We start from the raw sequence: 141561 nt of genomic DNA, 5'->3' as shown, positions 1-141561 counted from the left end.
TTGTGTGGGGTGGTTGTGTGTGGGGTGGTTGTGTGTGGGGTGGTTGTGTGTGGGGTGGTTGTGTGTGTGGTGGTTGTGAGTGTGGTGGTTGAGCGTGTGGTGGTTGTGTGTGTGGTGGTTGTGTGTGTGGTGGTTGTGAGTGTGGTGGTTGTGAGTGTGGTGGTTGTGAGTGTGGTGGTTGTGAGTGTGGTGGTTGTGGGTGTGGTGGTTGTGGGTGTGGTGGTTGTGTGTGTGGTGGTTGTGTGTGTGGTGGTTGTGTGTGTGGTGGTTGTGTGTGTGGTGGTTGTGAGTGTGGTGGTTGTGTGTGTGTGGTGGTTGTGTGTGTGGTGGTTGTGTGTGTGGTGGTTGTGTGTGTGTGGTGGTTGTGTGTGTGGTGGTTGTGAGTGTGGTGGTTGTGAGTGTGGTGGTTGTGAGTGTGGTGGTTGTGTGTGTGTTGGTTGTGTGTGTGGTGGTTGTTGTGAGGGTGGTGGTTGTGTGTGTGTGGTGGTTGTGTGTGTGGTGGTTGTGTGTGTGTGTGTGGTGGTTGTGTGTGTGGTGGTTGTGTGTGTGTGTGTGGTGGTTGTGTGTGTGGTGGTTGTGTGTGTGGTGGTTGTGTGTGTGATGGTTGTGTGTGGTGGTTGTGTGTTTGGTGGTTGTGTGTGTGGTGGTTGTGTGTGTGATGGTTGTGTGTGTGGTGGTTGTGTGTGTGGTGGTTGTGTGTGTGGTGGTTGTGTGTGTGGTGGTTGTGAGTGTGGTGGTTGTGTGTGTGGTGGTTGTGTGTGTGGTGGTTGTGTGTGTGGTGGTTGTGTGTGTGGTGGTTGTGTGTGTGGTGGTTGTGAGTGTGGTGGTTGTGAGTGTGGTGGTTGTGGGTGTGATGGTTGTGTGTGTGGTGGTTGTGTGTATGGTGGTTGTGTGTGTGGTGGTTGTGTGTGTGGTGGTTGTGTGTGTGATGGTTGTGTGTGTGGTGGTTGTGAGTGTGGTGGTTGTGGGTGTGATGGTTGTGTGTGTGGTGGTTGTGAGTGTGGTGGTTGTGTGTGTGGTGGTTGTGAGTGTGGTGGTTGTGTGTGTGATGGTTGTGTGTGTGTGGTGGTTGTGTTTTTGGTAGTTGTGTGTGGTGGTTGTGAGTGTGGTGGTTGTGGGTGTGATGGTTGTGAGTGTGGTGGTTGTGGGTGTGATGGTTGTGTGTTTGGTGGTTGTGTGTGTGGTGGTTGTGTGTGTGGTGGTTGTGTGTGTGATGGTTGTGTGTGTGGTGGTTGTGAGTGTGGTGGTTGTGGGTGTGATGGTTGTGTGTGTGGTGGTTGTGTGTGAGGTGGTTGTGTGTGTGGTGGTTGTGAGTGTGGTGGTTGTGAGTGTGGTGGTTGTGTGTGTGGTGGTTGTGTGTGTGGTGGTTGTGAGTGTGGTGGTTGTGGGTGTGATGGTTGTGTTTTTGGTAGTTGTGTGTGGTGGTTGTGAGTGTGGTGGTTGTGGGTGTGATGGTTGTGTGTGTGGTGGTTGTGTGTGTGGTGGTTGTGTGTGTGGTGGTTGTGTGTGTGGTGGTTGTGTGTGTGGTGGTTGTGTGTGTGTGGTGGTTGTGTGTGTGTGGTGGTTGTGTGTGTGTGGTGGTTGTGTGTGTGTGGTGGTTGTGTGTGTGGTGGTTGTGTGTGTGGTGGTTGTGTGTGTGTGGTGGTTGTGTGTGTGGTGGTTGTGTGTGTGTTGGTTGTGTGTGTGGTGGTTGTTGTGAGGGTGGTGGTTGTTGTGAGGGTGGTGGTTGTGAGGGTGGTGGTTGTTGTGAGGGTGGTGGTTGTGTGTGTGTGGTGGTTGTGTGTGTGGTGGTTGTGTGTGTGGTGGTGGTTGTGTGTGTGGTGGTTGTGTGAGTGGTGGTTGTGTGGTGGTTGTGAGTGTGGTGGTTGTGTGTGTGGTGGTTGTGGGTGTGATGGTTGTGGGTGTGGTGGTTGTGTATGTGATGGTTGTGTGTGTGTGGTGGTTGTGAGTGGTGGTTGTGTGTGTGTGATGGTTGTGAGTGTGGTGGTTGTGAGTGTGGTGGTTGTGAGTGTGGTGGTTGTGTGTGTGGTGGTTGTGTGTGTGGTGGTTGTGAGTGTGGTGGTTGTGAGTGTGGTGGTTGTGAGTGTGGTGGTTGTGTGTGGTGGTTGTGTGTGTGATGGTTGTGTGTGTGGTGGTTGTGAGTGTGGTGGTTGTGAGTGTGGTGGTTGTGAGTGTGGTGGTTGTGAGTGTGGTGGTTGTGTGTGTGGTGGTTGTGTGTGGTGGTTGTGAGTGTGGTGGTTGTGAGTGTGGTGGTTGTGAGTGTGGTGGTTGTGAGTGTGGTGGTTGTGAGTGTGGTGGTTGTGTGTGTGGTGGTTGTGTGTGTGGTGGTTGTGAGTGTGGTGGTTGTGTGTGTGGTGGTTGTGTGTGTGGTGGTTGTGTGTGTGGTGGTTGTGAGTGTGGTGGTTGAGTGTGGTGGTTGTGAGTGTGGTGGTTGTGTGTGTGTGGTGGTTGTGAGTGTGGTGGTTGTGTGTGTGGTGGTTGTGAGTGTGGTGGTTGTGTGTGTGGTGGTTGTGTGTGTGGTGGTTGTGTGTGTGGTGGTTGTGTGTGTGTGGTGGTTGTGAGTGTGGTGGTTGTGTGTGTGTGATGGTTGTGAGTGTGGTGGTTGTGTGTAGTGGTTGTGAGTGTGGTGGTTGTGAGTGTGGTGGTTGTGTGTGGTGGTTGTGTGTGTGGTGGTTGTGTGTGTGGAAGTTGTGTGGTGGTTGTGTGTGGGGGTTGTGTGTGTGGTGGTTGTGTGTATGGAGGTTGTGTGTGGTGGTTGTGTGTGTGGTGGTTGTGAGTGTGGTGGTTGTGTGTGTGGAGGTTGTGTGGTGGTTGTGTGTGTGGTGGTTGTGTGTGTGGTGGTTGTGTGTGTGGTGGTTGTGTGTGTGATGGTTGTGTGTGTGTGTGTGGTGGTTGTGTGTGTGATGGTTGTGTGTGTGTGTGTGGTGGTTGTGTGTGTGATGGTTGTGTGTGTGTGTGTGTGGTGGTTGTGTGTGTGGTGGTTGTGTGTGTGGTGGTTGTGAGTGTGGTGGTTGTGTGTGTGGTGGTTGTGTGTGTGGTGGTTGTGTGTGTGGTGGTTGTGTGTGTGGTGGTTGTGTGTGTGGTGGTTGTGAGTGTGGTGGTTGTGAGTGTGGTGGTTGTGGGTGTGATGGTTGTGTGTGTGGTGGTTGTGTGTGTGGTGGTTGTGTGTGTGGTGGTTGTGTGTGTGGTGGTTGTGTGTGTGATGGTTGTGTGTGTGGTGGTTGTGAGTGTGGTGGTTGTGGGTGTGATGGTTGTGTGTGTGGTGGTTGTGAGTGTGGTGGTTGTGTGTGTGGTGGTTGTGAGTGTGGTGGTTGTGTGTGTGATGGTTGTGTGTGTGTGGTGGTTGTGTTTTTGGTAGTTGTGTGTGGTGGTTGTGAGTGTGGTGGTTGTGGGTGTGATGGTTGTGAGTGTGGTGGTTGTGGGTGTGATGGTTGTGTGTTTGGTGGTTGTGTGTGTGGTGGTTGTGTGTGTGGTGGTTGTGTGTGTGATGGTTGTGTGTGTGGTGGTTGTGAGTGTGGTGGTTGTGGGTGTGATGGTTGTGTGTGTGGTGGTTGTGTGTGTGGTGGTTGTGTGTGTGGTGGTTGTGAGTGTGGTGGTTGTGAGTGTGGTGGTTGTGTGTGTGGTGGTTGTGTGTGTGGTGGTTGTGAGTGTGGTGGTTGTGGGTGTGATGGTTGTGTTTTTGGTAGTTGTGTGTGGTGGTTGTGAGTGTGGTGGTTGTGGGTGTGATGGTTGTGTGTGTGGTGGTTGTGTGTGTGGTGGTTGTGTGTGTGGTGGTTGTGTGTGTGGTGGTTGTGTGTGTGGTGGTTGTGTGTGTGTGGTGGTTGTGTGTGTGTGGTGGTTGTGTGTGTGTGGTGGTTGTGTGTGTGTGGTGGTTGTGTGTGTGGTGGTTGTGTGTGTGGTGGTTGTGTGTGTGTGGTGGTTGTGTGTGTGGTGGTTGTGTGTGTGTTGGTTGTGTGTGTGGTGGTTGTTGTGAGGGTGGTGGTTGTTGTGAGGGTGGTGGTTGTGTGTGTGTGGTGGTTGTGTGTGTGGTGGTTGTGTGTGTGGTGGTGGTTGTGTGTGTGGTGGTTGTGTGAGTGGTGGTTGTGTGGTGGTTGTGAGTGGTGGTTGTGTGTGTGGTGGTTGTGGGTGTGATGGTTGTGGGTGTGGTGGTTGTGTACGTGATGGTTGTGTGTGTGTGGTGGTTGTGAGTGGTGGTTGTGTGTGTGTGATGGTTGTGAGTGTGGTGGTTGTGAGTGTGGTGGTTGTGAGTGTGGTGGTTGTGTGTGTGGTGGTTGTGTGTGTGGTGGTTGTGAGTGTGGTGGTTGTGAGTGTGGTATTTGTGAGTGTGGTGGTTGTGTGTGGTGGTTGTGTGTGTGATGGTTGTGTGTGTGGTGGTTGTGTGTGTGGTGGTTGTGTGTGTGGTGGTTGTGTGTGTGTGGTGGTTGTGTGTGTGTGGTGGTTGTGTGTGTGTGGTGGTTGTGTGTGTGTGGTGGTTGTGTGTGTGGTGGTTGTGTGTGTGGTGGTTGTGTGTGTGTGGTGGTTGTGTGTGTGGTGGTTGTGTGTGTGTTGGTTGTGTGTGTGGTGGTTGTTGTGAGGGTGGTGGTTGTTGTGAGGGTGGTGGTTGTGTGTGTGTGGTGGTTGTGTGTGTGGTGGTTGTGTGTGTGGTGGTGGTTGTGTGTGTGGTGGTTGTGTGAGTGGTGGTTGTGTGGTGGTTGTGAGTGGTGGTTGTGTGTGTGGTGGTTGTGGGTGTGATGGTTGTGGGTGTGGTGGTTGTGTACGTGATGGTTGTGTGTGTGTGGTGGTTGTGAGTGGTGGTTGTGTGTGTGTGATGGTTGTGAGTGTGGTGGTTGTGAGTGTGGTGGTTGTGAGTGTGGTGGTTGTGTGTGTGGTGGTTGTGTGTGTGGTGGTTGTGAGTGTGGTGGTTGTGAGTGTGGTGGTTGTGTGTGTGTGGTGGTTGTGTGTGTGGTGGTTGTGTGTGTGGTGGTGGTTGTGTGTGTGGTGGTTGTGTGAGTGGTGGTTGTGTGGTGGTTGTGAGTGTGGTGGTTGTGTGTGTGGTGGTTGTGGGTGTGATGGTTGTGGGTGTGGTGGTTGTGTATGTGATGGTTGTGTGTGTGTGGTGGTTGTGAGTGGTGGTTGTGTGTGTGTGATGGTTGTGAGTGTGGTGGTTGTGAGTGTGGTGGTTGTGAGTGTGGTGGTTGTGTGTGTGGTGGTTGTGTGTGTGGTGGTTGTGAGTGTGGTGGTTGTGAGTGTGGTGGTTGTGTGTGTGGTGGTTGTGAGTGTGGTGGTTGTGAGTGTGGTGGTTGTGTGTGTGGTGGTTGTGAGTGTGGTGGTTGTGTGTGTGGTGGTTGTGAGTGTGGTGGCTGTGTGTGTGGTGGTTGTGAGTGTGGTGGTTGTGAGTGTGGTGGTTGTGAGTGTGGTGGTTGTGTGTGTGGTGGTTGTGTGTGTGGTGGCTGTGAGTGTGGTGGTTGTGTGTGTGGTGGTTGTGTGTGTGGTGGTTGTGAGTGTGTGGTGGTTGTGAGTGTGTGGTGGTTGTGAGATGGTTGTGAGTGTGTGGTGGTTGTGTGAGTGTGGTGGCTGTGTGTGTGGTGGCTGTGTGTGTGGTGGTCGTGTGTGTGGTGGCTGTGTGTGTGGTGGTTGTGTGTGTGGTGGTTGTGTGTGTGTGGTGGTTGTGTGTGTGTGGTGGTTGTGTGTGTGATGGTTGTGGGTGTGGTGGTTGTGTGTGTGTGGTGGTTGTGAGTGTGGTGGTTGTGAGTGTGGTGGTTGTGAGTGTGGTGGTTGTGTGTGTGGTGGTTGTGTGTGTGGTGGTTGTGTGTGTGGTGGTTGTGTGTGTGTGGTGGTTGTGTGTGTGTGGTGGTTGTGTGTGTGATGGTTGTGGGTGTGGTGGTTGTGTGTGTGTGGTGGTTGTGAGTGTGGTGGTTGTGAGTGTGGTGGTTGTGAGTGTGGTGGTTGTGTGTGTGGTGGTTGTGTGAGTGTGGTGGTTGTGTGAGTGTGGTGGTTGTGTGAGTGTGGTGGTTGTGTGTGTGGTGGTTGTGAGTGTGGTGGTTGTGTGTGTGGTGGCTGTGAGTGTGGTGGTTGTGAGTGTGGTGGTTGTGTGTGTGGTGGTTGTGTGTGGTGGTTGTGAGTGTGATGGTTGTGTGTGTGATGGTTGTGAGTGTGGTGGTTGTGAGTGTGGTGGTTGTGTGTGTGGTGGTTGTGTGTGTGGTGGTTGTGTGTGTGTGGTGGTTGTGTGTGTGGTGGCTGTGTGTGTGGTGGTCGTGTGTGTGGTGGCTGTGTGTGTGGTGGTTGTGTGTGTGTGGTGGTTGTGTGTGTGTGGTGGTTGTGTGTGTGATGGTTGTGGGTGTGGTGGTTGTGTGTGTGTGGTGGTTGTGAGTGTGGTGGTTGTGAGTGTGGTGGTTGTGAGTGTGGTGGTTGTGTGTGTGGTGGTTGTGTGTGTGGTGGTTGTGTGTGTGGTGGTTGTGTGTGTGTGGTGGTTGTGTGTGTGTGGTGGTTGTGTGTGTGATGGTTGTGGGTGTGGTGGTTGTGTGTGTGTGGTGGTTGTGAGTGTGGTGGTTGTGAGTGTGGTGGTTGTGAGTGTGGTGGTTGTGTGTGTGGTGGTTGTGTGAGTGTGGTGGTTGTGTGAGTGTGGTGGTTGTGTGAGTGTGGTGGTTGTGTGTGTGGTGGTTGTGAGTGTGGTGGTTGTGTGTGTGGTGGCTGTGAGTGTGGTGGCTGTGAGTGTGGTGGTTGTGAGTGTGGTGGTTGTGTGTGTGGTGGTTGTGTGTGGTGGTTGTGAGTGTGATGGTTGTGTGTGTGATGGTTGTGAGTGTGGTGGTTGTGAGTGTGGTGGTTGTGTGTGTGGTGGTTGTGTGTGTGGTGGTTGTGTGTGTGCGGTGGTTGTGTGTGGTGGTTGTGAGTGTGGTGGTTGTGTGTGTGGTGGTTGTGTGTGGTGGTTGTGAGTGTGGTTGTGTGTGTGTGGTGGTTGTGACTGTGGTGGTTGTGTGTGTGGTGGTTGTGTGTGGGGTGGTTGTGTGTGTGGTTGTTGTGTGTGTGTGGTGGTTGTGTGTGTGTGGTGGTTGTGTGTGTGGTGGTTGTGTGTGTGGTGGTTGTGAGTTTGGTGGTTGTGTGTGTGGTGGTTGTGAGTGTGGTATTTGTGAGTGTGGTGGTTTTGAGTGTGGTGGTTGTGGGTGTGGTGGTTGTGTGTGTGGTGGTTGTGTGTGTGGTGGTTGTGTGTGTGTGGTGGTTGTGTGTGTGTGGTGGTTGTGTGTGTGATGGTTGTGGGTGTGGTGGTTGTGTGTGTGTGGTGGTTGTGAGTGTGGTGGTTGTGAGTGTGGTGGTTGTGAGTGTGGTGGTTGTGTGTGTGGTGGTTGTGTGAGTGTGGTGGTTGTGTGAGTGTGGTGGTTGTGTGAGTGTGGTGGTTGTGTGTGTGGTGGTTGTGAGTGTGGTGGTTGTGTGTGTGGTGGCTGTGAGTGTGGTGGTTGTGAGTGTGGTGGTTGTGTGTGTGGAGGTTGTGTGGTGGTTGTGTGTGTGGTGGTTGTGTGTGTGGTGGTTGTGTGTGTGGTGGTTGTGTGTGTGATGGTTGTGTGTGTGTGTGTGGTGGTTGTGTGTGTGATGGTTGTGTGTGAGTGTGTGGTGGTTGTGAGTGTGTGGTGGTTGTGAGATGGTTGTGAGTGTGTGGTGGTTGTGTGAGTGTGATGGCTGTGTGTGTGGTGGCTGTGTGTGTCGTGGTCGTGTGTGTGGTGGCTGTGAGTGTGGTGGTTGTGTGTGTGGTGGTTGTGTGTGTGTGGTGGTTGTGTGTGTGTGGTGGTTGTGTGTGTGATGGTTGTGGGTGTGGTGGTTGTGTGTGTGTGGTGGTTGTGAGTGTGGTGGTTGTGAGTGTGGTGGTTGTGAGTGTGGTGGTTGTGTGTGTGGTGGTTGTGTGTGTGGTGGTTGTGTGTGTGGTGGTTGTGTGTGTGTGGTGGTTGTGTGTGTGTGGTGGTTGTGTGTGTGATGGTTGTGGGTGTGGTGGTTGTGTGTGTGTGGTGGTTGTGAGTGTGGTGGTTGTGAGTGTGGTGGTTGTGAGTGTGGTGGTTGTGTGTGTGGTGGTTGTGTGAGTGTGGTGGTTGTGTGAGTGTGGTGGTTGTGTGAGTGTGGTGGTTGTGTGTGTGGTGGTTGTGAGTGTGGTGGTTGTGTGTGTGGTGGCTGTGAGTGTGGTGGTTGTGAGTGTGGTGGTTGTGTGTGTGGTGGTTGTGTGTGGTGGTTGTGAGTGTGATGGTTGTGTGTGTGATGGTTGTGAGTGTGGTGGTTGTGAGTGTGGTGGTTGTGTGTGTGGTGGTTGTGTGTGTGGTGGTTGTGTGTGTGTGGTGGTTGTGTGTGGTGGTTGTGAGTGTGGTGGTTGTGTGTGTGGTGGTTGTGTGTGGTGGTTGTGAGTGTGGTTGTGTGTGTGTGGTGGTTGTGACTGTGGTGGTTGTGTGTGTGGTGGTTGTGTGTGGGGTGGTTGTGTGTGTGGTTGTTGTGTGTGTGTGGTGGTTGTGTGTGTGTGGTGGTTGTGTGTGTGGTGGTTGTGTGTGTGGTGGTTGTGAGTTTGGTGGTTGTGTGTGTGGTGGTTGTGAGTGTGGTATTTGTGAGTGTGGTGGTTTTGAGTGTGGTGGTTGTGGGTGTGGTGGTTGTGTGTGTGGTGGTTGTGAGTGTGGTGGTTGTGTGTGTGGTGGTTGTGAGTGTGGTGGTTGTTAGTGTGGTGGTTGTGAGTGTGGTATTTGTGAGTGTGGTGGTTGTGGGTGTGGTGGTTGTGTGTGTGTGGTGGTTGTGAGTGTGGTGGTTGTGTGTGGTGGTTGTGTGTGGTGGTTGTGTGTGGTGGTTGTGACTGTGGTGGTTGTGTGTGTGGTGGTTGTGTGTGTGGTGGTTGTGTGTGGGGTGGTTGTGTGTGGGGTGGTTGTGTGTGGGGTGGTTGTGTGTGGGGTGGTTGTGTGTGTGGTGGTTGTGAGTGTGGTGGTTGAGCGTGTGGTGGTTGTGTGTGGTGGTTGTGTGTGGTGGTTGTGTGTGGTGGTTGTGACTGTGGTGGTTGTGTGTGTGGTGGTTGTGTGTGTGGTGGTTGTGTGTGGGGTGGTTGTGTGTGGGGTGGTTGTGTGTGGGGTGGTTGTGTGTGGGGTGGTTGTGTGTGTGGTGGTTGTGAGTGTGGTGGTTGAGCGTGTGGTGGTTGTGTGTGTGGTGGTTGTGTGTGTGGTGGTTGTGAGTGTGGTGGTTGTGAGTGTGGTGGTTGTGAGTGTGGTGGTTGTGAGTGTGGTGGTTGTGGGTGTGGTGGTTGTGGGTGTGGTGGTTGTGTGTGTGGTGGTTGTGTGTGTGGTGGTTGTGTGTGTGGTGGTTGTGTGTGTGGTGGTTGTGAGTGTGGTGGTTGTGTGTGTGTGGTGGTTGTGTGTGTGGTGGTTGTGTGTGTGGTGGTTGTGTGTGTGTGGTGGTTGTGTGTGTGGTGGTTGTGAGTGTGGTGGTTGTGAGTGTGGTGGTTGTGAGTGTGGTGGTTGTGTGTGTGTTGGTTGTGTGTGTGGTGGTTGTTGTGAGGGTGGTGGTTGTGTGTGTGTGGTGGTTGTGTGTGTGGTGGTTGTGTGTGTGTGTGTGGTGGTTGTGTGTGTGGTGGTTGTGTGTGTGTGTGTGGTGGTTGTGTGTGTGGTGGTTGTGTGTGTGGTGGTTGTGTGTGTGATGGTTGTGTGTGGTGGTTGTGTGTTTGGTGGTTGTGTGTGTGGTGGTTGTGTGTGTGATGGTTGTGTGTGTGGTGGTTGTGTGTGTGGTGGTTGTGTGTGTGGTGGTTGTGTGTGTGGTGGTTGTGAGTGTGGTGGTTGTGTGTGTGGTGGTTGTGTGTGTGGTGGTTGTGTGTGTGGTGGTTGTGTGTGTGGTGGTTGTGTGTGTGGTGGTTGTGAGTGTGGTGGTTGTGAGTGTGGTGGTTGTGGGTGTGATGGTTGTGTGTGTGGTGGTTGTGTGTATGGTGGTTGTGTGTGTGGTGGTTGTGTGTGTGGTGGTTGTGTGTGTGATGGTTGTGTGTGTGGTGGTTGTGAGTGTGGTGGTTGTGGGTGTGATGGTTGTGTGTGTGGTGGTTGTGAGTGTGGTGGTTGTGTGTGTGGTGGTTGTGAGTGTGGTGGTTGTGTGTGTGATGGTTGTGTGTGTGTGGTGGTTGTGTTTTTGGTAGTTGTGTGTGGTGGTTGTGAGTGTGGTGGTTGTGGGTGTGATGGTTGTGAGTGTGGTGGTTGTGGGTGTGATGGTTGTGTGTTTGGTGGTTGTGTGTGTGGTGGTTGTGTGTGTGGTGGTTGTGTGTGTGATGGTTGTGTGTGTGGTGGTTGTGAGTGTGGTGGTTGTGGGTGTGATGGTTGTGTGTGTGGTGGTTGTGTGTGAGGTGGTTGTGTGTGTGGTGGTTGTGAGTGTGGTGGTTGTGAGTGTGGTGGTTGTGTGTGTGGTGGTTGTGTGTGTGGTGGTTGTGAGTGTGGTGGTTGTGGGTGTGATGGTTGTGTTTTTGGTAGTTGTGTGTGGTGGTTGTGAGTGTGGTGGTTGTGGGTGTGATGGTTGTGTGTGTGGTGGTTGTGTGTGTGGTGGTTGTGTGTGTGGTGGTTGTGTGTGTGGTGGTTGTGTGTGTGGTGGTTGTGTGTGTGTGGTGGTTGTGTGTGTGTGGTGGTTGTGTGTGTGTGGTGGTTGTGTGTGTGTGGTGGTTGTGTGTGTGGTGGTTGTGTGTGTGGTGGTTGTGTGTGTGTGGTGGTTGTGTGTGTGGTGGTTGTGTGTGTGTTGGTTGTGTGTGTGGTGGTTGTTGTGAGGGTGGTGGTTGTTGTGAGGGTGGTGGTTGTGAGGGTGGTGGTTGTTGTGAGGGTGGTGGTTGTGTGTGTGTGGTGGTTGTGTGTGTGGTGGTTGTGTGTGTGGTGGTGGTTGTGTGTGTGGTGGTTGTGTGAGTGGTGGTTGTGTGGTGGTTGTGAGTGTGGTGGTTGTGTGTGTGGTGGTTGTGGGTGTGATGGTTGTGGGTGTGGTGGTTGTGTATGTGATGGTTGTGTGTGTGTGGTGGTTGTGAGTGGTGGTTGTGTGTGTGTGATGGTTGTGAGTGTGGTGGTTGTGAGTGTGGTGGTTGTGAGTGTGGTGGTTGTGTGTGTGGTGGTTGTGTGTGTGGTGGTTGTGAGTGTGGTGGTTGTGAGTGTGGTGGTTGTGAGTGTGGTGGTTGTGTGTGGTGGTTGTGTGTGTGATGGTTGTGTGTGTGGTGGTTGTGAGTGTGGTGGTTGTGAGTGTGGTGGTTGTGAGTGTGGTGGTTGTGAGTGTGGTGGTTGTGTGTGTGGTGGTTGTGTGTGGTGGTTGTGAGTGTGGTGGTTGTGAGTGTGGTGGTTGTGAGTGTGGTGGTTGTGAGTGTGGTGGTTGTGAGTGTGGTGGTTGTGTGTGTGGTGGTTGTGTGTGTGGTGGTTGTGAGTGTGGTGGTTGTGTGTGTGGTGGTTGTGTGTGTGGTGGTTGTGTGTGTGGTGGTTGTGAGTGTGGTGGTTGAGTGTGGTGGTTGTGAGTGTGGTGGTTGTGTGTGTGTGGTGGTTGTGAGTGTGGTGGTTGTGTGTGTGGTGGTTGTGAGTGTGGTGGTTGTGTGTGTGGTGGTTGTGTGTGTGGTGGTTGTGTGTGTGGTGGTTGTGTGTGTGTGGTGGTTGTGAGTGTGGTGGTTGTGTGTGTGTGATGGTTGTGAGTGTGGTGGTTGTGTGTAGTGGTTGTGAGTGTGGTGGTTGTGAGTGTGGTGGTTGTGTGTGGTGGTTGTGTGTGTGGTGGTTGTGTGTGTGGAAGTTGTGTGGTGGTTGTTTGTGGGGGTTGTGTGTGTGGTGGTTGTGTGTATGGAGGTTGTGTGTGGTGGTTGTGTGTGTGGTGGTTGTGAGTGTGGTGGTTGTGTGTGTGGAGGTTGTGTGGTGGTTGTGTGTGTGGTGGTTGTGTGTGTGGTGGTTGTGTGTGTGGTGGTTGTGTGTGTGATGGTTGTGTGTGTGTGTGTGGTGGTTGTGTGTGTGATGGTTGTGTGTGTGTGTGTGGTGGTTGTGTGTGTGATGGTTGTGTGTGTGTGTGTGTGGTGGTTGTGTGTGTGGTGGTTGTGTGTGTGGTGGTTGTGAGTGTGGTGGTTGTGTGTGTGGTGGTTGTGTGTGTGGTGGTTGTGTGTGTGGTGGTTGTGTGTGTGGTGGTTGTGTGTGTGGTGGTTGTGAGTGTGGTGGTTGTGAGTGTGGTGGTTGTGGGTGTGATGGTTGTGTGTGTGGTGGTTGTGTGTGTGGTGGTTGTGTGTGTGGTGGTTGTGTGTGTGGTGGTTGTGTGTGTGATGGTTGTGTGTGTGGTGGTTGTGAGTGTGGTGGTTGTGGGTGTGATGGTTGTGTGTGTGGTGGTTGTGAGTGTGGTGGTTGTGTGTGTGGTGGTTGTGAGTGTGGTGGTTGTGTGTGTGATGGTTGTGTGTGTGTGGTGGTTGTGTTTTTGGTAGTTGTGTGTGGTGGTTGTGAGTGTGGTGGTTGTGGGTGTGATGGTTGTGAGTGTGGTGGTTGTGGGTGTGATGGTTGTGTGTTTGGTGGTTGTGTGTGTGGTGGTTGTGTGTGTGGTGGTTGTGTGTGTGATGGTTGTGTGTGTGGTGGTTGTGAGTGTGGTGGTTGTGGGTGTGATGGTTGTGTGTGTGGTGGTTGTGTGTGTGGTGGTTGTGTGTGTGGTGGTTGTGAGTGTGGTGGTTGTGAGTGTGGTGGTTGTGTGTGTGGTGGTTGTGTGTGTGGTGGTTGTGAGTGTGGTGGTTGTGGGTGTGATGGTTGTGTTTTTGGTAGTTGTGTGTGGTGGTTGTGAGTGTGGTGGTTGTGGGTGTGATGGTTGTGTGTGTGGTGGTTGTGTGTGTGGTGGTTGTGTGTGTGGTGGTTGTGTGTGTGGTGGTTGTGTGTGTGTGGTGGTTGTGTGTGTGTGGTGGTTGTGTGTGTGTGGTGGTTGTGTGTGTGTGGTGGTTGTGTGTGTGGTGGTTGTGTGTGTGGTGGTTGTGTGTGTGTGGTGGTTGTGTGTGTGGTGGTTGTGTGTGTGTTGGTTGTGTGTGTGGTGGTTGTTGTGAGGGTGGTGGTTGTTGTGAGGGTGGTGGTTGTGTGTGTGTGGTGGTTGTGTGTGTGGTGGTTGTGTGTGTGGTGGTGGTTGTGTGTGTGGTGGTTGTGTGAGTGGTGGTTGTGTGGTGGTTGTGAGTGGTGGTTGTGTGTGTGGTGGTTGTGGGTGTGATGGTTGTGGGTGTGGTGGTTGTGTACGTGATGGTTGTGTGTGTGTGGTGGTTGTGAGTGGTGGTTGTGTGTGTGTGATGGTTGTGAGTGTGGTGGTTGTGAGTGTGGTGGTTGTGAGTGTGGTGGTTGTGTGTGTGGTGGTTGTGTGTGTGGTGGTTGTGAGTGTGGTGGTTGTGAGTGTGGTGGTTGTGAGTGTGGTGGTTGTGTGTGGTGGTTGTGTGTGTGATGGTTGTGTGTGTGGTGGTTGTGAGTGTGGTGGTTGTGAGTGTGGTGGTTGTGAGTGTGGTGGTTGTGAGTGTGGTGGTTGTGTGTGTGGTGGTTGTGTGTGGTGGTTGTGAGTGTGGTGGTTGTGAGTGTGGTGGTTGTGAGTGTGGTGGTTGTGAGTGTGGTGGTTGTGAGTGTGGTGGTTGTGTGTGTGGTGGTTGTGTGTGTGGTGGTTGTGAGTGTGGTGGTTGTGTGTGTGGTGGTTGTGTGTGTGGTGGTTGTGAGTGTGGTGGTTGTGAGTGTGGTGGTTGTGTGTGTGTGGTGGTTGTGAGTGTGGTGGTTGTGTGTGTGGTGGTTGTGAGTGTGGTGGTTGTGTGTGTGGTGGTTGTGTGTGTGGTGGTTGTGTGTGTGGTGGTTGTGTGTGTGTGGTGGTTGTGAGTGTGGTGGTTGTGTGTGTGTGATGGTTGTGAGTGTGGTGGTTGTGTGTAGTGGTTGTGAGTGTGGTGGTTGTGAGTGTGGTGGTTGTGTGTGGTGGTTGTGTGTGTGGTGGTTGTGTGTGTGGAAGTTGTGTGGTGGTTGTGTGTGGGGGTTGTGTGTGTGGTGGTTGTGTGTATGGAGGTTGTGTGTGGTGGTTGTGTGTGTGGTGGTTGTGAGTGTGGTGGTTGTGTGTGTGGAGGTTGTGTGGTGGTTGTGTGTGTGGTGGTTGTGTGTGTGGTGGTTGTGTGTGTGGTGGTTGTGTGTGTGATGGTTGTGTGTGTGTGTGTGTGGTGGTTGTGTGTGTGATGGTTGTGTGTGTGTGTGTGGTGGTTGTGTGTGTGATGGTTGTGTGTGTGTGTGTGTGGTGGTTGTGTGTGTGGTGGTTCAAATTATCACTAATAGAGTAACCTCATTCATCTTTGCCAACATACAAGGACTGAAAACAAGAACAAACAACAAAGTACAGTTCATAAATGGCCTCCTCACAGAGTCAAATGCAGTACATGGAGCTTTCACAGAAACCCATGCAGGGGAATTGTTGGACAGTGAGATCTGGATTCCAGGATATAACCTATACAGGTGTGATAGGAAAATTAGGTCACATGGAGGAGTGGGTCTGTATATTAGGGAAGACCTTGTATGCTCGGAGCTCCTAAACGTCACAAATGAGGTGGTAGAGGTACTGGGATTAAAAATAGAGAAAATAAATTTAGTGATTATTCTAATATACAAACCGCCAGGTGCAACGGCTGAGGAATTCACAGAACAGATAAACAAAATAGAGAATAGCCTTGATAATTTGGAGAACCCGCCCCTCCCCGCTCAGCTCATTGTTGCCGTGTGGGGGCTTAGTGGGCGGCTGCCGCAGTGTGATGCTCCTTAGGACAGTCCTCTGCCCTTCTCTTGCCTTGTGCTCCTGCTGCCAGCCTCTCCAATTCTGCTGGGCACCTTTTCCTTCTGTTTCGTTTTTCTCCCCCCTCTTCTCCTATCTGCTTGCCGTTTCCTGCCGACCTTTTGCTTGTTCTGGTTCTTCCCTTGGACTTCTTCTATTTTGACGCCCGGGTGCTTGAGGAGGCATACTCTTGCACCCGTAGAACTGTAATACCCGGCGTCGAGAGCGAGGGGAACCTTTTATTGTCAATCCCCCTTTCGTTACTGAACCCGATCTCGACGGACTGTCGGTTTCTTAAGGTGGCGTTTGTGGGGCGTATACTCACAACGCACCCCTAGGAGGCCCCGGCAAGATTGGCGATAGCTTCTTGTTGGGTGTCCTGCCTCTAATTGTGGCTCCATGGTGGGTGTGGGGGCACATTCGTAAATGAATTTTCTTTTTCGTAATGATGATGACCCCTGTTTCGGCTGTTTCTGCTTTACCTTCTCAGGCTCGTGGGGTGGGCGACCAAGCCCCCGACTCAGTCCGTGTTGTAAGACCGGGCTCTGTAGCCTCCGCTGCATTGGGCCCCGACCTTGCTCCTCCTTTGGCCTCTCTGACTCCTTCCCCTGGCTCCCCTCCCTCCTCTGTGGTTGGGTCGAGCCCCAAGCCCCCAGTGGTGACTACCTCGTCCCCTGGCGCGGCTCCTTCTCTAGTTGTAACTACTACGCCTTTTAACCCCTCTCTCTCTGTGGGTTCTCACCGCCGTCCTCGTCACGGCCGCCCTCGCTCGATTCCTTCCAGTTCTGCTACCTATCAAGCCTTGTTTGGTCCCGCTTCGTGGGCCAAATATTTTGATCTCCCTCTTGATTCTGCGCCTCCTGACGATTTCTCCCTCCATCGACATCTCGTTGATTCCGTGGATGCCTCCATTACTTTCAACCTCACTCGTCTCGGTACATGTGTCGTTGCTGCTCCTTCTCAGGATGCTGCTTCCCGCTTGGCTGCCTTATCCTGCCTTGGTGAGACCCCTGTTCGGGTCTCGAAGAACGCTCAGTTGAATGCCAGTGTTGGCACTATTCTGCTCCCGCCCCATGTTGCGACCAGTGTTCGGGACCTGCGCGACTGCCACGACGATATTCGACATATCCTTGCTGCCCAGGGCCATTCTATTCTCCAGGTGGACACGTTTACTCGTCCCCCTCGTGGTAGTCGCCGTCAACCCCTCCGGGTTGTGAAGATTACCTTTGATGGTAGGACCCTTCGACCCTCTGTCATTCTTGCTGGTGCCAGGTGCTCTGTCCAGGAGTACATTCCTTCTCCTAGGCTTTGTAACAAGTGCTGGAGGTTTGGGCATGGTGCCCTCCGCTGCTCTGGGACTTTCTCTCTCTGTCCTTTGTGTGGAGGCGAAGGTCACTCTAAGTCGGAGTGCACTTCTCCCCAGGCTCGCTGCCTCAACTGCCGTGAGGCCCATCCTACCTTCTCCCGTGCGTGTGTCCATTACAAGCTTGAGGCAGCCGTCCTCAACTTGAAGCACCGGGAGCGTTTATCTTTTCCTGAGGCGAGACGCCAGGTTTGCCGGCTCCCGCCTTATGCTAATATCTCTTATGCTCGCGTATTACGCTCTTCCTCTCCTCGTCCTTCCCGCCATCCTCAGACTCGCAACCGTTTCCGGGCCTTGGACCCTGATACGCCCACTGCCCCCTCCTCTGTTCCTTTGGGTTCTCTCCCAAAGGATCCACCTCCTGGTCCTCTGTCTGGGGTTCCCCTTCTTTCTACCCGGTCTGTCGTGTCTCCTTCCTCGTTTCCCTCCGTTCCTCCTTCCCATCCTTCCCATTCGTCTCTTGACTCTCCCTGCCGCCTGTCGGTGCGGGCTGATGTCCATCGCTCTCCAAACGGCCGTCATGTGTGCTCTCGTTCGGCTTCTCCTGCTGAGACGCTAGAATCCGTTGCCCAGTACGTGGTTGCTGGGACACCTGTCTCTTTAAGTCAGAAGCGTAAGCCTGGCTCCTCTCCTTCCTCCTCCCCGGCGGGTAAGAAGGTTTTGCTTTCTTCCTCGGCCCCTACTTCTGCCTATCTCGCTCCTTCTCCTCCCATTTCGGTGGTTGCGCCCCCTGTTCCTGCTATGGAGGTTTCTTTAGCCCCCGCTTCCCTCTTGGTTGCTGCCCTTGCTGAGGTTCGCTCCCCTCTTTCTACCCCCCCTCTTCCTGCTGCTGTCCTTGACTGCTCCTCTCCGTTGTCTCCTCCTCTTCCTCCTCCTCCTCCTCCTCCTCCTCCTCCGGACCCCGCCCGCCTACCTCTGATCTGTTCTCCCATTTCCTTCCCTCCGTCTTTGCTCAGTTTACCCATGCCCCCTAACCCTGACTTTGCTGACCCTGATCCCGATCCTGATATTCTTTAACGTGCTCTGTTGCTCTTTCGCCTTTGTTTCTTCCTTGTTCTCTGTTTTTGTCCTTTATCTTCTCGTCGTTGTCCATTCTTCAATGGAACGTTCGAGGTTATTACGCCAATTTCCTCGAACTCCAACTTCTGATTTCGCGGTTTTCGCCCCTTTGTGTCTGTCTCCAGGAGCCGATGCTTGGTGCTCGTCCTGGTCGTTTTCGTGGCTATTCCTTTCTCTCTCCCTCTCCCCCCCCCCCCAGCCGTTGCTGGGGCTTCTAATTCTTCTGCTCTCTTGATTCGTGCTGATGTTCCCTTTGTTCCTTTACTTTTTCCTTTGCCTCTCCATTGTTCTGCTGCTCGTATCTTTGTGGGGAAATGGTACACAGTTTGTTCCATTTATCTCCCCCCGAGTGTCCCGCTTTCTCTTCCTGATTTGAAACACCTCATTGACTCCTTGCCGGAGCCTGTGCTCCTGCTGGGTGACTTCAATTGTCGTCATTCTCTTTGGGGTGACGTTCTGATGAATACCCGGGGTCGCCTTCTTGAGCCGTTTTTCCTCTCTTCTTCCCTGTCTCTTCTGAATTCTGGTGAGCCCACTCATTTGGACTCTCGGACTCGCACCCTTTCTTGTCTTGATCTTTCTCTCTGCTCTTCTTCTCTTTACTTAGATTTCACGTGGCAGGTTCTTGATGACCTCCATGGAAGTGATCATTACCCCGTCCTTGTTTCCTTTTTCTCTTTTCGCCCTTCCCTCTCGTTCCCTAGGTGGCAGTTTGCTAAGGCGGACTGGACCCTATTTATCCTCAGTGCTACTCTCTCTGACCTCTCCCTTCTGCCTCTCTCGCACTTTCCTCCTTTTTCATGACATTGTCTTCAACGCTGCCCTCCGCTCTATCCCTCGGTCTTCCTCTCGGGGTCCACGGAAGTGCGTTCCCTGGTGGAATGCGGACTGTGCTCGGGCTGTCCGCTGTAATCGTGCAGCCTGGAAGAGGCACCGCCGTAGGCAGACGACCGATTCTTTTCTTTTCTTTCGGAAAGCGAGTGCGGTGGCTCATAGGGCCACCCGTATGGCTAAACGTGAATGTTGGGCATCTTATGTCTCGACAATTACGTCCGAAACTCCTCTGGCCCAGATCTGGAAGCATATCCGCAAGATAGCGGGTAAGTTCGTTCCCGATGTTTCACCGGTCCTTCACCTCCATGATACTCTTGTGGCGGACCCGTTGCAGGTCGCTTCCGAACTGGGTTCCCACTTTTCTTCTGTTTGCTCTGGTCTTCATCTTCCCCAATCTTTTCTTCTTCGTAAACCTGTCCTTGAGTCTCGTCCTTTAGATTTCTGCACTCATCTTCAGCTTCCCTATAATGATCCCTTCTCTCTCTCTGAACTTCGTTCTGCCCTGGCCCTCTGCGGTTCTACGGCGGCGGGCTCCGATGGTATTCATTATGAGATGCTTCGCCATCTCCCTCCGTGCACGTCTCAGTATTTACTGAGTCTGTATAATCGGATCTGGGAGTCGTCGTCAGTCCCTGAGGACTGGCTCGATGCTGTTGTCCTCCCTGTTCGCAAACCGGGGTCTCTGGGTACTTCCCCTAAGGACTTTCGCCCTATTGCTCTCACAAGTTGTGTCTGCAAACTCTTTAAACGTATGGTTAACGTTCGTCTGATGTGGTTCCTGGAACACCATCACCTCCTCTCCCCTTCTCAATTTGGTTTCCGCAAGTGCCGCAGCACGACAGATGTCCTGGTGAACTTGGAGGTCTATATTCGTACTGCTTTTGCTGCGAAGACCTCAGTTGTTGCCGTCCTTTTTGAGCTGGAAAAGGCTTACGACACCACATGGCGGTATCATATTCTATCTCAACTTCATTCTTTTGGCCTTCGTGGTCGTCTCCCTCTCTTTCTCTGCAGCTTCCTCTCTCGTCGTTCCTTTCGGGTGCGCCTTGGTACCGCTCTCTCTGCCTCTTTTCAGCAATACGAAGGTGTGCCCCAGGGTAGTGTTCTGAGCACTACTCTCTTTCTGGTTGCCCTCAATGGTCTTCTTTCCTCTCTTCCTTCTGGTGTCTTCTCCGCTCTCTATGTCGATGATCTTACCCTTTGCTGTCAGGGTGATGATTGATTCGCCTCTCCTTCAGCGCCGGCTTCAACTTGCAATTGATGCCGTGTTGTCTTGGGCCACCGATCATGGCTTCAAGTTCTCTGCTTCTAAGACTTGTGCCATGACTTTTACGCGGAAACGGGTTGTTCTTCGTCCCTCTTTGTCACTTTATGGTCATCCCCTTGAGTACAAAGATTCCGCGAAGCTTTTGGGGTTATTCCTTGACGCTCGTTTGTCATGGTCTCCCCATATCTCTTACCTCCGTGTTGAGTGCTCTAAGGCCCTTACCCTCCTTCGGGTCTTGTCCCATACTTCTTGGGGGGCAGATAGGCGCACTCTCCTTGCTTTACATTCCTCTCTCGTCCTGTCTAACCTCGATTATGGTTGCCCTGCTTACTCGTCTGCTTCTTCTACTCTTCGCCGTCTTGATGCTTTGCACCATACTGGGTTGCGCCTCAGTTCTGGTGCCTTTCGTTCGACTCCCGTCCTTAGCTTGTATGTTGACACTGGCTTCCTGTCTCACCAGGACCGCCGTGATCGCTACTGTCTTCGCTATCTTGCGCGGTCCTTACAACATCCTTCCTCTCGCCTCTGTCGTGCTTTAACTTTTACCCCTCCTGCGGTTCCTGTTCCTCTTCACCACCTCCCTCTTTCTGTCGGGTTATCTCGCCTCCAGGATTCTCTTTCCGTTCGTATTTCTAATGTTTCTCCTCGTGTTGTTCCTTCTTTGCCCCCGTGGAGAGTCCCTCTTCCGCGGTTTTGTACATCCTTGACCCGTATCACTAAAGCTTTTACCCCTCCTACGGTTCTAAAACGCCTTTTCCTTGAGCACTTTTCTTCTCACTCCCACTCCGTTTCTGTCTTCACCGATGGGTCAAAGTCGGCGGACGGTGTTGGCTACTCTGTTGTTTTTCCTGATCGCACTTATATGTGTCGCTTACCTCCAGAGACTAGGATCTTTGCAGCGGAACTTTATGCTATTCTCTATGCTCTTCGTCTCCTGCTTTCTCGTTGTCAGTCTTCCTTTGTAGTTGTTGTTGACTCTCGTAGTGTCCTCATGGCTCTCGGATCCTTTAATCCGGTTCATCCAGTAGTTGTCGAGACCCAGCATTGGCTGTTTCTTGTTCACAGTAAATTTAAGTCGGTTGAGTTTTGTTGGGTTCCCAGCCATATTGGTGTGTCTTTAAATGAGCGTGCGGATGCTGCCGCCAAGGACGCTGTCCGCTCTTGTCCCATCTCTCGTAAAGGCATTCCGATTTTTACCCAGTTATCCATTCCTCCGTCCTTACCCGTTGGCAGGCTTCTTGGTTGTCTGTTACTGGTAACAAGCTCCGTACTCTTAAATGTCGTGTTTCCTCGTGGCCGTCCTCCTTCCACCATAACCGGCTTTGGGAAACAGCTCTGGCGAGGTTGCGTATTGGCCATACTCGCTTAACCCATGGTCACTTGATGGAGCGCCGCCCTGCTCCTTATTGTCCTAGTTGCATTGTCCCTCTTACGGTCGTGCATGTCCTTCTTGAATGTCCTGACTTCCAGGACGAGCGTGTGTCTTGCTTTCCGACGGCCCCTCGCGGTCACCTGTCCCTCAATAGAATTCTTGGTGACTCAGATACTTTTGATATCGTTCGCCTTATGCGTTTTTGTTCTCGTATTGGCATCCTTGGTGATATTTAGCGCCCTCCGATTATTTTGCGCATATGATGGTGCTACATAGCCTTCCCGGTTTGGTGCCTTCTTTTGATAATTACTTACTTGGAGAACCTGATACCTGATATTATCTTCCTAGGTGACTTCAACTTGCCTACTCTCAGGTGGAAAATAGCAAACAATAATATTATACCAGGAAATCTATTGGGAACCTAACCAACCGCAGATTAGAGAACTACTTAGATTCTGTGACAAATTTTCACTCAATCAGCAGATATCGGAGCCAACGAGAAATGAAAATGTTCTAGATCTGGTCTTTACGAACAATGAAGACATTATCAGAGACATTACGATATCAGATACCACATACTCAGATCACAAACTCATTGAAGTGCAAACGACCATCAATACTCAGAATAGACCTAAAACGTTGATAAAACGAGAGGGGCTATTCAGTAAATTCAATTTTAATAATAAAAGGATAGACTGGGAGATAATAAACAGGGAACTTACAAACATTCCATGGGAAACTGTTCTAAGCAATACAAGTCCTACAGAAGGAATAGAAAAACTGACTTCGGAAGCGTATCAAGTCTGTCTGAAACATGTTCCTTTGAGGAGAGCCAGAAAGAGATCTAACGTAGAAAGAGAACGCAGACGACACTATAAACGCAGGAAAAAAATAACGGAACTGCTTATGCAGACACGAATTTCTTGTCAAAGAAGGAATAATTTAAATAGGGAGATTGAAGAAATCGAGCGGAAATTGAAACACTCATATGAAACTGAAGAAAGGCAGTTAGAACAGAAAGCAATTCAGGAAATAAAGAAAAATCCAAAATATTTCTTCTCATATGCGAAATCAAAAGCAAAAACCACTGCCAGTATTGGACCTATTCGTACAAGTGAAGGTTCATACACGGAGGATGACAAAGAAATTAGTGAAATCCTAAAAAGCAGTATGAGGACATGTTTAGCACTCCAATAAACAACATGAAAGTGGAAGATCCAGACAATTTCTTCATGCGGGATATTCAAACCCCTGTAAATATAACTGATATCAACACGAGCGCACTAAATTTTGAAAGAGAAATTGAAAACATGCCCATGCACTCGGCCCCAGGTCCAGACTCATGGAATTCAATATTTATAAAGAAATGCAAAGTGCCGGTAGCACAGGCACTCAGTATAGTGTGGAGGAAGAGCTTAGACACGGGGGAGATACCAGATGCACTTAAAGTAGCAGACATAGCCCCTCTACACAAGGGAGGGAGCAAAGCATTGGCAAAGAATTATAGACCAGTTGCACTAACATTGCACATCATAAAAGTATTTGAGAGAGTGTTTAGGAGTCAGGTCACCAATTTCATGGAGACCAATGACCTTCAGAACCCAGGCCAACATGGATTTCGAGCAAGAAGATCGTGCCTCTCACAGCTACTTGAGCACTACGACAAAGTCACTGAGGCATTAGAAGAAAAACAGAATGCTGATGTGATATACACGGACTTCGCAAAGGCTTTCGATAAATGTGACCATGGCGTGATAGCACACAAAATAAAGTCAATGGGAATAACCGGTAAAGTAGGACGCTGGATACTCAGTTTTCTGTCAAACAGGACTCAGCGAGTAACGGTCAACCATATAAAATCTAGTCCAAGTGCAGTTAAAAGCTCTGTACCTCAGGGTACAGTCCTTGCAATGCTGCTTTTCCTTATTCTCATTTCAGATATAGACAAAAATACAAGTCACAGCTTCATAACATCCTTTGACACAAAAATCAGTATGAAAATTACCTCGGCTGAAGACATTGAAAAACTTCAAGCTGATATTAATAAAGTTTTCGACTGGGCATCAAAAAATAACATGATGTTTAACAGTGATAAATTCCTGGTACTCATGTACGGTAAAAATGAGGACCTTAAACATAATACAGAGTACAAAACACAATCAAATGTACCCATAGTAGGAAAACAGCATGTAAAGGATTTGGGAATAATAATGTCTGACGACCTAACGTTTAAGGATCATAACCAAGCAAATATTGCGACAACCAGAAAAATGATAGGATGGATTACGAGAACTTTCAAATCCAGGGATCCCATCACAATGGTTGTACTCTTCAAGTCACTTGTGTTGTCCCGTCTTGAGTACTGCTCAGTACTCACTTCCCCCTTCAGAGCAGGAGAGATTGCTGAAATAGAGGGAATACAGAGAACATATACGGCACGCATAGACGCAATAAAGCACCTAAATTATTGGGATCGTCTCAAAGCCCTCCAAATGTACTCACTAGAAAGAAGAAAGAAAAGAAGAAAGAGTACTCACTAGAAAGAAATTCTGCCCGAAACGCTGTGCGTACTAGTGGCTTTACAAGAATGTAAATACTGTACTATCCAATGTATTCTCACAAACCCAATGTACCTTCTTGTGTATATATAAATAAATAAATAAATAAATAAATAAGACGAGAGAGATATCAAATAATATACACCTGGAAGATACTGGAGGGCCAAATACCAAATCTACACAGTAAAATAACAACGTACTGGAGTGAACGATATTGAAGAAAATGCAGAAGAGAACCAGTGAAGAGCAGAGGTGCCACGGGTACAATCAGAGAACACTGTATAAACATCAGATGTCCGCGGTTGTTCAACGTCCTCCCAGCAAGCATAAGAAATATTGCCAGAACAACCGTGGACATCTTCAAGAGGAAACTAGATTTATTCCTCCAAGGAGTGCCGGACCAACCGGGCTGTGGTGGGTATGTGGGCCTGCGGGCCGCTCCAAGCAACAGCCTGGTAGACCAAACTCTCACAAGTCAAGCCTGGCCTCGGGCCGGGCTTGGGAAGTAAAACAACTCCCAGAACCCCATCAACTAGGTATCAACCAGGGTCTGACACTGACCACAGGTGATAATGGGGCTGACACTGACCACAGGTGATAATGGGGCTGACACTGACCACAGGTGATAATGGGGCTGACACTGACCACAGGTGATAATGGGGCTGACACTGTCCACAGGTAATAATGGGCCTGACACTGACCACAGGTGATAATGGGTCTGACACTGACCACAGGTGATAATGGGGCTGAAACTGTCCACAGGTGATAATGGGGCTGACACTGACCACAGGTGATAATGGGGCTGACACTGTCCACAGGTGATAATGGGGCTGACACTGACCACAGGTGATAATGGGCCTGACACTGACCACAGGTGATAAGGGGTCTGACACTGACCACAGGTGATAATGGGGCTGAAACTGTCCACAGGTGATAATGGGGCTGACACTGTCCACAGGTGATAATGGGCCTGACACTGACCACAGGTGATAATGGGGCTGACACTGTCCACAGGTGATTATGTGGCTGACACTGTCCACAGGTGATAATGGGGCTGACACTGACCACAGGTGATAATGGGCCTGACACTGACCACAGGTGATAAGGGGTCTGACACTGACGACAGGTGATAATGGGGCTGAAACTGTCCACAGGTGATTATGGGGCTGACACTGTCCACAGGTGATAATGGGCCTGACACTGACCACAGGTGATAATGGGCCTGACACTGACCACAGGTGATAAGGGGTCTGACACTGACCACAGGTGATAATGGGGCTGAAACTGTCCACAGGTGATAATGGGGCTGACACTGTCCACAGGTGATAATGGGCCTGACACTGACCACAGGTGATAATGGGGCTGACACTGACCACAGGTGATAATGGGTCTGACACTGACCACAGGTGATAATGGGTCTGACACTGACCACAGGTGATAATGGGTCTGACACTGACCACAGGTGATAATGGGGCTGACACTGACCACAGGTGATAATGCGTCTGACACAGACCACAAACGATAATGGGGCTGACACTGACCACAGGTGATAATGGGGCTGACACTGACCACAAATGATAATGGGGCTGACACTGACCACAGGTGATAATGGGGCTGACACTGACCACAGGTGATAATGGGTCTGACACTGACCACAGGTGATAATGGGCCTGACACTGACCACAGGTGATAATAGTGCTGACACTGTCCACAGGTGATAATGGGGCTGACACTGACCACAGGTGATAATGGGCCTGACACTGACCACAGGTGATAATAGTGCTGACACTGTCCACAGGTGATAATGGGGCTGACACTGTCCACAGGTGATAATGGGTCTGACACTGTCCACAGGTGATAATGGAGCTGACACTGTCCACAGGTGATAATGATGCTGACACTGTCCACAGGTGATAATGGGGCTGACACTGTCCACAGGTGATAATGGTGCTGACACTGTCCACAGGTGATAATGGGGCTGACACTTTCCACATGTGATAATGGGGCTGACACTTTCCACATGTGATAATGGGGCTGACACTTTCCACATGTGATAATGGGGCTGACACTGTCCACAGGTGATAATGGGGCTGACATTGACCACAGGTGATAATGGGGCTGACACTGTCCACAGGTGATAATGGCGCTGACACTGTCCACAGGTAATAATGGTGCTGACACTGTCTACAGGTGATAATGGGGCTGACACTGACCACAGGTGATAATGGGGCTGACACTGACCACAGGTGATAATGGGGCTGACACTGTCCACAGGTGATAATGGGGCTGACACTGTCCACAGGTGATAATGGTGCTGACACTGTCTACAGGTGATAATGGGGCTGACACTGACCACAGGTGATAACGTGGCTGACTCTGTCCACAGGTGATAATGGGCCTGACACTGACCGCAGGTGATAATGGGCCTGACACTGACCACAGGTGATTGTGGGACATTTGGGGCTTGAATCTAATTATTTAAATATTAATATAGTAAAATAAATTACGAAGGACCACCCGCTTTTATAGTAAAGAGGGAAACTGAGAATTTCTGATCATTAGATAATTCCTAGATGAACCAGTAACTATGGATAAAATACTAGAGAATATGATCATAGAAATAATTAATGGGCTGTATAATTAAATGAATCAAACCCTCAAACACCTACATTGGGGGGTTATTACTGGAACTCAGTACGTCCAGGAACTAGTGTGGTTCGTTCACTAATCCAAGATATAATAATCTAATCCTATGAATTATTGAGAAACCAATGTCATTACCATTAATGGGAACATAGATAATGAGTATAATAATGATAATCACAATAAACACATGTTAATCCAAAAGAGTTCTGCATGTAAATAATTCCAAATAATTAATAATGGAAAACAAAGGAATCTTAGCTTAATGACGATTCCCTTGTGTAAGTCACGACGCTTCCTCCGAATCTCCTGGGCTTGGCTAGATGACGAGTGGGATGGATTAACATGGGAGAAGGCAGCAGGGAGAATTCTTCTCACGTGCTGCAAAACAAATATTTACAGTAGCAACTAATTAAACTACTGAATCTCTATGTTCAAGAAATTAATATTAATAAAGGATAATGGGTAATAACCTGTGGTTTGGTGTTGGTATACGTCGTCACGACTAATCACCCAGCTACTATACTACACCTTACAAGATGCATCAAATAAGGATAAGATACTTAGCTAATATGGGCACTGTATAAGTTTTAAGATTGCCGAAATTCGCGCCCCAGGCTCTGGCTTCACCTATCCTGGATAATGGCGCGCTTCACTGGCCGGTCACATGTAGTCAAGAACCAGATTAAAAAGGTTCCCTATATTACGCTGACACCAGTTGAAGATATTGTCTGCAAGGTTGTTCACGCCTCACAGTGGCGACTTTCATCTGAGGATGGATAACGTTTACCCTGATGACTGGATAATGGCGTCTCCTCGTGAGCACGACGCGAACAGATCCGCCCGAGAGCTTATGCACACGTGTACTGGCGTGCTCTCCTCCCCCACGCCGCGTCTCGCGTTCATTAGACAAATTATTGTCATGAATATTAGTATTTCTCGCATTTGTGCTTGAAATGTTGGAGACAGGACGGGTTTATTATTTAGAAGAGGGAAATATTATTATTTGCCAGTTTCGTGGTAGTAAACATATATGGGAGAGGAATTAATGTCTCTCCAGGGCATTCACTTGTGACGTTAATTTTCATTACTAGATAACTGCTATGACTCTAACGCTCTATTTGGCTTTTAGTGGGAGGTCAATTTATCTGTAATTAATTATCACACAGAACACCTTGGTTATAGAGAATCGAATTCAATTCTCAGGTACATTGGATATAATGTGTTTATTGTAATGAAATCTGATGCAATACTGGCGTCGGGTGACGTGAGAATTCCAGCCTACAGCACAGATGAAATTATTAGTACATGAGAATTCTACGTGGTGTTAATTTTACTTACTACAATAATCAGTAGAGTTAGTAATAATTAATGAGAATACAACAGCGTTGTATTCGGTGTTGGAAATTTCCAACATAACTCCGGGGGGAGGATTCTAGGGTCGTAGTGTACTGTGGAGTACTGACCTATCCCGAAGTTGATATCAAGATTAGTACATTAGTATGTTAATATGTTAGTATGTTAGTACACACATAACGAACGTCCCGTATTTATCAAGGACTTACAAGAAAATTGAGTCTTGCTAATTACATGTCAAATGAAACATGTTACTTATAGCCTACACAATAATTAAAGAATTGCTCTTAGTTGAGAACTATAATAGGCTTGTAGTTTCCCCTAGTGGAAACATTTATTAAATATTGAAACATTAAATGATTAAGTTATCGGTAATCAGGAACTCTCTAAAGCTCACAATAAACTCAACAACTAGGGTCGCAGTGACATGTAATGGTGTATTACGTAGTGCTGAATCGTAGGCAAACTCAGAATAAGTTCCTAAGAACTGATAACACTATTGTATAATTATACAGTAAAGTATTATTAGTCATTTAATATCAAGGAGACTATGACACTACAGTAAGGTCACTGTCTAGGGTCGCTGTGACTTGTAACTATTGAGTTACTAGACAATAACATCACGCAGCATCACGATCACCCCAAATTCAAATGAGGAAATTGAATTTAATGTGCACTGCCGTGCAGTAGTCATTCTGACTGATGGTACAACTAATTTGCTAACTTGCTAAAATAATAGAAAAGTAGAGAACTGAAAAGTTTATTCATTAAAATCAAGGAAAATTCTGAGTCGACAGTGAGATTAGTAGCCTAGTCATTCTGACTTATGAGCTAATTAAATGGCAGCTCATAGGCTCGACACTGTAAACTTGTTAATACAAAATCACCTTTACAGGAAATGGAGTTTATTAAATCAGTCTCTATAAGTATAGTCAACTGTAATTAATGGTGAGTACAGATTAGGCTAGTACTCAGTTGACACTAACTAAAGTCCCTAAACCTACCTAAATAAATGGTTTGAATTTCTAACTTACCTAAGTAAGGGATTAAGCTAATTGTGAGCAAAATGTACTTGAATTAACATTGTGAGCAGTATTGAGCTCATTAACAAGTCTAGCTATATTGAACTCGTGAACATGGTGAGCTACAGTGAGCTCGTTAGCAGTGCTAACAGGGTGAGTTACAGTGAACTCGTCAACAGTGTTGACAGGGTGAGCTGCAGTGAGCTCGTTAACAGTTAACAGGGTGAGTTCAGTGAACTCGAATTAACGAGGTGGAGTTTTGCATCATTCAATTATCATGACGAGCAGTGCTCGTGGCATGGGGAACATTAAAGCGTTCGATTGTCATGGCGAGCAATATTAAGCTCGTACGCATGGGGAACAAGCACTCATATTATTACGTTAATTCTAAGGTGAGCTATATTAAGCTCATGAAGCATGTTAATTAACAATGATGATGTTTAACGATAATGCGTTAAACATATTAGTTCTCTGTAAATTCGCTTACTTATTAGTAAGTTTGCAAGTTTGTTCGTGCTGCGCTCCTACACTAAATAAGCAGAAACGAAAGAAAAACAACTCAAACAAATTAATGCAATTATTTATCACTAACTCTTAGTGCAGAAAACATGGTATTAAGAAGGTTTTCTTGGCAAACCTTTAAGCGCAAGTATAGTGGACCAGTGGTCCTAGTGAATTTGTAATTACTGAAGTTGCTTGATGACTTCATAGAATTACTAAATTCAGGAAATGCCAGTGGCATTGAGTGCTAGATTCTCTAGCCTAACATTATTAATTACCTAGGGAGTACTAGATTCTCTAGCCTAACATTATTAATTACCTAGGGAGTACTAGATTCTCTAGCCTAACATTATTAATTACCTAGGGAGTACTAGATTCTCTAGCCCAACATTACAATTTACCTAGGAAGACTGAGTGTGGTCAATTACTACTTGTCGAGAATAATTCTAGGTCTGCAGTGAATTCAATAGCTTGGTCGTTGTGACTTGTACTTGTTTGAGTACGGACCATTGGTTTTCACTGAGAGCTATGAAACATCTCGGCGAGTATCAATTGCACTACATACAATCTGAGTTTATTACTCAGCTGGGTTTCTCCTTTTAGCTTGCTGCTGGAGAATTGATTTACTGCTGACTAATTTATTATTATTGGCAGGTTTAGGCTTGTTCACATTCAGAACTTTACCAGTAGTAAGTAGCCACCTGCAGATTGGAGCATATTCATTCCCAATCGTTTAACATGTCCAGTTATGAACTGGTAATAGTAGTCGGCTCCTACTAGTACATCTACATGGTTAAGGCGGTCAGACGTTAACTTGTTGTCAGCCAAATTAATTTCACGTTCCTGCAGGAAGTGGGCTGTGTACCCCAGACCCTTAATATTTAAGTCTAAAGGTATTTGATCTACAACAATGGCTTGGACAGCCTTGGCATGACTACCTAGTCGTACAAGCGGTTGAACTACTGAGTATTCATGGGTTCCTCGATTTATCATGAACCCTGACAAGTTTAATTTTACCTGTCCTATTGGTTGTAAATTAAGTGCCTCTGCTGCTCTTTGAGTAATGAAAGTTCTCTGGGAACCTTGGTCAAATAGTCCACGTATGGTGATCTTGGTTCCTCTGTTCTTCACTTGAAGTTGGGCAGTAGGCAAAGCAGCATCCACTTGAGATGCTTGTGAAGTTACGCAGTACACATCTCGCACCTTGCAGCACTGTACTGGTGTAGATTCTCTACGTCCTATTCTAGGATTGACATAATTAGTCCTAACCAATTTGCACAGTGCAGCATGATGCTTGCCCCTTCTACACCTATTGCAGGTGTTCAGTGGGGTGTCACAGCTGTTAACATTATGTGGTTTGAGACACCTAGTACATTTGTGTAACTGTTTGAGTTGTCTGACTCTTGTGTCTCTATTAGGATAATTAGTACATTTGTACAGAGAATGTTTTTGATTGCAAAACAAGCACATTCCCCATCCTACAGATCGTTTAGGGGTTACCGGTTTAGGTAAAACAGTATTTGCAGGTTGTGATGGTTTTGCTGCTTGCATTTGCTTGTTATTTATTCTCTTGTGAGTACTTGGTGTACTCTGGGGAACCATTAACAGGCTCTTGGGAGTGCTCTTTGGACTATTAGGTCTCTTAGGAGCACCTGTGGAGCTCTTAGGCCTCGCTGATGAATCAGTATTTGACTGATTGCTGTTACATTGATTATTAGCACCTTTGTTACCTAGTGACAGTGTCACTTTAGGAGTTTCAGGTAAGGAAACTGAGGTAGGTACAGTTTTGGTTCATTCAGATTCAGCATTAATTGCTTGGTCTGCTGTATGATTGCTCATATTACGCAAACCTGTAAATATATCCTGCATTGACAGGGTATTACCATTCTGGCATACATATAATTTATTAAGTGTGTCACCAGACAATTTTCTCTGGATGATAAATTTAGTCATCCACTCAGTAGTTGGGTAATCCACCTCTTTACTGAAAGAATTTATCAGTGACTCAAGCTGAAAACTAAAGGCTTGTAAAGAGTCAACTGATTGCTCTGGTGAAGATAAATTTAATAATTGGTGCACAAGGTTTATAATAGTCTTCTCATTGTTAGCACTTACTTTAGAAGGCTGTTGTGAGCGATTGTGACCATTACTTGTGTTGCTTAAGGCTTCTTGCTTAGCCTCAGCTTTGATTACAGCTTCAGTTGCTGCTGCAGCATTAGCTTTATCATTTTCTGGTTCAGATTCACTGATTATTGCAGCTTCACTTGTTTCATCTGCAGCTTCACTTGTTTCTCTGGGTTCTGGTGATAAGCTAGTTAATTCAGTAGCTTTATGTATTGAACTTATAGAATCCAGGGAACATTGAGAAGAGTGGTCTGAAATTTGATCAGGCTCAGTAAACAAATCATCACATGAAGCTGTATTAGATGAGAGGTTAGAAAATGAAGGTTGAACTTCAGTTGTGGATCCTGTGTAGTGATCAGTATTGATTAGAGGATTCTCCTCGTCTTGAGGTAGCTCAAGTATTTCATCTGGACTGAGTGTTGACTCAGGTGTAGGTTTATTAATGATTTGATCTACCCACTCGGGAATATCTTGTCTCGCAAGCCCCTCCTTATATCGGTCTAACCTGGTTTGAACGTAATGTTCATAGTTATCAAGATCAGATTCTGTTAGACGTAAGTGGTCTGATACAGTATGACCGACTTGGAGTAAATTCCTGTGGGACTCGATTACAGTCTTTACATGATCATATTTTTGAATGGCGTTCCTTATGGAACTTGCTAGTCTGTAGACGTCACCTGGGTCAGTTTCTACACAGAGATGACATTTCATAAGCAGTTCTCCTAGGCGAATTTGAAGAGCTTTCAAGAATCTTGCATTCCTTTCTAGAGGATTCATTCTTGCGGTAAATTGAGCCTGATAGGGCTTATGTAGCTAGTGGTATAGCTATGGTGTCTGCTCCTTGATGTAGAGCAGGTATAAGTATTTACAGCCTGGTATTTCTTGAGGCTGGTCGTAATTTACCTCATTTAGAGGTTAGCTACCTACCTAATAATAAGCAACTAAGATTTGAGTGGTACCTTGGTCTCACTACAGGTGTTCCTCAGCTTAGCTCTTCTAAATCAGCCTCGGATGGGTAGCAGACTTACAGTAACACTCAAAGACATACATAGAAATATGCAATAAAATAATTACACAATAAATGGTTAATCCCACCCTTGATAGGGTCAGCACAAAAGAATAATATATATCACTAACTAGCTCAAGCCTAGTCGTGAGAATTTCTACTTAAGAAACTACAACTATATTTAGTCTGTGCTTGTGCCAAATTCAACACAATCACGGCCTAAATTGCTACCTAATAAAGGTTGGCAAAGATTATATTATGGTGCAGTAATGTGCAAATAATTGTGCTGTGTTTTTGGGTTTTTTGTATTTTATATAATATACACTTGTATAATTATGTGTATAAGAAATTAAATGAACACAAAGGAATTAATTGTGTTTGGCAAGTATTCTACTGCCGTAAATATTATCTAACTCCTGAATGTACTCCTAATTGTGGAATAAAATGTTATCAGGGTTAGTAATGATTAACTAGTATGAGATCAGTAATTTATATTAGTATATTGGATCCCTAAATGTTAATGATCCACTGTCTTGAATGAAGCAGTAACTTTAACATGGATTCAGGCTATAATGGACAGTCTGCTGACAGCCATATATTGAAACATTGGTATAGCCTAAATGGTTAACACTTAATTGGTGTTAGTGATTAATTTAAGGTTATGAGCTGTTGCTCTTGGTGACCTAAAGATTCTACTTCAGTATGAAGTGTAGGTCTAAGTGTTGTGGGTAATTGGCTATGACCCACTAACGCTACCTTATACATGAGGTGAAAGTAGCAATAGGTTAGTGTGATCTAGGCTAACTGATGTGTTACACTGTTAGTTGACACAATTAATTAAATAGTTAGTCTAGCTTCTATCACACAAGGAGTAGTTATTAATGATTAATATTTTAATTATATATTTAATGCCTATCCGGTTCGATAAGGACCATAATGTGGGACATTTGGGGCTTGAATCTGATTATTTAAATATTAATGTAGTAAATTAAATTACGAAGGACCACCCGCTTTTAAAGTAAAGGGGGGAAACTGAGAATTTCTGATCATTAGATAATTCCTAGATGAACCAGTAACTATGGATAAAATACTAGAGAATATGATCATAGAAATAATTAATGGGCTGTATAATTAAATGAATCAAACCCTCAAACACCTACATTGGGGGGTTATTACTGGAGGTAAGTACGTCCAGGAACTAGTGTGGTTCGTTCACTAATCCAAATAATAATAATCTAATCCTATGAATTATGGTGAAATGATGTCATTACTATGAATGGGAACATAGATTATAAGTATAGTAATGAGAGTCACAATAAACACATGTTAATCCTGAGGAATTCTGCATATATATAATTGCAATAAATTCATGAATAAATATAAAGAATCTTAGCTTAAAGACGATTCCTTTAGGCAAGCCACGGCGTTTCCTCTGATTCTCTGGACTCGGTTGGCTGACGAATGGGACGGATTAACATGGGAGAAGGCGGCAGGGAGAATTCTTCTCACGTGCTGCAAGACAAATATTTACAGTAGCAACTAATTTAACTACTGAATATCTATATTCAAGAAATTGAGAGTTACAGGTGACAAAATTAATAACCTGTTAATAGATGTTATCGTGCGTCGTAACGGTCAATCACCCAGCTACTACAAAACTCTTTACAAGATGCATCACATAAAGGGAATATACTTAGCTGAAAGGGCACTGTATAAGTTTTAAGATTGCCGTAATTCGCGTCCCCAGGCTCTGGCTAGGCCTATCCTGGATCGTGGCGCGCTTCACTGGCTGGTCACGTGTCGTCAAAAACCAGATTAGAAGGTCCTTTATATGACACCAGCACCAGTTGAAGATATTATCTGCAAGGTTATTCACGCCTCACAGTGGCGACTTTCATCTGAGGATGGATAACGTCTACCCTAATGGCTGGGTAATGGCGTCACCTCGTGAGTACGGTATGAGCAGGTCTACCTCAGAGCGGCTCTCCACGTGTACTGGCAAGCTTCCTCAACCCACGCCGCGTCCCGCGTTCATTAAACAAATTATTGTCACGAACATTAATATTTCTCGCATTTACGCTTGAAACGTTGAAGACTGGACGGGTTTATTATTTAGAAGAGGGAAATATTATTATTTGCTAATTTAGAGATAGTAAATATATAAGGGAGAGGAATTAATGTCTCCCCATGGCATTCACTCTTGACGTTAACTTTTATTACTAGATAATCGCTATGACTCCAACGCTCTATTTGGCTTTTAGTTGGAGGTCAATTCATCTGTAATTAATTATCATACAGAATGCCTTAGTTATAGAGAATCGAATTTAATTCTCAGATACATTGGATATAATGTGTTTATTGTAATGAAATCTGACGCAATACTGGCGTCGGGTGACGTGAGAATTCTAGCCTACTGCACAGATGAAATTATTAGTACATGAGAATTCTACGTGTTGTTAATTTTACTTACTACAATAATTAGTAGTGTTAGTAATAAGTAATGAGAATACAACAGTGTTGTATTCGGTGTTGGAAATATCCAACCAACACCACCAGGGGACTCGAACACTGGCCAACAAGGTGGCAGTTGCATGCTATATCCACTACACCATACTTCAAAGCCATAAGAGAGGTAGGAATTCTGGGGTATTTAACCATATATATATATATATATATATATATATATATATATATATATATATATATATATATATATATATATATATATATATATATATATATATACATATATATATATATATATATATATATATATATATATATATATATATATATATATATATATATATATATATATATATATATATATATATACATATTATCAAGAAGTAGACAGACATTTAGAATTAAGGATATGTAGGGGTAACAGAAGCTTGTGGAGTTGCAAAGTAATGACCTAGGTACCTTATATAAAATATTTTTTTCCATATACTAATTCAATCTTAGTGTTAGGGAAATTTAAGGTTGGCAGAGATTAGACATCATTCGCGGCGTATCTCGTAAGTTGGCGCAATTATCAGCGTTCCACAGGGATTGGTGGCTGATAATTCCTGATGTGGGACTGAATGTGTGCTTTGCCAATGTGTTAATCTTTAATTAACATTTTTTTCAAAATAGATTTTTTTCGGGAATAATACATATTGTTCTTGGTGGGGGGGGGGGTGATTTTTTTTTGTGCGTTAACAGTAATAAAAGGGTGAAATTTTGAGTGCAGAGTAAGGACAAAACACCCATACAGATACGGAATATCACCTCCACCCCAGCTCTGCCTGACGATCAAGGCCACTATACACTGCCATACTCTCAACCTCCCCAGCTGAGAAGAATCCTGGACTGACATAAATATTATCAAATTCACAAATGTCATGCTAATGTCAGTCAGATGTCACTGGTCAGAAGCAAGAAATTAGATGTAAAAGATATTGTGAGACTTAGTAGCACAAGGCAAGATACTACAGAGATGAAATTAGATATTTCAATTTTCTACTTTTTATTAAAGTATAGGTTACATTTTAATTGTATTCATTTGGATGCGAGTTGCAGATGTTGGGTCCTTTTATATGAATGGAGTGTTTAAACAAATTTAGTCTGACTCTGGTAATATCACATATATTTATCTCTCACATCATTTATTTAATATATATGTGCATGTTTTCAGAAACATGGTAATGATCCCAATGCGTTTTAGTTTACCAATTAAACCTGGTCAAGCTTTCGATTTTTCAGGGGAGGAAGCTGATGGGACCTTGGGAACTGTAAAGCATGTACTTTCAGAGAGCATGCTATATGATGCAGTTGCTAGGGTTTATAGAGAAGGTACTGCACACTGTACTGTAACTGTGGTTACAAAAAGGCAGCAACAATTTTGAAAAGGGAATTTTATGGTATTCCTAGGCAATTTGTGCAAGAAATTTGCAAATCTTGCCCAACTTGTGAAAAGACACAGCCCCAGACATGCTGCCCCCCCCCTTTCTGAAACCGATCGTCGAAACGGAGTTTATGCATCGCATACAAGTAGACCTGGCTGATAGACATGAGAAATTCTCCAGACGGAGTCTATAACTATATTTGCCATGTGGTAGATCATTTCAGCAAATATCATATTATGTTTCATTTAAAATCTAAAACTGCCAAGGAAGTTGCTTTAATGCTGGAGGAGCGCGTTTTAGCATATTTAGGACTCTCGAGAATTTTCCATTCAGACAATGGCAAAGAGTTTGTAAACCTAATGCTGAAATGTCTTTTTGATCAGTGGGAGGGGGGGGGGATACATTTTTATTTGACTGGAAGACGCTGTCACTTCCAGTCCAGCTGGTGATGATGTGCTAGAGGTCGCTAGTGATGATGTGCTAGAGGTCGCTGGTGATGATGTGCTAGAGGTCGCTAGTGATGATGTGCTAGAGGTCGCTAGTGATGATGTGCTAGAGGTCGCTGGTGATGATGTGCTAGAGGTCGCTAGTGATGATGTGCTAGAGGTCGCTGGTGATGATGTGCTAGAGGTCGCTAGTGATGATGTGCTAGAGGTCGCTGGTGATGATGTGCTAGAGGTCGCTAGTGATGATGTGCTAGAGGTCGCTGGTGATGATGTGCTAGAGGTCGCTAGTGATGATGTGCTAGAGGTCGCTGGTGATGATGTGCTAGAGGTCGCTGGTGATGATGTACTAGAGGTCGCTAGTGATGATGTGCTAGAGGTCGCTAGTGATGATGTGCTAGAGGTCGCTGGTGATGATGTGCTAGAGGTCGCTAGTGATGATGTGCTAGAGGTCGCTAGTGATGATGTGCTAGAGGTCGCTGGTGATGATGTGCTAGAGGTCGCTAGTGATGATGTGCTAGAGGTCGCTAGTGATGATGTGCTAGAGGTCGCTAGTGATGATGTGCTAGAGGTCGCTAGTGATGATGTGCTAGAGGTCGCTAGTGATGATGTGCTAGAGGTCGCTAGTGATGATGTGCTAGAGGTCGCTGGTGATGATGTGCTAGAGGTCGCTGGTGATGATGTACTAGAGGTCGCTAGTGATGATGTGCTAGAGGTCGCTAGTGATGATGTGCTAGAGGTCGCTGGTGATGATGTGCTAGAGGTCGCTAGTGATGATGTGCTAGAGGTCGCTAGTGATGATGTACTAGAGGTCGCTAGTGATGATGTGCTAGAGGTCACTGGTGAAGATGTGCTAGAGGTCGCTAGTGATGATGTACTAGAGGTCGCTAGTGATGATGTACTAGAGGTCGCTGGTGATGATGTGCTAGAGGTCACTGGTGAAGATGTGGTAGAGGTCGCTAGTGATGATGTACTAGAGGTCGCTGGTGATGATGTACTAGAGGTCGCTAGTGATGATGTGCTAGAGGTCACTGGTGAAGATGTGGTAGAGGTCGCTAGTGATGATGTGCTAGAGGTCGCTAGTGATGATGTACTAGAGGTCGCTGGTGATGATGTGCTAGAGGTCACTGGTGAAGATGTGGTAGAGGTCGCTAGTGATGATGTGCTAGAGGTCGCTAGTGATGATGTACTAGAGGTCGCTGGTGATGATGTGCTAGAGGTCACTGGTGAAGATGTGGTAGAGGTCGCTAGTGATGATGTACTAGAGGTCGCTAGTGATGATGTGCTAGAGGTCGCTAGTGATGATGTGCTAGAGGTCACTGGTGAAGATGTGCTGGAGGCAGGTGGTGATGAATAAACTGCACCAATCACTGCCACTCCTCACACCAGTGCAATAATACGGAGATTGATAGCAGTGCTTCACATTCGACAATGTTAAATTATTTAACAGATGACGAGATCATAAACATTGGAATAAATGAACAGCTCTCTGACCTTCATATAAAGGCTGCATATGACCTCATCAAACAAAATATGCCAAGCGTAGAAGGCGTTCATGACCCAGTGTTGCAGCGGGACCTCTCCTGGCCAGCTGTATTAGGTGAATTTATTCAAATAATTCAAGTTGATGGTTGTCACTGGGTCACCGTTTCCAACACTGGAGAAACTGGACAAATTAACATATACGACACCAGGCATAAATTACCATCCAAATCTACTGATGTTTTCTTGTGTGCTCTTGCTAATTGCCAGGATGGGACTCAAGTATGAGTGGGGTGTATGCTGTGGCGTTTGCTGCATCACTTGCAAGTGGTGAAGATCCGGTGAACTTTGTATATGATGTGCAGAATATGAGACAACATCTTCAAGAGAACTTCAAAGGAAAGTATCTCACCTCATTCCCTGCAGCTCAGACACTGAGAAGAAAACGAATCATCCGGTCATGCTCGATGGAAGTGTACTGCATTTGCAGAAAGCTAAATGATTTGAAGCTGATGGTATGCTGTGACCGTTGCAATATTTGGCACCATGGATCATGTGTAGGTGTTACAGAATGTAATGATGATTCGGGGATTTGTTTCTTGTGCGCTAGCAAGTTGTGAATTATAATTTAAAATATTTATTTAATACATTATTATTATTATTATTATTATTATTATTATTATAACCTTACCAAATGCTTTGCTGAATCAAATAATGTTATTACTTTCAATGTTACAATAGCATAATTAAGTGCTGCAAGTGTCAGGTCTTTTATATAGTCGGTATTTGTTATATTCTGTACTCGTTTTATGTTATTTAAATTTCAAATAGAAATAGTTTTTAAAGTAACTATCTTAATAAATTTGAACCTTATATTATTTAACATCAACAAATTATATTTCGAATGTTAAAACAAATTTCAATCAATTAAAGGATGTATCCTTCAATGTTAAAAAGTGTTCAAACTGAAATAAATATATAACACTGTACGGTACAGTTGTGTTTAATTATGTTTTGTGATTCCTTTGGAAAAGGTATTTGTGCACCAAGTACTACTAGGTCATTATGAGATATGCTGAATGTTGTCAATATACCATCTGAATACGCCTCACTTTGCGTTAATCATTGGACGTCCTAATGATTAAGGTCCCCTAAAGGACTTAATCAGACATCAGTGGATATTTTTTTTTCTCTCTCTCTCTCTCTCTCTCTCTCTCTCTCTCTCTCTCTCTCTCTCTCTCTCTCTCTCTCTCTCTCTCTCTCTCTCTCTCTCTCTCTCTCTCTCTCTCTCTCTCTCTCTCTCTCTCTCTCTCTCTCTCTCTCTCTCTCTCTCCCTCCCTCTCTCTCTCTCTCTCTCTCTCTCTCTCTCTCTCTCTCTCTCTCTCTCTCTCTCTCTCTCTCTCTCTCTCTCTCTCTCTCTCTCTCTCTCTCTCTCCCTCTCCCTCCCTCTCTCTCTCTCTCTCTCTCTCTCTCTCTCTCTCTCTCTCTCTCTCTCTCTCTCTCTCTCTCTCTCTCTCTCTCTCTCTCTCTCTCTCTCTCTCTCTCTCTCTCTCCCTCTCTCTCTCTCTCTCTCTCTCTCTCTCTCTCTCTCTCTCTCTCTCTCTCTCTCTCTCTCTCTCTCTCTCTCTCTCTCTCTCTCTCTCTCTCTCTCTCTCTCTCTCTCTCTCTCTCTCTCTCTCTCTCTCTCTCTCTCTCTCTCTCTCAGCATCCCCTTATGTGTTGTATGTGGGGGGTGAAGCTCAGTCTCTTGTCTATGTTTGGTTGAAGGAACTTTCGATAAATGTTATTGCTAATGTTTACTTGTAATACTGCGTATACATCCGGTGTTCTTACCCTCGACCGCGGCGAGGATAAGCCGCTGTCGTATGGTCTGAAAGCCACAAATATTTACAATGGGGGGAGGGGGGGGAGGGGTGGATAACATTTCCTCTTCAAGCACGCACACACAAATGAACTATGTTATTTAACTGGAAGCACTCGTACAACATAATTTACACGATTTCTCAGGATTATTATACTTCTTACAAGCATATATACAGTATAGTACCTAGGAAGTTCTCTTCAATGATATCTAAAATAATTAGAAGAACCCAAGTAAACCACTGTGGAAATGTGCAGGACAAACATATCAATTGTGACACTAGCTCTCCACATATGGCATTTGCTTAATTTAGAAACTGTACTTGTGGTCGATCTCGAACTCATGTTGTTGATGTGACGATGTGTTATGAATTTTGTGGCTAGCTCCTCAAGATTGTAACTTGCTTAGATAAATAAATTGTGTGTTCAGTCCCTGAACCCATTATGTGATAAATTAACTAAACTAAAAATATAGTATGGCGACGAAACCTGAACTGCATAATGTAAATAGGGGACTAACCAGAAAAAGATATTGGTGAAGAATAACACCAGGTGTTATATTACTAACATTCTTAAGCACAACTGGCAAATACTTCGTCCGGTGATTTGTTTGGCTTGAGTTTAATATATGTTTAATAACAATAAAACAGAGAATGAGACAATTCTTAGGTTCAAACGCTTTACCACCAAGAGCTTAATAAAAAAAATTCAAGTTGTTGAACGATTTTTATTTGAATTGTTCTACCGGAAAGATATTTAGAGAAGTTTTTTAGTGATTATGTATGTGCTGTTTAGAAGCAGCACATCTGGATGGTCTCTCTCTCTCGAGTCCTGCTGCCAGATTGGGTTAAAAAAGCAGTCCCCGTGGCATAGTGGTAAAGCACTCGTTTGTATCTACCGGGGAGAATTGACCAGGTGCCAATCCTTAACAGTAGCCTAGCTCTGTTCACCCAGCAGTGAATGGGTACACGGTTTGGAGGGTCGTATTCCAGGGTCAAAATTAGGATTAGGTCCGAAACGCTATGCGTGGTAGTGACTTTACAAGAATGTAAGAACTCTTGTATATGTAAATAGAATAAATAAATAAAAAAGTAGCAAATTAGGCTAGTTAGTTTTGACTGCTCTCATAAATCAACTCATCATCCTTATAGACGTTGGGCTACTAATGTTAAAGTCAATGATTGATTAGTTATCCACATATAAATGTAATATGTGTAAATGACAGCTGCGTCAAACAGCCTGGTGGACCAAACTACAAACCGGAGGAGGCCTGGTTCTCGGGGGTAATTAGCTTTGGGTAATTACACGGACCCCTCGAGTGACGTGATGAATATGGGGGGCACAGTAAACTATAAGACTCACAGGATGAGTATGTGGTTCAAAATATATACAATATATATATATATACAGTATATGACAAAAATTTTAAAGTATATTTTATGTTTCTGAATTTCTCATGATATATAATATATAAGACTTATACTTAAGTTGAGAGCTGTACTTGTAGATGACATTCCCCGGTTTGGCACCTTCTTTTGAAAATTACTTGCTTGTGGCTGAAATATATAATCTGACTGTGTCAGCCATAATTCACCTAGACATCGATCCTGCGTTATATGATGATAGAGTGCAATTACGGTAATATTGCAACTTTATAGAAAATCGTTAAATCATAAATATATCTTGGTTCTTATATTTGAAATATTGTTACATTCAACGTTTGAAAACAAAGTTTATATCTGTATTTTTAATAAAATATAAAACATTAATGTTTATCAACTCATCTCTGTTAGTTTAACTCATTTATTATGCACCCCATACCCATCTTGTGGGCGGTAGTGGAAAGGGTTACAGAGACACATAATGGGCTGAGGGATTGACGTGCTTATCTCTGAAGCTAGACACAGATATAATGAAATAATCAATGATGGAGTCAGAGTTTGTCTCCTGTGGATTCCTTCCCATATTGGTTTCCGAATGCATGATAGAACTGATGAGTTGGCCAAGACTTTTGCTCGTAAAGAGGGAATTGATTACCAACTTGGACTGCCTTTGAGCAGCCTGAGGGCAGCAATATCCCAGGAACATCAACTAAATTTCGGAGACTTGAGACAAAGTAAAATTCACACCAGTTACTCCCTCTATCATCATTCTATTATGCAGGAAGAACCGCACGTCTATGGGTCATCCAATAAGGTTAGCAGACTTCTAGATGTTACCACTGCTAGGCTTAGGCTCGGCTACAAGTACCTCTGGCAGTTTGTAACATCTGCTGATGTAAATTTGACTAAATGTAAACTCTGTCAGCAGAACTATTCGCATACTTTGCGTCATTATATAATGGAATGTGAAAAAAATAGCGGAATTTAGAGATAACACTATCAATAGTGTCCCAGAAATATGTAAGTACTTCATTCATAATGATGTGCTGCCCGAAATCTTAGCGAAGTATCCAAAATTTGCTTACTGTAGGTAATGCATGCACATGACTGTAAAGCTACCTCCCTGTTGGGTGGGTGTGCAGCACATGACTGTAAAGCTGCCGCCCAGTTGGGTGGGTGTGCAGCACATGACTGTAAAGCTGCCGCCCAGTTGGGTGGGTGTGGAGCACATGACTGTAAAACTGACGCCCAGTTGGGTGGGTGTGGAGCACATAACTGTAAAGCTGCCGCCCAGTTGGGTGGGTGTGCAGCAAGACTAGTAATTGTGCGACTCCTCATAGATGTAAAGTGCCTTGTATAGTGACTGTTGCGAGCCTCTTGTTGAATCACTTGTGACAAAAGATTACTGATGTGTGTATTTGTGTGGGTGATTAAATATGTATGTGTATGTATATATGTATACGTATGTATATGTACATGTATGCATATGTATGTGTACATGTATATATAGCATTAATAATTTTGTAACTAGCGTCAAAAAATTGTTATTTGCTTAGCTAAACGAACTAGAGGGTTCAGTTCCTGAACCGATTATGTGCCTCTGTAATCGATTACACCACCGCCCACGGGATGGGTATGGGGTGTATAATAAAGAAAGAAAATGAATGGACCGAACCCCACAATTCATTTAGCTAAGCAAGTTACAATCTTGATGAGCTAGTTACAAAATTCACTATAAGTCGTCACATCATAAATAGGTTCGAGATCGACCTCAAGTACAGGTTCTAAATTAAGCAACTGACATATGTGGAGAGCTAGTCTCAAAATTTATATGTTGTCCTGCACACCGCCCCCCATCCAGTGGGCAGCGGTGGATAGGTTACAATCACTCAGTTACTACCTACAGTTAGCAAACTGGGGATATTTGGCTAAAATTTCTGGTAGCAGATCATTTTGAATGAAATATTTACACATCGCTGGAACATTGGTTATAGAATTGTCTCTAAATTCACGTATCTTTTCGCACTCCATCACATAGTGACGGAGGGTGTGAGAATAATTTTTTTGACAGTTTACATTTGGTCAGGTCTACATCAGCAGATAATGAGAATTCCCAGAGATAATGGTAAGCGAGTCTCAGCCGAGCGAAGAGACATGGGAGATTTTACATAAGTACAGTACATGGTAGTTTAAGTAGCGAACGCATGTCAACGAATAACAAGTATATATAACAAAACTATTGTCCTATGAAGTCGATTTAACTTCCAAACATATTTTTTAATAAATGTTAAATGTTTTCTGGCTAGTTATGTTAGATTTTATTAAAAATACGTATTCTACTTGTTAACATTATTATTTAAATTTGTGATAATTTGTGCAGAGAAGTGCGACAACTGGATATGCCAACAAACACTTTCCAAACAACGATATATCTTGGATAAGTCACTCCACAACATTGACGCTTGGACCGTCGACTTCCTTTGATGCCACTTATTTACTTATTTCATAATGAAATTATATTAGTTTGGAGTAAATATATGTTTTCTCATGTCCTGCATTCAGCACGCACATAATAGTGAGTAAATATACCATATTACTTCATTACTTAAGTAATGCTAGGAGGGTTTGAGTAGCTTTGGGCCTTTAGTGGACAGAATCTCCAATAGATGGGGCGAGAGTCGCCTCATCTCTCTCGCCCAGGCGGGAGACGAAACTTAATTTAAAATTGATATATCTTTGTCCTCCAACATGATATATTTCATTTGGTGCAATCATAATGATGTTCATATCTGGGTCTTTCTGGAGGCATATAAGATTAGGTTTTATTAGCGTATCTTTGTTAATTATACAATGTATCGGCAAGTGCGTAGGCGTCTGCACTCCATGACCGAAAAGCTAGTTACAAGACACTCCGTACATTGACAACATCGCACACTAATAAATAAATAATAAATAAATAAATGTTTATTTAGGTAAGGTACATACATACAAGAAATTTTTACAAAGATTGGTTGACTTATAGGTAGAGCTAGTACATACAATGCCTAAAGCCACTATTACGCAAAGCGTTTCGGGCATGATAAACTTAAATGACAAGCTTAATACTAATTGAGCATAAAGAGTAGAATGAAAACAAGAAATGAAAACATAGCTGAAAAAGCAGCACAAATACAATTATGTCGATAAACAGCGCTCTTAAAAAAAAAAAAAAAAAACAGACATTGGTTGACAATAGAAGGGTAAGGTAGGTTACAGGGAATTTATTAGGTATAGCTTCGTTTTTATCTTAAACTGGTTGAGAGAGGTACAGTCTTTAACACGGTTGGGAAGGTCATTCCACATTCTGGGCCCCTTGATTTGTAGAGCATTTCTAGTTTGATTAAGTCGTACTCTAGGAATATCAAAACTGTATTTATTTCTGGTGTAGTGCTCATGGGTTCTGTTACAACCTTCTATGAAGCTTTTGAGATCAGGATTGTCATTATAGTTTAGCGTTTTGTATATGTATAATACACATGAGAGAATGTGCAGTGACTTAATGTCTAACATATTCAGAGATTTGAGTAGGGGTACCGAGTGATGTCTGGGGCTAGAGTTGGATATTGTCCTAATAGCAGCTTTGTGTTGAGTAATTAGAGGACGTAAGTGATTTTGGGTAGTAGAGCCCCAAGCACAAATACCACAGTTGAGATATGGATAGATAAGGGAGTAATAGTCACCAGGGCAGGGCGTGGTACATAATATCTGATCTTAGAAAGAATGCCCACAGTTTTTGAAACTTTTTTTTATATATTTAGAATGTGTCCCTGGAAATTCAGCTTGTGGTCAATGAGAATGCCAAGGAATTTGCCATCTAATTTGTTACAAATTTGGGTATTGTTTATTTTGAGATTTATTTGATTAGAGGATTTATTGCCAAACAGAATATAGAAAGTTTTGTCTAATGTTAAGGGTGAGTTTGTTGGCAGTTAGCCAAAGATGGACTTTATTTAGCTCAGTATTTACTGTGGCATTTAGAGCAAGGGGGTCAGGACTGGAGTAAATGAAGGTTGTGTCGTCAGCAAATAGAATTGGTTTGAGGTGTTGGGAGGCATTTGGAAGGTCATTAATGTAGATGAGAAAGAGGAGAGGGCCAAGTATGCTGCCCTGAGGAACACCAATGTTGATGGGTAGGGTGGGAGAAATTGTATTATTCACAGAAACATATTGGAGCCTGTCAGTAAGGTAGGATTTGAGGTATTGCAGGGAGTGTCCTCTGACTCCATAATGATGTAATTTAAGAAGAAGGTTTTGGTGGTTGACAGTGTCAAAAGCTTTACGCAGGTCCACAAATAACCCAACAGGGAACTCATTTTTATCAAGAGCTGTATGAATCGAGTTAAGCATACTAATAAGTGCATCGTTAGTGCTTTTTTTGGGTCTGAAGTCATATTGGCAAGGGCTAAGTATATTGTGTTTGGCTAGATATGAGTAAAGCTGCTTATAGACTGGAATATAACTGTCCTAGAAAATAACGGGAACAATTCATGAAGCTGGGAAAGCGAGAATTACAAAACTGAAAAGAGTGTTAAATTGATGGGCGCAACGTCGGGTGGAACGCTTCAGCTGGAGGTTCATGACTGAAGCATCGGCTGCCGAGAAGCCTAAGATGGAACTGGGGCGTTAGCAGCTGTAACATCGTCTGCTGAAACTAGCTGAGTCTGTGAGGGCGCCCGCTGCAACAGCTACGGCCGAGCCACCAGCTGGCCCATCCTCTGCAGGAACAACACCGGCTGGGACGACGTCGTTGGAAAAGCCTAACAATGTAATAAATTATATTATATGAATAATCGTAAATAAATGGTGTAAATAATAAAATTATAAACCAATTATAACTATAATTAATTATAAATAATTATAAATTGCAAAACAAAGTATGCTCAAAATAAAGCTGGACTATAACTCGTTAGAGAAAAGGGAGTAACACTTTGAGCCGAGGTAAATACAACCAAATACAATAACGAAAAGGAGTGAAAAAAGACACGTCAGCTGGAACTTCGCGACCAGCGGCCTAGGAGGCCGCTGTGACAGCTACATCCGGGCTACACCGGGCAGACAACACGTCTGGATAAACCAGCGGCCTGGGAGGCCGCCTATTTATATGACCGAATAAATATAAAACTGAAAACATCGTCGGCTTAACTCGTCACAGGAAGGACGTCGGCTGGGAAGCCGCAGTACCTTCCGACTAAATTGAGGAATAACTGAAAGTCTTTAATACACGCCGTGACTGAAAGACACCATAGTATAACCTAACTAGCACATCCTAGCTGACTTAACTTAAACTCAATGACAAAAGCGGCAGTTACACAAACATAATTGTGGCACAAAAAGTTAAATAAAACGTAGAGCAAACGCAATGCATAAATTGCAGTAACAAATTGCTGAGGGTAATTGACTCATAAATCAAGTGCAGGAATAATCTAAAGCCAGAGGCTTGCTCAATGCTAAATTGAGGAATAACTTTAGTCTTAATACACGTCATGACTGGAAGACTAAGGATATAACAAGTTATTGAAGTAAGCGTTTAGTTAATGATGGAGGAACGTAAATCACCAAAACAGGAGTGGGCTCCCGTTCACTAAATTGACATGGAAACGAATACCTAATTACCCCTAAAACTAAAGAATCTAAATCCAGAGGCTTGCGCAATGCTAAATTGAGGAATAACTTGAGGAATAAATGAGGCAAGCCTTAATACGCATCATGACTGAAGGACTAAGAATATAACAAGTTATTTAAGTAAGGGTATGGTTAATGATGGAGGAACGTAAATCACCAATACAGGAGCGGGCTCCCGTTCTCTAAATTGACATGAAAATACGAATTCTTTTACGAAAATATAATTTTTTTAAGGCAAGAGGTGTAAGCAATGCTATAAATTTCCTAAATTTGCCGCGTAATGAAACTAATCAAGCTGAAAGTCTAAATAAAGAAATGTAATAAAATTGAATAGAATTAAATAATAAATGACCGCAATAATTAGAATTAAATCCATCACTCGTTGTAAAATCTCTTGTATGTATGTACCTTACCTAAATAAACATTTGATTTGATTTGAAGTCGCTCATGCAGCAGACCGCACGGCCAGGCATTAGGCTGGACGCTGAAAACTTGGGATGGGGAAGGGGGCCGCATAACCGGGCACTCCAGGCAGACCAACATCTGGACGTACGCGACCAAGGAAAAACACGGGAGGACTGTGCTACAGCATTCGAACGAAACGTGGTGGAATTGACGTACCGGGCTACACCGGCCAGACGAAAACGTCTGGGTACGAACGTGCCGGCTGTTACGGCCCTCTCGGGACGCAACGGGGTTCCTACGCTGATGTTGTTAGAGGAAGATATATATCCGTTCCCAAGCCAGTAGTGGCTATCAAGGGATGTGATCCGTGATGCAAGTAACTTAAAGGGAGTAGGGAAAGAAAGTTAAGAACTTAATATTATAATTACCATCACCAAATAAATATATAAAACGAATACACAGGGGGAGGGGTATTAACACTATACAAGGGGATTATTCACAATATAGTCTTCTGCTGAAGACTCTGGATCCAGAAGCTAGGTGCTGAGTCCTCGGTGCTTTCTTCGTGGCCTCACAACGTGTCCTCTGAAAATGCTGAGCCTACCCTGGCCACAGGTCAGCCAAAACACAGGTCCACTGGGGGCACCGCCGTGGAGGCCGTCAACCACAAATCCAGCCGGTCTGCTGGCAGGTTCCGGACCCGCAACGCTGGTCAGGCCACTCCACGAACGATATTAGGGTAAACACCCTAGACAGGAGTCTCGTGTGATATCACAAATCACCCTCCTGTCCTCAATACCCCAGTGGATGATCGTCTCCAACAGTCGGTCCCGGGTAATCCTTTTACTACCACTTCACTGGCAGACTAACACACCACAGTGTTCTTCCGGGGGGACGACTTCACAACTGCTGCAGCAAAGTACAAGGTATGGAGACTGGCTGCCTCGGGTAGACTGACTCCACCTCCATCACAGCAGTCCCAGGTCGACTCTGTAAGCAGACACGTCATCAATAACTGGGACACACTAAGGCACCTCACTTACAGGCTCAGACACAAACGCCCGACACATCCACTTCATAGATGGCGTTGTAGTCTGAGCACCACCTCACCAGAGGTCAGCAGCGGCGGTGTAGAGTGCTGAACGGGACTGGAAACTGGCCCTTGTGGCCGGTATTCGCCGTCCTCACCAGGTGTCGTCGTCCGTTTGGCGGGGGTTTCGGGAGCTGACCCACAGATGGCGTGGTCGTTACTGCTCCGTGCTCGGACGCTGGATCCGGGTTCGTAACACCGGCTATACCAGCCGGACGAAACGTCTGGGAACAAATGTACTGGGCTACACCGGCCAGACGAAAACGTCTGGGTACGAACGTGCCGGCTATACCAGCCGGACGAAACGTCTGGGAACAAATGTACTGGGCTACACCGGCCAGACGAAAACGTCTGGGTACGAACGTGCCGGCTATACCAGCCGGACGAAACGTCTGGGAACAAATGTACCGGGCTACACTGGCCAGACGAAAACGTCTGGGTACGAACGTGCCGGCTATACCAGCCGGACGAAACGTCTGGGAACAAATGTACTGGGCTACACCGGCCAGACGAAAACGTCTGGGTACGAACGTGCCGGCTATACCAGCCGGACGAAACGTCTGGGAACAAATGTACTGGGCTACACCGGCCAGACGAAAACGTCTGGGTACGAACGTGCCGGCTATACCAGCCGGACGAAACGTCTGGGAACAAATGTACTGGGCTACACCGGCCAGACGAAAACGTCTGGGTACGAACGTGCCGGCTATACCAGCCGGACGAAACGTCTGGGAACAAATGTACTGGGCTACACCGGCCAGACGAAAACGTCTGGGTACGAACGTGCCGGCTATACCAGCCGGACGAAACGTCTGGGAACAAATGTACTGGGCTACACCGGCCAGACGAAAACGTCTGGGTACGAACGTGCCGGCTATACCAGCCGGACGAAACGTCTGGGAACAAATGTACTGGGCTACACCGGCCAGACGAAAACGTCTGGGTACGAACGTGCCGGCTATACCAGCCGGACGAAACGTCTGGGAACAAATGTACCGGGCTACGCCGGACAGACGACAACGTCTGGGACAAACGACAACGTCTGGGACAAACGTGCGGGCTAAACCAGCCAGGCGAGAACATCTGGGGACGAACGTGCGGGCTAAACCGGCCCAACGAGACGTTTGGAGACAAACATACCTGCAGGTATGTTACCATACCTACCATACAAATATACCTGCGTACCTGATGAACGCAAAACACGCCTGAGCGCGCCCTGGCTCACCTAGACACCCCCAAACAGAACAGGGGACCATAGAACAGAACGGACCATAGAACGGTGGATAGCCTGGACCAAAACAGCAGGGGACGGGGAGGCACTCGGCTAAGCCCAACCTGACGTCGAGGTAGCCCCTAGGCAAAGAAGCCTCAGGGCCTGCCGACCGGGACACCGCCGCCAGGCGTGGGCGTCTCCAGCCCGTGGGCATGAGGCAGGCCCCCCACAAGCGGGCACGCCAGGGACGACATGAATGCAGACAGACCCCCGCCCCGGGGAAGACCACACCGCTAATCCTCGTGGTTTAGCACCCAAGAGGGACAGGAAGGAAGCGAGACACAACCCAGGGCAAGCGCTCCTCTGAGCGCCATGGCACGAGGGCGACACCTACCGGGCATGGGCCCCGAAGGTCGGGCCCAAGGAACATAGGACCACTGCAACCTGGCCTCGTGGCGCCCCCACCAAGGGCCTACCATGAGGTGTTTCCGGGGCTTAGCGTCCCCGCGGCCCGGTCGTCGACCAAGCCTCCTGGTAGCCGGACTGATCAACCAGGCTGTTGGACGCGGCTGCGCGCAGCCTGACGTATGAGTCACAGCCTGGCTGATCAGGTATCCGTTGGAGGCCGCCAGGCCGCTCACAGGGAGCCTGCCGTACACGCCCGTCCGGGCACGGCACGCACCATGGCCCTTGACATAGGACCACAGCAACCTGTCCACGTGCGGGCGCCTCCAAGGGCGACGCCGGGCCGCTCGCAGGGGGCCCAGCCAGGCACGCACGTCCGAGCGGGGCACGAACCGGGGCCCCTAGGCGCACGCCTAGGGAACGCAGCTGACCAGTGCCCATAGTGCATGCCTGGGAGATAACACTACCAGAGCGGTTCACTCGGGACACGGCGCAAACACACGCCGACCCGGGGCATTGCGGCAGCAGCAAAGCAGCCGCTGCAGCACCTGGCACAGACTGAAAGGCGCGCCTGCATACCTCAAGACAGGCAAACGTGCAGAAGGCACTAGGGAACTAAGGCGGCCCACACGGACCGCGGGGAGAAGGCGCCAACACACGCCATCCAGACACTGGACAGACCTGACTAAACTTTAACAGAAAATTTTTACATTACCTTAGAGTAGGATGATTAGGGCAAGGGGGCCCCTGCCGTATCGACAGACTGATGAATGCAGGACTGGTACTGGTCCACGTGTCGTTGAGGCGCAGCGCGACGCAGTTTCGAGTACTGCAGCGATCGGGTGGAAGTGAGGGAGAGCCCCTCTCTGCCTCGGAATTTATATGGCCCCAGACTTCCCGCGCATCTGCGCGGGGCGCACTGCGCAACTGTTTCTTTGTCCCCCTCTTCAGAAACATCTCCGCTTTGTATTTCAAAGCAGAGGCCATTTCATCTTCATAGTTTCCTACACTGTGCTTTAAATTTGGTCTGTATCTATTGTTACCCACTCTCCAAATCTTTATGTACTTAATCCAAACAATTTTACCTTTGTGATTATTGCTGTCTTCTTTTCAGTGCTAGCAATATGCTGTATTGTGCCTTGTAATTTTTGTTAAACTATCATCCTTTGAAAAGCACAAGGGATTCGTCAATCACCAGCTTCTGTGCTGGTACGTTGAAATATCTGTGCTTTCCAATCACTTCATTCATAATATGCCTGACTCTCCAAAGTCTATCAACGTCTGTCTGGTTTTCATTACTTGCAAAATGAAGACACCTGAGGAGTATCTGAAACCTGTCTTGGGACATATATTTCCCGAACAAAAGTGTTGGAACAATCTGGTCTTTGCTCTAATAATCTAAGATAATATGTTTTACACAATGTTTCATCAACATACATAGTGCCAAAAATACATATATTTCAACTACAGTAGTGTTTTTCCAATGCTGTAATCGTGAAAATTGTTATATTTTTTCCGATGAGATGACCTGCATGAAGGTTCGTTTCGTGTACAATATATTTCATGAGCGTCTCATCATTAAATGCTGTAAAATAGTCTATTTCACATATGTCCTCACCAGTATCAGGGAAAAGGTTTGTAATACCATCACTCCACACAAGTACACCTGGTGTCCGGGCGAGACAAAACACCGGCACTACGGCGAGGAATCGTTGCACACCATGTACCAGGAGCTGAAGCCCGTCTACACAAAGTACGGGTGCTACGCGAACATGAGGTAATATCACGTGAACATGAGGGTCTTGGTTCCTCATGTGGTGCCATGCGGCGACGCTTGGCTGGGCGAGATGCTGCTGACACGACAAAATCTTGCTTGGTAACACCACTGGCACTAGCGACAGGCATGGTAATACTATATGCTCTGAATCCACCTCATTAAAACCAGAAAAAGAGTCATCTTCCTCTGACTCTAAATAAGTACAAGAACTGTGTGGTTGTGCACGAATTGCAGTAGACACTTGGTGAGGAGGCACTGGTGAGCGTGTAGGCCCTGCAATGGGAGGAGACTGTATCTCAAATTCACTCTCTGTGCTACTATCATCGGTCAATTGTGTGTAGTGCTTATCAATGTCAGAGTCATCAATATCACATTCCTCACCATCAGAAAATAATTCACTAGTTATTTGCTCTTGAGTAAGTGATTGAGTGGTGCGTGCTCGAGAGGCGTTTGGCCGTGCGCTCACCATGGTGACTGCTGGGTAACTGAGGCTTCCCACGCGTTGGTGGCGGAGCTGGATTTTTTTCAAAATGGAGGCTGTTTACTATAGCCCCTAAGCAGCATATGGGGAGCCCCCCCCCCCCTACCCCGCTGGCTATTCAAATCTTACTTGGTACTCCATCACGTCATATCGCACTTTTGCGTAAGTTACTCAAAACATCATATGACGTGTTGTGCAGCTTAATGGTTAAGTGAAGGAGTATTACCTGATGCTTGGACAAAGAGTGTTATTGTTCATATCCCCAAACCACACTCAGATAATTATAGGCCCATATCTCTAACATCGTGTGTTTGTAAAGTGCTTGAACACATTGTCCTTAACCAACTCACGTATCATATACAGGGGCACCTGTCTCCCCAACTGTTTGGATTTATGCCTGGGCTCAGTACACAACACTGTTTTCCTGACTACTTCGCTCATATTGAAGCTTCCCCTCAAGCCGTCTTCATCGAGCTAGCAGCAGCTATTGATACAGCAAACAGGGAAATCATGCTAGAACAGCTTGCTGAGCTGGGAATACAAGGAAAATTACTGAAATGGATAAGGGCTATTTGTCTAATCGAACAGCATATGTTTTGTTTAACCACTGTACGGTTCTGCATTAAAATATGACAACCCCTTGGTGCACAGAAAATAAATTCTTTACAAAAAATTATTTTTTCTTCTTATATTGTTAAAATATAGTCTCTGATCACAGGAAGCTAAAAAAAAAATATTGTATGTGACATACTTTAGCTGCGATGGCCCCTGGGGCCATCGCAGCTAAAGGGGCCCAGGGGCCCCTGGGCTCCTGGAAAGTTGAGCAAATTATGGGCGCTGAGCGATGGAGCACTCAAGGTCACTAGGCCCCACCACCCCTGTTAGAGGTAGTTGCCGCGAATATAATGTTTCACAAATATTTTGATGTTTCTCATTCGTTTTTTCTCTTTTTTTGCTGTAATATTATTCAAAAGTGTTTAATTTGTGGAATTTATATAGTTCAATGTGTGGAATATCGCTATGCTGAAAATTATGGGGCTCATATATGTGACGTGTATATTATATTCTACGATCATTAAAACAGTATTTTTGTCGTTATTACACTATACAGTGGCACTTCGATTAATGAGTGGCTCTATCTACGAGCATTTCAAGTAACACGCAAGCCACTCTCAGAACATTTGTCTCTACTAACAAGCTCTTCCTCGATTAACGAGCGTTTCCGCTGGTTCTCGGACACCTTTTACTAGAGTTTTGTTGTTGTTTTGCAAGACGAGTTTTCCACGTGATGAGCTTGGTGCTGGAACGGATTAAACTCGTTAATCGAGGTGTCACTGTATGCACATATTGTATATACCTATCTACATATGTGTTCACCGTAACGAACCACTAAGTTGGTATACTGAGCCCAAAACAACAAGAGTGGCTGCGACACAGCAGCCAGCAGTCTGCTGGCTGACTCCCTCCCACCTTCAACACCTACTGACCAACATTCCGCCTCCCTCCATACTGTTATTGTTTTTATTACACTATTTACACATGTTATATATAAGTATCTACATGTTTTATTCACCATTACTGTGTAACTAAGCTGGTATGACGAGTCCAGGCTATAAGAGAGGTTGCACCACACACACAGCTGATGGCTGACTCCTTCACTAGTTCAAGGCTAGATGCACTAATATTTCTTCCACAACAATACTGTTTGTGGTGTTATTACACAATATACACACATTATATATAAGTATCTGCATGTCTTATTCACCATAACTGTACAAGTAAGCTGGTATGATGTCCAAACAGCATAGTGGCCACTGCATTATATTATATTGTGGGTTGGTGTTGTCGTCGTCGTTGATCCTTCTTTACGGACAACCCAACCCACAACTCTGTAGAGTGCTTATACTTTACCAGGAGATCACCCTAGGCGCTTCTGGCTTTTGGAGAGGGGCTCAACGTCACACGTTTAGGGGATGCGGCTCCAATACTTAGCCTCGTTGTCACATGCACACACCCACTCGAGCCACTGTGACTCCCCACTCTCTCCTTACGTGATATGATCTCCTCAGTCCCCTTTGACTTATTAGTTTTTCATTCTACCCTGTCCACAGCGGTGGTTCTTGGTTCTTTCTCTCTCTCTCTCTCTCTCTCCTTCTTTACTACATCCTGGGAAGCCTCACTAGGTCAAGGGCAAACACCAGCAAATTTGAATACATTTACTGGACAAAGCACATACACACATATAATAATAATAATGAATCCTACACTCTATACTATTTCAGTCAGGTTGCACTCCAACACCATCAGAACTATATCATCTGCTTATCAAGTGGTATCGTATCTCCTGATTCACCACCTAATATTACCAACCTCCTCAAGTAGGTCAAGTCTTATAATACAATGTTGCACTATCAGCAAGAGAATATATATCTGTAAACATGTACAAGGAAAATCAGCGTATGAATGCAATAACATATTTATCAGTATAAATGTTCCTTGATACACAACAATGATCCATCGATCACTCTATCAGTCCTAGAACACATACATCTGTAGGTAATCCAGCCTACGATTGTAACTACGACTATTTATTTATTATTATTATTTATTATTTATTAATATATATACAAGAAGGTACATTGGGATTGTGAAGATACATAGCATAGTGATTACATTCTTGTAAAGTCACTAGTACGCGCAGCGTTTCGGGCAAGTCCTAAATCTAACAGAAAATTTTAAGTAGTAAATACTAGCAAAATTTATAAAAATGATAACAGGTAATGTACATGGTAAGAAAACAAAGAAAAAAAGATGAGAGAAATTAGAAGGTATATTAAATGGTGCCTCCTCTTCACTTCAGTATAAACACTCCTCGGCACAAGAATGGCAAACACTCATTCACCTTTCACTGCGTCTTGCACGCTAATGACAACCAAACACTCCACCAACTCCCTACAAGTAATCAACCAGAACTTCCCTTCCACATCTGGAAGTTCACTACCCTGATCTCTTTAGGTTCTTCCGGGTTTATTTACCAGGATCCTCTGCAGCACTTCTTGGCTGCTACACCATGAAGTTTTCCTTGAGCAACTACGGTGCTTCACCACTTCTGCTAGGGTCCTCCACAGCTCTCCTGGCTGCTACACCATGAAGTTTCCTCGAACAGAACTGGAGTTTCGCCACTGGTATTACCGAAGCACGTGACATTCCTCTTCACTGCTTCTCCTCACAGCTCGAGGTCCTACTCTTCCACTACCTTGGAGTCTCATCAACTACTCCCTCTGTGCTGGCTTCGAAGTTCTCAGCAACTCCTTCCCCAAAGACAAACCTGCAACCCATTGACACTCCAATAAAAACGTTTCCCCTTAAACACATAAACGAAATAATCCACACAGTATGTTTGCCTCCAACATCTATCTGCTTTCTATATACTGTGAGAGTGGGCTCCCCTGTTTGGGCTGGTCCATGCTCCGTCTTGCCCGGCGGGCGGCTCCTCAACTCTGGGAGGGTCCTCCGCCACCAGTCAGTTGACTTCAGGCGGTTGACGGGAGAGGATGTGCTGCTTGTCCCTCCAGCTGTCTCTCTCATCTCCGTCCTCTTATTTAGGCTTCTTGCCTTACCAAAACATGTCTAACTTATCAATAAACATTCGCTACTGTCGCTGGGCACACAACCAACTACAAGTAATCACTATTACAGTCTCCGTGGTGTAGTGGTAAGACACTCGCCTGGCGTTCCGCGAGCGCTATGTCATGGGTTCGTATCCTGGCCAGGGAGGATTTACTGGGCGCAATTCCTTAACTGTAGCCTCTGTTTAACGCAACAGTAAAATGTGTACTTGGATGAAAAAATGATTTTTTGCGGCAGGGGATCGTATTCCAGGGACCTGCCCGAAACGCTACACGTACTAGTGGCTGTACAAGAATGTAACAACTCTTGTATATATCTCAAAAAAAACAAAAAAAAAAAAACTATAAACTGGCTTAAAATTCGTGCTTACCACAGATTGTCTAGTCGAGGGCGCTCTCCCCTCTGACGGAGTCTGGTCAGGGCGCTCCCACAGCCAACGAAAATGTCTCTGGGCGGCTTGACAAACTCTCCTCGCCGTCCAGGACTTGAGACCACAACGTTTCCAGCTCAATTCCACAGCTGGCACGTCTACACACTTCCCTTCTCTTGGAGATATATCACTAGGGGTCCCTCTCTGACAGGAGCTCACACAAAGCGCAGCTTCCCCTCGCGATGTCTGGTACTCAAGTGACTTAAGCTCCTCTCTAAGCGAGCCTCACACCTCCAGCAAATTATCCACATCTCCTAACCAGTCATTTATCTATATTTTCTTATTTACTGCCCATAATCTCAAATTGTTTATCAAATCCAACCAACTATCTTATATCTGTGTCTTCACCTCTATATTTACTAAACCTTCTAGTCAGGTCAGGCTTGATAGAATAATTCTCAAAGGGGAGACTCGTTTTTCGGCTGCCTGGGATCATAACAATTATAAGTCACACAACAGATAGCAGACGACAGTCTCACCCACTCCTTCACCAAAATGGTTCCTCCCAACAAACTCCTTTTGCTGTTATTACACTCTATACACATGTTATATATAAGTATTTATATTTGTGTTCTCCATAGCAAACCACATAGTTGGTATTGTGATTCCCGATAATAACATGTTGCCACACAGCAGCCAGCAGAAAAACACTATCTCCCTCCCTCCCTCACCAACAATACTCCTCCTCCCACATCGCTAATTCTCACCACGATCCTGCTATTATCAGAATCCTGGTCACTAAATCATGTAAATTAATAATTTTCCACGTGTTTATTTTGTAATGGAACATGAGAAGTCATTTGAAGACTTTTAGATGGACAAAATAATGGTAGTGTGCTGTGGCTAGCGCTGTGAACATCTTGAACAGCACTTATTCACTGTTATCTGAACATTGTACATAGTCACTATCACAGTCAAGGTCTTCTGAAATACTATCATGGCTAAATAATACCAGATACATGTATATTTGGATATTTTCAGGCGATGCTGTGGTCACAAGCTGAACAGCAGGGCTGTTAGCCCATGCTGCATGTGCCAGCCTTGGTTGGTCACTCAGTACTGAGGCTCTCACACCCGGGAATGTTGCCCACGATTTAAAAAAAAAATGGAGTCTGTTTAGGAAAGCCCTGAGGAAACTGATGTGAACCCTGTCTACCCGCGGGAGTTTTGAATGATACGCTATACCTATAAGATCCCTGAGGCGCGTTGCGCACCACCCATCGAGAGCCTCAAGGCGCGTTATGCAGTGCAGTGGTTAATGGTGTTAAAAGCACAGTGAGTAAACACTTTGAACTGGGAACTCCATAAGGAGAGGTCATCAGCCTCTTTTTGTTTGACGTTCTAATGCATAAACTTATTATTTATTTTATTTATTTATTTATATACAAGAAGGTACATTGGGGATGAAGAGAGAACATAGAAATGTTGTTGATTTTATTCTTGTAAAGCCATTAGTATGTATAGCGTTTCGGGCAAGTCCTTAACCTAACAGATTTTTTAAGTAGATAATTTACAGTAAAATTGACAAAAAGAAAGAAAATTACAGGTATTGTATATTATAAGAAATTTTGACACAATAAACAAAGATTAGATTAATACACAATAATAACAATACACTATGATGAACAAGGATAAAATGATAAAATTTCAGGGTTATACATTGGTTCACTGTTGCACAATTTGAGGATCATTTCAAGGAATAATGTAGTAGAATATGCATTCAATATAACAACCATGATATCAGATGATATCAAAGATTACAATGGCAGTGATCTTCCAACTAATAATGAAGACACAGTCATCTGTTATGCTGATGACATATGTTTACAGGCTGCCTCTGAGCCTAGAATGCAAGTTTTGCTTGATGCTTTTGCTACTAGAGCTGAGGAATGTGGCTTCTTTATCTCTGTACAGAAAACTCGTGCCCTTTTCCATGTGGTATTCCACAACCCAATTATCATATAGGTGGGCGTGCACTTGAGAACTGCGAGTCTTAGAGATACTGTGGTATCCCCACTAACGACTCGAGATACCTTTCTTCTCTCAAGAGGAGACTCTGGGGAGAGATTAAAGCCCTTGCGAGTTCTTGTTGGTGTCAAACTTGGAATTAACGAGAGACTTCCTAGAATGTTCTATGTATCATTTATACGCTCTGTGATTGACTACAATGCTCTACAACTCACACTTTATACAGACAAACAGCTAAAATCTCTTAAAATCGTGCTAATTGAAGCTTTGTGTCTCATCCTTGGGGTTCCAAAGTTCACGAGAATAGTTAATATGAGAGCAGAGTTAAAATTACCTACCATAAATGAGAAAATTTTGTCCATTAGCACAGTTTTGGGCATGAAGGCATTGAGTAGATTTCAGCACCACATTAAATTTCAAGCTAAACTTTCTAATATGCTACACTCACCTGAGGTCTATAGAAGAAGAGCAAAATCTGATTATGCATTTTGGTTTTACAAAGTAGTTTACGTCAGTAGTTACAATCATCAAAATCTATATAAATAAAAATGTAAATATTCGTTTTTTCAAAATCGCTAATCTCGGATTGTTATTCTCCGATTGCTTTGAAATTTTGACACAACGTTCCATTCACATATGAGCATGTTTTTATGTACATACTATATAGATGCCACATCAGTGACAGGTAAAAACATGCTTTTTTTGGAAAAAACAGTGCCATCTGTTGCACGTAAAAGCAACACATGCTACACTAAATATGTTACTTTCCATTTCAATATTTCCGATCGCATTGATGAATTGAATTTTCATAGATTTCAATTTATTTTCATTTTGATTTGATTTTTTTGTGCAGCATTGTATTGGAATTGAGCTGTGTTGTTTACCATTCCGTTCATTTCGTGAGTATAGTTTATTTTTTTTTTTTTCATTTTTTCACTTAGTTTTTTTAACTGTTCTTTTTATTTTCCAGTGATGGGAACATCAGATCATTTGATGTTCCAATTTTTCTGATGCGAACATCAGATCATTTGGGAATGCATCGAACGAAGGAGTGGGGAGGACGAGGGAACAGGAGTGGGGGATGGTGGGGAGAACGAGGGGGCAGTGGGATGGGGTAATGGTGGGGATGAGGGGACGGGGAAGTGGAGAATGCTGGGGAGAACAAGGGGGACAAGGGAGTTGGGGAGGACAAGGAGATAAGGGAGTGAGGAATGGTACGGAGGACAGGGGACTGGGGGAGGATGAGGGGAAGGGGGAGTGGGGAATGGTGGGGAGGACGAGGGGACGGGCATAGTGGGGAGGACTAGGGGACGGGGGAAGGGGGGGAATGGTGGGGTGGACGAGAGGGACAGGGGAGTAGGGAATGGTAGGGAGGATGGGGGAGGAGGGAATGGAGGGGAGGGCAGTGGGAGGGTTGCTGAGCCACAGCAACGCGTGGCTGGGTACAGCTAGTATTAAATATGTACCAAACTCAATTAATGATCAATCGACCAAATTAATCCATGGGACAACTGGGATCTATCAGTTGATTTTGTAATTGCACCTAAGAAAACTAGTGTACATGCTACATTATTAACCATTAGACCATGCAATATATATGTAGATGATTCAGTAACAAAACCGAAACCGTGCAATACATTAATAGCTGTTTTCTTGTCTAGCTCTATAATTTAAACGCCCCGCGTGGGTAAGGGGTAGTCATCGGCGAGCCGCACCCGACCATAAACAAACGCCACCTGGGAAAAAATCCAGCGTAGGCCATCATTGTGTACAGGCCTCAGTTATCCGGTGGACACCATGACGAGCACATCAAGTTCCAACAACCGACTCCGCTCAACGAGGCGTTCCTCGCGACCTCTGGCCAAGGACGAAATTAATAAGAATTTGTTCCCGGTTAATGATGAGTCTGATATTGACGACTCCGACTTTGATCATGACTACACACAGCCCTCAGATGTGGATACGACCGACGATGAGTGTGAACATGCTGGTTCCACCAGGGCAAGGCCTAGCATGTCTCCCATGCCTCCTCGCCCTCACTCGACCCCATTTCGTGCCAGACCCCACAGTTCATGTGCTACCTCGGAGGATATTGATGTTTTGATCGACGAGTCTGAGGAAGGTGAATCATTTTCAGGTTTTAGTGACTTAGAATCGGAAAATAGTTTCGGTGCTAGTGCCAGTGGAGTGTGTGGTGTTGCCAAGTGACATTTTGTCGCATCAGCAGCATCTGACCCAGCCATGCAGCACCGCATGGGACCACATGGGGACGTTGATGAACAAAGACCCTCAACATTACGTAATTTTCCGTCCCCATTCCTGCCCGCCCCTACTGTTGCTAGACCTGCTTCAGCTCCTGGTCCACGATTTCCTCGCCGTGGTGCCGCTATTGCCTCTCAAAAGGCACCAGGTGTTTTTGTTGGGATTACAGACCTTTTCCTTGATAAAGGTCCCGATATGTGTGAAATGGACTATTTTACCACATATTTCGATGAGCCGCTCATGGAATATATTGTTCAGGAAACGAACAAATATGCGGCTGATCTCATTGATGAGGAGGAGTTATCTGATTTTTCACGTTTACAGCGATGGAAAGATACGACTGTGGGTGAAATGTATGTGTTTTTGGCACTGTGTATGTTGATGAAACATTGTGTCAAACACGTACTTGACCATTATTGGAGCAAAGACCATACTGTTCCAACACCAATGATCGGCAAATATATGTCTCGAGACCGATTTGCGATAATCCTCAGGAGTCTTTATTTTGCAAATGATGAAGACCAGAATGATGATGATAGACTTAGGAAGGTAAGGCATGTCCTGAATGAACTTATTGGAAAGTACAGGGATTTCTACCTACCAGCTCAGAAGCTGGTGATTGACGAATCCCTTGTGCTTTTCAAAGGACGTCTTGCTTTCAAGCAGTATATTCCCTCCATACGCCACCGATTTGGATTGAAATTCTTTGTATTGTGTGACTATGAAACAGGAATTGTGTTACACGTGATCATGTATACGGGTAAAAATGTAGACATTCCTGCTAATGGCCAACATGGCTTCTCAGGTAGTGTTGTGAAATCACTGCTTGCACCATATCTGAACAAGGCCCACATATTGTACACAGATAACTATTATACCAGTCCTTTGCTAACTAGGTTCTTGCTTGATAATAGAACTGGAGTGTGTGGCACAGTGAAGGCAAAAAGAAAAGAAATGCCAGTGTTTCACACTGCTATGCAAGTTGGTGAGTGCGAGCTAAGAAAAACAGGTGCAATACTTTCAATGCAGTGGAAAGACAGAAGTGAAGTGAACATGTTGACCACCATTCACCATGGTACAATGTTGGACAGTGGCAAGGTGAACAGAACAACAAGACAAATAATCTATAAGCCAGATTGTGTCTTGAACTATAACATCAACATGTGTTTGGTGGATAAATGTGACATGATGGTGGGAGCAGTAGAGTGTGTATGGAAAACAGTGAAGTGGACCAAGAAAATGTTTTTCCACCTTGTTGTCGTAACAATGCTGAACAGTTACGATATGTATCTTGTCAAAACAGATGGTAATCGAAATTTCCGTGCATTCAGTTTTTCTGTAGTGACACAATTACTAGAGAAGTTTGGCAAGGTAATTCCTGGCATACAGAGGCCCATTCTGAACCTGGCTGAGCAGAGAGAACACTGGACGTGTGATCCTGTGGTCCCGGGTTCGATCCCGGGCGCCGGCGAGAAGTAATGGGCAGAGTTTCTTTCACCCTGATGCGCCTGTTACCTAGCAGTAAATAGTTGCCTGGGAGTTTGTCAGCTGTCACGGGCTGCTTCCTGGGGGTGGAGGCCTGGTCGAGGAGCTATCTTACCCTGTCAAAGTAGGAGAGAGATAGGTATTCACCTAGTTGTGCTTGCGAGGGTTGAGCTCTGCTCTTTTGGCCCGCCTCTCAACTGTCAGTCAATCAACTGTTACAAACTACTATTTTTTTTTCACACACACACACACACACACACACACACACACACACACACACACACACACACACACACACACACACACACACACACACACACACACACACATACACACACACACAAAGAGTTGGGTTGACTGCATCTATCTGGACCTAAAAAAGGCTTTCGACAGAGTTCCACATAAGAGGTTGTTCTGGAAACTGGAAAATATTGGAGGGGTGACAGGTAAGCTTCTAACATGGATGAAAAATTTTCTGACTTATAGAAAAATGAGGGCAGTAATCAGAGGCAATGTATCGGAATGGAGGAATGTCACAAGTGGAGTACCACAGGGTTCAGTTCTTGCACCAGTGATGTTTATTGTCTACATAAATGATCTATCAGTTGGTATACAGAATTATATGAACATGTTTGCTGATGATGCTAAGATAATAGGAAGGATAAGAAATTTAGATGATTGTCATGCCCTTCAAGAAGACCTGGACAAAATAAGTATCTGGAGCACCACTTGGCAAATGGAATTTAATATGAATAAATGTCATGTTATGGAATGTGGAATAGGAGAACATAGACCCCACACAACCTATATATTATGTGAGAAATCTTTAAAGAATTCTGATAAAGAAAGAGTTCTAGGGGTGGTTCTAGATAGAAAACTATCACCTGAGGACCACATAAAGAATATTGTGCAAGGAGCCTATGCTATGCTTTCTAACTTCAGAATTGCATTTAAATACATGGATGGCGATATACTAAAGAAATTGTTCATGACTTTTGTTAGGCCAAAGCTAGAATATGCTGCGGTTGTGTGGTGCCCGTATCTTAAGAAGCACATCAACAAACTGGAAAAGGTGCAAAGACATGCTACTAAGTGGCTCCCAGAACTGAAGGGCAAGAGCTACGAGGAGAGGTTAGAGGCATTAAATATGCCAAGACTAGAAGACAGAAGAAAAAGAGGTGATATGATCACTACTTACAAAATATTAACAGGAATTGATAAAATCGACAGGGAAGATTTCCTGAGACCTGGAACTTCAAGAACAAGAGGTCATAGATTTAAACTAGCTAAACACAGATGCCGAAGAAATATAAGAAAATTCACCTTCGCAAATAGAGTGGTAGACGGTTGGAACAAGTTAAGTGAGAAGGTGGTGGAGGCCAAGACCGTCAGTAGTTTCAAAGCGTTATATGACAAAGAGTGCTGGGAAGACGGGACACCACGAGCGTAGCTCTCATCCTGTAACTACACTTAGGTAATTACTTAGGTAATTACACACACACACACACACACGGATTCAAAAGGTGACACCCCTAGGGTCAACACTTGCAGCAGAGGAGCTCCAGCATATTTCAACAATCCTAAGTATTGTAGTACAGGCTGATGGTAGTGAGTGGTGTCCCAGAGAACATAAAGGTATAGTGCTCTTGAAAAATAGGTGAGATAACAGGAAAGTGCTAAGGGAAGTGAAAAATCGGATGAGAAAAAGTTGCCCTAGTGTTTACAGTGCAGAGAAGAACATTCAAGATGGCCACTGGCAAGAGGAAAAACAAAACAGAGCTTGATTTTGAGGGATTCAATGAAGAAAGCATTGATATTAGCAGTCTACATAACAAGTTGGTAAAATTAGATACTATAGTGAACTCTCATGTAGAAATAATTAGTAAATTGAAAGAAAGTAATGACCATTTGAATAGCAAAGTTTTATGTCTTGAGGGTTTAGTGAAAGACTTGCGCAAGGATAAGAATCAATTGGAAACAAATTGCAAAGCCATGGAGGAAGAAAATAAACTCTTAAAAATAGCTTTGGAAGAAGTTAAAGTAAATTTAAACATAAATGACTACAATAGGTTAGGCAAGGAAATTCAACAGGAGAAACAGCTTTTGTCAGCACAGATGGAGGAAGTTACACAGGGAATAGAACAGTGAAGAAAGATATGCAACTCACTTATGCACAAGTGGCCAAGGAGAAGGAAAAAAATAGAAGAAGCAGTAAAGGAAGTCAAACACTGCAGCAACCAAGATAAAACAAACATTAGGCTGGAAGTGAGGAAAGAATTGGCATCTAACCCGAAGTTGGTGCAAAACACAGTTGATCAGAGTAAGTCCCTGATCATTTTTGGCTGCAAAGAAAAGGCGATAACATCTAGGCCAGAAAGAGCTGTAGAAGAAGCTAAAGTAGTAGATAAAATTGTTGGCCTCGTGGAAGGTCTTACAACCATAGAGAATGTGTGCGACTACAGGAGAATGGGCAGGTATGTAAAAGGGAAAGATCGACCTTTGAGGATCACCCTAAACGGAGCCAAACAGATGGAAGAAGTACTAAGGAATGCTAGAAAATTGCAAAGTGATGAGGATGGGAAAGGGTGGTTGTTAAGACGAGATCTTTCAAAAGAAGATAGAGAGAAGCTGAAACTGAACCTCGCCGAGGCAAAACATTTAAAAGAGAGCAGGAATGAAGAAGAAATAAATTTTTTTTTCTACAAAGTGATAGGGGTGGGCAAACCAGTAAAGTGGTACATAAAGGCAAACCAACAAAATCAATAGAGAGAGGGGGAGTGAAGAATAAGGAGATGGGGAACAAGTTCCTGAAGATTGCATACACCAACATAGATGGAGTGAGATCGAAGATACTGGAGTTAAGTGATGTAATACAGCTGCAGACACCAGACATTGTTGCACTCACGGAGACAAAACTTGAAGATGTAATTTTAAATGAGGTCATATTCCCAAGGGGCTACTCAATATGGAGACGGGACAGAAAAATTAAGAAAGGCGGTGGCGTTGCTGTGCTGGTAAAAGAACACCTAAAGGTGAACGAAATAATGACTGCCAATCCACAAGAAGTTGACATAATAGCACTAGAGATCTGCCATGAGGATGATAAACTAATGATAATAAATGCATATAGTCCACCGCCAAGCAGAACATGGTCAAAGGAGGAGCTAGATAGTCAACGTGAAGGTCTTATAACAATAATGAGAGAGATTATAGCGAGAGCGGATAACGATAGATCACGACTGTTGATAGTCGGTGTCTTCAACTTGAAATCCATAGACTGGGAAGCATATGAAGCTAAAACAGAAGATTTTTGGACCTGTAAATTTGTAGACCTCATCCTGGAAACATTCTTGTATCAACATGTTAAACAAGCTACGAGGATGAGGGAAGGGGACGTTCCCTCCATGTTAGATTTGATATTTACCAGGAAGGAGGAAGAGATATTTGACATTCAGTACCTTCCTCCCTTGGGTAAAAGTGACCATGTCTTTTTGGGAATAAAGTATGCAATGCGTTATAAGCTGGAAGAAAATAAGGAGGTTGAAGCAGTTGAAAAACCAGACTTCAGGAGAGGACATTATGGTGACCTTAGAAATTTTTTTTAGTGAGTATAATTGGACAGACTTGATGCTAGGCAAGGAAGTGAATGAGATGCATGTCAAGTTTTGTGAAATATATGATAAAGGCACAAAAAAATTTATACCAAAACAGAGATGCAGAACTAGGAAACAGGATTGGTTCAATAGAAATTGCGAGAGGGGTAGAGACCAAAAGACACAAAAATGGAATCAATACAGGAAGAGGCCGAACCCCCAAACATACCAGCGATACAAAGATGCGAGAAACAACTACACGGCAGTGAGGAGAGAGGCAGAAAGAAATTTTGAAAAAGGGATTGCAGACAAATGTAAAACAGAACCAGGTCTATTCTATAAATTCATAAACAACAAATTGCAGGTAAAGGATAATATTCAGAGGTTGAAAATGGGAAATAGATTCACGGAAGATGAAAAGGAAATGTGTGAAACACTAAACAAAAAGTTCCAAAGTGTGTTTGTACAAAATGAAATCTTTAGGGAACCAGATACAATAAGAATTCCAGAGAACAACATAGAGCACATAGAGATGTCTAGAGACGAAGTGGAAAAAATGCTCACGGAGCTAAGTAAGAACAAAGCAGTTGGTCCAGATGGAGTTTCACCATGGGTTCTGAGAGAATGTGCATCTGAGCTCAGCATTCCACTTCAACTGATTTTTCAGGCATCCCTGTGTACAGGAGCTGTAGCTGATGTGTGGAAAAAGGCTAACATAGTTCCAATCTACAAAAGTGGAAACAGGGAAGACCCCCTTAATTATAGACCTGTATCATTGAAAAGTGTAATAGTCAAAATATTGGAAAAAATAATTAAAATTAATGGGTGGAACACTTGGAGGAAAATGACATAATATCAGACAGACAGTATGGTTTTCGATCTGGAAGATCCTGTGTAACGAACTTGCTCAGTTTTTATGATCGAGCCACAGAGATTTTACAGGAAAGAGATGGTTGGGTTAACTGCATCTATCTGGACCTAAAAAAGGCTTTCGACAGAGTTCCCCATAAGAGGTTGTTCTGGAAACTGGAACATATTGGAGGAGTGACAGGTAAGGTACTAACATCGATGAAAAATTTCCTAACTGACAGAAAAATGAAGGCCGTAATCAGAGGTAAGGTATCGGATTGGGGGAATGTCACGAGTGGAGTACCACAGGGTTCAGTTCTTGCACCGGTAATGTTCATTGTCTACATAAACGATCTACCAGTGGGAATACACAATTACATGAACATGTTTGCTGATGATGCTAAGATAATAGGGAAGATAAGAAACTTAGATGATTGTCATGCCCTTCAAGAAGACCTGGACAAAATAAGTATATGGAGCAACACTTGGCAAATGGAATTTAATGTGAATAAATGCCATGTTATGGAATGTGGAATTGGAGAACATAGACCCCACACAACCTATAAATTATGTGAGAAATCTTTAAAGAATTCTGATAAAGAAAAGGATCTAGGGGTTGTTTTAGATAGAAAACTATCACCTGAGGACCATATTAAGAACATTGTGCGAGGAGCCTACGCTAAACTTTCTAACCTTAGAATTGCATTTAAATACATGGATGGAGAAATACTAAAGAAATTGTTCACGACTTTTATTAGACAAAAGCTGGAATATGCAGCAGTTGTATGGTGACCATATCTTAAGAAGCACATCAACAAACTGGAAAAGGTGCAACGACATGCCAATAAGTGGCTCCCAGAACTGAAGGACAAGAGCTACGAGGAGAGGTTAGAGGCATTAAATATGCAAAAACTAGAAGATAGAAGAAAAAGAGGCGATATGATTACTACGTTCAAAATAGTAACAGGAATAGATAAAATTGATAGGAAAGAATTCCTGAGACTCGGAACTTCAAGAACAAGAGGTCATAGATTTAAACTAACGAAACACAGATGCCGAAGAAATATAAGAAAATTCACCTTCGCAAATAGAGTGGTAGACGGTTGGAACAAGTTAAGTGAGAAGGTGATGGAGGCCAAAACCGTCAGTAATTTCAAAGCATTATATGACAAAGAGTGCTGGGAAGACGGGACACCACGAGCGTAGCTCTCATCCTGTAACTACACTTAGGTAATTACACACACACACACACCTGAGGCCACATAAAGAATATTGTGCAAGGAGCCTATGCTATGCTTTCTAACTTCAGAATTGCATTTAAATACATGGATGGCGATATACTAAAGAAATTGTTCATGTCTTTTGATAGGCCAAAGCTAGAATATGCAGCGGTTGTGTGGTGCCCATATCTCAAGAAGCACATCAACAAACTGGAAAAGGTGCAAAGACATGCTACTAAGTGGCTCCCAGAACTGAAGGGCAAGAACTACTAGGAGAGGTTAGAAGCATTAAACATGCCAAGACTAGAAGACAGAAAAAAAAGAGGTGATATGATCACTACGTACAAAATAGTAACAGGAATTGATAAAATCGACAGGGAAGATTTCCTGAGACCTGGAACTTCAAGAACAAGAGGTCATAGATTTAAACTAGCTAAACACAGATGCCGAAGAAATATAAGAAAATTCACCTTCGCAAACAGAGTGGTAGACGGTTGGAACAAGTTAAGTGAGAAGGTGGTGGAGACCAAGACCGTCAGTAGTTTCAAAGCGTTATATGACAAAGAGTGCTGGGAAGACGGGACACCACGAGCGTAGCTCTCATCCTGTAACTACACTTAGGTAATTACACTTAGGTAATTACACATACACACACAACACACACAAGAAGTGTGAAAAGCAAATAAAATACAATAAACAAGTAAAAGTGAGTGAAAATAGCTGTCTAACTCCCAGGTACCTATTTTGTGCTAGGTGACAGAGGCATCATGGTGAAAGAAACTTTGCCAGTTGTTTCTCGCTGGCACTGGGGATCGAACCGTGGACCACAGGATTACGTATCCAGCATGCTGTCCACTCAACTACCAGTGCCCTTAGGTGGTGTATGTATATATATATATATGTGAATAAATATATAAATATATATATATATATATATATATATATATATATATATATATATATATATATATATATATATATATATATATATATATATATATATATATATATATATATATATATATATAGGAAAGGAAGCCTCCAACACAGGAAAGTGTTGGAGGTGTGTAGATGTTCGGCAGTCCTTCAGTGGCAGGTGTCAATGCCTAGTCACACTTACAAAAAAAAAAGATAGACTGCTTGTCTGTTTGTCTGTGGTAAAGTAAGGGAAGATTCGCAAAACACAAAGTATGAACAATGAAACTTTAATTAATATATAAAACAAATTATAAACAAAGACAATCCCTTGGCAATGTACAGTGCAAAAGAACAAGTCAAAAACAATATAACATAAATGAATAATAGGGATGAAGTTACTCTACAATAATATAACGTTAAAGGTGAAAAATAATCAGGTGCTGAGAATATGGCGCTAGCTGCGAGACATCCACCTGATACAGCATATATCAGTTAATTGTTCACTGCTTGAGAGCACAAGGATATTCTGACTTCAATGGCTGGATCAAGTCCAGACATCGACTCAGGTAGAGGGCGCTGAGATGCAGTGTGCAGGTGTGCAGTCGGCGAGTCACCAATCAGGAGCAGGCAGGTTGGGAAGGGTAGTTGGCTGGTTGATGACGAGCCGGCGTGGAGGGAGTGGAGTAGGGGGTGAATCTTGGGTACGTTTTGCCTCCTGGTCAAAACGTTTTGTGCTACTGGGAGACGTATCTTGAAGGTAGCATCTATTCTTGTATAAAATACGTAACTTCATGTAGAGAAGAGCAGGCTCAATCTCTCTTGAAAGAGATTTTCGTCACAACTCTCTCCCGAAGCCTGCACTTACGGGTGAAGTTACGTCTTCAGATGGTAGAGTGGTAGGTGGAGCTGTTTCTACCTCATAAACTCTGGAGAGGGCGTCTGCTATGATGTTGTCAGAACCTTTGATGTTGAAGATCTCCAGGTTGAAATTCTGCAGATATAAAGCCCATTGTAGAAGCCGTTGATTGTTGAATTGGGCTTGCTGCAGGAAGCATAGGGGATTGTGGTCCGAGTAGATGGTGGTAGACCGAGCACCTTGCAGGTATGATTCAAAGTGCTGCAAGTTCAGGACGATGGAGAGTAGCTCCTTTTCGATCGTGCTGTAATTCTTCTGGTGTTTTTTTAACTTGTAGCTGTAGTAGCTAACAGGTAAAACATCCTCGCCTCGTTGTTGCATCAGGACATCCCCAATGCCGGTACCACTGGCGTCGACATGGAGGATGAAAGGCTTCGTGATATCTGGCGAGGCGAGAATAGGGTTAGAACAGAGCAGGAATTTAAGTTGTTCAAAAGCAATGGTCTGCTGAATGGTCCAATTATACCGTTGCTTGGGGCTGGTTAAAGTGATCAAAGGTGTCGCCACCGTACTAAAATTCTTGACAAACCTACGGTAGTAGGAGGCAAGACCAAGGAAGCGCAGGAGCTGCTTCCTGGTGGTAGGCTGTGGGTAATGCTGGATGGCTTGGGTATGTATGTTTAACGGAGCTATGCTGCCACTCCCTATTTCATGACCAAGATAACGCACTTTACCTTTGGCAAAGGTGGACTTGCCCAAGTTGATGGTGAGGCCGGCTGTCAGGAGCTTGGCAAACAATCGTTGCAGCTGGAGCAGATGTTCGCTCCAGGTGTTGGTTGCCACAACGATGTCATCCAAATAGGCGTAGGTGTTATCTAAGCCCTGGATGACGCGGTTGACAGCTCGCTGGAAGGTGGCCGAGGCATTACATAGTCCAAATGGAAGGCGTTCGTATCTGTACAACCCGTTCTCGCAAATTCGTAAAGTCAATATTGACTTATTAAATAAGTGCATAGGTGACATACTAAACATAATAGATACCCTTAAAAAGCTTCATAGAAAACACCGACCTTACCTAACCTTGTTAGTATCCTAAGATAAGCATCTTATAGCTTCGTAATTACAATTGTTACCTAACCTATTATAGGTATAGGTTAAGTAATAATTGTAATTACGAAGCAATAAGATGCTTATCTTAAGATACTAACAAGGTTAGGTAAGGTCGGTGTTTTCTATGAAGCTTTTTAAGGGTATCTATTATGTTTAGTATATCACCTATGCACGTAGTTAATAAGTCAATATTGACTTTACGAATTTGCGAGAACGGGTTGATCTGTAAAGGCCAAAGGAGTGGTAAAGGCAGATATTTCCTTAGCTCGCTGTCAAACACACTTGGTAGTATCTCTTGAGTAAGTCTAACTTTGATAGATATCGAGCATTACCAATTGCGTCAAGGATGTCATCTATTCTAGGTAATGGATAAGCATCCTTGATAGTCACAAGATTCAATTTCCGGTAATCAGTACACAACCTCACTTTACCGTGCGGTTTCGGCACCAAGATGCAGGGTGAGGCCCAAGGGGACTCACAAGGGGGTGGCCAGCCCATGATCCAGGAGGTACTGTACCTCAGTACGCATGACTTCCTTTTTGCTCGGGCTGATTCTGTAGAAAGGTTGACGAATCGACCGGGTGTCAGGGAGTAGCTGGATGTTGTGATGAACCACATTACACTCCTATGGATCATCGCTGAACTTCTGATGTTCCTTGAAGATTCTGATGAGATCTTCAAAGATCTTTGAAAATGTAATAAGTTTTACGAAACGCGCTCGTGTCGCGTCAGACAAGAAATAAAAATGAATTTTGGGGAATTGATTTTTGAATTACCTCCAACAGTGAAAAGAAATGTACGAAAGATTGAGAAAATTCGTGTTAGAATTATTAATCTTACTTTTTCGGTCATATTTAATAATATATGTCTACAGGAAAGACTGCTACCAAAATATACTAATATATATATATATATATATATATATATATATATATATATATATATATATATATATATATATATATATATATATATATATATATATATATATATATATATATATATATATATATATATATGTCGTACCTAGTAGCCAGAACGCACTTCTCAGCCTACTATGCAAGGCCCGATTTGCCTAATGAGCCAAGTTTTCATGAATTAATTGTTTTTCGACTACCTAACCTACCTAACCTAACCTAACCTAACTTTTTCTGCTACCTAACCTAACCTAACCTATAAAGATAGGTTAGGTTAGGTTAGGTAGGGTTGGTTAGGTTCGGTCATATATCTACGTTAATTTTAACTCCATTAAAAAAAATTGACCTCATATATAATGAAATGGGTAGTTTTATCATTTCATAAGAAAAACATAAAGAGAAAATATATTAATTCAGGAAAACTTGGCTTATTAGGCAAATCGGGCCTTGCATAGTAGGCTGAGAAGTGCGTTCTGGCTACTAGGTACGACATATATATATATATATATATATATATATATATATATATATATATATATATATATATATATATATATATATATATATATATATATACTGTATATATATATATATACACAGGTATAATAAATAAATAAAAGTTTTGATGTATTTTATTAGTTCCTTCTTTCGTGCCCACTCTCCATATTCATGCCCACACTCCCTACTCCTGCCCACCTTCCTTAGTCCTACCTGGTCTCCTTAAACTTGCTCACCCTCCTTACTTCTGCTCTTAGCACAATACCTAAAAAAAGGTTATTAAATTTTTCTTAACATTTATATGTTTTGGTGGGAAAATTTAGTTATAGAAACCTTAAATGTTTTATTTCCCCTAATAGGTAATACGGCTTCCAGTCTCTGCTCGGCTACCAAGGACGATAGCAAACACAACTTCTGCCCATTAATGATGGTAAGAACACTTTTATTCTTACTGTACAAGAGGTGAGTGTGTGTGTCATGTTGATGTCATTAACCAGTTATGGTGAGCATATTAATCATGATGTTTACAGTAACTAGTGATAATGACTGTATTTATTATGTTTTCAATAACTAGTGATGGTGAGTGTATTTATTATAATGTTATTAACTAATGATGGTGAGTATTAATCTTGATGTCATTAACCAGTAATGGTGAATGTATTAATCATGGTGATGTCATTAACCAGTAATGGTGAATGTATTAATCATGGTGATGTCATTAACCAGTGATGGTGAGTGTATTAATCATTTTGTCATTACCCAGTGATGGTGAGTGTATTAATCGTGTGTGTCAATACCCAGTGATGGTAATTGTATTAATCATATTATCATTACCCAGTGATGGTAATTGTATTAATCATATTATCATTACCCAGTGATAGCAAGTGTATTAATCATGGTGTCATTACTCAGTGATGGTGAGTGTATTAATCATATTGTCATCACCCAGTGATGGTGAATGTATTAATCATGGTGTTTTTAACCAGTTATGTTGAGAGTTTAACCCTCTGAACTGCACATAGCGTCTTAATGCGCTCGATTGGGGGTGCGCATAACCCTTTGATGCACTCATTTGTATATTTTAGGATTCAAAACGTGGGTACAAGATGGAGGCCTGAGACTTCCAGTGAGCATGCACCTGTTTGAAAAAAAATTCTAGCATGCCCCACAGCCGTGGGCAGACTCATTTTCACGGTAGCAACCATGTTGGATGCATCCACATTGAGCTCCCAGTCCCCATTCGGCCATGTTGAGAAAACACTCTGATGTTGAAATACAGAGCATATTGCTTGGAGATGACCATGCCAGTGATATTGATAATTCAAATCAGGAAAAAGATCTAATACTGTACAGATGTCTGATACTAATGATACGGATATTGAAGTGGTCGATGTGGAGAGTGTGTACAGTACACAATTCTCTCGCCAGCCCTGCAATGCCAGTCTAGGTCAATACCATCAGTAGAACAACACAGATGAACATTTGTATATTCCACTGAACATTTAGTACCGAATGTATTTTGTTCAAACCAGCTGGGAATTCATTAGAGCGAGGTTCGTTAAGAGTGAGGATGCATTGTACAGCACATTACAGTGGAACCTCGGTTGACGAATGCCCCTCTTTACTAATTTTTTGGCTTACGAGCTCAATTTCTTCATAAAATTTGACTCGGTATACGAGCTCTGCCTCGCTTGGCAAGTTTGTTGATACACATATAGGTTGACCGAGCGCATGGTTCCTGGTTTGCCAGTGTGTTCCACTTAGGGGCTTAGTGACGATCGCATTTGAATTCTTTGTGAAGAATTTAATTGTTTTGCTTTCTTGAGGGAGCCCATATCCGCTCCCCGGAGCTATCCTGGCTGATAGGGATATACAGTGACACCTTGGCTTACAAATGCCCCAATTTAAAAACATTTTGAGTTACAAGCCCAATTTCTTCAAAAAATTCAAATCAGGTTACGAACTTTGCCTCGGAAAACGAGTTTGTTGATACGCGTATGGCCAACCAAGTGTGTGGTGGCTCGGTGATAGTGTCCCAGTTTATCAGTGCCTTCCGACTAGTGACAATCGTGCCTGAATTCTTTGTAAAGAATTACAGTTGTTTTCGGATTTTTGGCTCTTTGAACATATTTTTTTTATTGTATATCTCGTCATGGGTCCCAAGAAAGCCAGTGGTAAGAATCAAGCCAAGAAAACACATGTGAGAATGACCACAAGGAGCAGCAACAAGAGGAATCTGAGGAAATGTCTTCAAGGGAGGAGGAGGAGGCAGTAGAGAATGTCCCTTCCTCAACAATTAAGAAGTGGTGTAGGCTGTGAGAAGAAATGCAAACTTTTTTGAAACGACTTACCCAGAGCAAGCTGTAGTAGGCCGTTGCATTAACCTTTTTAATGACAATGTGATGCCTCACTACAGTCAAGTGTTACAACGAAGGGGGAAAAAAATGGTGTGAATAATCACTGTACTCAAAATTATAGTGTGCATATTATTGATTCAATTATGTCAATTATAACATCCTCCTCCCACCATACTTTTTTTACCTTTATTCACTATATACAAACATTATATATAAGTATCTATATGCTTTGTTCACCATAACTGTTCATCTAAACTGGTATAGTGCACAAAGACCATAGTGGCCACCCTTGCACAGCATGACAAGTCAGGAATGTGATGCCACCACCCTCACCAAAATGGCTTCTCCCAACACCCCTTTTGCTGTTATATATAACGTGTATATATAGTGTAATAAGTATCTACATTTGTGTTCACCATAACGAAGCACTAAGTTGGTATGATGAGTCTAAAAGCAGCAAGGAGTGGCCGGTACACCAGCTAGCCAGCCAGTCATTGGCCACCACTCCCTCCCTCACCTCACCTGACTTGCCAACATTCTCCTCCCACCATACTGTTTTTGCTTTTTTCACTATATACAGACATTATATGTAAGTATCTGATACCTGTAAGTATCTGAGCCAAAGGATACCTGATCAACCAGGCTGTGACTCACTGGTTGATCAGTCCGGCAACCAGGAGGCCTGGTCGACGACCGGGCCGCGGAGACGCTAAGCCCTGGAAGCACCTCAAGGTAACCTCAAGGTATCTGCATGTTTTGTTTACTATAGCAAACCACTAAGCTGGTATAGTAAGTGCAGACAGCAACACGTGACCACACAGATTCGGCAGACGACGCTACAGCCTTCCCTCCCTCCAACATTACTCCTCCCACAGTACAGTGCAAATTATCACAACAATCCTGCTATTATCAGAATCCTGGTCATTATTATCACAGTCAGGGGTCTTCTGTAATACTATCATCACTAAATAATACTAGTTACATATATTTTTGACATTTTTAGGCGATGCTGTGGTCACAAGCTGAACAGCAGTGCTGTGAGCTCATGGTGCATGCGCCAGCCTTGATGGCTTACTCAGTACTGAGGCCCCTCACTCCCGGGAATATTGCCCATGATATTTTTTTTTTTTTAAATGTCTGTTTACAAAAGCCCAGAGGAAGGTGATGTGAACCCTGTGTATCTGCGGGTCGTTTAAATTTTGTGTAGTACTGTAACCCCGCGATTATCCGGGAGTCAAACATCCGAAAAACGCCCTTATATGGCCAAAATCGTGATCGGATAAAGTTATCACAATATCCGGCCAAAATGGCCACAGGAACCAGATAAAAGCTGGTTTGGCTGGATGAAAATTCGGCCGTACTGCATTAATCCCGTCTGTGGCTCTAGACGCGTGGTGGAGGAAGGGGTGGGGTGGGTGGGTGGTGTTTGTGCGTCGGGAGGGACCACCTGGGTACAGGAATTTCCATTAATTTTAGAACAATTAATCATAGCCAAAAACAAATGAAATAAGTACTAGTAATTATGAAATAACAAATAAATAAGTTTCGTAAAAGCAATGTGCACAGGCTGAAGTTTCCTTCAAAAATATTGTGAGTTTTTTTCCCTCCTGGTGGCCTACATAACGTGCTATAGCTGCCCCACCCCAAGTGGACCCGTCCAACACTGGTCAACCCATGTGCGTCCGTCCCTCGTGTTATACACAGGGCTGCGCTATTAGTGAAATATTTTTTTAAATAACTTTTTTATTTTCATAGTAACTTTGAACATTTTTGCCCAAGACTATGTCTGGTAGCAGCATCAATCGTTCTGGAGGTGTTAAGAGGAAGAAGGTTGTCCTAGCAATTAAAGACAAGTTACGTGTTGTTCAACCAGTGAGGCGTCACAGGCAGCCAAATGCCTTCAACAAGTGAGGCGCCACAGGTAAGTCAAGCGCCTTCAACAAGTGAGGCGCATGCAAGCGCCTTAAAGAAGCGAGGCCTCACAGGCAACCCAAATGACTTCAACCAGTGAGGCTTCAGCAGCTGGTAGTCAAAACTAACTTTGCTTAATGAACTGTACAGTAATTTTAAGTGTTAATTTTAGTGTTGTGTTAGAATAGGTTACGTAAATTGTTAAGAATTCTTAACTTCAAGATGTGTGGCATCAATCAAGAAGACGAACACCAACAAGGTAAGTTGAGGTTTCTAGTTGAATATTTAATAATTATATGTGGCAAGGCAATTCAAATTATGTTGTTTGTAGTATAAAAATAGTTGGAAATGGTCACTTTTGGACTCGTATGTGAAAAAGTACCATTATCCAAATATGTGATAATCCGGCTGGGGGGTCCTTCCCATATAGTCCGGATGATCGAATGGAGACAGTACTCCAAAATGTCACACGACGTGGTATGCACTTTTGCGTAAGTTATTCAACACGTCATATGACGTATTGAACAGTTTAATGGTTAAGGGTTAAGGCTCCCTTTCCTATTTGCCCTGTAAGTACTACCCATGAGTTCTAGGGGTTATCTTCCATAGAGCTTTCAGGATTCCACTTTTGTAGGAGTTCTTGCTGCTCAGTTTTTGCCCCGCCCTTGGAGCCAGCTGTGGTTTTTGTGGCCTTTGTTTGGCCTTGGGTAGGAAGTGGTGTTGTCTTGCTGGTTGGGATGCAAGATACTGCCCAGCTTGCCTACCTACGTAGTGGCTGTGTTCTGTTCCTTTGGTGATGCTGTACTCTTGCGTTTTTTTTTCCTTCCTTGGAGAGGCGGTCTTCCTTATTTGGCAATTCGTCTACATTAAGGTATTTGGGTGGCCCTTCACTACGCCCCCGTAATTGTACACATCACAGGGGTTCAGCTTTTTAGCAGTTTTCCCCGTGGTAGTTTTGGGTTTAACTGGTTTTGGCAGTGCCCCTCCTGGGTTTCCCGTAGCAGTCAGCCTGGGGGCCCTGGAAATCCCCGTCGGGGCTCAGCTGACCAGTGGATGCGCCTTCTGAGTTCCACCTCGCCTTGTGCGAGTTTGAGGGTTGTTCTGTGCCCTTGTCTCAGGGTGACAGTCACCTTTTATGCCTTTATCATGCTGCTTGTTGGGTCAACGACACCTTTGACCCAGAATCTTGCGAGACATGTTCTCTGTTTCTGCTCTAATTTCTCACACTCTTGACACTGACGTTCGACTACAGGCAGCTTCAGCGTTGCAAGGGATCCAGACTTGGGGGTGTTTGTTGCTTCGACTCTGGTTCCATCTGCACTTCTCAGTCCTTTCCATGTTCGCTCTGCCCTTTTCCCCCCTTCCTGCTCCCGACTCTGGCGGCTTCGGGGGTTGTCCCATTTGGGTCGGTGTCGGAGGCATTTGAGTCTGTTCCTCCTGCCGAGGCTTCTGGGTCCTACCAGCAGACCCCTTTTTTTCTGCCTTTTCCTTGGACTTTACCTTTTCTGCAGGGGTTGTGGGCATTGAGGATGGCTCTGCCCTAGGAGCCCCTGTTGTGGGTTCTCGGGTCTTTGTGGGGAACCCGATTGCAGCACTTGCGCTTTTTGCCTCTTCTTGAGCCTTTTGTGCCTTCTATGTAGGGGTTTTCATCCCTTTCTTGGGGGGGGGGAGCCCCTTTGACTCCCCGGAGCTATCCAGGCTGATAGTTGTCCCTCCAGCACTCTTTGTCATATAACGCTTTGAAATTACTGACGGTTTTGGCGTCCACCACCTTCTCACCTAACTTGTTCCAGCTGTCTACCACTCTGTTTACAAAAGGGAATTTTCTTATATTTCTCCGGCAGCTTTGTTTCGTTAGTTTAAATCTATGACCTCTTGTTCTTGAAGTTCCGGGTCTCAGGAATTCTTCCCTATCAATTTTATGGATTCCTGTTACTATTTTCTACGAAGTGATCATATCACCTCTTTTTCTTCTATCTTCTAGTTTTTGCATATTTAATGCCTCTAACCTCTCCTCGTAGCTCTTGTCCTTCAGTTCTGGGAGCCACTTAGTGGCATGTCGTTGCACCTTTTCCAGTTTGTTGCTGTGCTTCTTAAGATATGGGCACCATACAACCGCTGCATATTCGAGCTTTGGTCTAAAAAAAGTCGTGATCAACTTCTTGAGTATTTCAACATCCATGTATTTAAAAGCAATTCTGAGGTTAGAAAGTGTAGCATAGGCTCCTCGCACAGTGTTCTTAATGTGGTCCTCAGGTGACAGTTTTCTTTCTAGAACCACCCCTAGAACCCTTTCTTTGTCAGAATTCTTTAAAGATTTCTTACATAATTTATAGGTTGTGTGGGGTCTATGTTCTCCAATTCCACATTCTATAACATGGCATTTATTCACATTAAATTCCATTTGCCATGTGTTGCTTCATATACTTATTTTGTCCAGGACTTCTTGAAGAGCATGACAATCATCTAGGTTTCTTATCTTCCCTATTATCTTAGCATCATCAGTAAACATGTTCATGTAATTCTGTATTCACACTGGTAGATCGTTTATGTAGACAATGAACATTACCGGTGCAAGAACTGAACCCTGTGGTACTCCACTCGTGACATTCCTCTAATCCGATACCTTGCCTCTAATTACGGCCCTCGTTTTTTGACAGGAAGTTTTTCATCCATGTTAGAACCTTACCTGTCAGTCCTCCAATATGTTCCAGTTTCCAGAACAACCTCTTATGGGGAACTCTGTCGAAAGCCTTTTTTAGGTCTAGATAGATGCAGTCAACCCAACCATCTCTTTCCTGTAAAATCTCTGTGGCTCGATCATAAAAACTGAGTAAGTTCGTTACACAGGATCTTCCAGATCGAAAACGATACTGTGTCTGATATTATATCATTTTCCTCCAGGTGTTCTACCCATTTAGTTTTAATTATTTTTTCCAATATTTTGACTATTTCACTTGTCAATGATACAGGCCAATAATTAAGGGGGTCTTCCCTGTTTCCACTTTTGTAGATTGGAACAATGTTAGCCTTTTTCCACACATCAGCTACAACTTCTGTACATAGGGATGTCTAAAAAATCAGTTGAAGTGGAATGCTGAGCTCAGGTACACATTCTCTCAGAACCCATGGTTAAACTCCATCTGGACCAACTGCTTTGTTCTTACTTAGCTCCTTGAGCATTTTTTCCCACTTTGTCTCTAGACACCTCTATGTGCTCTATGTTGTTCTCTGGAATTCTTATTGTATCTGGTTCCCTAAAGATTTCATTTTGTACAAACACACTTTGGAACTTTTTGTTTAGTGTTTCACACAGTTCCTTTTCATTTTCCATGAATCTATTTCCCATTTTCAACCTCTGAATATTATCCTTTATGTGCAATTTGTTGTTTATGAATTTATAGAATAGACCTGGTTCTGTTTTACATTTGTCTGCAATCCCTTTTTCAAAATTTCTTTCTGCCTCTCTCCTCACTGCCGTGTAGTTGTTTCTTGTATCTTTGTGTCACTGGTATGTTTGGGGGTTTGGCCTCTTCCTGTATTGATTCCATTTTTGTGTCTTTTGGTCTCTGGCCCTCTCGCAATTTCTATTGAACCAATCCTGTTTCCTAGTTCTGCATCTCTGTTCTGGTATAAATTTTTTTGTGACTTTATCATATACAGTGGCACCTTGACATACGATTGCCCCTACTTACGACAATTTCGAGTTACGATGTAAATTTCATCAAAAAATGCGACTCGACATCCGATGTTGTCGTCGACTTCCGATATTTGTTGGTACACGTTCGGGTCGACCGAGCCCGTGGTTCCAAGTCACGCGGCCGACCTGCCTCAGTTTACTACAGCTGCCCGCTTAGTGACGATCGCGCCTATAAGAAATTCCGCTTTTGTGGTGATTTTTTGCATTTTGAACATTAAAGTAAATATTATATATCATGCCATGAGTCCCAGGAAAGTCAGTGGTAAGGCTCAACATATGAAAACCCATGTAAGGATGACCATAGAGCAGAAACAAGAGTACAGAATGTCTCGTCCTCAACAATTAAGAAAATGTGTGCAGCAAGGGAAGAATTGCAAACTTTTGCTGAAACGACTCACCCAAATCAAGCTGCAGTAGGTCATTGCCTTAATCTATTCAATGACACTGTGATGCATCATTACAGACAAATGTTAAAATGAAGGAAAAAAACAAATGTCTCTTGACAAATTTGTAGTGAGAAAAACAAGCACTGAACCACAACCAGGTCCTAGTGGTATTCAGGCAAAACGTAGGAGAGAGAGTATACCAGAGAAAACATCACTGCCTGATGTGATAATGGAAGGGGACTCCCCTTCCAAACAGGAACAACTCTCTTCCTCCCCCCTCATCACCCTCTTCCATACGCCATCAAGAGCCCTCCATAAAGGTAAGAGACACTTTGGTACTGTATTGTAGTTAGAAAAAAACATTGTATTCAGTATAAAATGTATTTGTATGTTAATATTTTGGAGGGTGGGGAATGGATTAATTCAATTCCTTTATTTCTTATGGGAAAAATCGCTTCGACTTACGATCTTTCTCTGGGAACGGATTAGCATCGTAAGTCGAGGCCCCACTGTATTTCACAAAACTTGACATACATCTCATTCACTTCCTTGCCTAGCATCAAGTCTGTCCAATTATACTCACTAAAAAAATTTATAAGGTCGCCATAATGTCCTCTCCTGAAGTCAGTTTTTTCAACTGCTTCAACCTCCTTATTTTCTTCCAGATTATAACGCATTGCTTACTTTATTCCCAAAAAGACATGGTCGCTTTTACCCAAGGGAGGAAGGTACTGAATGTCAAATATCTCTTCCTCCTTCCTGGTAAATATCAAATCTAGCATGGAGGGAACGTCCCCTTCCCGAACGGTGAAATATGGATCTCAGAGTACAATCTTTTCAGATGTGATAGGAAACACCTGCTTCAGGGTGGGGTCAGCCTCTACATCAGAGACACACTCATCTGTACTGAGCTGCTAAAACCTCATGATATGGCGGAAGTGCTGATAATCAAAATAGAGATTATAAATGTAGTTATTGTCCTTGTATATAAGTCACCGGAGGCAAACCCTCAGCAGTTTAAAGACCAACTAATGAAAATAGAACACTGCTTGGAAAACCTCACAAATCCAGCTCCGAACATCATCCTGCTTGGGGACTTCAACCTACGGCATCTGAAATGGAAGCACCTGGCTAATACAGTAATATCAGAAAGAATACCAGGAAGTAGCCTAAATGAACAGGCACATGCAAATGACCTACTACAGATGTGTGACAGGTTTGCCTTAAACCAGCAAATAGTAGAACCAACTAGGAAGGAGAACACGCTGGACCTCATTTTCACTAATAATGATGAATTGATCAGGAACATAATGATTACAAATACCAGTTACTCAGATCACAACTTAATTGAAGTTATGACAACCATGGAGAGTAGTCCTTCAAAACCAGTCCAAATTCCCGGTGGAGGAGATTTCAGCAAATTCAACTTCAATAATAAACAGATAAACTGATAGCAAATAAACCAGGACTTCACAGAAATAAACTGGGAAGAACAGCTAGAAAATGCAAACCTGAACCAGTGCCTGGCAAAAATAAGCTCAGTAGCACTAGAAATATGTTCAAACCGCATACCCCTAAGAAAAAAGAGGAAGAGATGCAGATTGGAACGGGAACGTCGTTCCCTATATAGGCGAAGAAAACGAATCGCGGAACAACTTGAGAGTTGCACCCTATCTCAAGAACGGCGAAGAAGGTTAGGTAGAGAAATAGAAACAATTGAATGGAAGCTACAAGAATCATACAAAACCCAGGAGAGGCAAAGAGAGCAAAAGGCCATCAGTGAAATAGAGAGAAATCCGAAATATTTTTTCTCCTATGCAAAATCAAGATAAAAAACCACATCTAGTATCGGGCCCCTGCGAAAGGGAGATGGAACTTTCACCGATGACAACAAAGAAATGAGCGAGCTACTGAGGAAGCAGTACGACTCTGTTTTCAGCGAGCCATTAAACACACTAAAGATTGATAACCCAAATGAATTTTTCATGGATATGATACCAACATCAAATCATATATCAGATGTCACCCTATCCCCACTGGATTTTGAAGAAGCCATAAACAGTATGCCTATGCACTCTGCACCAGGCCCGGATTCTTGGAACTCCATATTCATAAAGAACTGTAAAAAAACACTATCGCAGGCCCTCCACATTCTGTGGAGACAAAGCCTAGATACTGGTGTTATTCCTGATATACTAAAAACAGCAGAGATAGCACCACTTCATAAAGGAGGAAATAAGGCAGAGGCAAAAAATTACAGACCGACAGCACTAACATCGCACATCATAATTTTTTTTAGAGAGGCTGCTAAGAAGTAAGATCACAAAATACATGGAATCACAGCATCTCCATAACCCCGGACAACATGGTTTCAGAACAGGGAGCTCTTGCCTGTCGCAGTTGCTGGACCACTATGATATGGCATTAGATGCTATGGAAGACAAACAAAACGCTGATGTAATTACACAGATTTCGCAAAAGCTTTTGATAAATGTGACCATGGTGTTATTGCACATAAAATGCGTTCAAAAGGAATTACCGGAAAAATAGGCAGATGGATATACAATTTCCTGACCAACAGAACCCAATGTGTAATAGTCAACAAAATAAAATCCAGCCCATCAACCGTGAAGAGCTCAGTCCCCCAGGGTACTGTGCTTGCTCCAGTACTTTTTCTCATCCTCATATCAGACATAGACAAGAACACAACCTATAGCACTGTATCATCCTTTGCAGATGACACTAGGATCTTCATGAGAGTAGGCAACATAGAGGACACGGCAAACCTCCAGTCAGATGTAGATCAGGTCTTTCTATGGGCTACAGAAAATAATATGGTGTTTAACGAAGATAAGTTCCAGCTCATGCGCTATGGAAAAAATGAAAATATAAAAACGGAAACCACGTACAAAACTCAGGCAAATCATAACATAGAACAAAAAGGCAATGTAAAGGAACTGGGTGTACTCATGTCGGAAGACCTTACCTTTAAAGAACACAATAAAGTAGCCGTCACAACTGCAAGAAAAATGACATGTTGGATAACAAGAACTTTTCACACTAGAGATGCTATACCAGTGATGATACTCTTCAAAACGCTTGTGCTCTCTAGAATGGAGTACTGCTGCACAATTACAGCCCCTTTCATAGCTGGAGAAATTGCTGACCTGGAGAGCGTGCAGAGATCCTTTACTGCTAGAATCCATTCAGTAAAACATCTAAACTATTGGGACCGACTAAAGAGCCTGAAACTGTACTCCCTTGAGCGCAGGCGGGAGAGGTACATAATAATTTACACGTGGAAAATATTAGAGGGGCTGGTCCCAAACCTGCACACAGAAATAACATCACATGAGACCAGAAGACATGGCAGGATGTGCAGAATACCCCGTTGAAAAGCAGAGGTGCAACAGGTACTCTGAGAGAGAACTCTATCAACATCAGAGGCCCGAGACTGTTCAACACGCTTCCACTACACATAAGGGGCATAACTGGCCGACCCCTCACAGTGTTCAAGAGAGAACTGGATAAGCACCTCCAAAGGATACCTGATCAACCAGGCTGTGACTCATACGTCAGGCTGCGAGCAGCCGCGTCTAACAGCCTGGTTGATCAGTCCGGCAACCAGGAGGCCTGGTCGACGACCGGGCCGCGGGGACGCTAAGCCCCGGAAGCACCTCAAGGTAACCTCACGGTTCCCTCATCCTCGTAGCTTGTTTAGCATGTTGATACAAGAATGTCTCCAGGATGAGGTCTACAAATCTACAGGTCCAAAAATCTTCTCTTTTAGCTTCATATGCTTCCCAGTCTATGGATTTCAAGTTGAAGTCACCGACAATCAACAGTCGTGATCTATCGTTATCCGCTCTCGCTATAATCTCTCTCATTATTGTTATAAGACCTTCTTGTTTACTATCTAGCTCCTCCTTTAACCATGTGCTGCTTGGCAGTGGACTACAGTATCCACTCAATTTAACGGCCTATATGGGGCTGTGCCCTGGTCGTTATTTCCGGAGCTCCGTTATTTCTGAAGTTAAGTTGGGACGGGTAATTTTTCAACTTACATTCAGGTAGGATATATTTTATACTGTATAACTAAAATTAAATAAAGTTCATTGTGTAATTGCATTCCAATTTAGTGCCACGCCGACGATTAAGCCAGCTGGTGGCTGCGGCATGGATGATGTGTGAACACAGTCTGATCAAGTCCAGATGGGTAGGAAAAAATTGGTTCATTCCTTTGTATTGCAAAATACTTCATATATCAATCAGTGATTGTTAATATTTTCTCAATAAAATTTTAGAGATGTGTTTTGTTTTACCCTGAACAGTGCAGGTAATGTATTTTTAATGTTATGACACAGACTGTGGCGGCCATGCCATAACAATGGCGATCGAGTCTTGTCACTGAGAGCTAGCCAAGACGAAATATTTTGAGCTCACCTTTTCTCTGCTAATGATAGAATATACATTTGCAGAGACTAATATGTAGCTTTTGTTGAAAAAAAAACAATTAATATGTTGTAATACTATAATAAAATTGGTAAATTGACTTACTTTTAATGAAGCTGTGAAGATTACGTCATCCTCTGCAGCGCTTGTTTTATATTGTTCAGTACTATATACAGGATACATACAGTATGTACACTTGTTTTCAGGCATTCACTTAACACAACAGGTAGTCTTACTACTAATTCACATGAGTTCTAATTCTAATTCACAATTGAAAATTATTTCTACTGTATATTTACACTGTACAGTATCTTTTTGTCGAGGCTTAAATAATCATTAACACTTACAATACTGTACTCTATCAACACTTTTTACACTAAATTATATGCCTTTCAATCATATTTTATATCGTTAGTGGAGGCTGCACGACTTTTGATGGGAATTCAGCATCAGCGGGTGCAACATGGCTTGCAGAGCATTCGTTGCTGGCGAATGCTCCATGACTTGTCGATGGGAATTCAGCATCGGGGGGTGCAGCATAGCTTGCAGAGCATTCGTTGCCGGCGGAGACTGCACGACTTATCGATGGGAATTCAGCATCGGCAGGTGCAGCATAGCTTGCAGAGCATTCGTTGCCAGCGGAGGCTGCACGACTTGTTGATGGGAATTCAGCAAAGGAGGGTGCAGCATATCTTGCAGAACATTCGTTGCCGGCGGAGGCTGCACGACTTATTGATGGGAATTCAGCATCGGCGGGTGCAGCATAGCTTGCAGAGCATTCATTGCCAGCGGAGGCTGCATAACTTGTTGGTGGGAATTCAGCATCGGCGGGTGCAACATGGCTTGTAGGCACTCGTTGCCAGTGGATGCTGCATGACTTGTTAACTTCCCAGTGGGTGCTTTCACGAACCGTTGAAATCATGAATTTATCTATTTTTGTTTGAATCTGATTTTCTCTGGCTAATATTCTGAGACATTGCTCTCAGCTGCACGAGTTGACAGTGAGTTGACAGTAAACTATGCGGTCACATGGCCAGGCGCAGTACATTCTAGGTCCGTGGGAAAAAAAATACCTATTGCCTATACTATAAAAGGTATCTAATAAGAAAACAAAGAATTTTCTTAATAACAATTGTTTTAAAATATTTTATTAATAATAATTTAGAATTTTCTTCATAAAACTGAATCATTTTAAAAATGTTAAGATTTAATATACCACTCTGGATGATCGCCTGGTCGCCATGTGAGAGGCTGCCAATGCCAAAACAAACTCAATACCGACCGTTGGTAATATCGACCACCAGACTGGTATACGAGGCTCCAGATACCGATCTCCCAAACCAGTTGTTAACCCTCAAACCGCGCATATCATATATAAATGATATCAGTGACAAAACCGAAACCGCGCACATCATTTATATATGATTTCGTGTCTAGCGCTATAATTTAAACTCCCCGCCTGGGATAGGGGCAGCTATAGTACAGCCACGACCGATAGTTGCCAGATGCCACCTAGAAACAAAATCCAGGCCAACATTCTTGGGTGTGAGAGCGTCAGTATTGAGCAAGCCACCAAGGCTGGTGCACGCAGCACGAGCTCACAGCACCTCTGTTCAGCTTGTGACCACAGCATCGCCTACAAATACCATAATATATATGATACTGCTATTATTTAGCAGTGAGAGTATTACTGAAGCCCCCTGACTGTGATAAAACTGACCTGGATTCTGATAATAGCAGGATTGTGGTGATATTTAGCGCTGTGCTCCATGGAGGGAGGCGTAAGGCTGTGGAGGGAGGGTTGTGGCGTCGTCTTCTGACTGTGTGTGGCCACCATTTATTGACTGCACTCACCATACCAGCTTAGTGGTTCGATGTGGTGAACACAAATGTAGATACTTATATATAACGTGTGTATATAGGCGGTATAAATAGCAAGAAGAGTAGGTTGGGAGCCGCCATTTTGGTGAGGGCGGTGGCGTCGTCTGCACGACTTATCATGTTGTTTACTGGTGACCACAATAGTCTTTGGGCACCATACCAGCTTATTTGTTCAGGTATGGTGAATAAAACAGGTAGATACTTATATATAATATGTGTATATAGCGTAATAACACCACAAACAGTATTGTTGAAGGACAAATATTAGTGCATCTGGCCTTGAGGGCGGCCGCCGATCAGCTGACTGTGTGAGTAGCTACATCTTTGTGGCCTTTACTCACCATACAAGCTTAGATGTACAGTTATGGTGAACAAAACATGTAAATACGTATATATAACGTCTGTGTATAGTGAATAAATACAGAAAGAGTATTGTAGGAGGGGAATGAGGGTAAGTGAGGTGGTGTTGGGGGAGGGAGTGGCAGTGAGTGGCTCGCTGGTGTTTGGCGATCACTCCTCATAGCTTTTTGACTCACAAGACCAACTTAGTAGTTCGTTATGGTGTACAAAACATGCAAATACTTATATATAACCTGTGTATATAGTGTAACAACAGCAAAACTATTCGTTTATTGTTTTATGAACATAATTGAATCACTAATATGCACACCATAATTTTGAGTACAGCGATGGTTCACACATTTTATAATATAAATATACCACAATTCACTGTATGGAATAATATTACTGCAAAAAAAACTAAGAGAAAATCAATCAGAGACATTGAAATAATTAGGTAATAATATATTTGTGGCAACTGCCGTCTGACAGCTCGGGCGGAGTAGACCTCATCTGGCGAAGGCTCTGCCAACGCCCCTTTTTTGCCACACTTCCCTACCCCTATTGCGGCTAAAATATGCCACCTACGATTTTTTTGTTATTTTTTCCGTGATCAGGGAACAAAAATGAACACTTCTATAAGACGAAAGAATTTTTTGGAATTTTTTTTTTGTTGCGCCTGTGGGTGTGAATTCCATTTGGGCCCCTAGCGGTTTGAGGGTTAATACCGGCAGATCGGTATAAAAGAGGTCGTTAAATTGAGTGGATACTTATGCTTTTATGATCATTGGTTTATCATCCTCATGGCAGATCTCTAGTGCTAATATGTCAACTTCTTGTGGATTGGCAGTCATTATTCTCTTTCACCTTTAGGTGTTCTTTCACCAGCACAGCAACGCTACCGCCTTTCTTAATTTTTCTGTCCAGTCTCCAAATTGAGTAGCCCCTTGGGAATATGACCTCATTTAAAATAACATCTTTAAGTTTTGTCTCTGTGAGTGCAACAATGTCTGGTGTCTGCATCTGTATTACATTACTTAACTCCAGTATCTTCGATCTCACTCCATCTATGTTGGTGTATGCAATCTTCAGGAACTTGTTCCCCCTCTCCTTATTCTTCACTCCCCCTCTCTCTATTGATTTTGTTGATTTGCCTTTATGTACCACTTTACTGGTCTGCCTACCCCTATCACTTTGTAGAAAAAAGAATTGATTTCTTCTTCATTCCTGCTCTCATTTAAACGTTTTGCCTCGGCGAGGTTCAGTTTCAGCTTCTCTCTATCTTCTTTTGAAAGATCTCGTCTTAAAGACCACACTTTCCCATCCTCATCACTTTGTAATTTTCTAGCATTCCTTAATTAATACTTCTTCCATCTGTTTGGCACTGTTTAGGGTGATCCTCAAAGGTCGATCTTTCCCTTTTACGTATCTGCCTATTCTCCTGTAGTCGCACACATTCTCTATGGTAGTAAGACCTTCTACGAGGCCAACAATTTTATCTACTACTTTCGCTTCTTCTACAGCTCTTTCTGACCTAGATGTTATCTCCTTTTCTTTGCAGCCAAAAATTATCAGGGATTTGCTCCGATCAACTGTGTTTTGCACCAACTTCAAGTTAGATGCCAATTCCTTTCTCACTTGCAGCCTAATGTTTGTTTTATCTTGGTTGCTGCAGTGTTTGGCTTCCTTTACTGCTGCTTCAATTTATTCCTTCTCCTTGGCCATCCTTGGCCACTTGTGCATAAGTGAGTTGCATATCTTTCTTGCACTGTTCTATTCCCTGTGTAACTTCCTCCATCTGTGCTGACAAAAGCTGTTTCTCCTGTTGAATTTCCTTGCCTAACCTATTGTAGTCATTTATGTTTAAATTTACTTTAACTTCTTCCAAAGCTATTTTTAAGAGTTTATTTTCTTCTTCCATGCTTTGCAATTTGTTTCCAATTGATTCTTATCCTTGCGCAAGTCTTTCACTAAACCCTCAAGACATAAAACTTTGCTATTCAAATGGTCATTACTTTCTTTCAATTTACTAATTATTTCTGCATGAGAGTTCACTATAGTATCTAATTTTACCAACTTGTTATGTAGACTGCTAATATCAATGCATTCTTCATTGAATCCCTCAAAATCAAGCTCTGTTTTGTTTTCCTCTTGCCGGCGGCCATCTTGAATGTTCTTCTCTGCACTGGAAACACTACGGCAACTTTTTCTTATCTGATTTTTCACTTCCCTTAGCACATTCCTGTTATCTCACCTGTTTTTCAAAAGCACTATACCTTTATGTTCTCTGGGACACCACTCACTACCATCAACCTGTACTACAATACTTAGGATTGTTGAAATATGCTGGAGCTCCTCTGCTGCAAGTGTTGACCCTAGGGGTGTCACCTTTTGAATGTGTGGTCACCTGTTATTGTCTGCATTCACCATACCAGCTCAGTGGTTCTCTATGGGGAACACAAATGTATATACTTATATATAATGTGCATATACAGTATAGTGTAACAACACTGCAAACAGTACTGTTGGGGGGAGAAATTTTAGTGCACCTGACCTTGAATGAGTGAGGGAGGTAGCCGCCAGCTGACTGTGTGTAGCGACGACTCTTAGTGCCTGAACTAACTATATCAGCTTAGTTGTACAGTTGTGTTAAACAAAACATGTAGATCCTTATATATAACGTCTGTATATAGCAAATTAAATAAATAATAGGACGGTGGGAGGAGTTAGTGGACGAGTGAGGCGTTGTTGAGGGAGTGGCTGGCTGGTGTGTGGCGGTCACTCCACGTTGCTTTTTGACTCATAATACCAACTTATTCGTTATAGTGAATAAAACATGCAGATACTTATATATAACCTATGTATAGAGTGTAATAACAGTAAAACTATTTGTTTATTGTTTTATGAACATAATAATTGAATCACTAATATGCACACCATACTTTCGAGTATAGCAATGATTCACCAATTTATTATATAAATGTATCACACTACACACTATTGAATAATATTACTACAAAAATCAATTAGAGAGATTGAAATAATTAGGTAATAATATCTTTGTGGCAACTCCCACCTGTCAGCTCAGATGACGCTGACGGTCTCTGACGACCGCTCTGTCAACCCCAACATTTTACCAGACTTCCTCGACCTATTATGGCCAAAATATGTGACCTACGATTTTTTTTCCCCATGCTCAGGGAACACAAATTAACATTTTTAGAAAACAATAATTTTTTTTATTTTTTTTTTCTTGCACACAGGGGGTGTAAATCTCCTCAGGACCCCTTAGCAGCTTAAGGGTTAAGGGGGCCTTCCCTGTTGCCACTTTTGTAGATTGGAACTATGTTAGCCTTTTTCCACACATCAACTACAACTCCTGTAAACAGGGATACCTGAAAAATCAGTTGAAGTGGAATGCTGAGCTCAGGTGCACATTCTCTCAGAACCCATTGTGAAACTCCATCTGGACCAACTGCTTTGTTCTTACTTAGCTCCTTGAGCATTTTTTCCACTTCGTCTCTAGACACCTCTATGTGCTCTATGTTGTTCTCTGGAATTCATATTGTGTCTGGTTCCCTGAAGATTTCATTTTGTACAAACACACTTTGGAATTTTTCATTTAATGTTTCACACATCTCCTTTAAATTTTCCGTGATTTTTTTCCCCATTTTCAACCTCCGAAGATTATCCTTTACCTGCAATTTGTTGTTTATGAATTTATAGAATAGACTTGGTTATGTTTTACATTTGTCTACAATCCCTTTTTCAAAATTTCTTTCTGCCTCTCTCCTCACTGCCGTGTAGTTGTTTCTTGCATCTTTGTATCGCTGGTATATTTGGGGGTTTGGCCTCTTCCTATATTGATTCCATTTTTGTGTTTTTTGGTCTCTGGCCCTCTTGGAATTTCTGTTGAACCAGTCCTGTTCCCTAGTTCTGCATCTCTGTTTTGGTATAAAAAAAATTCTGCTTTTATCATACATTTCACAAAACTTGACATACATCTCATTTACTTCCTTGCCTAGCAACAAGTCTATCCAATTATACTCACTAAAAAAAATTCTAAGGTCGCCATAATGTCCTCTCCTGAAGTCAAGTTTTTCAACTGCTTCAACCTCCTTATTTTCTTCCAGATTATAACGCATTGTATACTTTATTCCCAAGTTTACTTTATTTATTTTATTATTTTATTTTACATACTTTATTTATTGTGTGGAGCATTCTATGTCTGCCATCAACCGGGCCGGGCACCCAGAAAGGTAGGCACCCCAACACAAACCCCTAATCTGGTTAAAACAACTACAGAAAACTAACAAGTAAACAGAACTCCCCAATTGAAAAACAAGCATGACGTCACACTTGCTGCGTCACTTTTCTGCGCAGCTTCCCCCCCCCCCTCCCAGAAGGATGGGGAAGGGGAAGGGGGAGCCCCAGACCCATCGCGCCGGCTATCCACCTGTCAGTTCTCGGCTGATGTGATTGTGGCTCGGTCGTGTGGCTCCAGCTCCAGATTCTCTCATGTGTTGTACTGTGCCTTGTGTCCAGTACTGCTCTTATGGTGGCGTGCGAGCTGGGAGTAATATTCACAGGTACTCAAGCTACATGTGCTTAGGGTTCCCTTCCCTGAGTGCCCTGTAAGTACTGCCCTTGGGGCTTGGGTTTATCTTCCACAAGTCACCTTGGGGTCTACCTCTGTTGGTCTTTTGCTGCTCGGTATTTGACCGCCCTGAGTGTGTTGGGGAGTTTCCTCCCTTGTTTACCTTGGGGGTAAGTGGTAGTTTTTGCACTGGCAAGGGCGCAGGGTACTGCGCAGCTAGTTTTCACCTATTACAGTGGCCAGTTTTTTTCCTTCTGGTTACTTTGTTCTCTTGAAGGGGTTTTCTTTTCATTTTTGTTTGTGCCTGGTGGGGGTGTCTACTTTTATTCCCCTATCCCCAGTTATCTTAGGGTTTTGACCTCCTATGTTCAGTGGTACCCCCTTGCTTGGCACCCGTGAGTGGACACGTCCCGGGGGGGGGGGTCCGTTTTAGACGTTTGTTTGATAGACATGGGCGCCGGTTAGCAGTACCCTGCCTGGGCCTGCCCTTCGCGATAACAGTCTAAGGCCCCTGGGAAATCCCGCGGGGGTGCAAGGGGTTCAATGGATGTGACCCCTGGGTCCCTTCTCGCCTTGTGCGAGTTTGAGGGTTACTCTGTTCCCTTGTCTCAGGGCGACACATTGTTTCTTCCTCCGTTATGCTGCCTGTTGGGTCGGTGACACTTTCAACCTGGAGTCTTGCGAGCATTTTTGCTTGTTTGTGATTCACTTTACCCAATCCACTGATGACACTATCTGGGTGCAGGCGGCTCAGGCGTTGCATGCTATCTTGAGGTTATCTTGAGAGGATTTTGGGACTTAGTGTCCCCGTGGCCCGGTCCTCGACCAGGCCTCCACCCCCAGGAAGCAGCCCATAGCAGCTGTCCAACTCCCATGTTACCTATTTACTGCTAGGTAACAGGGGCATCAGGGTGAAAGAAACATTTTGCCCATTTGTCTCCGCCTCTACTGGGGATTGAACCCGAAATCTCAGGACTACGAATCTGAAGTGCTGTCCACCCAGCTGTCAGGCGTCAGGTGCTAGGTTTAGGTTGCTGCAACATGCTAGGTTGATTGCTACCCCGGATGCCCCAAGGCTACCCTGCTTTGCTTGTAGAGACCCGGATTTGGGGGTATTGGGCGTTTCGACCTTGGTTCAGTCCGCACCCCCTCGTTCTTCCCCTGCTGTGGTTCATTCTGGTTTCCCCCCCCCCCCCCCCTCTCCTTGCTTCCGGCATCGGAGTGTCTGTGGGCTTCATGGTCGGGGAGGTGGGGGGGGGAAGTTTAGAGGATTCTGAGACTCGGGAAGTTTCGGGGGTTGCCCCTTCTGGGGTGGCAACGGAGGCATTTGATTCGGTTCCTCCAGTTGTTGCAAATGAGTCTGACCAGTGCCCCCCCCCCACCCTCCTTAGTGTTTTACGGCTGGCCCGGCTTCTGATTTTGAGGCCTGAGCTTTGGAGGACAATTCGGCCCCGGGACCTGGTATAGAGGTTCCCGGGGTTAGGGGGGGGGGCTGGCTGGCTTGGGGACCTTAAGCCCCATTGGACCCAACTGGGTTTTCCTACCCTTTGAGTGGGGCTTACTTTTGCAGGGAGTGGGGGTTTTCCTTTCCTTCCCTCTCTACATACGAGTTGGTTTTGGTGATGGTCCTTCCCCGGTTCAGTTCCGTGTCCCTTCGGGTCCTTCAGTTCCGTCCTTCCTGTGGATAATTTTAACAACATTCTTATCTGGGACATGTATTCTTCTGCGTCATGTCACATTCATGTAAGAATCGTATCGGGATCCTGCATGACTCTTGGTCAAGTATACCAATGGGCCCATATGTGCCCTTGTGATTTAGTGCTTGATTATCTAGGGTCTCGAAGGTTTGAGAAGAACTTCGATAATTCACATATTATTGGAACGTCTGTCAGTTTCTGGTGAGGATTACCTCCAGTCCTTTCTTGAACTCGTTGGTTCACTTCCATACTACTTATCATCTTTCAATACTATATCTAATTATTTTTTAATCACATCTCATTTCCGTAATCTGTCTAGGCAATAAAAATAATTGTTAAATAAACATTGTCGGCTACCCTCTCCGAAAGAAGGGTGGAGTCACCTTGGACCTCATGCATTCTGAGCGTGGCCCGAGGGAGATAGTTTTGTTTCTAGACAGTATAACATGTGTTGGTGTTCTGCGACCTTTCTCAAGGGTAATACACCGCACTAGCTACTCTCTCCAGTCATAGCCCCCTTGATACTGGGGGAGTTCTGGATTTTCTATATAAGGACACTTACTAGTTTTTCTCTGAATGCAGGAGTAGGGTGGCTCGGAGTGATGCCCTCTCCGCCTCTACTCTACGCCTACTCTTATCCTAATGCATATGCAACGTAGGACATAATCCACTACCAATGCTCCCAGAATATTACATGGCTGAGCTGTGTCATGCCACTATAGTGTCTACACTCTACATGCGAGATTATATGGTCTGGCTACACTGTCAGCCAGGCACTGGCTGTCGATTTTTGGATAAGTGTTGGGTATTGTTTGTGGTATGTTGATTGGACACTTTGTGTGCATTTTAACGTTGCTTTAATATGTCCGTATATCTTGTTGTTCATTACACTGTGGGGCATAGCCCAAAATTTTGGTAACTTTTGATTTACTTTTTCAGCGACTGAATCTTTTTTTGACTCTGGGCACTCATTCATTACCCGTCATTCAGTCCCTGGCCTTATATATATATATTGGAATCTCTCTGTATATATAGTTTATCTTGTACATTACATTAGCAATTGCTAATTAAGTCGTGTTAGTTCACCATATTGATTATACACGTGTACTCTCTTGTCCCTAGCTACCGGTGTGTTGACTATATTTACAGTCATTTCATTGCATATTTACGTATTTCCTACCTCTGTGCTACACATTCTTGTGTATATTAGTATGTGCATATTGGCTATACTGATGATAGTGCTAGGCTGGACTATGTACATGTTCATTGCCCTGATTTTGAACTGGCCAGTGTTCAGTTATAGCGCAGAGTTCTTTCCTCTTCTTGTATCACACTACCGACTGCCGGGTAGGCAATGTCTGCAGATGGATGTCGATTTCCATTCAACCACTCCTGCCCTCTGCAGTTAATTTTCATTGGGACGGGGGGGAGCTTGGAATTACAGCCCTGGCTACGAACTTTTCTTTGAGTTAGTTTTCCATACGGGAATTTTTATTTTAATGCAGTACATATCCTAAGTAGTTTTCCTCATACAATACTCAGCGTCATGTGCGTCGTTCTGCCCTGCTGGAGCTGGTTGCACCATTCCTGCAGGATGCGGTGTCACTGTTTTCGTTTCACGTCTCGCATGTTGGCTCGTAGTGCTCGCTTCCTCGTTGGCCTCTGCCTGGGCCTCTGGCTCTTCGGTTTTCATCCCCATTTTGTCCTTGCTGTTTGCGGGGTCTGCTGTTGGGCTGTTTCTGCAAGCGGTTTCTTCTCGTCATCCGTTGTCGGTCTTGTTGGTCCTTCAATGGTCCCAGGGGGTGGGGATCCTCCAGGATGGGGCGTGTCTGCTCGCCCGGGTTGGTTCTTTCCCGGCTCGCTGGGTTTGGTGCCTGGTGCCCTGATGGACATTCCATCTGGTTCCCTGACAACCTTGGTTTCAGGCACTGCTTGCTCGGTGTCCGTACCAAGGGATTGTTTAGAGACGTACTCAGACGATTGTTACAGAGCTGGTTTGGTCTTCTCGAGGCTTTGCGTCTGGTGCTCTACTTTTGACTCAAGTCTATCACCATCTGTTCATTTTTGTTGGGACGGGGGAAGCTCGGTGGATATCAGGTGGCTTCATTGATGGTGTCCCACCTGCGTGCTTCATCTCGATGGCTGTATGGGGCTTCCTGGCGATCCTTCCTTTTTCTCTTTTTGTCTCTTCGTAGGTATACTTCGCTTTTTGTTGAGGTGGTCTTGTCCTTTCTCTAGTGGCCGTTTCAGGACCGTCTTCGTATGCCGCATTCTGTCGCCCCGTATCGTGTGGTGCTGGCGGAGCTGCTACGGCTTGCTTTCAGTTTTGATGTTCCTTCTACACCATTTCACAAGCTGTCTAGGGCTGTCTCTTGCGCCGCCTGAGCTGTCCTGTTCTTTGGACATGATGCTCTCTTACCTCTTCCCCCCGGTTGGTTGTGGCCCCTTCGGTTCCGGATTGTTTCTCAGAGGTTTCTACTCCTTTGGGTTCTGGTGTTAGGTTTGGTTGTTGCAGCCGTTCTTCTTTTTCTGGTGAGGTTGGGTTGGCTGTTTTTCTGGAGGAGGTCCATGGGGTTGTTGTTGCTTGGTATTTTTGGCCGGGGGTGCATCTTCTTGTGTCTGGTTGTGGCTCTCAGCAGTTGCCTGCATGTCGTGGCCTCTGTGGCCCCTGGACATGCTTTGAGTTGCCCGGGGTTCCCCTTTGTCCCCTGTTCTGGGGTTTTGGTCTCCCGGGTTGTCTGCGGGGTCCTTTCGGTGTTGCCTGTTGTCTTGCTTTCGGGTTTTAGGCACATGGTTTCTGCCTCCCAGGTTTGTCCCTCTTTTGTCCTTGGCTTTGGGTAGATAGCTCTTGGGAGCCGAAGGGGGCTCCCCCCAGAACTCCTCGCCATTTTCTGGGTGAGACCTGGAAGCTTCTTGGCAGCCCTCCCCTTTCCCCAGTTGGCTGGTTTTTTCGCGTGTTTTGACATCCACTCTTGAACTGGCAAGTGGATAGCCGGTGCGATGGGTCGAGGGGCTCCCCCTTCCCCCTCTCAGGGAGGGGGAAGCAGCGCAGAAAGTGTGACGTCATGCTTGTTTTTCAATTGGAGAGTTCTGTTTGCTTGTTAGTTTTCTGTAGTACAGTAATTTTAACCAGATTAGGGGTGTTTAGGCCACGAAATTGTTTTTGATTTCTGTGTGCTTCCCCGGCTGGCCAGCAAGGCGGCGCTGTGTCTTGTTTACATGTGACTGTGTGTGGCTCAAGTTTTGGAGGAGTTTTTGCCTCTATCTGGAGGTACTGTGGTACCTGAGCTTACGTATTTAATCCGTTCCCAAAGATGGTTCATAACCCAAAAATTTTTAAACCGAAGCGAATTTTCCCATAAGAAATAATGTAAATTGAATTAATCCATTCCACACTCCCATAAATATTAACTTCAAAGTAAATTTTATACCTAATTCACCTGTTACGGCCCTCTCGGGTCGCAATCGGGTTCTTTCTTTGATGTTGTTAGAGGTAGGGTATCCGGCCCCAAGCTAGTAGTGGCTTTCAAGGGATGTGATCCGTAACGCAAGAAAATTAAAAGGGGAAGGGAAATAAAGTCAAAAACTTAATAATATAATTAGCACCTACACCATAAATAATATAAAGATTAACACAAGGGGGAGGAATAAACACTAGAATGCACAACGTCGTCTTCTTCTGAAGACTCTGAACGTTCACGGTGCTCAACGGTGCCAAGCTCTTGGTCCTCTCGTGGCCTTACGACGAATCCTTCGATCCTCTCGAGTCTACCCTGGCCACAGGCCAGCCAAATCACAGTTCCACTGGGGGCACCGTCGTGGAGGCCATCAACCACAAGTCCAGCCGGTAGCTGGCAGGTTCCAAACAGCGACGCTGGTTAGGCCACTCCACGAGCGATACTAGGGTAGCCCTAGTCAGGAGCCTCGTGTGATCCCCACAGACCACTCTCCTCGCCACAACACCCCAGTGGTTAAGCGTCTCCACCAGTCAGTCCCGGGTATGACAATCACTCAACTGCCACTTCACAGGCAGGTTAACACCACAGTGTTCATCCGGGAGGCGACTCACAGCTGCTGCAGCAAACACTTGGAGACAAGTCGGCTGCCTTGGGTAGACTCATCCAACTTCCATTACAGCAGTCCCAGGTCGACTCTGTAATCAGACACATCATCAGTAACAGGGACACACTAGGACACCTTACTTACAGGCTTAGACACAAACGCCCGACGTATCTACTCCATAGATGGCGTTGCTGTCTAAGCTCCACCTCACCAGAGGTCAGCAGCGGCTGTGTTATGAGCTGATCAGGACGGGAAACTAGCGCTTGTGGCCAGTATAGCTCGTCCTCACTCGTTGACGCCGTCCATTTGGAGGGGGTTTCGGGAGCTGACCCACAGATGGCGTGGTCGTCACTGCTCCGTGCTCGGACGTCGGGCTCGGGTCCGTAACACCTCCCCACCAAAAAGAATTTGGTTTGGGGTTCTATAAAAGAAAAGACAAACCAAATTAGTACGTGGATACAACTCCACACAGATTCACGTACACTATTAACTGGAATGGTGAGGCTGTCTTGTCCACAGAACTGTACTACTGGGGAACTCTGGCACAAAGGAAACTTTAAGATGGAAGACGATAATCTGCCTGATGTAATCTTCCACCTCTCCACTGCGATGTCAAGCAGGGGCATAATCTCACATCTCTCGAGTAAGGATCGATATAAACACGACCTGGGGCGACTCGACACTTCCCTGTGTCGTGGCACCGATGACGGCTGGTCACAGACGGCATTTCTGGTGCCGGTCCGGTAGTCCTTCAGGGAGACGGGAACCTGGAATACAGGGGTTGGATTATTTAGAGTGACAGCGACAGTCGAATCAGTACTCACAGTATACGCCTCTACTAGGCTCACACCTAGTTCCAACAGGGCTGCTCGTACATCGAGGATGGCATTCGCTCTGCCACCGTCAGGTCGACCAACGTTCCGTATAACGCTGCATTTAGGCTCAGCAATCACGCGGGGGTGTCAACCTGTCGGAAATAGTCACTTATATTATCATATCTCGTACCTCCTGTATCTACCATCACCTTCCAGGTCCCTTCTTCGACGGCAACACTCACAGTGCACGTCTCTAATCCCTGGGATCTCTTCGCGATGTTCATGGGAGCCATCATCTGTTGGATCGTCCACTGGTCCTTACTGAGAACACATATGAGAACAAAACAAAACACCGCTAAGAAACATTTGGCTAACTTAGGGATAAGCTTCCTGAGCCTGTCATGTCCATAGCCGGCAATTTCCACTAGCCTGGTTTGGACCGAAGAGGGCACTAGACCTTTTGAACATACCTCACATACCTCCGACGTCTGGGGAATCTCTGGCTGGTTCAGCATACATTGTACTTTGCCATGCCGCAAGTACACATCCGCCTTCGCTCCAGACTCTTTGGTATCCGTGGGTACTTGCACACGAGACCTCTCTTCTTGCTCAGTCGCTCCTGCCATCGTAACCGTATGTTCCTCGTCGGGAGAAGAATCAGGAGAGACTGCTATAATGCTGTCGATCTGCGGGTGAGAGGAAGGATTAAACATATCTAATTCCGGATCTGTCCGTACTTGGATATTACCACTGCCTGCTGTTACCTCGGACCTTGCTGTTCCGGCCGACTCGTCCTCGACCTTGGGATGATTGTTGCGCCAAACTGTCACCAAGTCGTTGGCTAGTACCACGTCAATCCCAGCTATAGGCAGGGTATCGACTACTGCCAACGCACATGTGCAGCTGAAGTAAGGCGAGTCGAGATGTACCGGCACTAAGGGGGCGACGTACCGCGTCCTAGGAAACCCGACTAGGACAACCTTTTGTCTCCTATCCACACTCACTCCCTCGGGTAACGAGCTACTCACGATCAGAGACTGGGCTGCTCCACTATCTCTGAGCACTACAACAGATCTACCAGTATGACCACTCGATACATACCCGCTTGAAGTGTGAGGGGAAAACAATCTGGATTCTTCCTGACTAGTCATCAGGGACGGGGTTCCCTCTGGTGGTGTCACACAGCTCATTAGCATCACCTCCCTACGTGGGCCGCTACCTCTTCTGCCTCGGCACATAGCAGCTACATGCCCTTTTTGCCCACAGGTCCAGCACACCATATTCCTCCTCGGACTTCGGTGCTTAGGACTGTTAGGACTAGTCCTTCGAGGGCTACTTGGGGGCGTCTTCTTAGCGCTTCGTGGGACGGGGGTCTCCTCTTCGTCATGAGGTTTGTCAAACCGGCGTTGGTAATTCCTCGGGACGTACTTAGCAGAAGGCCTATGCGTCAGGATGTATTCCTCAGCCATGGTGGCTGCCGCACTCAAGGTCTCCACCTGCTGCTCTTCTAAGTACGTTTTTAGATCTCCAGACAGACAATCCTTGAAGTCCTCTAACAGTATGAGCTGCTCGAGGTCTTCTTTGGTCTCCACCTTCCGAGAGGCACACCATTCCTGGAAAAGTCGCTCCTTGATAGTGGCGAATTCGGTGAAAGTGTGCTCTGAGGTCTTTTTCAGGTTTCTGAACTTCTGCCTGTAAGCCTCAGGTACCAATTGGTACGCCATGAGCGCCATGGCGTACCCTAGGCAAAGTTCGTAATGCAATTTGGATTTTACGAAGAAATTGGGCTCGTAACCTGAAAATTTGTAAAGAAGGGCATTTGTGAGCCGAGGTATCACTTTACTTCTCCTGGAGCCGTGTGTATATGTAAATGTGTGTTTGATTATTTGTATATGAGTAATAATATGTTTTATGGCCGCCTGTTGTTTCTTTTTCAGGGTACGTTTTCCCCCAAAAGTTGTGGTGTTTCGGGCTCCGTTTTGGGTTCAGGTTCATTTCCAGTTTCCTTTGGGTTCTTCGGTTTTGTCTCCTGGAGATTTTCCTCTCAAATTTCTCTTGTACAGGTTTGGGTGGCCCTTGGTGGTTTCCTCCGGTGTGGCCCAGTCTTGGCCTCTAATCTGGCCCCGACCTCTAATGAGGGGCGGTCCCTGGGTCTTCCTGGCTTGCAGACGGCTGTCTTGCTTTGGCCTGGGCCCCAGCTCTGGGGTTTTCTCCACTCTTTTGTCTGTTTTGTTTGCAGTCTAGGTTGTTCCTCAGTCCCTGGCAGCTTCTGCTGCTGCCATCCTCTTTCTGCTTTGTTGGTGATCCGGGGTCGGCGTTCTCGTGCTCCTGGCTGGATCGTGCCAGGGTTCGGGTCTCTGCAGGTCGAGGTAGGCCTTGTTGTAAGTTTCTGAACCGGCACCACTTTCTCGTATGGGGTGTTGGCCCTTTCGTGGGTTGTCCCCACAGGAGCCAGGGACACTAAAGCCCCGAAATCATCTCAAGATAACCTCAAGATATTGCCCCGTTACCAGGATGCTGGTGGAGGGGGGGGGGCAGGGACTCGTGCTGTTTGCTCATGCCTGATCCCATGATTTGTGGGTTTTTCGGGTTGTGTCATCCGGCCTGTGGTGGCATTGGGTGGCTCCTTTTTCTACCGGGGGATTCGGGGCTGACTTCCCATTCACTCTGTTAGGTCATCTTGGAGTGGGTGAGCTTGGGAGTGGTCGAAAAGACCTTGTCCCTCAGGTGGGTTTCCCGCCTGTTTCCAGTACTGAAATGGGACTGTGTGGATATGTGGTTCATTCTGGACTTGTCCTGCTGAACCTCTGGATTCCTTGCCCCTCCTTTCGGATAACTACTCTGTCCCTGGTTTGGCTTCTGTTAGAGCCGGGTTGTTGGTTGGTGATTCTGGATCTCCGGGATGTATATTGGCACCTCCCTATTCATCTGGAGTTCAGGGACTGGTTAGGTTTTGTGGTGGAGGGGCAGGCTTACCGCTTTCGTTGCCTTCCTTTTGGGTTGAATCTGGTGCCTCGCATATTCACGTGTCTTCCCGGTTCGTGGTGGCCCTTCTGCATCTGCTAGTGGTTCAGGTGTAGGCCTATCTCGACAACTGGTTGGTGTGGGCTCCCAGCCGGTCTGCTTGTCTGCTCACCAGGAGGGGGGGGGGTGGTTCTTTCCCAGTTCACCGGATTCTGGTTCCTGGTGAGCTGGAGGAAGTCTCATCTGGTTCTATCCAAAGGTTCGGACCCAGCTGGGCCTCGTGAGGGACTCTCGGAACACTTCCTTGTGTCTCCCTCCGGAGGCATTGCTGCTGCTGCAGTCCTGCCTTCTGCTGTTTGGGGGGGGGGGGGGTTCCCGGGTTATGTGGTGGTTGCTCGAGCAGTTGTGCAGGAGTCTGACCTTCCCTGTGCCGATTTACTCACTGGGTCGGGTCTGGCTTCAGCGTTTGGTAGCTCCAGGGAGCCAGAGGAACTCTACACAGAAAACCAGCGTTGAATGTAATGAAACGCCATTTTCTGGGTGAGTCCCGGAGGCTCCCCGGCACCCTCACTCCCTCTGGTCAGCGGTTTCCATTTTGTTTTTTATTCTCAGCCTCTGAGTTAGGCTTGTGAGTAACCGGTACGGGAGGTCCAGGGCTTCCCCTTCACCCTCCCAGGGAGGGGAGGGCTGCATGGACAAGTGGTGTGGCGGTGTGTATGATGTTTGCTTGTTTCTTTAGATGGGGGGGTGGAATCTGCCTCTCTATTCGGTCTCTGGTTGCAATTTTTCTTACCATGTGGGGTCTGTTTTGTTATGCCTACCTTTCTGAGTGCTAACCCCAGTTGATGGCAGATATGGAATGTCCCCAAATACATGGGGTTTCCATAGGCCATTGCTCCCTTTGCCTTTTTGAGGCGGCCAGGTTCTGGCTTGTGGTCCTCGGTAGGCTGAACTCCAATTGACTGATGACCCTGGACTAATATGCACATATCAATCCGATAGCTCCAGAGAACCGGAGGGACTCGCCCAGAAAATAATTTTTTTCGTTGTAAATACATGTAACTTAATCAAATATTCTTTATCCACAGGATAACAACCCAGAGGAATGCTCAGTGTGTTTTAACAATTATGATGACACTCTGCTACGGCCTCGCAATCTGCCTTGTGGTCACCCATTCTGCTCCCAGTGTATTGACAATGCTATCAAGAATGGTCAGCTGAACTGCCCCAGCTGCCGAGCCCAGCACACTGCCACTGCTGCTACTCAGTTCCCAATCAGTTATGGTATAGAGGCCTTTATCAGAAAACTAAAAGGTATGGAGGTTGTGCCAGTGACAACGGTACCCACAAAACCCAATAAAGCTCCGACCAGAGGCATCAGTAAGAAGTTACGTTCCCTGGTGGAGGAGCAGAAGAGCAGCATCAGCAGCCTCATTACCAGCTGTGAAGAGGTACTGTCCCAGCTGGGGGAGTACCGGGGGCAGCTGGGGGACTGGAAGACTCAACACCTCCAGCTCCAGGACAGACTCTATGCTCTGGTAGAGCAGAACAAGTCAGCAATGAAGCTCTTGGAACTGGAGGATACCAGTGTGGTGGATATGACAACACAAGGAGAGGAAGGGAAGACTCAGCTGCAGGCCATGTTGGGGAGCCTCGACACAGTCAACACAGCACAGGAGGTTGACACAACCATAGACACAGCTGATGAGTGCAGCATGAAGGTAGAAGATTGGCTCCAGAAGTGCCAGGAACTCTTCCCAGATGTCAACACTGTCCACACCTCAGTGAAGGTATGCTGCTGAAGGTCACATTGTTCTCACCCAACTGAGTGTAGTATTGCCTCTATATAAGCACTTTTGATATGGAGACACATCAAGATGAGAGTAAACTTTATATATATATAGGATGATATGGAGACACATCAAGATGAGAGTAAACTTTATATATATAGGATGATATGGAGACACATAAAGATGAGAGTAAACTTTATATATATAGGATGATATGGAGACACATCAAGATGAGAGTAAACTTTATATATATAGGATGATATGGAGACACATCAAGATGAGAGTAAACTTTATATATATAGGATGATATGGAGACACATCAAGATGAGAGTAAACTTTATATATATAGGATGATATGGAGACACATCAAGATGAGAGTAAACTTTATATATATAGGATGATATGGAGACACATCAAGATGAGAGTAAACTTTATATATATAGGATGATATGGGGACACATCAAGATGAGAGTAAACTTTATATATATATAGGATGATATGGAGACACATCAAGATGAGAGTAAACTTTATATATATAGGAAACTTTTTGTTTTAAACCCTGAAACATTTTTATTAATAAAGTCAACTGTCATCTTGGTATTTCTCTACACTGTGGTCAGCACTCAGTGTTCACTACACTGTGGTCAGCACTCAGTGTACACTACACTGTGGTCAGCACTCAGTGTACACTACACTGTGGTCAGCACTCAGTGTTCACTACACTGTGGTCAACACTCAGTGTTCACTACACTGTGGTCAGCACTCAGTGTACACTACACTGTGGTCAGCACTCAGTGTTCACTACACTGTGGTCAGCACTCAGTGTACACTACACTGTGGTCAGCACTCAAGTGTACACTACACTGTATTCACCTAGTTTTGCATGCAGTGGTTGAGCTCTGATCTTTCGGTCCGCCTCTCAACTGTTACTAACTACTAATTTTTTTTCTTGGGGAGCCCCTACGGCCCCGGAGCTATCCAGGCTGACATGAATATCCTTAACTTTGGCATCAGTTGATGTGGGTGGAGTTCTAGGCCTACCGGTGACCACGAGCCAGAACCTGGCTCCCTCAGAGAGGCACGAAGAGCAATGGCCTATAGAAATGCACATGTGGTTTTGGAGCATTCTATATCTGCCATCAACTGGGACAGGCACCCAGAAAGGTAAGCACCTCAAAACAAACCCCTGTTCTGGTTAAAACGGCAAAAATAGACAAACGAGTGGACAGAACTCCCCAAATGAAAACTAGCAAACGAGCATGACGTCACACAAGCTGCGCCTCATGTCTGCGCAGCTCCCCCCCTCCCTGGGAGGGGGAAGGGGAAGCCCCAGACCCTCGTGCCAGCGATCCACACCCCAGTTCTTCGGCTGGTGTGATGCATCGCAGTCGTGTGGCTCCAGCTCCTGACTCTTGTGTTGTGTTGTGCTATGCTTTGGTTCAGTGCTGCTCTTACGGTGCGTGGGAGCTGGGAGTACTATTCCAAGGTACTCGTGCTGCATGCGCTTAGGGTTCCCTTCCCTAAGTGCCCTGTAAGTACCGCCCTTGGGGCTTTGGGTTATCATCCAGAAGTCACCTTGGGTCTACCTCTGTTGGTCTTTTGCTGCTCAGCGATTGACCGTCCCGAGTGTTTGGGGGGGGGGGGGGTTCCCGCCCTTGTTTACCTTGGGGTAAGTGGTAGCAGTTGTTGGGGTGCGGGGTACTGCGCAGCTAGTTTTTGCCTATAATAACAGCCGGCTCTGTTCCTTTTGGGTACGTTGCCATCTTGCGAGGATTTTCTTTTTTTTTTTTTTTGGATTGGTGGGGGGAGGGGGTCTGCCTCAGTGTTACTTTCCCCTGTTTTACTAGGGGTTGCTTTTGTTTGGTGGTACCCCCTGCTTTCCCCTCGTGAGTGGACATGTCCCGAGGGTTCAGCTTTAGCAGTGTTGTTTGGTAGCTTTGGCGCCGGTTAGCAGTACACTGCCCGGGATTACCCTTAGCAGACCCAGTCTAGTGGCCCTGGGAAACTCCGCGGGGGCACTCGGGTCTGATGGATGTGACCCCTGAGTCTCCTCTCACTTTGTGCGAGTTTGAGGGTTGCTCTGTCCCTTTGTCTCAGGGCGACACTTATTGTTTTTGCCTCCGTCATGCTGCCTGTTGGGTCGGTGACACATTCGACTCGGAGTCCTGAGAGATTTGTTGCTTGTTTGTGACTCAGTTCACCCAATCTACAGATGACATTGTTCGGGTGCAGGCGGCTCGCACGTTGCAGGATAGGTTTAGGTTGTTGCAACGTGTTCAGTTGGTTGCTTCCCCGGATGCCCTGAGGCTACCCCGATTTGCTTAAAGGGACCCAGACTTTGGGGTGTTGGTCACTTCGGCCTTGGTTCAGTCCACGCCCCCTTGTTCTTTCCCTGCTGTGGTTCATTCGGTCCCTTCCCCCCAACCCCCAACCCCCCCTTCCGGCTCATAAGTGTCTGAGGGCTTCAGGGTCGGGGCAGGGTTTAGAGGTTTCTGAGATTCGGGCGGTTTCGGGGGTTGCCCCTTCTGGGGTGGCGATGGAGGTATTCGAGTCTGTTCCTCCTCCAGCCATAGCTCCAGGGTCTGACCATTGGGCCCATTCTCTTTCTGCCATTCTGGCCGCCCCGGCTTTTTCTTGTGAGACCGGGGCTATGGAGGACGACTCGCTCCCGGGTCCTGACGTGGAGGCTCCCGGGGTTGGGGAGGAGCTGGCTTGGGGGCCTTGGGCCCCATTGGACCCTTGGAGGGTTGGAACACCCTCCGAGCAAGGCTTACTGTTACAAGGAGTGGGGTTTTCCTTTCCCCCCCTCTGTGTACGAGTTGGATTTGGGTTCGGCTCCTCCCCGTGTTAGGTTCCATGTCCCTGCGGGTCCTTCGGTTCCATCCTACCAGAGGTTTTCGGCTTCCTGCATCTCACCTGCTGATGTGCGGGCGGCCATTGCAGCTTACCTCCTGCACGATCCGGAGTATGCCTCGATAATGGATCCATCTTCTTTCAGGTTTGGGGCCCTTGTCTCTGTACCGGGTTTGTTATGAGGTTCAGGGTTCATCCTGGCTTGCGGACTGGCCTTTGTTCTCACTGGATGCTTGGGAATCCTTCTGTCGTACCCACACACTTCAGTGGCGCGAGGCGTTGACTGTGGTCCAGGTTTACCTGGGGGGGCAACTTTGAGCACCTTAATGAGTGCCTTTTTGCTCCAGCCCTTCTGCTGGATGTTGGCACGGTTCAGCTTCACGTGCAGGTTCCTTCCCTGTTGGCTGCGCTTGTGGCAGAGGACTTGTGCACACGTGGCCTGATGACTTCGGTCCTGCATTTCTTTTCCCTCCTGGAGCTGTCATCGGATTGGCTTGAGGAGGATGTGGAGGCGCTTGGGGCCGTTCCTTGGGTCTGGTGCCTTGATCTCGGCTGCTCGTGCGTCGTCTGCACTGTTGAAGCTGTTTGCGACAATCCTGCGGGATGCACTGTCGCGGTTTTTCGCTGCACGTCTCTCGTGTCGACAGGTGGTTCTCACTTCCTCCTTGGAATCCGCTTGGCCCCTGACTTTTAGACTGTCTTTGCCCTTTTGCCTTTTGGTGTTTGCGGCCTCTGCGGTCGAATAGTATATGTGGGCAGCTTCTTCCAGCTGCCGCCCAATGTCTGACTTGTTGGTTTTCCAGGGTTCCTGGGTGGGTTCTTCCCGGATGGATCGTGCCAGGGCTCGTGGTTCTGCTCGTCGGGTAGGGCACAGGTGCCAGTTTCAGAGCCGGTGCCACCTTCGGTCCCGGCTGCACCTGGTTGTCGCGGTGATCGCTCTGTGCACAGGTCGGATTCTCATAAGGGGCATCGACCATTTTGCAGTTCTTCTCACAGCCTACAGTGGCGTTGGGTGGCTCCTCCTCCTCAGGAAGGGTTCGGAGCTAGCAGGGCAGGTCTCTTCTCCTGTGCTTTTTCAGGTCATCTTGGAGTGGGTGAGCTTGGGCATGGTCGAAATGACGACATCTCTCAGGTGGGTTTCCCGCTGTTTCTGGTTCCGAAATGGGATTGTGCGGACCTGTGGTTCATTCTGGACTTGTTAAGTCTGAACCCCTGGGTTTCCTGCCCCTTTTGGATGCCCACTCTGTCCCAGGTCTGGCTGCTGTTGGAGCCGGGCGCTTGGATGGTGTTCCTGGACCTCAAGGATGCGTATTGGCATGTTCCGAGTCATCCAGGGTTCAGGGACTGGCTCGGTTTTGTTGTGGGGCGTCGGAGTTATTGCTTTCGTTGTCTCCCGTTCGAGTTGAACCTGGCATTTCACATGTTCACACGCTTTACCCGGGTCGTGGTGGCCTGTCTGCGTCCGTTAGGTATTCGGGTGTTGGCTTATCTTGATGACTGGCTGGTTTGGGCTCCCAGTTGGTCCGTGTGTCTGCTCGCCAGGGGTTTAGTGCTTTTCCAGCTAGCCGGGTTCGGGTTCCTGGTGAACTGGCGGAAGTCCAATCTGGTTCCCAATCTGGAGTCTCTCCTACCGCTGCAGTCCCGCGTGTGTTTGTTTCTGGGGGGGTTCACGGGTCACCCGGAGGTTGCTTGAGGGTTTGTGTGGGAGTCTGAACTTTGCGATGATGGTCTACTCACTGGTCGGGTTTGGCTTCGTCGGCTGTTCTGGTTCCTTCGGGGACGTCCCTTTCGCCTCTCATGTGATCGCTGGGTTAGACTCCCAGAGGGCCTTATGTCAGCTGCTGCGTTGCCAGCTTCCTCTTCAGGTTTTTCCGGGTTCAGTGCCTTGGGCACTTCAGTGCCTCGGCCGACCGGCTCGGGAGCCGGTCGGCCAAGCGAACAGCACGCTGGACTTGTGATCCTGTGGTCCCGGGGTCGATCCCGGGCGCCGGCGAGAAACAATGGGCAGAGTTTCTTTCACCCTATGCTCCTGTTACCTAGCAGTAAAATAGGTACCTGGGTGTTAGCTGTCACGGGCTGCTTCCTGGGGGTGGAGGCCTGGTCGAGGACCAGGCTGCGGGGACACTAAAGCCCCGAAATCATCTCAAGAAGATCTCAAGATATTGGCGCCTACCCGAGCCCTCGCTCAATGTGTTCATGGAAGCGTTATCTCTTGGCTGGGGCTTTATGACCAGTGCTCACCAGCCCAGCCAGGGGTGGTGGGGTTCATCCTTCCATCGGGCCCACAGCACTGTGTGGGTGTTCGCTGCGATGTGGTTCGCGCTTCGGAGGGTTCGGGTCGCCTGCGGATCAACGATCCGGCTCCATTCGGACTGCTCTCCGGTGGTTCATTGCCTGAACTGATGGGGTTCGATGCAGTCCTTTGCTCTTTGGGGATGGTCGCTTCGGGTGACTCGTCTGCTGAGTTCTCGGAGTTCTCCTGGGTGTTCACTTCTGGGGGGTGTCCAATGTCCTGGCGGACGGGCTGTCCTGGTTCGTTCCCCTGTCCATGGAATAGACGGTCGATGCCGACTCATTTAGTTGGCTCTGCCAGAAGTTCAAGAGCCCGTTCAGGTGGACCTCATCGGGTCGGCGTGGTCGAGGCATCTTCCGGTATATATGGCGCCCTTCCTCAACCATGAGGCTGTCGGGACCGACGCCTTCCACCAGGACTGATCGAGGTGGTGGTTCCTGTACCTCTTTGCCCCGGTTCAGCTGTTGCTCAAGGTTCTGGCTCGCTTGGAGCCTTGCCAGGGGTGAGTAGTCCTCTTGGCCCCGTGGTGGCCGGCCCAGCCGTAGTTTCAGGCACTGCTTGCCCGGTGTCCGAACCCGGAGGTTTTCCGCGGCTCCGCCTCATTCAATAGATCGGTCTGGTCCATTATGAGACTGGTTCACTCTTCTCCTCGAGTCTTTGCATTTGGTGTTTTTGACTCGGGGTTTATCACCCTATGTATGGTGATCAAGTGGCTTCTTTGATGGTTTCCCACCTAAAGGCTTCATCTCGGAGGCAGTATGAAGTTTCCTGGCAATCCTTCCGATTCTTTTTGACTCTTCGTCTCTGTACTTTCCTTTCTGTTTGGGTGGTGTTGTCCTTTCTCTCGTGGTTGTTCCAGGACCGTCCTCTTATGCCGAATACTGTCGCCTCGTATTGTGTGGCGTTGGCGGAGCCGCTGCAGCTTGCTTTCGGTATTGATGTAACTTCTGCACAGTTCCGCAAGCTGTCTCGCGCGTTGTTTCACCTCCAGCCTGCTCATGTGCAGCCTGAGCGGTCCTGGTCTTTGGACAGAGTCCTATCTCTCTTCTCGTTTTTTTGTGGTCCCCTTCAGTTCAGGATTGTTTTTCTAAGGCTCTTTTCCTGTTGGCATTGGCCTCTGGGGGTCAGGTTGGAGAGCTTCATGCTCTCCTACGGCGCAGGGGTTTCTGCTCTTTTGGTTGTGGTGATAGGTTTGTTCGTTTGCAGCCGTCTCCTTCTTTTCTGGTGAACAATGAGACTGCAGGTTTCTGGAGGAGTCCTTGGGTTGTTAATGCTTGGTTGGTCAGGCCGGGGGTGCATCATGTTTTGTGTCCGGTCGTGGTCCTCAGTAGGCCTAGAACTCCACCCACATTGACTGATGCCAAAGTTAGGGATATTCATATCAGCCTAGATAGCTCTGGAGAGCCTCCGGGACTCACCCAGAAAATGGCGTTTCATTACATTCAAAGCAGTTTTTCACACACACACACACACACACACACACACACACACACACACACACACACACACACACACACACACACACACACAATCAGTGGTAGTTGTAGGCATCAAAGAACAGGAAGGATCCAACAGGCAAGAATGGAATAGCAAGGCTAGAGAAGCAGTACATGGGCTACTGAAGGGGTTACAGATGGAAGGGGCTGTACATAACATTGAGAAGGTTTTCAGGTTAGGCTGGTACAACAAGGACAGAAACCGACTTGTAAAGGTGGTGTTTACAAACGAAACCACGAAGGAGGACATTCTCGAAAGGAAGAGTCGTCTGCAGCATATGGAGGGATACAAAAAAGTATTCCTGCAGAGGGACAGGACGAAGGAGGAGAGAGCCAGGGCAGCAGAGGCAAGGAGGAAGCGCAGGGAGAGAGGAGCAAACCAGGAAATCACAGCCCCCAACACAACAGTCCCAGAGACAAGAGAACCCAAAACCAGCATCCCAGCAACACCAGAGGGGAGGGCAACAGCACCACCCCTCTCTGCTTAGAAACCCTCCCTCCCCCCCCCACCCCATTCTGACCCTGACACCCCTTCCCCATTCCCATCATGTCCCCCCTCCCACCTTTCCCCCCCCCTGTACCCCCTCCCCTTTCATCCCATACCCTCCCTATCCCTCCTCCCCCCTCACCCCGTATCCTCCATGTCCCCCCTACCTCCTTAACCCACACCCTACCTGTCCCCCCTTTCCCTTAAACCCCCACCCCCCACCTCAAAATCCTCTTGAGGCCCTGCAAACCACCTCACAGATCCTCTCACCCACGGAACAGCTTCCCACACCAGCAAAATGCTCGCCAAGAAAGGGACATGAAAATGAACAGAAGAAAGTGAGCTTCAAGGCGATGTACACTAACATAGATGGGATTTCAAATAAAACAAGTGAACTTGGAGAATGGGCACTAGAAGAAAACCCAGACATAATAGCACTCACAGAAACAAAGTTAACGAAAATCATAACAAACGCAGTGTTTCCACAGGGCTACTATGTAGTGAGGAAAGAGAGAGAAGGGAGAGGAGGAGGTGGTGTAGCTTTGCTACTAAGAGAAGGTTGGAGTTTCGAAGAGATGGTAATTCAGAACTGTGAAGGTTTCAGTGACTACATAGGCACCATAGCAACTGGAGGACAGAAAATTATAATAGTAGTCATATATAACACCCCACCGAATGACAGAAGACCCAGACAGGAATATGATAGAAACAACTTGGCCACCATCAATATAATAGAGAGAGCAGCTTCTGTGGCTAGCAGGAACGGATCCAGACTTCTAATCATGGGAGACTTCAACCATGGGAAGATAGATTGGGGGAACAGAGACCCACATGGAGGCCCAGACACATGGAGAGCTAAGCTGCTGGATGTGGCAACAAGAAACTTTTTAAGTCAACACGTCAAGGGACCGACAAGAATGAGAGGAGGGGATGAACCAGCCTTGCTTTATCTGATATTTACCCTAAATGAGTCGGATATAAGGGAAGTTAAGTTGGAAGCCCCCTTGGGAATGAGTGATCATAGTGTATTGAGCTTTGAGTACCTGGTTGAGCTGGGAATTTTCACCCCCAAAAAAGAACTGGGAAACAAAGGGCTGGCATACCGAAAGGGAAACTATGAGGAAATGAATAAATTCCTATGGGATATACATTGGGACACAGAACTCGTAACCAAGTCCGTACAAGACATGATGGACTATGTCACCCATAAATGTCAAGAGGCTGTAAGCAGGTTTGTCCCAGCCCGACAGGAAAAAACAGAGAAGCAAAGGAAGAATCCGTGGTTTAATAAGGAATGTATGAAAGCAAAGGAGCTGAACAAAAGGGCATGGAGGAACTTCCGTAATAACAGAACACCAGAAAGTAGAGAGAGATACCAGAGAACCAGGAACGAGTATGTCAGTGTGAGAAGAGCAGCTGAGAAAATGTATGAAAATGATATAGCTAATAAAGCCAAGACCGAACCAAAGCTACTACACAGTCACATCAGGAGGAAGACAACAGTGAAGGAACAGGTGATGAAACTTAGGGTGGGCAAGGACAGGTACACAGAGAATGACAAAGAGGTGTGTGAAGAACGGATCAAACAAAACACGATTTAACGATTCTTCGCGGCAGGGGATCGTATTCCAGGGACCTGCCCGAAACGCTACGCGTACTAGTGACTGTACAAGAATGTAACAACTCTTGTATATAACTCAAAAAAAAAAAAAAAAAAAAAAAACTCAACAAAAGGTTCCAGGAGGTCTTTACAATAGAACAGGGAGATGTCGCGGTGCTAGAAGAGGTGGCAGCAATCCAGGTGACCTTGGATAGGTTCGAAATTACAAGAGATGTGGTCAAGAAGCACCTATTGGAGCTGGATGTGAGAAAAGCTGTTGGGCCGGATGGAATCTCGCCATGGGTATTGAAAGAGTGTGCAGGAGCACTTTGCCTACCACTCTCCATGGTGTATAGTAGGTCACTGGAAACGGGGGACCTACCAGAAATATGGAAGACTGCTAATGTAGTACCAATATACAAAAAGGGTGACAGACAAGAGGTACTGAACTACAGGCCAGTGTCCTTAACTTGTATACCATGCAAGGTGATGGAGAAGATTGTGAGAAAAAACCTAGTAACACATCTGGAGAGAAGAGACTTCGTGACAATCCATCAACATGGGTTCAGGGAGGGTAAATCTTGCCTTACAGGCTTGATAGAATTCTACGATCAGGTGACAAAGATTAAACAAGAAAAAGAAGGGTGGGCGGACTGCATTTTTTTGAACTGTCGGAAAGCCTTTGACACAGTACCCCATAAAAGGTTGATGCATAAGCTGGAAAAACAGGCAGGAGTAACTGGTAGGGCGCTCCAGTGGATAAGGCAGTACCTAAACAATAGGAAGCAGAGAATTACAGTGAGGGGTGAGACCTCAGACTGGCGTGAAGTCACCAGTGGAGTCCCACAGGGCTCTGTACTTGGACCTATCCTGTTTCTGATATACGTAAATGATCTCCCAGAGGGTATAGACTCATTCCTCTCAATGTTTGCTGACGACGCCAAAATTATGAGAAGGATTAAGATAGAGGAGGACAGCTTGAGGCTTCAAGAAGACCTGGACAAGCTGCAGGAATGGTCAAACAAATGGCTGTTAGAGTTTAATCCAAGCAAATGTAATGTAATGAAGATAGGGGTAGGAAGCAGGAGACCAGATAAAAGGTATCACTTGGGAGATGAAATACTTCAAAAGTCAGAGAGAGAGAAAGACCTGGGGGTTGATATCATGCCAGACCTGTCCCCTGAAGCTCATATCAAGAGGATAACAGCAGCAGCATATGCCAGGTTGGCTAACATAAGAACGGCCTTTAGAAACTTGTGTAAGGAATCTTTCAGAACATTATATACCACATATGTCAGACCAATCCTGGAGTATGCGGCACCAGCACGGAGTCCATATCTAGTCAAGCATAAGACTAAAATGGAAAAGGTTCAAAGGTTTGCCACCAGACTAGTACCCGAGCTGAGAGGTATGAGCTACGAGGAGAGACTACGGGAATTAAACCTCACTTCGTTGGAAGACAGAAGAGTTAGGGGGGACATGATCACCACATTCAAGATCCTCAAGGGAATCGACAGGGTTAATAAAGACAGGCTGTTTAACACAAGGGGCACCCGCACTAGGGGACACAGGTGGAAACTGAGTGCCTAAATGAGCCACAGAGATATTAGAAAGAACTTTTTTAGTGTCAGTGGTTGACAAATGGAATACATTAGGAAGTGATGTGGTGGAGGCTGACTCCATACACAGTTTCAAGTGTAGATATGATAGAGCCCAATAGGCTCAGGAACCTGTACACCTGTTGATTGACAGTTGAGAGGCGGGACCAAAGAGCCAGAGCTCAACCCCCGTAAACACAACTAGGTGAGTACACACACCCAGGAAGCAGCCCGTAACTGTGGTCACCACTCAGTGTTTACTGCAACTTTTACTTTTACTCAGAGCCTGATGCTTCATTATAGTCCAGTTACTTTACTCAGAGCCAGATGCTTCATTATAGTCCAGTTACTTTACTCAGAGCCAGATGCTTCATTATAGTCCAGTTACTTTACTCAGAGCCTGATGCTTCATTATAGTCCAGTTACTTTACTCACAACCAGATGCTGGTTGTGAGTAAAGAACAGTCCTAAAGTTCTTAGGTCCTAAACCTAAGAACAGTCTTCCTGTCTTCAAAATGGAACTCAATATATTTTGATATGACTAATGAGAGAAAATAAAAAACTTACTGTTATTTCCTTCTGGGATATTTCTCCAGTGATTTCCTTAACTTTAGTCATGATGCTGGAGTCTGAGTCTCCCAGGTGTACGGGGTCAGCTGTGGCACCTGTCTCTGTGGTGGTCATCTCCACCTGTTGCACCTCTGCTCTTCAACGGGGGTATTCTGCACATCCTGCCATGTCTTCTGGTCTCATGTGGTGTTATTTCTGTGTGCAGGTTTGGGACCAGCCCCTCAATTATTTTCCACGTGTAAATTATTATGTATCTCTCCCGCCTGCGTTCAAGGGAGTACAGATTTAGGCTCTTTAGTCGGTCCCAGTAATTTAGATGTTTTACTGAGTGGATTCTAGCAGTAAAGGATCTCTGCACGCTCTCTAGGTCAGCAATTTCTCCAGCTATGAAAGGGGCTGTCATTGTGCAGCAGTACTCCACTCTAGAGAGCACAAGCGCTTTGAAAAGTATCATCATCGGTATAGCATCTCTAGTGTGAAAAGTTCTTGTTATCCAACCTGTCATTTTTCTTGCAGTTGTGACGGCTACTTTATTGTGTTCTTTAAAGGTAAGGTCTTCCGACATGAGTACACCCAGATCCTTTACATTGCCTTTTCGTTCTATGTTATGATTTGCCTGAGTTTTGTACGTGGTTTCTGTTTTTATATTTTCAATTTTTCCGTAGCGCATGAGCTGGAACTTATCCTCGTTAAACACCATATTATTTTCTGTAGCCCATAGAAAGATCTGATCTACATCTGATTGGAGGTTTGCCGTGTTCTCTATGTTGCCAACTCTCATGAAAATCCTAGTGTCATCTGCAAAAGATGATACAGTGCTATAGGTTGTGTTCTGGTCTATGTCCGATATGAGGATGAGAAAAAGTACTGGAGCAAGCACAGTACCCTGGGGGACTGAGCTCTTCACGGTTGATGGGCTGGATTTTATTTTGTTGACTATTACACATTGGGTTCTGTTAGTCAGGAAATTGTAGATACATCTGCCTATTTTCCCGGTAATTCCTTTTGAACGCATTTTATGTGCAATAACACCATGGTCACATTTATCAAAAGCTTTTGCGAAATCTGTGTAAATTACATCAGCGTTTTGTTTGTCTTCCATAGCATCTAATGCCATATCATAGTGGTCCAGCAACTGCGACAGGCAAGAGCGCCCTGTTCTGAAACCATGTTGTCCGGGGTTATGGAGATGCTGTGATTCCATGTATTTTGTGATCTTACTTCTTAGCACTCTCTCAAAAATTTTTATGATGTACGATGTTAGTGCTATCGGTCTGTAATTTTTTGCCTCTGCCTTATTTCCTTCTTTATGGAGTGGTGCTATCTCTGCTGTTTTTAGTATGTCAGGGATAACGCCAGTATCTAGGCTTTGTCTCCACAGAATGTGAAGGGCCTGCGATAGTGGTTTTTTACAGTTCTTGATGAATATGGAGTTACAAGAATCCGGGCCTGGTGCAGAGTGCATAGGCATACTGTTTATGGCTTCTTCAAAATCTAGTGGGGATAGGGCGACGTCTGATATATGATTTGATGTTGGTATCATATCCATGAAAAATTCATTTGGGTTATCAATCTTTAGTGCATTTAATGGCTCGCTGAAAACAGAGTCGTACTGCTTCCTCAGTAACTCGCTCATTTCTTTGTTGTCATCGGTGAAAGTTCCATCTCCCTTTCGCAGGGGCCCGATACTAGATGTGGTTTTTGATCTTGATTTTGCATAGGAGAAAAAATATTTCGGATTTCTCTCTATTTCACTGATGGCCTTTTGCTCTCTTTGCCTCTCCTGAGTTTTGTATGATTCTTGTAGCTTGAGTTCAATTGTTTCTATTTCTCTACCTAACCTTCTTCACCGTTCTTGAGATAGGGTGCGACTCTCAAGTTGTTCCGCGATTTGTTTTCTTCGCCTATATAGGGAACGACGTTCCCGTTCCAATCTGCATCTCTCTCTCTTTTTTCTTAGGGGTATGCGGTTTGAACATATTTCTAGTGCTACTGAGCTTATTTTTTCCAGGCACTGGTTCAGGTTTGCATTTCCTAGCTGTTCTTCCCAGTTTATTTCTGTGAAGTCCTGGTTTATTTGCTCCCAGTTTATCCGTTTATTATTGAAGTTGAATTTGCTGAAATCTCCTCCACCGGGAATCTGGACTGGTTTTGAAGGTCTGTTCCCCATGGTTTTTCAGAACTTCAATTAGGTTGTGATCTGAGTAACAGGTATTTGTAATCATTATGTTCCCGATCAACTCATCATTATTAGTGAAAATGAGGTCCAGTGTGTTCTCCTTCCTAGTTGGTTCTACTATTTGCTGGTTTAAGGCAAACCTATCGCACATCCGTAGCAGGTCATTTGCATGTGCCTGTTCATTTAGGCTACTTCCTGGTATTCTTTCTGATATTACTGTATTTGCCAGGTGCTTCCATTTCAGGTGCCGTAGGTTGAAGTCCCCAAGCAGGATGATGTTCGGAGCTGGATTTGTGAGGTTTTCCAAGCAGTGCTCTATTTTCATTAGTTGGTCTTTAAACTGCTGAGGGTTTGCCTCCGGTGACTTATATACAAGGACAACAACTACATTTAGGATCTCTATTTTGACTATCAGCACTTCCACCATATCATTTGAGGTGTTTAGCAGCTCAGTACAGATGAGTGTGTCTTTGATGTAGAGGCTGACCCCACCCTGAAGCCGGTGTTTCCTATCACATCTGAAGAGATTGTATTCTGAGATCCATATTTCACCATCAAGGTAGTCCTTTGTGTGAGTTTCCGTTAGGGCTGCAAACACTGCATTTGCCTCATGAAGGAGACCATCTATAAAGTAAACTTTGTTGGATTTGCGTGTTTTTATACCCTGGATGTTGGCAAATATAAATGATGTTATCGTGTTAGTGGAAGTGCTGAATGCTTTAATTGGTGTTAATATCTGAGGCTCTGGTAAGGAGGCCACTGTGTTTGCGTCCTCTCTAGCATTTGACCGAGTTGGTGGTAGAGTCTGGTCATTTTTAGCCATTCTTCTCCTCTTCCTCTTGCTATAAAATTATCCCGGTCGATGGAGTAGTGGCTGTTTTCATAGTGGTAGTCTGTCGGTTTTATTCGCCTGGTACCTCTTATATGAAAAGCTGGACATTCAGCATTGAAGCACTCTTTCCTGTCCAAAGAGTTCTTGCAAATTTCTGGGTGAAAGAATTCACAGCTTTTGGTACATTTACCTGTATTGAGGAGGTTTCTGCACTTTCTAGGGTGATCGTGTGTACATGTTCCATTTATTCTTCCCGATTCCCCATGCTTACAGGTAGCCCATCTGTAATACCAACAGATTTTGGGGCCTTGTTTTGTTTGTTTCCCTCTGCCAGGGACCGCACTCTGCTGCGGCGCCCCCGACACTGTGCCCTGCTCCGGTGCCTGTGACACTGTGCCCTGCTCCGGTGGCTGTGACACCACGCTCTGCTCCGGTGCCTGTGACACCGCACTCTGCTCCGGTGCCTGTGACACCGCGCTCTGCTCCGGTGCCTGTGACACCGCGCTCTGCTCCGGTGCCTGTGACACCGCGCTCTGCTCCGGTGCCTGTGACACCGCGCTCTGCTCCGGTGCCTGTGACACCGCGCTCTGCTCCGGTGCCTGTGACACCGCGCTCTGCTCCGGTGCCTGTGACACCGCGCTCTGCTCCGGTGCCTGTGACACCGCGCTCTGCTCCGGGGCCTGTGACACCGCGCTCTGCTCCGGGGCCTGTGACACCGCGCTCTGCTCCGGTGCCTGTGACACCGCGCTCTGCTCCGGTGCCTGTGACACCGCGCTCTGCTCCGGGGCCTGTGACACCGCGCTCTGCTCCGGGGCCCTGTGACACCGCGCTCTGTTCCGGGGCCTGTGACACCGCGCTCTGCTCCGGGGCCTGTGACACCGCGCTCTGCTCCGGTGCCTGTGACACCGCGCTCTGCTCCGGTGCCTGTGACACCGCGCACTGCTCAGGGGTCCCCGACTCCGCGCTCTGCTCCGGGGTCCCCGACTCCGCGCCCTGCTCAGGCATCCCCGACTCCGCGCCCTGCTCAGGCATCCCCGACTCCGCGCCCTGCTCAGGCATCCCCGACTCCACGCCCTGCTCAGGCATCCCCGACTCCGCGCCCTGCTCAGGCATCCCCGACTCCGCGCCCTGCTCAGGCATCCCCGACTCCGCGCCCTGCTCAGGCATCCCCGACTCCGCGCCCTGCTCAGGCATCCCCGACTCCGCGCCCTGCTCAGGCATCCCCGACTCCGCGCCCTGCTCAGGCATCCCCGACTCCGCGCCCTGCTCAGGCATCCCCGACTCCGCGCCCTGCTCAGGCATCCCCGACTCCGCGCCCTGCTCAGGCATCCCCGACTCCACGCCCTGCTCAGGCGTCGCTGCCACCGAGCTCTGTGCCACAGCTGGTTGTACCTTGGTATCATGTACAGTTTGTTTGAAGACATTAGAAATTGCTATGCAGGCATTAATTAGTAATTCTCTGTTTTCGGCGGGAGTTTTATCCAGGATTTCCATCAATTTCAAAAAAGTTACATCATCCTTCTTGCAGAGCCAGTACACAGAGTGGTCACTGGGACCATTTCTCCTTGAATTGTTAGTCATGTTGGCACATTTTTTGTGTATGGCTACTGAACAGAGTTGGCATTGAAAGCTCTGATGGTAATCTACCTTCATGTTGCATTCTATGCACGTTTTTATTAAAGCCATTTTTTTTAACACTTCTGTTCAGTGGTGATGGTCTTACAAGGTGGGGTGTTGACCAGTGGGGGAGTTGACCGCGGGTGCTGGCCATGGGAGCTGGCCATGGGTGTTGACCGTGGGTGTTTACCAACTTGAGATAGGTCTGGAAGAGGCTGTATGGACGGCCAGTGTTGCTACCACATGTCGCACTCTTAATTTGTTTTGTTCACTTGTTAGGTTACATTACTTGCATTTTCCCACTACTTATCTTACAGCGGATGCGTCTAGTTTCTGTGTCTGGGCACTAGTTACCTGAGTACGTTACACTATTTGAAAGAATACACACACAAGAGGGTACTGGGGTGGGCCTACCTCCAAGTGGCCCTTGTTTACATACACACGACGGACTTATTTTGTGTATAATTTGTTCACTTGATATTAAATATGTTATCTTAATTTTTGTTATAATAGACACAGGTTTTGCATAGAGAGCTTAGCACTATGGGCACTGATTACTTGATGTTTCAATAGCGAGAGATGTGATTTATTGACGACTTGGCAACTATCGCCTAAGGCCTCCTGGCACCACGAGGGCAGGCCTTGACTACACACGAGTTTCACTTATTTTTCCTTTAACACAAACGGTCGGATGGTAAGCACTATGATATATAGGGGGCTGGAGCTACAGGTCCACCACCAACCCCCTGCCAGTAGAGGGGGGGCTGGAGCTACAGGTCCACCACCAACCCCCTGCCAGTAGAGGGGGGGCTGGAGCTACAGGTCCACCACCAACCCCCTGCCAGTAGAGGGGGGGCTGGAGCTACAGGTCCAGCACCAACCCCCTGCCAGTAGAGGGGGACTGGAGCTACAGGTCCAGCACCAACCCCCTGCCAGTAGAGGGGGGCTGGAGCTACAGGACCAGCACCAACCCCCTGCCAGTAGAGGGGGACTGGAGCTACAGGACCAGCACCAACCCCCTGCCAGTAGAGGGGGGCTGGAGCTATAGGACCAGCACCAACCCCATTTTGGAATGGGACGTACTTGTCTGCTGCCTCCTTACACTTCTGTGTGATGTAGTCCATCATGTCTTGAACCGTCTTTCATCTGAGCTCTGTTTCCCAAGCTATTTCAGTTAGGAATTTTCTCATCTCCTCATAGCTTCCCTTCCAGAATGCCGGCCTCTTGTTTTCTGGTTCCTTCCTTGGGTACATTAACCCTTCTTCGACCAGATACTCAAACAACAGTACACTGTGATCACTCATACCCACGGGGGCTTCAAGACCGATTTCCCTTATGTCTGAATCGTTCAGAGTGAATACTAAGTCGAATCTTGCTGGTTCATCGTTGCCTCTCATTCTCGTGGGACCCTTGACATGCTGATTTAAAAAGTTTCTAGTCGTCACCTCTAGCAGTTTCGCTCTTATGTTTCCTCCCCTCCGTGTGGTTCTCTGTTTTCCCAGTCTATCCTTCCATGATTAAAGTCCCCCATGATGAGCACAGGTGTGTTGTGGTGGTTGTTAATGTGCTGGTTGTGGTAGGTGTGTTGTGGTGGTGGTTAATGTGCTGGTTGTGGTAGGTGTGTTGTGGTGGTTGTTAATGTGCTGGTTGTGGTAGTTGTGTTGTGGTGGTGGTTAATGTGCTGGTTGTGGTGGTTGTTAATGTGCTGGTTGTGGTAGGTGTGTTGTGGTGGTTGTTAATGTGCTGGTTGTGTAGGTGTGTTGTGGTGGTTGTTAATGTGCTGGTTGTGTAGGTGTGTTGTGGTGGTTGTTAATGTGCTGGTTGTGGTAGGTGTGTTGTGGTGGTTGTTAATGTGCTGGTTGTGTAGGTGTGTTGTGGTGGTTGTTAATGTGCTGGTTGTGGTAGGTGTGTTGTGGTGGTTGTTAATGTGCTGGTTGTGGTAGGTGTGTTGTGGTGGTTATTAATGTCCTGGTTGTGTAGGTGTGTTGTGGTGGTTGTTAATGTGCTGGTTGTGGTAGGTGTGTTGTGGTGGTGGTTAATGTGCTGGTTGTGTAGGTGTGTTGTGGTGGTTAATGTGCTGGTTGTGTAGGTGTGTTGTGGTGGTTGTTAATGTGCTGGTTGTGGTAGTTGTGTTGTGGTGGTTATTAATGTCCTGGTTGTGTAGGTGTGTTGTGGTGGTTGTTAATGTGCTGGTTGTGGTAGGTGTGTTGTGGTGGTGGTTAATGTGCTGGTTGTGGTAGGTGTGTTGTGGTGGTGGTTAATGTGCTGGTTGTGTAGGTGTGTTGTGGTGGTTGTTAATGTGCTGGTTGTGGTAGGTGTGTTGTGATGGTGGTTAATGTGCTGGTTGTGTAGGTGTGTTGTGGTGGTTGTTAATGTGCTGGTTGTGGTAGGTGTGTTGTGGTGGTTATTAATGTCCGGGTTGTGTAGGTGTGTTGTGGTGGTTGTTAATGTGCTGGTTGTGTAGGTGTGTTGAGGTGGTTGTTAATGTGCTGGTTGTAGTAGGTGTGTTGTGGTGGTTGTTAATGTGCTGGTTGTGTAGGTGTGTTGTGGTGGTTGTTAATGTGCTGGTTGTAGTAGGTGTGTTGAGGTGGTTGTTAATGTGGTGGTTGTTAATGTGCTGGTTGTGGTAGTTGTGTTGTGGTTGTTGTTAATGTGCTGGTTGTGGTAGGTGTGTTGTGGTGGTTGTTAATGTGCTGGTTGTGGTAGTTGTGTTGTGGTTGTTGTTAATGTGCTGGTTGTGGTAGGTGTGTTGTGGTGGTTGTGGTAGTTGTATTCTGGTGGTTGTTAATGTGCTGGTTGTGGTAGGTGTGTTCTGGTGGTTGTTAATGTGCTGGTTGTGGTAGGTGTGTTGAGGTGGTTGTTAATGTGCTGGTTGTGGTAGGTGTGTTGTGGTGGTTGTTCATGTGCAGGTTGTGGTAGGTGTGTTGTGGTGGTTGTTAATGTGCTGGTTGTGGTAGGTGTGTTGTGGTGGTTGTTCATGTGCAGGTTGTGGTAGGTGTGTTGTGGTGGTTGTTAATGTGCTGGTTGTGGTAGGTGTGTTGTGGTGGTTGTTAATGTGCAGGTTGTGGTAGGTGTGTTGTGGTGGTTGTTAATGTGCTGGTTGTGGTAGGTGTGTTGTGGTGGTTGTTAATGTGCAGGTTGTGGTAGGTGTGTTGTGGTTGTTAATGTGCTGGTTGTGGTAGGTGTGTTGTGGTTGTTAATGTGCTGGTTGTGGTAGGTGTGTTGTGGTGGTTGTTAATGTGCAGGTTGTGGTAGGTGTGTTGTTGTTGTTAATGTGCTGGTTGTGGTAGGTGTGTTGTGGTGGTTGTTAATGTGCAGGTTGTGGTAGGTGTGTTGTGGTTGTTAATGTGCTGGTTGTGGTAGGTGTGTTATGGTTGTTGTTATTGTGCTGGTAGTATGTGTGGTGGTTGTGTGTGTGGTGGTGGTTGTGTGTGTGGTGGTTGTGAGTGTGGTGGTTGTGTGTGTGGTGGTTGTGTGTGTGGTGGTTGTGAGTGTGGTGGTTGTGAGTGTGGTGATTGTGAGTGTGGTGGTTGTGAGTGTGGTGGTTGTGTGAGTGGTGGTTGTGTGAGTGGTGGTTGTGAGTGTGGTGGTTGTGAGTGTGGTGGTTGTGAGTGGTGGTTGTGTGTGTGGTGGTTGTGAGTGTGGTGGTTGTGAGTGTGGTGGTTGTGAGTGTGGTGGTTGTGAGTGTGGTGGTTGTGAGTGTGGTGGTTGTGAGTGTGGTGGTTGTGTGTGTGGTGGTTGTGAGTGTGGTGGTTGTGTGTGTGGTGGTTGTGAGTGTGGTGGTTGTGAGTGTGGTGGTTGTGAGTGTGGTGGTTGTGAGTGTGGTGGTTGTGTGTGTGGTGGTTGTGTGTGTGGTGGTTGTGTGTGTGTGGTGGTTGTGTGTGTGTGGTGGTTGTGTGTGTGTGGTGGTTGTGTGTGTGTGGTGGTTGTGTGTGTGTGGTGGTTGTGTGTGTGTGGTGGTTGTGTGTGTGTGGTGGTTGTGTGTGTGTGGTGGTTGTGTGTGTGTGGTGGTTGTGTGTGTGTGGTGGTTGTGTGTGTGTGGTGGTTGTGTGTGTGTGGTGGTTGTGTGTGTGTGGTGGTTGTGTGTGTGTGGTGGTTGTGTGTGTGGTGGTTGTGTGTGTGGTGGTTGTGTGAGTGTGGTGGTTGTGTGAGTGTGGTGGTTGTGTGAGTGTGGTGGTTGTGTGTGTGGTGGTTGTGTGTGTGGGGGTTGTGTGAGTGTGGTGGTTGTGTGAGTGTGGTGGTTGTGTGAGTGTGGTGGTTGTGTGAGTGTGGTGGTTGTGTGTGTGGTGGTTGTGTGTGTGTGGTGGTTGTGTGAGTGTGGTGGTTGTGTGTGTGGTGGTTGTGTGTGGTGGTTGTGTGTGTGGTGGTTGTGTGTGTGGTGGTTGTGTGTGGTGGTTGTGTGAGTGTGGTGGTTGTGTGAGTGTGGTGGTTGTGTGTGTGGTGGTTGTGTGAGTGTGGTGGTTGTGAGTGTGGTGATTGTGTGAGTGTGGTGGTTGTGTGTGTGGTGGTTGTGTGTGTGGTGGTTGTGAGTGTGGTGGTTGTGTGAGTGTGGTGGTTGTGTGAGTGTGGTGGTTGTGTGTGTGGTGGTTGTGTGTGTGGGGGTTGTGTGAGTGTGGTGGTTGTGTGAGTGTGGTGGTTGTGTGAGTGTGGTGGTTGTGTGAGTGTGGTGGTTGTGTGTGTGGTGGTTGTGTGTGTGTGGTGGTTGTGTGAGTGTGGTGGTTGTGTGTGTGGTGGTTGTGTGTGGTGGTTGTGTGTGTGGTGGTTGTGTGTGTGGTGGTTGTGTGTGGTGGTTGTGTGAGTGTGGTGGTTGTGTGAGTGTGGTGGTTGTGTGTGTGGTGGTTGTGTGAGTGTGGTGGTTGTGAGTGTGGTGATTGTGTGAGTGTGGTGGTTGTGTGAGTGTGGTGGTTGTGTGAGTGTAGTGGTTGTGAGTGTGGTGGTTGTGTGAGTGTGGTGGTTGTGTGAGTGTGGTGGTTGTGTGAGTGTGGTGGTTGTGTGAGTGTGGTGGTTGTGTGAGTGTGGTGGTTGTGTGAGTGTGGTGGTTGTGTGAGTGTGGTGGTTGTGTGAGTGTGGTGGTTGTGTGAGTGTGGTGGTTGTGTGAGTGTGGTGGTTGTGTGAGTGTGGTGGTTGTGTGAGTGTGGTGGTTGTGTGAGTGTGGTGGTTGTGTGAGTGTGGTGGTTGTGTGAGTGTGGTGGTTGTGTGAGTGTGGTGGTTGTGTGAGTGTGGTGGTTGTGTGAGTGTGGTGGTTGTGTGAGTGTGGTGGTTGTGTGAGTGTGGTGGTTGTGTGAGTGTGGTGGTTGTGTGAGTGTGGTGGTTGTGTGAGTGTGGTGGTTGTGTGAGTGTGGTGGTTGTGTGAGTGTGGTGGTTGTGTGAGTGTGGTGGTTGTGTGAGTGTGGTGGTTGTGTGAGTGTGGTGGTTGTGTGAGTGTGGTGGTTGTGTGAGTGTGGTGGTTGTGTGAGTGTGGTGGTTGTGTGAGTGTGGTGGTTGTGTGAGTGTGGTGGTTGTGTGAGTGTGGTGGTTGTGTGAGTGTGGTGGTTGTGTGAGTGTGGTGGTTGTGTGAGTGTGGTGGTTGTGTGAGTGTGGTGGTTGTGAGTGTGGTGGTTGTGTGAGTGTGGTGGTTGTGTGAGTGTGGTGGTTGTGTGAGTGTGGTGGTTGTGAGTGTGGTGGTTGTGAGTGTGGTGGTTGTGAGTGTGGTGGTTGTGTGAGTGTGGTGGTTGTGTGAGTGTGGTGGTTGTGTGAGTGTGGTGGTTGTGTGAGTGTGGTGGTTGTGTGAGTGTGGTGGTTGTGTGAGTGTGGTGGTTGTGTGAGTGTGGTGGTTGTGTGAGTGTGGTGGTTGTGTGAGTGTGGTGGTTGTGTGAGTGTGGTGGTTGTGTGAGTGTGGTGGTTGTGTGAGTGTGGTGGTTGTGAGTGTGGTGGTTGTGAGTGTGGTGGTTGTGAGTGTGGTGGTTGTGTGTGTGTGGTGGTTGTGTGTGGTGGTTGTGAGTGTGGTGGTTGTGTGAGTGTGGTGGTTGTGAGTGTGGTGGTTGTGAGTGTGGTGGTTGTGAGTGTGGTGGTTGTGAGTGTGGTGGTTGTGAGTGTGGTGGTTGTGTGTGTGGTGGTTGTGAGTGTGGTGGTTGTGTGTGTGGTGGTTGTGAGTGTGGTGGTTGTGTGTGTGGTGGTTGTGTGAGTGTGGTGGTTGTGTGAGTGTGGTGGTTGTGTGAGTGTGGTGGTTGTGAGTGTGGTGGTTGTGTGTGTGGTGGTTGTGTGTGTGGTGGTTGTGAGTGTGGTGGTTGTGTGTGTGGTGGTTGTGTGTGTGGTGGTTGTGTGAGTGTGGTGGTTGTGTGAGTGTGGTGGTTGTGAGTGTGGTGGTTGTGTGTGTGTGGTGGTTGTGTGTGTGTGGTGGTTGTGTGTGTGTGGTGGTTGTGTGTGTGTGGTGGTTGTGTGAGTGTGGTGGTTGTGAGTGTGGTGGTTGTGTGTGTGTGTGGTGGTTGTGTGTGTGGTGGTTGTGTGAGTGTGGTGGTTGTGAGTGTGGTGGTGTGTGTGTGTGGTGGTTGTGTGAGTGTGGTGGTTGTGTGTGTGTGGTGGTTGTGTGTGTGGTGGTTGTGAGTGTGGTGGTTGTGAGTGTGGTGGTGTGTGTGTGGTGGTTGTGTGTGTGGTGGTGGTTGTGTGTGTGGTGGTTGTGAGTGTGGTGGTTGTGTGTGTGGTGGTGTGTGTGTGGTGGTTGTGTGTGTGTGTGGTGGTTGTGTGTGTGTGGTGGTTGTGTGTGGTGGTTGTGAGTGTGGTGGTTGTGAGTGTGGTGGTTGTGTGTGTGGTGGTGTGTGTGTGGTGGTTGTGTGTGTGTGTGATGGTTGTGTGTGTGATGGTTGTGTGTGTGGTGGTTGTGAGTGTGGTGGTTGTGTGTGTGGTGGTGTGTGTGTGGTGGTTGTGTGTGTGTGTGGTGGTTGTGTGTGTGTGTGGTGGTTGTGTGTGTGTGTGGTGGTTGTGTGTGTGTGGTGGTTGTGTGTGGTGGTTGTGAGTGTGGTGGTTGTGAGTGTGTGTGGTGGTGTGTGTGTGGTGGTTGTGTGTGTGTGTGGTGGTTGTGTGTGTGTGGTGGTTGTGTGAGTGTGTGGTGGTTGTGTGTGTGTGGTGGTGTGTGTGTGTGTGGTGGTTGTGTGTGTGTGTGGTGGTTGTGTGTGTGTGGTGGTTGTGTGTGTGGTGGTTGTGAGTGTGGTGGTGTGTGTGTGGTGGTTGTGTGTGTGTGTGGTGGTTGTGTGTGTGTGGTGGTTGTGTGTGTGGTGGTTGTGTGTGTGTGGTGGTTGTGAGTGTGGTGGTTGTGAGTGTGTGTGGTGGTGTGTGTGTGGTGGTTGTGTGTGTGTGTGTGGTGGTTGTGTGTGTGTGGTGGTTGTGTGTGTGGTGGTTGTGAGTGTGGTGGTGTGTGTGTGGTGGTTGTGTGTGTGTGTGGTGGTTGTGTGTGTGTGGTGGTTGTGTGTGGTGGTTGTGAGTGTGGTGGTTGTGTGTGGTGGTTGTGTGTGTGTGGTGGTTGTGTGTGGTGGTTGTGTGTGTGGTGGTTGTGTGTGTGGTAGTGTGTGTGTGGTGGTTGTGTGTGTGTGTGATGGTTGTGTGTGTGGTGGTTGTGTGTGTGGTGGTTGTGAGTGTGGTGGTTGTGTGAGTGTGGTGGTTGTGTGTGTGGTGGTTGTGAGTGTGGTGGTTGTGTGTGTGGTGGTGTGTGTGTGGTGGTTGTGTGTGTGTGTGATGGTTGTGTGTGTGTGATGGTTGTGTGTGTGTGATGGTTGTGTGTGTGTGATGGTTGTGTGTGTGGTGGTTGTGTGTGTGGTGGTTGTGAGTGTGGTGGTTGTGAGTGTGGTGGTTGTGAGTGTGGTGGTTGTGAGTGTGGTGGTTGTGAGTGTGGTGGTTGTGAGTGTGGTGGTTGTGAGTGTGGTGGTTGTGAGTGTGGTGGTTGTGAGTGTGGTGGTTGTGAGTGTGGTGGTGTGTGTGTGGTGGTTGTGTGTGTGTGATGGTTGTGTGTGTGATGGTTGTGAGTGTGGTGGTTGTGAGTGTGGTGGTTGTGAGTGTGGTGGTTGTGTGTGTGTGGTTGTGTGTGTGTGGTGGTTGTGTGTGTGGTGGTGTGTGTGTGGTGGTTGTGTGTGTGTGTGGTGGTTGTGAGTGTGGTGGTTGTGAGTGTGGTGGTTGTGAGTGTGGTGGTTGTGTGTGTGGTGGTTGTGTGTGTGGTGGTTGTGTGTGTGGTGGTTGTGTGTGTGGTGGTTGTGTGTGTGGTGGTTGTGAGTGTGGTGGTTGTGAGTGTGGTGGTTGTGTGTGTGGTGGTTGTGTGTGTGGTGGTTGTGTGTGTGGTGGTTGTGTGTGTGGTGGTTGTGTGTGTGGTGGTTGTGTGTGTGGTGGTTGTGTGTGTGGTGGTTGTGTGTGTGGTGGTTGTGTGAGTGTGGTGGTTGTGTGAGTGTGGTGGTTGTGAGTGTGGTGGTTGTGAGTGTGGTGGTTGTGAGTGTGGTGGTTGTGAGTGTGGTGGTTGTGAGTGTGGTGGTTGTGAGTGTGGTGGTTGTGTGTGTGGTGGTTGTGTGTGTGGTGGTTGTGTGTGGTGGTTGTGAGTGTGGTGGTTGTGAGTGTGGTGGTTGTGAGTGTGGTGGTTGTGAGTGTGGTGGTTGTGAGTGTGGTGGTTGTGTGTGTGGTGGTTGTGTGTGTGGTGGTTGTGTGTGTGGTGGTTGTGTGTGTGGTGGTTGTGTGAGTGGTGGTTGTGAGTGTGGTGGTTGTGAGTGTGGTGGTTGTGTGTGTGGTGGTTGTGTGTGTGGTGGTTGTGTGTGTGGTGGTTGTGTGTGTGGTGGTTGTGAGTGTGGTGGTTGTGTGTGTGGTGGTTCTGTGTGTGGTGGTTGTGTGTGTGGTGTGTGTGGTGGTTGTGTGTGTGGTGGTTGTGAGTGTGGTGGTTGTGAGTGTGGTGGTTGTGAGTGTGGTGGTTGTGAGTGTGGTGGTTGTGTGTGTGTGGTGGTTGTGAGTGTGGTGGTTGTGTGTGTGTGGTGGTTGTGTGTGTGTGGTGGTTGTGAGTGTGGTGGTTGTGTGTGTGTGGTGGTTGTGAGTGTGGTGGTTGTGTGTGTGTGGTGGTTGTGTGTGTGTGGTGGTTGTGTGTGGTGGTTGTGTGTGTGTGGTGGTTGTGAGTGTGGTGGTTGTGTGTGGTGGTTTTGTGTGTGGTGGTTGTGTGTGTGTGGTGGTTGTGTGTGTGGTGGTTGTGAGTGTGGTGGTTGTGTGTGGTGGTTTTGTGTGTGGTGTTTGTGTGTGTGTGGTGGTTGTGTGTGTGGTGGTTGTGTGTGTGGTGGTTGTGTGTGTGTGGTGGTTGTGTGTGTGTGGTGGTTGTGTGTGTGGTGGTTGTGTGTGTGGTGGTTGTGTGTGTGTGTGGTGGTTGTGTGTGTGGTGGTTGTGTGTGTGGTGGTTGTGTGTGTGTGGTGGTTGTGTGTGTGTGGTGGTTGTGTGTGTGTGGTGGTTGTGTGTGTGTGGTGGTTGTGTGTGTGGTGGTTGTGTGTGTGTGTTGGTTGTGTGTGTGGTGGTTGTGTGTGTGTGTGGTGGTTGTGTGTGTGTGGTGGTTGTGTGTGTGGTGGTTGTGTGTGTGTTGGTTGTGTGTGTGTGTTGGTTGTGTGTGTGTGGTGGTTGTGTGTGGTGGTTTTGTGTGTGGTGGTTGTGTGTGTGTGGTGGTTGTGTGTGTGGTGGTTGTGTGTGTGTGGTGGTTGTGAGTGTGGTGGTTGTGAGTGTGGTGGTTGTGTGAGTGTGGTGGTTGTGTGTGTGTGGTGGTTGTGTGTGTGTGTTGGTTGTGAGTGTGGTGGTTGTGAGTGTGGTGGTTGTGTGTTTGGTGGTTGTGAGTGTGGTGGTTGTGTGTGTGGTGGTTGTGAGTGTGGTGGTTGTGAGTGTGGTGGTTGTGTGTGTGGTGGTTGTGTGTGTGGTGGTTGTGTGTGTGGTGGTTGTGTGTGTGTGGTGGTTGTGTGTGTGTGGTGGTTGTGTGTGTGTGGTGGTTGTGTGTGTGTGGTGGTTGTGTGTGTGTGGTGGTTGTGTGTGTGTGGTGGTTGTGTGTGTGGTGGTTGTGTGTGTGTGGTGGTTGTGTGTGTGTGGTGGTTGTGTGTGTGTGGTGGTTGTGTGTGGTGGTTGTGTGTGTGTGATGGTTGTGAGTGTGGTGGTTGTGTGTGTGTGGTGGTTGTGTGTGTGTGGTGGTTGTGTGTGTGGTGGTTGTGTGTGTGGTGGTTGTGTGTGTGGGGTGGTTGTGTGTGTGTGGTGGTTGTGTGTGTGGTGGTTGTGTGTGTGGTGGTTGTGAGTGTGTGGTGGTTGTGTGTGTGTGGTGGTTGTGTGTGTGTGGTGGTTGTGTGTGTGTGGTGGTTGTGAGTGTGGTGGTTGTGAGTGTGGTGGTTGTGTGTGGTGGTGGTTGTGTGTGGTGGTGGTTGTGTGTGTGATGGTTGTGTACTCACCTAGTTGTGTTTGCGGGGGTTGTGCTCTGGCTCTTTGGTCCTGCCTCTCAACCGTCAATCAACAGGTGTACAGATTCCTGAGCCTACTGGGCTCTATCATATCTACACTTGAAACTGTGTATGGAGTCAGCCTCCACCACATCACTTCCTAATGCATTCCATTTGTCAACCACTCTGACACTAAAAAAGTTCTTTCTAATATCTCTGTGGCTCATTTGGGCACTCAGTTTCCACTTTTGTCCCCTTGTGCGTGTGCCCCTTGTGTTAAATAGCCTTTCTTTATCTACCCTATCAATTCCTTTCAGAATCTTGACACTGACCACAGGTGATAGTGCGGCTGACACTGACCACAGGTGATAATGCGGCTGACACTGTGCACAGGTGATAATGGGGCTGACACTGACCACAGGTGATAATGGGGCTGACACTTTCCACATCTATATGGTAAATTGACTTTGGGAGAGATTAAAGCCCTTGCAGATCCTTGTTGGTGTCAATCATGAACTTAACGTGAGACTGTTATTATCATTTATACACTGTATGTATCATTTATACGCTCTGTGATTGACTACAATGCTCTACGTCTCACACTGTAAACTGACAAAGAGCTGAAATCTCTTGAAACCTTGCAAAATGAAGCTATGCGTCTCATCCTTGGGGCTCCAAAGTCCACGAGAATAGTTAATATGAGAGAAGAGGTAAAATTACCTACCATAAGTGAGAGAATTTTGTCTATTAGCACAGTTTTCGGCATGAAGGCATTGAGTAGATCTAGACAACACATGAAGTTTCAAGCTAAACTTTCTAATATGCTGCACTCAACTGAGGTCTATAGAAGAAGAACGAAATCTGATTATGTATATTGGTTCTACAAGGTAGCCAACTTCATCAAAATATTAAATATGTACCCAACTCAACTAATGATTAATCAGCCAATTACTCCATGGGATAACTGGGATCTATCAGTTGATTTTGTAAATGCGCCCAAGAAAGATAGTGTGCACACTACATTATTAAAACAGTTAACACTGAAAAGCATCACTGAGAGTACTCAGAGTATGGGTAACGATGTGTATCAGTGCTATACCGACGGCTCTGTAGAAGAAGGTGGACGATGTACCGGATGTGCATGTAACATATTTGAACAATCTTCTCTCGTACATACAGCAATGAAGCGCATCAATGACTGGGCAAGTACAACTCAAACCGAACTTGCAGGCATATACCTTGCCACTGAATTTTTAAAAGACAAAGGCAGTGGACTTATGTACTGTGACTCGCAGAGTGCACTCCTGGCATTGAACGCACATAGTAGTGACACCCAGAAAATAGTCAGTGATATTCGAATGAATGTTTTAGCTGCCAAAGAAAACAGATTTGAGATTAAATTCCTATGGATACCATCACATGTTGGCATCTCAAGGCATGACACTGTTGATATGCTTGCTAAGACAGCCTGCAGAAAACCAGTGGTAGAAATTGATATGGGTGTTTCATTAGCAGTGACAAAGAGAATACTTAAACAAATATCTAATGAAAATCTCACCGACCTAACAAATTCTCAAAGACCTGAAAGTTGTAGCATTAAATATTATGATAGATATCGTGAGGAGACATTCACATATGGGACTAATAGAACAAGAACCCGGCAATGTGATGTTATAGTGACCAGAATACGCCTGGGATATAGACGTATCTGGCAGCTTTCTCAAAACCCAAATGTCGAGTACACAATGTGTCAACTTTGTGAAAGAGAAAACATGCACTCTCTTGAACATTATATTGTAGAATGTCCCATACTGACTGACTTTCGCCCTCCTGGGCTAAGGTATGCTGAACTCTGTAATTACTATATGAGTACTGGAACACTTGATGATATATTGGACTTGCATCCAAGATTGACCATGTAATATATCAATCATACAATGTATATATATGATGTAACTATATAACCTGAGCTTGTAAAAGCACCTTCATCACCTTCTGTGATTAAGGGCTTAGTTGCACACTAGTTTCTTTATCAGCTACCTCACCCTGTCAGGGTAAATGAGACAAATGTATGTGAATGCATGTGTGTGTGTATATATGTATGTATATGTGTGTGTGTGTATGTATATGTATGGGTATAAAGTATATATGGAAGCTGATCAGAGTTACATTTCACCATTGTGAATGTACATTAATGACACTATGTAAAAGCCACATCAAACACTTTATGTAGGGCATACGTAAATCTGTGTATCTATGTATTTACGTATGTAGGTTAGCTTAGCATTTTAAAAGCACCGAATCACCTTCTGTGGTTGAGTGTTCAATAAACCCTTGAACTATATGTTTAACACTTCTCTAACCCTGTCCATGGAGGACAGAAGAAAATGTATATATGCTGGTTAGCATTGTAAATGTGTGGCCACGTCTGTGGTAGAAAAAAAAAAACTTTCCACAGGTGATAATAGGGCTGACACTGACCACAGGTGACAATGGGGCTGACACTGTCCACAGGTGATAATGGTGCTGACACTGTCCACAAGTGATAATTGAGCTGACACTGACCACAGGTTATAATGGGGCTTACACTGACTACAGGAGATAATGGTGCTGACACTGTCCACATGTGATAATGGGGCTGACACTGTCCACATGTGATAATGGGGCTGACACTGTCCACAGGTGATAATGGGGCTGACACTATCCACAGGTGATAATGGTGCTGACACTAACCACAGGAGATAATGGGACTCACACTGTCCACAGGTGATAATGGTGCTGACACTGTCCACAGGTGATAATGGGGCTGACACTGACCACAGGTGGTAATGGGGCTGACACTGTACACATGTGATAATGGTGCTGACACTGTCCATATGTGATAATGGGGCTGACACTGTCCACATGTGATAATGGTGCTGACACTGACGACAGGTTATAATTGAGCTGGCACTGACCACAGGTGATAATAGGGCTGACACTGACGACAGGTTATAATGGGGCTGACACTGTCCACAGGTGATAATGGTGCTGACACTAACCACAAGAGATAATGGGACTGACACTGTCCACAGGTGATAATTGGGCTGACACTGTCCACAGGTGATAATTGGGCTGACACTGTCCACAGGTGATAATGGGGCTAACACTGACCACAGGTGATAATTGGAGCTGACACTGTCCACAGGTGATAATGGGACTGACACTGTCCACAGGTGATAATGGGGGCTGACACTGACCACAGGTGATAATAGGGCTGACACTGACCACAGGTGATAACTGGGCAAACACTGACAACAGGTGATAATGGGACTGACACTGACCACAGGTGATAATTGGGCTGACACTGTCCACAGGTGATAATGGGGCTGACACTGACCACAGGTGATAATAGGACTGACACTGACCACAGGTGATAATTGAGCTGACACTGTCCACAAGTGATAATGGGGCTGACACTGACCACAGGTGATAATGGGGCTGTCACTGACCACAGGTGATAATGGGGCTGACACTGACCACAGGTGATAATTGGGCTGACACTGTCCACAGGTGATAATAGGGCTGACACTGACCACAGGTGATAATGGGGCTGACACTGACCACAGGTGATAATGGGGCTGACACTGACCACAGGTGATAATAGGGCTGACACTGTCCACAGGTGATAATGGAGCTGACGCTGACGACAGGTGATAATGGGGGTGACACTGTCCACAGGTGATAATAGGGCTGACACTGTCTACAGGTGATAATGGGGCTGACACTGATCACAGGTGATAATTGGCCTGACACTCACAACAGGTGATAATGGGTCTGACACTGACAACAGGTGATAATGGGGCTGACACTGTCCACAGGTGATAATGGGTCTGACACTGTCCACAGGTGATAATGGGTCTGACACTGACCACAGTTGATAATGGGGCTGACACTGACCACAGTTGATAATGGACCTGACACTGACCACAGTTGATAATGGACCTGACACTGACCACAGGTGATAATGGTCCTGACACTGATAACAGGTGATAATGGGGTTGACACTGTCTACAGGTGATAATGGTGCTGACACTGACCACAGGTGATAATGGGGCTGACACTGTCCACAGGTGATAATGGGGCTGACACTGACCACAGGTGATAATGGGGTTGACACTGACCACAGGTGATAATGGGTCTGACACTGATCACAGGTGATAATGGGTCTGACACTGACCACAGGTGATAATGGGGCTGACACTGACCACAGGTGATAATGGGGCTGACACTGACCACAGGTGATAATGGGTCTGACACTGACCACAGGTGATAATGGGTCTGACACTGACCACAGGTGATAATGGGGCTGACACTGACCACTGGTGATAATGGGGCTGACACTGACCACAGGTGATAATGGGGTTGACACGGACCACAGGTGATAATGGGTCTGACACTGACAACAGGTGATAATGGAACTGACACTGTCCACAGATGATAATGGGGTTGACACTGTCCACAGGGGATAATGGGGTTGACACTGTCCACAGGTGATAATGCAACTGACACTGATCACAGGTGTTAATGGGGCTGACACTGTCCACAGGTTGAGGGCCTCCGCAGGATGAGGGAGCCCGTCAAGAGCCTGGTGGAGGCTGGCCGGGTGGTGGCCGTCCAGGAAGACCAAGATGGCCGCCGCTCCGCCAGGATAACTCTACAAGACGGACAGCTGTACCTCCACCCACTCCTGCGTCAGCCCACGCCCGCCCACGCCCACACCATCCAGGTGACTTTATTACACCCACTAGTCTTACTGACATTACTGACTTACTGAGTTGTGATAACTAATATGATAACATTTTGTTATACAGTTACCAGCATGATTTATATCATCTTGTGCAGGAGAGTGATGTTGTGGGCGTGCTGGACCCCTCCTGCACCCTGGCGTTCCTTGACCTCGGGTGGGCGGGGTCAACAAGAGGGCGGGTCACCATCCGGCTGACCCCTGACACTCCGCTGGCCAGACAGTTTGTGTTGTTGTGTACGGGCCAGCGGGGCCACACCTACCACAACACTAAACTGTTGAGGGTGGGGGGCAAGGGTCAGCCGGGGGTGTGTGTGAGGGGCGGAGACTACGAGAGTAATGATGGTGAGGGAGGAGCCTCACTGTTGCCTGACCTCCAGGGGCAGTACCGGGAGTCACGCCAGGCAGGAGCTGTGGGGTCCTGGTGGCCGCTGCCGGGGGGTCTCAGGAGTGCCCAGTTCTTCATCGCCACCAGGGACCGCCAGGCTGGTCTCCAGTGGCCACGTGTCTTCGGTGATGTGGTGAGCGGCCTGGATGTGGTGAGGGCAGCAGTCAACCACAGTGACATTACGGAGGTGACTGTGGTGGACTGTGGTGTTGTGCTGCCACTCTAGTTCACTGTACCATCACCATCACTACTGTGGTGTTGTGCTGCCACTCTAGTTCACTGTACCATCACCATCACTACTGTGGTGTTGTGCTGCCACTCTAGTTCACTGTACCACCACCATCACTACTGTGGTGTTGTGCTGCCAATATAGTTCACTGTACCATCATTACTGTGGTGTTGTGCTGCCACTCTAGTTCACTGTACCATCACTACTGTGGTGTTGTGCTGCCACTCTAGTTCACTGTACCATCACTACTGTGGTGTTGTGCTGCCACTCTAGTTCACTGTACCATCACTACTGTGGTGTTGTGCTGCCACTCTAGTTCACTGTACCATCACTACTGTGGTGTTGTGCTGCCACTCTAGTTCACTGTACCATCACCATCACTACTGTGGTGTTGTGCTGCCACTCTAGTTCACTGTACCATCACTATCACTACTGTGGTGTTGTGCTGCCACTCTAGTTCACTGTACCACCATGACTACTGTGGTGTTGTGCTGCCATTCTAGTTCACTGTACCATCACCATCACTACTGTGGTGTTGTGCTGCCACTCTAGTTCACTGTACCATCACCATCACTACTGTGGTGTTGTGCTGCCACTCTAGTTCACTGTACCATCACCATCACTACTGAGGTGTTGTGCTGCCACTCTAGTTCACTGTACCATCACCATCACTACTGTGGTGTTGTGCTGCCACTCTAGTTCACTGTACCATCACCATCACTCATGTGGTGTTGTGCTGCCACTCTAGTTCACTGTACCACCACCATCACTACTGTGGTGTTGTGCTGCCACTATAGTTTACTGTACCATCACTACTGTGGTGTTGTGCTGCCACTATAGTTCACTGTACCACCACCATCACTACTGTGGTGTTGTGCTGCCACTATAGTTTACTGTACCATCACCATCACTACTGTGGTGTTGTGCTGCCACTATAGTTCACTGTACCACCACCATCACTACTGTGGTGTTGTGCTGCCACTCTAGTTCACTGTACCATCACCATCACTACTGTGGTGTTGTGCTGCCACTCTAGTTCACTGTACCATCACTACTGTGGTGTTGTGCTGCCACTCTAGTTCACTGTACCATCACTACTGTGGTGTTGTGCTGCCACTCTAGTTCACTGTACCACCACCATCACTACTGTGGTGCTGTGCTGCCACTCTAGTTCACTGTACCATCATTACTGTGGTGTTGTGCTGCCACTCTAGTTCACTGTACCATCACCATCACTCATGTGGTGTTGTGCTGCCACTCTAGTTCACTGTACCATCACTACTGTGGTGTTGTGCTGCCACTCTAGTTCACTGTACCATAACCCATCACCATCACTCCTGCATCACTATAGACTGTGTTTTTTGATGCCAATATAATTCAAGTACAACCTTTATCACTATATTACCATAACTTCACTATCTTTGGTGTTTAACTATCATACGTGACTATCACTGCTGTATCACCATCATTTGCTCTTTCACAGTACTGTCACCTATCATTGCTATATCACTATCACCTCACTATAACATCTATATCACCATCACCTCAGGTCCCACACCTGGGATAATGTACTGACCATGTTGAGTAACTGATTGTTGGTGTCACTATATGACAGCTGTTGTCACTGTTATATCACCAACAGCTCACTATCACTTTCACTGCTTCACCAACCTCATCTCACTTTCACTGCTTTATCACCTCACACTGATATATTTCCTCCTTACTTTCACTAATATATCACTATCATTGCTACATCACCACTACTGCACCATCACTGCTATATTTCCTTCACCTCACTATCACTGCTATATCACCATCACTTCACTATCACTGCTATATCACCACATCACACTATCACTGCTATATCACCACATCACACTATCACTGATATATCACATCACCTCACTATCACTGTTATATCACTATCACTTCTATATCACCATCACCTCACTATCACTGCTATATCACCACCTCACTATCACTTGCTATATCACCATCACCTCACTATCACTTGCTATATCACCATCACCTCACTATCACTTGCTATATCACCATCACCTCACTATCACTTGCTATATCACCATCACCTCACTATCACTAATATATCACCATCACCTCACTATCACTGCTATATCACCACCTCACTATCACTTGCTATATCACCATCACCTCACTATCACTGCTATATCATATTCACCTCACTATCACTGCTATATCACCATCACTTGCTATATCACCATCACCTGCTATATCACCATCACCTGCTATATCACCATCATCTGCTATATCACCATCACTGCTATATCACCATCACCTCACTATCACTTTCTATATCACCTTCACCTCACTATCACTGCTATATCACCATCACTGGTATATCACCTTCACCTCACCATCACTGGTATATCACCTTCACCTCACTATCACTGCTATATCACCATCACTGGTATATCACCTTCACCTCACTATCACTGCTATATCACCATCACTTGTACATCACCATCTCCTCACTATCACTCAGGTCCCACACATGGGGTCAAACACTAAGCTAAGTAACAAAACTTAGCTGTGGATAAGCTGCCATGTATATATTTTACACCAGAATATAACAATGTAATATAATATATATTATTTCATTATCCATAGTGTTACTCTACAGTTGTAAATTGGTCGGTGCTTGTTAGTCTGTAAATAATATTACTGCTAAACACTACTAATAATTATGTGTTTAAATCACGAAAATTTACTCATGATGAAAAATTTGTTTCAATAATTACCCCTGGAATCATTCCATGGTTTAGATATGTTGATGATATTTTGTGTATATGGCCTACAGATGTAAACACAGACGAATTTGTAGCTAAACTTAATGATCAAGTCACCTCTAGAAAATTTACTATGGAGACTGAAATTGGTAAATGTTTGCCATTCTTAGATATACTTATTCATAGGGAAGATTGTTCACTAAAGTTTAGTTTTTACAGGAAGTCTACGAATAATTTATCTTATTCATTATTTCTCAGGACAGATACAATGTGAAAAAATCTATTTTTTCCTCTATGTATCTCAAGAGCTCTTCGGGTTGTTAGTCCAGAATTCTTTGATGAAGAGTTTAAGAATATTGATTCTATTGGTCTCAAGCTTTGTTATCCACTGAGTTTTTTGGAAGTTTGCCGTAGCAAAGCACGTCGTACATATTATAATAATATATGCAGTGAGAAAATTCCCCCAAAGAATGTGTTGTGTTTACCATATTTTTCTGGGTTTGAAAATATTGTCAAGGCCTTGAAACTTTTTGATATACATGTATTGTTTAATTACGAAAATACTGTTAGAAAACTATTGGCTAGAAACAGTCCTCGTAGTGATAATTGTATCATATATAAAATACCTTGTAAAGATTATAATAGGTTCTATGTTGGGCAAACATCTTAAGATTTGAAATGTAGAATGTCGCAACATAAATACTCTGTAAGACATGGCTAATTGTCTAATGCGTTGTTTGTTCATTTGTCAGAAAATTCCCACCAAATTGATTGGGAGATGGCTTCTTCATTAACGAATTGTAAAAGCACTTTCAATAGGAACATAACTGAATCTGCTTTAATACAGATTACAAAATTATGTAACTTGAACATTAGCAGTGGTTTGTATAATTTAGATCCATTTTTGATTGATCAGTTAAAGGGCATTTTTTAGTAGGATCATTGATACACATTTGTCTCACTAATACCATGTTAATATCCACTATTTTATTAATATCAATGTATGGGCCTATTGGCCCATAGGATACAGCCCTCTATTTACATCCACACATTCCCAGTCATACGTTTATCATTGTACCTCACTTCACTTCACCTCTCTCCTGCCTATATATGTCCAAATCTATGTACATGTAACTCACCCTTCTGAAGATGTATTATTAAATACGAAAGTTCTTAAGGAAATTCCTGTTTCAATTCTTCCTTCGTGGTCTGACACTGTCACTACTAATAATTATGTTAATTGTAATAGTTATGGCAATTATGTTTTGTAACTGTTTGTTAACAGTTTCACTGACTGTTGTCATACTGGTCCATGGTGTGTTGTGATATTACCATACTGGTCCATGGTGTGTTGTGATATTACCATACTGGTCCATGGTGTGTTGTGGTATTACCATACTGGTCCATAGTGTGTTGTGATATTACCATACTGGTCCATGGTGTGTTGTGATATTACCATACTGGTCCATGGTGTGTTGTGATATTACCATACTGGTCCATGGTGTGTTGTTATATTACCATACTGGACCATGGTGTGTTGTAATATTACCATACTGGTCCATGGTGTGTTGTGATATTACCATACTGGTCCATGGTGTGTTGTGGTATTACCATACTGGTCCATAGTGTGTTGTGATATTACCATACTGGTCCATGGTGTGTTGTGATATTACCATACTGGTCCATGGTGTGTTGTAATATTACCATACTGGTCCATGGTGTGTTGTGATATTACCATACTGGTCCATAGTGTGTTGTTATATTACCATACTGGTCCATGGTGTGTTGTGATATTACCATACTGGTCCATGGTGTGTTGTGATATTACCATACTGGTCCATGGTGTGTTGTTATATTACCATACTGGACCATGGTGTGTTGTAATATTACCATACTGGTCCATGGTGTGTTGTGATATTACCATACTGGTCCATGGTGTGTTGTGATATTACCATACTGGACCATGGTGTGTTGTGATATTACCATACTGGTCCATGGTGTGTTGTGATATTACCATACTGGTCATACAAATACAGGTTTGGATAACCTTCTGGTTATCCAAACCTGTATTTGTATGTTCTCTCCATGTTCCTAAAATATCCTCCCAAATGTCCATTCCATATTTTTCACCTGTTTCTCCATATTTTCCATTATCTACCAATGTTCACAGCATGTTCTCTGCCAGTTCAAATCATATTTTTGCATTCTCTTTCATCTTTTCTATGTTCTTTGTCATATTCTCAATGTTCTCAGCAAGTTGTTCACTGGGTTCACGTCATTCTCATTCATGTTCTCTGTGTACTTTCTCATGTTCCCCGTATGTTCACTGTGTCCACTGCATTCTCTTACATGATCTTTAAAATCAAATGTACAATTATTTCTTCCATTCAGTAACTAGTTCTTTGTCAAATATTATCAACAGCAACATTACTAATTCTTAACAAGTGAATACAAAGTAACTTTGTAGTAACTCATCACCTTTATTTTCAAAAACTATGTCCATGTATTTTTGCTTAATTTATTATTTGTTACCATCACTGTTTGTAAACAAATCTTCACTTTATACAGTAACAAATTTACCAAGATAAACTTGTTCTTTTTAACTAAAAGTTTTTGTCAACAAAAAAATAATTACATTCGTCATCTATTCTTGTCTTTTCTTAACTAAACTTATTCGTCAATCAACTAAAAATAGTCAGGATTAGCTTCGTTCAACACTGTTCTTAACTAAAATAAACCTTTCTCTTAGCTAAAAATAGTCAAAAGAAACTTTCCAACACTGATCATAACCTACTTTATCCATAGTCATTCAACTAACAATAGCCACGTTCATCATTTCTTAACTAAAATTATTCGTCAATCAACTAAAAATAGACAAATACGTCATCTTTACATCCTTAACTAAAATAACTCTTCCCCCTTAACTAAAAATATTCAAATGTAACTTCTTTAAACACTTTTGTAACTAACAATATACTTCATGGAGTAAGAAAAATAGTCAATGTAATTTCTTTAAACACTTTTGTAACTAACAATATACTTCATGGAGTAAGAAAAATAGTCAAAGACACTCTGCGAGACATCAGTAACAAGCTCAAAGACTTAAGTGCCTCAAAGGCATTCTCTAAACATCTTTGTTAATCACAGTTATTCTCTAACACACCTTCGTTCATCAAAGTTGTTCTCTAATACATCTCAAAGTCATCAAAGTTATTCTCTAAGTCACCTTAATTCATCAAAGAAATTAAGCAGACTATGATACATTAGTGGTGGACTGTATGACTCAAAAGCTGTCCTGCTAGTGGCCTGATGGCTGAGTGGACAGCGCTCGGGATTTGTAGTCCTAAGGTTCCATGTTCGATCCCGGTGTAGGCGGAAACAAATGGGCAGAGTTGCTTTCACCCTGATGCCCCTGTTCACCTAGCAGTAAATAGGTACCTTGGAGTTGGACAGCTGCTTCTTGGGGGTGTGTAACAAAAAGGAGGCCTGGTCGAGGTCCGGGCTGCAGGGACGCTAAGTCCCAAAATCATGTCAAGATAACATCAAGAAGATAAGCTAGGAGCTTCCCTCACCACCTGGGAGTTTATTTAATAACCAGCTGTACCCGGCCACGCATTGCTGTGGCCCAGCAACACATGTGCGTCGCTGAGCCACAGCAACCTTTCCCTGTCTCCTAGTCCTCCCCACTATTCTCCCCCTCCACCATTACCTCGTCCTCCCAACCATTCCTCACTCCCCTGTCCCTTCGTCCTCCCAACCATCCCCCATGTGGGATATTTGGGTTTGATTCTGATTAATTAATAATTAAAGTAGTAAATTAAATTACGAAGGACCACCCGCTTTTAAAGTAAAGAGGGAAACTGAGAATTTAGATCATTAAATAAGGTTCTAGAGAAAACCAGTGACTATGGATATGACTAGAAAGTATGATCATAAGAATAATTAATGGGCTGTATTATTAAAAAACCAAACCTCAAACACCTACATTGGGGGGTTATTACTGGAGGTCAGTACGTCCAGGAATCAGTGTGGTTCGTTCACTAATTCTATTAATAATAATCTAATCCTATAATTAATGTTGAATATAATATTATTCATACAAAGAAGAACATGAATATGTGCATAATGATGAATTACAGTAAATCACACATTATGTTGAAGACATTCTGAATGTATCAAATTGCAATGTTATGAGTAAAAGAAATAAGCCTTAGCTGGTAATAGATTCCTTTAGATAACCCTGGCAGTCTTCTTAATCTCCAAGTCTGGTACACCGACGTCTGACACGGTTAACATGGAGAAGACAGCATGAGGAATTCGTCTCTCGAGCTGTAAAATAAATAACTACCAGTAGCAATTGATTTAACTACTCAATACATATTCAAGATTATTGATATCTACAGAGAAATTTCTAATCACCTGTTATTAGGTGTTGTCGTGCCGCGTGACGCGCAATCACCCCGCTATTATTAAACCTGTAAATGATGCATCAAATAAAAGGTACTTAGCTGTGGGCACTGTGTAAGTATTAAGATTGCCGTAATTTCGCATCCCAGGCTCCGGTGAACCTATCCTGGATTGATGCGTTTCAAGCTGGCTGATCACGTGTCGTCAGGAACCAAGTCTAGGGGCCCTTATTTAACACCAGCACTAGTTGAAGATATTATCTGCAAGGTCGTTCACGCCTCACAGTGGCGGCTTTCATCTGTGGATAGACACACGTGTCCTATTTGCTGGACAATGGCGTCTTTTGTGAGTACGGTAAGCGCAGGTCTGCCTCTCTTCGGTTCCCCACGTGTACGTGTACCGACTCCCTCACCGACTGAGGATGGCGTCCCCCAACCCACGCCGAGTCGACGTTCATTACACAAATTATTG

General features: G+C 45.6%; 1 protein-coding gene across 3 annotated transcripts; it reads left to right on the top strand.

The window, feature by feature from the left end:
• The first annotated feature begins 71982 nt into the window (after nt 1-71982).
• On the top strand, nt 71983-136696 carry LOC123752829 (uncharacterized). 3 transcript variants are annotated; one of them, XM_069324583.1, is made up of 4 exons: nt 71983-72072; nt 101892-102593; nt 133104-133283; nt 133400-136696. In XM_069324583.1, the coding sequence occupies exons 1-4, from the start codon at nt 72067-72069 to the stop codon at nt 133913-133915; spliced, it is 1404 nt and encodes a 467-aa protein (XP_069180684.1). In that variant the 5' UTR covers nt 71983-72066; the 3' UTR covers nt 133916-136696. The 3 variants fall into 3 exon arrangements, with proteins under 3 accessions (XP_069180684.1, XP_069180686.1, XP_069180685.1); XM_069324585.1 differs by lacking the exon at nt 71983-72072 and adding an exon at nt 86008-86126; XM_069324584.1 differs by lacking the exon at nt 71983-72072 and adding an exon at nt 91124-91257.
• Nucleotides 136697-141561: the final 4865 nt, after the last annotated feature.

This window comes from Procambarus clarkii, chromosome 14 (assembly GCF_040958095.1).
Source record: "Procambarus clarkii isolate CNS0578487 chromosome 14, FALCON_Pclarkii_2.0, whole genome shotgun sequence".
In the NCBI taxonomy this organism is placed as follows: domain Eukaryota; kingdom Metazoa; phylum Arthropoda; class Malacostraca; order Decapoda; family Cambaridae; genus Procambarus; species Procambarus clarkii.
The sequence above is the reverse complement of the archived record's forward strand: the minus strand, read 5'-3'. Positions and strand labels throughout refer to the sequence as shown.

Excerpts from the sequence above, each read along its gene's own strand:
- LOC123752829 (XM_069324583.1), top strand. Across the intron at positions 102,594-133,103 it reads CTGTCCACACCTCAGTGAAG|GTTGAGGGCCTCCGCAGGAT; the intron begins GTATGCTGCTGA and ends CACTGTCCACAG. Across the intron at positions 133,284-133,399 it reads CCCACGCCCACACCATCCAG|GAGAGTGATGTTGTGGGCGT; the intron begins GTGACTTTATTA and ends CATCTTGTGCAG.